This window comes from Pezoporus wallicus, unplaced genomic scaffold (genome assembly GCF_028554395.1).
Source record: "Pezoporus wallicus isolate ANWC-B61680 ecotype Strahan unplaced genomic scaffold, APGP_CSIRO_Pwel_v1 contig_12814, whole genome shotgun sequence".
In the NCBI taxonomy this organism is placed as follows: Eukaryota; Metazoa; Chordata; class Aves; order Psittaciformes; family Psittacidae; genus Pezoporus; species Pezoporus wallicus.
In genome coordinates, this window is record NW_026640662.1 from 464,049 (window position 1) to 597,502 (window position 133,454).

The window sequence follows — 133,454 nt, forward strand, 5'->3', positions numbered from 1 at the left end:
ATCATGGAGATTTTCTTCCCTTTTTTTTCCCTCAAGTTACTCTAAAATACTATTACTTTATCAGTATTTAGTGATCCAACCTCATTACTTACTCTTAAGAATCCCACAGATAAAGAGAACAACAAAATAAATGAACAGTTGCTAATGTTGAATTGTTTATTTCAAGTAATCAAAGTGCTAGTTTGGGAGGGAGCGGTGAGTAATAATTATTTACGGTAGTATTCAGCCCTTGAGGTCACTCAAACCCCAACATGACTGTTTCCTTTGACAAATTTATTTTCTCCTATACTGTTCAACCTATAACAGAATAATTTTTAACCTTCTAAGATTCTTTTTATTTCCTCTAATTAGAACATACATTTTAAAAATGATTGTTTTAATTGAAGCCTGGTTTACTGTTTTGTGTAATTTCAACACTACCTTTTTTATTTCTGAGGTTATAGAGGTAAGTGTGGTTTTAAGTCCAAAAGACTTAAAGTCATAGTGTCTCTATGTATGTATACATATATATACACATGCTTGTCAAAGTGTTTTCAAGGTATTTCATTTTCTAATAAACTGCACTTGTTTCTTAGGCCTGAACTTAGTTTTAATTTAAGAGAACTTCCATCTGAACCTGTTTGGAATAGTCAGCACCCAACATGCAAGGGAGTATGTTGCAGCATTACATGAGTCCGACTACCAACCATATGCCTTGAAGCAATGTGGTCATCTGTCAAGGTAAATGTACTTCCTCTTAAATCCCATGGTACCATGGTATCCTCTGACTGCTGATGCCAAAGTGAACTTTTATTCTGGATGAGAATTTTGTGGCATTTGTGTGCCGCCTTGGAGCAGAGATGTGTGGATAGTGAAGGCTTTAGGTAGGATCCTGACTTTCACACTCTTCGGTCCTTCCTAAGGAGTTTAACTAAAGGATTCTGTAATGCATTATTTGCACAGGCAAGCTAGACAATTGCAAAGTTTCTACTTTAAGAAATTTCATAATTGTAGGGATTCATCTGAAGGTGAGTCTGCATGTCATTTTTCCTAAGGGACAAACTGGCATTGAGCTGGAAAACATTATGCACATACATAATTCTTGTCACAGTATGTTGACAGAGACTATATATGGGCCTGAAACGTGCAACCATAATACCACTGTAATTGTTAATTGCATACCTAATATGCATCTACATGCTACGCAGCTGTGTAAACTGGCCATGCACTTATTTAAAGCAGTGTCATGCGCTTCAGTCTGTACTTTAAAGCTAAGTCATGGGGGAGTACCAGAAGCAGTTTCAGATATAAAGAGTGTTTTAGTGGTATATGTAGCAAAGCACACATTTCCTTGGAGATTTCATTGTAAGATCTTTGCAGGCCTGGTTTCTGGTTTTGTTGTTTGTTTTTTTTTTTCTTGGTTCTGTATGTGCAAGTTTCTTCAGTGTCAGAGCTATGAGAAGGATGATGCAAAAACAGCATGAAAGAATTCAGTAGTTCTATAGACATGTGGATGACTCCAGCAAATACCAATTGCTGCAGTCATATGTAGCTGAAGTAGAATTTAAGTTTATAGAGTGGGTCAGGGTGACTTAGGTGATGGCTGGTAGAAGAATATCAGTTTGGTGCAAGGGCAGCGCCATATACTGGGTGCACCAACAGGCATTAACCGCCCTGCCTAACCTGCCTGGGACCTCTGCCTGTGGCCAAGAGCCCTCCTTGTAGTCAGGCAAATCCCTGGTCCTTGCTTGAAGTTGTGCTGCAGGTACAGCCATGTCCTCCTTGGTCCCTGCTCATCCAGACTTGCTTGACCTTGACTCTAACTCCTTAGCTTTGTGGTCTGATGATGCCTGGACTGTTGGTGCAACCTGTGACTGTCGTCCTCCTGCCTTGCTCAGGTGCTGTGGGACTGTGTCCTGCTGGTGTGCTCACTTTTCCAGGCTGTGCCATGAGCACCCTTGGCTCCCAGCTTGTCCTCCCTCCTGGGGCAGCTGTGCTCCTCCTTCCTGGTGGATAACCACGTGTGCAGGGAGCAACGAAGCAGGAAGCTGAGGGGTGACTCCAGAAATCCTCTGTGAGGACCTTGAAGACAGATTTGCATTCTATGATCTGCTCCTGCAGCTCCTGAAATCATACAATCTGCTCTGTAAATATTTAACCATAGGAATTAAATCGCATGCTTCTGGGAGTGAGGTAGTTATGGCAACAGCGGCTGCTCCACCAGTGCTTTGGAGAGCTGCTGTTTTCTACTAATGCTGGACCTAATTCAACTTCCAGTAATGTCAGTGTAAGAGCATAATTGAACTCTGTTCTTCTTTGGCTTGCTATGTCTCTGGGTTACTCCTGGAGGTGAACTTTCTGCACATCCTGCTTCTCTATGGACTACTTTCCTTGAAGGAAAAATAAATGGGGATTTTTTGGTTTTGGTGGTTTGGTTGTAATTTTTTTTTTCTTTGAAAACATATTCAGCAGCAACAGGAAAAGGGGCTCTGTTCATGATGTGTGTGTCCATGAGTAAAGGGGCTCTGTTCATGATGCGTGTGTCCATCAGTAAAGGGGCTCTGTTCATGATGCATGTGTCCATGAGTAAAGGGGCTCTGTTCATGATGTATGTGTCCATCAGTTATCTGCTAAAGACAAGATCTGCTACAGTATGTCTTCTCTAAGTATGTCCTCGAAGAACATAATAGTTAAGTTTGTTGGTTTGTTTTTTTTTTCCTCAAATGACACCACATTCTCTCTTACAGCATGTTTGAAGTACTAGATTGCACTTTATGTTTTAAGATGGTAGTCTGGTCTGATTAAAAAGAAGCAGGGTGAAGGACAGTGGTCCCAAATGGTCATTTGTCATCTGTTTTGTTTTGCTTTGTGTGTGTGGTAGTGTCTGCCTGTTGTCTTTTTCATAACAGAGGTTGCAACATGTTGGTAAAAGGACTGAGCAGTATTTTTTAAGGACTGATTTTTAATATATTTACTTTCATTTTAAATGTTCTTTCAAGCAGCTCCCTGATTTGCCAAGATGTGTGTAAAAATTGCTGAACTCTGACCTAATTCATGAACTACGTGAGTTTTCCTTCAATCAAATTCCTACTGTACCACATACAGCTAGTAAATCTAGCTATAGATTCCAGCTTTAAAACCAATACAGAATATGGTCCCACTGCATCAAGGTTGCAGTCAGTGCTTTACTTTTGCCCCATTTTCCCTCAGTGGAGATTTGTATTTTCAGTCTGTGCCAAAAGCGCGCTCACAGAAGACAAGGGTCATGCTACAAAGTGGGGTACATGCCACAGGTAATGGTGCTGCTGCTGTGGTTAGTGGTTCAAGGGGCTAAGACAAAGCAATCTTACAGTAGCCATGAGTAGGTGAGAGTCCATAGTCCTGTGTGGGAGTAAAGGAGCCAGCTGGGTTGGACTGGCCACAGCTGCAGTGACTGCTGTTACTGGTTCTAGCCTGTATGAGCAGGTAACCAGGGTGACAACGCTGCAGCCTGGGACTGTGTGGGGCCATGTACTTGCTGTTTCCACCTCTCTTTGCAGAAGGCATTGCTGGAATACTTTGTGTATTTCCTTCTGGGACTGAGAAAACTGCCTGGGAACCAGCTGGAGGAGTGAGACTGGTCCCTGCTCTGAGCTCAGATTTCTGGAGCAGGCCAGTTCTCTAGAGGCTGGTGTAGGTAGACTTCTTCTGGGAAATACATGGTGGACAGGCTTAGAATAGCATGAGAACTGGGGGAGGAATGGAATAAAGAGAAAGCATGAATTATGCCCTAGTATCTCTCAAATCATGCTCAATTAGCTGTTAGGAATGTTTTCTCAGGACCTAGATAACAGAGATTTTTTTAGTGGTACTTTGTATATAGTGAGAACTGTAACCTTTTCTTATGCATTAAGCATTCATCTTCCACCCTCTAATACCCTAAAGCTCTGTGGAGCCAGAGCCAGGCTCACTCTGGTGATTTTTGAAGCTGTTTGGTACCACTTTGGCCTCACACTAAAATCAATAGGGACTGGATGTCATTGATTCCCTTAAGGATCTGTTTCAGTGCTGTTTCTTGTAACCCCATTACATAAACCTGACCTTGTGCCAGCCTGCTTGGCTGGGAGTGAATGCAGCCCTGATCTGAAAGGGCTGGATCAGTGTATACCACCACCCTGTCGTGAGGGAATAAACCTGCAGGACTGAAAGCTTGAGGGATGCTCTAGCCTGCTAAGCCCTTTGTTTAAGCTCAGCCTGGTCACTGTGTGATGTAAGGTGGGCTTATTAATTGTGGAAGACTTAGAAGTGGGGAGAGGGGGAAGGAGAGAGGGTGTCCTATAAAGAAGATTTTTCTGTGTTAGCTGATTAGAATTCCTTTATTGTTTCCTTTTTTTGGGAAAGGTTTTGGCTTTCTGTTTGTATTTGTGTCAGAGTTGAGGAAACAGTAAGGTTTAATAGGCTTGGAAGCCAGGAAAGGCTATATAATTTTGTGAGTAAAATGTCTGTCCATTCCCCATTGTACCCTACATTATCCCTGTAGTTGTAGAAGTCCTTCAGCAGGGGTCTGTGTGGGATTAGGAGCTGCACAGAGCCTCTCTGCAGGCTGTGTTTGAACTGGAAATCAAACTACATCAACGGAGTTTTTTGGCTGGTGTTTCAAGGTGCTGAGGCCAGAAGGAACCATGTCAGCCCCGTGCCCTGCACCCTGTGCTGCAGCAGTAGCAGCTTTGGGCTTAGCAGGTCTGTGGGCTGACAGCAGAAAGCTGATCTGGCCCAGCTGAAGACAGCTCTGAGGCCATCAGCAACTTGGCAGTGCTGATCTGGCACCAGCTGCTCTTTGTACAGTGAGCCCCATGAGGGTACCTGTATGGACTGTTGTGTTCTGCTCAGCTCGTTCTCGGGCACATCTGGGCTGTTCATACCTGACGTACCACAAAGCCTGTCTCTGTGGGCAGGTTATGTAAAAATAGATGATGAGAAAGGAGGGGATTGGAAATCATAGTAGGCTTGACAAGGAAAACCAGTGTCTCCTTAGTCTGTCCTCTCAGCTGACAGCTGAAAGGGAAACTGGCTGTTTCTGGTAACGTGCATTAACTTCGTTAGGCCCATTTCATTTTTGTATTGGTGTTTGTTAGATCTTGATTTATATTAATAGGAAAGATGTACCTCAGGCTGTGCAAGATGCCTTTGGAGTTTACTCTCTTTGAAATGAAAGCAGTGCCAATTGGTTATCAGTTGGTTACAGCTGTCTGAATTCTTATTCTGTAATGCAGTTGTCCCTGAGCAAGTGGTAGAGAGAAATTATCTTGATCAAACCAAATGCAAAGCAAGAGAACAACCAGTGCTGCTGAAGTCAGGGGCAGAAAATGCTGATTAAAAAAAATAATAAATTGCTATTCTTTTTCTGCTGCCACCCTCTGTGTCTTCAGGGAAGTTTTGCTCAGCCTTGTAACAAGCGGAACAAAAGCTTAAGACGTCTCACTTGCATCTGCCTGATAGAAATGCAGCAATGCCAGATTTCTGGAGGCTTTGACCTCTGGTGGAAGTCTGAGTCTCATTTATTTATTGAACTGGTTTAATCTTTTATGTTTGGCTATTCCTTTCCTTCTGTGAGTCACACATCAGAATAGCAGTGTTAGGAGGGTTCATTTCTGAGGAGTGGGTTGTTCCAACAAATTCTTGGTAGAGACAAACTCCTGCAATTTCAGTTTGCGCTTAGAACTCAGCAGTTGTCAGAAGTTGGCCTTCTGTTTGGGGCAACTGCAAAGAACCTGGCCTTTATATTGTAAAAAGCTAGTTCACAATCAAGGTGTTTTCACTGGAAATTGCATTTGTCTCTGAGGTTTGTAAATGTGGCTGAAATTCAAATGAAAGGTAATGCCCTACACAATTGGCTGTTGTCTAATTGGGAAAAGAAGCTTGTTCTGAATGTGAAACTACGTAGCATGAATTAAGGCAAACGTAACGCTGCTGCTGCTTTCTCCCTCAATTCCCATCCCTCTGGCTTCCCTCTCCTGCCTCTGCAACCAGTCTGAGTATTTAGGCTGAGGAAAGACCCAGCCAGCCAGAACAGGGTGAGCAGGAAGGAGATATAGAGCAAGTAAGCTTCTTTAAAAGGCAAAGAAAGAAAAGCTCTTTCTGTTAAGACTTCCAGTATAGGTTTCTAACCACCTCAGGAGCACATGCTTAACAATGATTATATCAGCAGGAGGTGGCACCATCCGTGTCAGTTATTAATAAACCTCTTAAAATGCATATGCTGACTCTCTTTTTCCTCTTATTTTTTTAACTCACTGTAGCAATTTGTCACTTTTTGAGCTGGCACAGAACAGGAAGTCCACAGTGTTAGTGAAAAATAAAGAGCGCTGTTCCAATGGACCCAAACTGAGATGCTCCAGGGAGATCAAGCTGAGCAATTCCATAGAGGCAGCTCCTTAAGCTGTCTCTTAGAGTGTCCCAAAATCTGCCTGAAATAGAACCAACTGTATGAGATGAAGGCTGCTCAGAGAATAATACAAAGAAATCAAAGTCAGCAACTAGCACGTTTGTTCCCTTTCTGAAACATCATCTTTTGCTTCTCCAGCAGCCCTCGCTAGCCTTGGGTTTTGGGGGTAGGTTGTGGAGTGGTGGTGTGCAGGCTCTAAAATATATGCTCTTGAGGTCCAGGGGCTTTGCTTTTCTGCTTTGTGACAAAGCTGTTGATGCTGCGTTTTGTCTCTGAATCTAAGCCCAAATAAACTTGTCTTCTGATCCAGATTTCAGTCCATTTCTAGAAGATGACAAACAGCCTGGAAACAGTTGCAGGCTTGGACTTTTCCTGCTGGCTCAGCCAGCATTCCCCAGGGCTGGGGTGAAAGTTAGTGACCTCTTCTACCTTGTGAGTTTTGCTAAGAAGGAGTCCAGCCCCATTACCAGTCTAAGACCAGCAGAGGCTTGCTGTCTAGGCCCAGAGAGGGCAAGGCTCTGGATCAGTGTCAGTGCTGTGGGGAAAGATGCGATGGATTTATTTTGCCTTGTGTATGTTTAGTCCTGTGGGCAGTGTGGCACTGACTCTTTAGGCAGTGAATTATGCAGAAGCAGAACAAGTGGAAGAGGCAAGTCTCTCTCCACAACAACCTTGCTGCTGGGTTGAATCTTACCCAAACATCTGAATACCATGAATGTCTGCTTAATGCACCTGGCTGGGGCCAAAAGGAAATATGAAGTGAGTTGTGCCAAGGAAGCAGGGGAAAAAAATATTTGCAGTCCAGTAATGTTTTTTGAAAACTCACCAGGATGAAGAGCGTCAAAAATTTGTCAAACTCCCTTTTGTCATAGAAGAGGAAAGGCTGACTGTGACCTGGAGTAGCTGAGCCTGAGGCTCATGAAGGAGCTTGAAAGTCTCAGCCTTAGAAGCATAGTTTCTGCATGCTTGACGTTGTTTCTCCCATGCATTACACAGATGGTTCCGTAGCCTTCTCTTAATGGTACTGATAAATAAGAGGGCTATGGGTGTCACCAAGGGAAATGATGTGCATGGAGTTGCCCAGCATGTGCACAGCAAGCTGTATGTGAATGTCTTCATCCTGCTGTGTAAGGCAGATATAACTTCAGCTACCCTTCTTTGCCCAACTCCTTGGACACCGTTCCCTTACCTCGCTCACAGTGGGGCTGTAGCATGAGCATGGTTCACCCTGGTTTGTCTGTCATGCAGCAAGCTCTCTACAAGCCTGACTGGGTGTTGAGAGCTGCCGACCTGTGGCAGAGCTCAGCCACTTGCAGTGTCGCTCCCAGCAGCAAGGTGAACAGTTTGCCCTAGCTGAGACTGGCCTGTGCCTGAGAAAGCCAGTGGAATTGAGGTTGGGTATGTCTGTGCACAGCTGCTGTGCTGCAGAACAGGAATGCTCCATAGATGCTTTTAAAAGCCTGGTATCATGGGTTCTCCCTCTCTCCTCAGCATTTCAGTTAGGAAGCAGATGACTAAATATAGCCTACTGTCTAAAGCACGCAGAGCTGTGCTGTCGCATTACTGTTCTAACATTTAATTTTTATTCTCCTGAACGTGTCCAGTTGTTTGTTGTTTGGTTTTGGTTTCTGTTTTTTTTTTTTTGGGGGGGGGTGTATTTATTAAAACCCAGTCCTGCATTTAGTTAAAAAAAAAAAAAAAAAAAAGAGATGGATTTAGGATCAAGCTGATATTTATCAACAAATCCATAGTCCTTCCTCCTGCTGGTCTTTCCTAACATTTTGCTCTGTAATGGACCAGCAGTCAGGCTCTGGGAAGAGGCTTCCTAGCAATGCATCAAGCCACTATAACAATGTTTTAAGGAAAACACACTGTCTCTATGAAAAGAAACATTGAGAAACCAATAAACTTTTCCACATTGAAAGAGCAGATGCTGCATTCTTATCCACTGAAATGGAGAGACCCTGCAATTTTATCACCATCTTCTTTTTTTTTAATGGAAAAATCAGAAAGGGGTCAATAAAGTGCCATGAATATCAGCAATACTGAGTTTGGAGAACCTGGGTTATTCTTTAATAGCGGGTTAGACTGGGGAGCCAAGAGGACAAAATCTGAGCTATTCCACACTGAAAGAATGAAATACCTAATCAGCATGAGTGCTGATCACTGTAATGCTGAGCTCTAACATATCCTGTCTCTTTTTTATTTTGGCCTCTTAAACTATTTGAGGTTATGTTCTAAGAGCTGCCATCTCAAGGCTTGTTCTTGGATCCTGGACAGCTTCTTTGGCTGTTTCACTGGCATGAGCAGTGACAAAGCAGGTGTATCTGCTGCCAGAGAATTTCTCAGTCCTTCCAAGTAAAGCAGCACAGTGCAACCCATTTCTAGTGGGTGGCTGACGTGGAACACTTGGCTGTGAGTTGCTCTATTGCCTGCTGTTTTCTCTGATTCAATGTGGTGTCTGCTCCTTAGGACTGCTTCTCTCTGTGATGACTTCAAGGAGGATATGGGAACTGAGCTTAAAGGGTTCTCCTGACCTTCACTGAACCCTCCTCATCAGCTGCTTTCCCCAAGTCCCACACTGGTGTATCACTGAAGTCCCGTAATTGCTAACAGAACTGCATTGAGCGTCACCCTTTCTTGAAATAAGCAATTGTCTTCTGACTATGGACAAACAACGTTGGCTCCGTAAGACAGATTTCCCATTTCCCTTCCTTCCTCAGCAGTTTCCTAGTTTGTTTCCCAAGGCTGCTTAAGCCAGATTGAACCTAGTGTTAGCAGGCACACCTCTACAGAAGCCAGGGTTGAACTCGGTCCTGGAGATAGCAAGCAATCAACTTTCAGCTTTGCCACCTAGGATCTGAAGTGTAGAGCTGGAGCAGCTTTCCCTGCCCGGTTTGAGCAGGGATGGATCATTAGGTAGGCAGATGTTTTCAGGGGGGCAGTAGCGTGAGTTGGTAGCATTCTTCTCTGAGCACCCATCCTCAGGGGTCTCTGCATTGCCTGCAACACATGGCAGTGTCTACTGCATTGATGTCTTTTCTGCGTGAATTAGCATGCAAAACACATTTTGTATGAGGTATTATTTCTGTAATTAGGCATCTTCACCAGAAAACCTTGTAATGATGGGGAGCATCCTTTGACAGAGGCTTTGTCTTGAGAGGAGTTTCTCTGCTCTATTGTAAGCGGGACAACTTGCGTCACCAGAAAACCAGGTGTTCAGAATTAAATGTGTTTGGAATTAGATTCTTTTCCCAACAGGTACTTGGATGTATAAATATATTGGAAGGCATTTGAGCTCAGGCCATTGCCTGGCATACTGTATTTTTCTTACATTGTCATTTGGCTGTTAACCGTTGTAGCAGTTCTACAACTCCTGTGTAATGCATGGGAAAAAAAAAAAAGGAACCCAAAACCTACGTGCCTTTACGTAACAAAAGAATTTAGTTGCAATCACTGAATCTTTCTCAAGTCTTCAGGAGAAAGAAACTCGTGGAGGTTTATGTTGTCAAGGGCTGGTAGTTGTCTGCTTACAGTGTTCAAGTCAATATAAATGAATCTCTTACCGGTGAGGGAGGTGGTTCGTGCTGCCTTCAGAGGCTGCCATTAACTGCCTGCTCAGGTAGCCCTGCCAAGAGACAGTCACTGCATCTAGCCCAGTGCTAAAGAGTCATTAAGGATGAATGTATTTTGGAATAATCGTGGTGGTGTGTATGGGCAACAACAGAGCTTGTGCTTTTTTACAGCCAGAGCTACTGTGCAAAGGTCTAAGTTTTTACTGCCTCCTTGGGGGAGGACAAAGCTGGGGGTGGGAGGCAGCACATTTGCACTGACTCCTAAATGACAAGAGTCTGGAGCAGAGAAAATGAAACAGTTTGTTGATACGATTTCCTTAAAAACCTGTTGAACAATAGATGGGGCACCAGTTCATTTTCAGATTACAAACCAGTCCTGTTAAACTGGTATCAAATGCTAATTCAACCTTCTTTGAAGGGCTAGGCCAGAATCTGATTTTAAAGTGTGTTTTCAGAGAGACCCTAATACAACTTTGATTAAAGGCAAAGGGCGCTCTTACATGTTATTCAGGGTCTGCTTTCTCTGAGCAAAGGAGAGAGGAGGGAGGAGACAGCTGAGCGGGCAGCGAAAAGCAGCGCCTCTCAAAACTGGTACATGTGGCAGTAGTGTCTCCTGACCGAAGTTCAAGCCTTTCCTACCGCCGCGTTACATAAGCACAGTAGCTTGGGAGGTCTCTTGAGGTGTTCCGGCGCGGATCTGCGGCCGCTGAGGGGAGCGAGGAGAGCCCTGCGGGAGGACCCGAAGCGGGGCCGCTCGCTCCCGGCAGGTTCACGAGCAGCCACCTGCCGGCCCCCGCTCTCCGCGGAGCCGCTCGCTGCGCCTTTAACGACGGCGGCTGCGCCGCGGCGGGCGGGCTGCGCGGCGGCACCGAGCGGCGCGGCGGCGTCTCCCGGCCGCGTCTTCCAGCGCCGCAGGCGAGTGGGCGGCGCGGGGCCTCCGCCGGGAGCAGATGGGGCGGCGGCGCGCGGGGAGGGCCCCGCGGGCGAGCACCTGAGGCGGCCGGGAGCGGGCGGCCCCGACGATGGCGAAAGCGCCGCGCGCAGGTGAGCGCGGGGCAGCCCCGAGGGGAGCGCGCGTGGCCCCGCGCGCAGAGGGGAGGCTCCCGCCGCCGTCCTGCGGGAGCGGTGACCGCCAACCCGCGGGTGCCCGCCTCGGCCGGGGCCGTGTGGCGCTGCGGGGGCCCCGCTCGCGTCCGCGCCTGTGGCTGCTCCCCGGCCTCCTGCGCGCTCTCCGCGGCGCCGGGAAGGGAAAGGAAGGGAAGGGAAGGGTCGGGTCCCCCGGTGTGAAGGAGCCCTGCGGCTGCCGCCTCCTCGGGAGGAACGGGCTGGGGCGCCCGAGCCAAGCGCGCCTCTTCGGGTGGCAGCGGGGCGGTTGCCGGGCAGCCCGTCCTGAGGGTGGAGCCCCTCCCGCGCCGCGCCCGTTCGCTGTCTCAGCTCGTGCTTCCCGCAGGCCGGGGCAGTTCGGAGGCCGGGGGCTTGGGGCTGTGGCCGGCAGGCGCCGGGCGGCCCCGGGGGCAGCGCGCTGTGTGAAGGGACGCTCGGCGCAGCGAGCGGAGTGCCGGGGAGCCCCGTGCTGCTGCAGAAGTCGTTTTCTTGGGGCTGCACGCAGAGCCCTTTGCCTTTGAAGGTGAAGGCCTGGCTGTGCCGTGACTGAGTGCCTGTGGGTCTGTAGGTGAAACTTGCCTGGAGTTTGGTGCCACTTCTTAGCACAGATTTACCTCAGCATGGCAATATTAGGGCTGAACCCAAAGTCTGCCTGGCCGAGTTTATTCTTGTATTTTTTTTTCCCTCGAAATAGGCATGGATTGGTGGCAGCCCAGAGATGTAGCGCTCGGGAGCATGAGAGCGTCAGTCATTTCAGAAGATGCAAACACAGTATTGAACTAAACAGTTGTTCTCCATCTTTTGGAAGGTGAAGGAATAAATGGGGGAAAAGTCTCACTGTTTTTTATTTGGCCTTAGCTTGCAGTCCTTTTAACTTTGATAGGAAAATAAGGCAGTATTGCTTTCATTGTCAGTAGTATGGGAGTAATGTAATCCGCATGCATAGTTTGCTTGTTCAAACCCCACTTTGCACAGGGATTTTAAAGGATGGTACTTCTCTTGAATGTGATTCCACTCACTTCAGTAGACAAAATACAACTTTTGATGCCATCTTTATGATGTCACTACTGCTTACTGCAAATAAAAGCATAACTTGGTAATTCAAAAAGTTGCTCTGGCAGAGCGTGTCAGGGTTAGGAGCAGGAAAAGTGTCTGCTTTGTTAAATTGAGGCAGCTGAGTTTATCAGTATGAGCTGGAATACGCACAAATAAAGAAATGTGGCTGTTTTGCTTGTATATACCCTGCCTTGTAGCCCTTGCCAGTGCTGTAACCTCATCACAAATGCAAAGAAACACCATAATTCTAGGAGCCATGAAACATGCAGTTTAATCACTGGAGAATGACATGTGCTTCTAAAGGCACATGTGTCATTTCTGGAGGCAGTCGACTTGTTTCAGTAGCCAGATCCCACCTAGTGACCGCCAGATCTTAAGGCTTGGAATGGTCCCTGCGCAGAAATACTTGAACATTTGCAGGATTGTGTACTCCAAAACCACGTAGCAGCAATTGCAGATCACTACCTGACATGTCTGTGGGGGTGGTGTGGTATCTGATCTTCATCTCCTACTTCGTTTTTTAACAGACAGCAGTGACTCAAAAATGCCAGATCCTCCTCAGAAAGCCAAAATCCCTGCACTGTGAAAGTAGTCTTTCAGATGTGATGCAGGCAGTCCACCTACAGTCGTTGTAGGAAAAGGTTAGAGAATATTCGTATCTGGTTTTGGGGAGTTAGTTTGGAGGAGGTGATGAAACTGCTGAGAAGGGGGTGAAGTTAATTTCTGCTGTGGGGAAGCTGGCATTTGAAGCTTCAAAAAACAGCTCTAAGAGATGCACCACATTTACAGGAAAGCTTGATCTAGGATTTAGAGCCTGGACAGCCTTGCCCTTCTCTCCGTCCATCTTGCCAGTAATCCCATAAAGGGCAAGACTGCAAATGTTGCTGCTACCTTAAAATAGGGGCTTAAAGGCCTGCATGACTTTGCTACTTTATTTGTTTCCTGTATTCACTAGCAAATACATGCCTGTCCTAACCATCTGCTGCAGAACTGCCAGTTGAAGGATATACAGAGTAGGTAATCAGGGACTTGCCACTGCTGAGTTGCTGTGAGAGGAAAGACACTGCGAGGAATGGGAGAGAGGAGTCGGTTATATTAGGTACTTCTGACTACAGTGGTATCTGGGCTGGTTCCTTCAGGTAGCTCTTTCACTTGACTGTTTTGACAAGAGAACCTGCATTTTGTGTGTACTTTGTTCTGCGTTTAACTATGTCTCTGGCTTTGTCAGCTGTGCTCTTTGCTCTCCTTTTGAATTTTATTTAGGGGCTGACGCATCCACAATGAGAATAAAGGAAGCTCTTGACCCTTTCCTGGTATCTGCTCAATCTTGCTGACTGCCTTCAAGCTGCTTCTCCTCACCACTTCCTGGCCCAAGCTGCTTTCTTTCCAAAACTGACCACTTTATTCCTCCCTAAATGCTTCCCTTCACCTTTCAGTTTTTCCATTGTACCTCTCAACCCTTTTCCCACGTCTTAGAAATCCTGTCTTGGTTTGCTGCCTCTGTCAGTCCAGGAGTGCTCTCAGGGAGTATTGTAACATCTCTTCCCTGGGTTGCAGCTTCTCTAATAAACCTAGTGACTTCGTTCATTCCAGGACCCTGCTTGCTTTATTGCACTTTCAGGATTACCTTTCTTCTCCTTTTCCTCATTTGGAATCCTAGAATTGTTTAGATTGGAAAAGACCTTTAAGATGAGACCTCCTGACTTCTTGCATTTCATCTTGTTCTTAAGTACTTGCTACTTAAGGATAAGTACCAGGAACTTTGTCCTAGTAATTGTCCTCAAAGTCCCTTTTGTGCTTTTCTGTACCTTTTAATTCTTCCTCTTCTCTTTCTGAAGTGCTAGCAGTGCTTCCAAGTCTGCAATTCACAAGACTGCAAGAATAGAGAGATTTCAGCAGGGCAGGACTCACCCTGTACTTAGAGTACTGCAGGTTCATGAATGGAAGGTATGGTTTGGTGATGTGATGGCTTGCTGCTAACAGTAAGAAAAATTCTGCGTGTTTCCACCTCTTTCCCATGCCAGCTCCGAAGCTGCCCCAGCTTTTTTTGTAGTTGAGCTCTGGGAACCAAACAGATGGAAAACTCTTTGTTGTATGAAATTTGTAGAAAGTTTAGGTTTTGCTGCTTTTGCAGTCTACAGACTGAGCTGCAGGTGGCTGCCCTCCCTGGTGGGAAGAATGAAATAGGGTCACATCCCTTATAAGCAGCTACCAGTTAGGCTGGTTAGATGCCTCCCCCCTTCCGCTGGCCTCCCACTCCTTGATTTGCCTCCCCTCTCTGGTTTCCTGTTTTCCTCCCCCTCAACCTGCCGCTCTAAATTTCATCTCCCCCTCTCCTTCCCTTCTGTGGCTCCCCATCTTCCCCTGGCGTTGCGCATTCTCCCCCTTGGCCTCCTGTTGCCCTCTGCCTCTCTGCCAGCCACCCCTGTCCTGGGGGCTGAGTTTTCACTTTGGAACAATTGGAGAGAGGGTCAGCATCTCCCTCTGTATTGCCTGAGCTCCTGAGCCCGAGACTGCCTCCAGCAGTTAAATTCACATCTTTTTAAAGTACGTCTTCTGTTTTACGATTGCTAAAGAAGAAATAAAACATAAATAGAAAATAACAGTGAGTAATTTTGGCCTACAGTAAGTCTTAGCTGTGTAGTCACTAGGTAACACTCTGTGGGTAGCTCAGTTAAATCACTTAATGGGTAGGCAGGAAGCATCAGGAACCTGCAGAACCAGAAAGACGTATTATTATGCAACACCAGTGAGTTGAAATAGCAAAGGTCGTTCCTTCTGCCCAGTGTCTCTTTCAAATGGAAAAATGACTCGTGCTGTTTAGTTTTGTATGGAAAACTGTCCCTGAATTCAAAATGGCCACAGTTCTAAAACACGCTTTAACACGTGGAAATGTTTTAATTGTGCAACAGTCTGGTTTTGCTTAGTTTTTTATTGAGATTCAGTCTTCAATACTTTGTTATATAAAAGACTGAGTTTTCAGTAGCTATGAGAAAGCTGTGTGCTATTTTGTCTCAGCTAACTATGTTGGTGTGGTAGTAGTATTCAGGAGTGCGTTTTTTATGGTTGCCTGTCTGTGGCATCTGCTTATGTCTAGGCTTGATTGGCAAATTCTAATTATTACCAGGCAAAAGATGTAGCAGACTGCTGGGGATGCTGCAAAGCTTGAATTCTGTAGTATTGTAACAGAAACATGGATTGTATTGAATTAGTTTTAGAGGAAAGCTCACTGCTGTAAGTGCATCCAATGAAAGCTTCTGTTCTTACCCCAGGCTGCTTGAATGCCTCTTCTTGGAAGGTCTGGTGCAAACACACCTGAGCCTGGACAGTCTGTTGGGCTAGTCTGCTCCAGTGGTGATACTGCCAGTGCACAGGAGGGGCTGGTAGGGGCATTTGGATCAGCCTTATCCCTTTTGATTTGTCCTCTGCATAACCTAACCATTGATTTGTGAATTGTCAAGGAGAAGGTGGCCTTTAGGAGATGCTGGAGTGATTCTTAAACTGAAGCTTCTGGACTGTGCCTACTGTTCTGCTCTGCTCTCTCACTAATACACTTCAGGTATAAAATCATTGCTCTTTCATTCCCAAAGTGTTTGTGCTGAACCTGCTGGTGAAGTTCTGCTGTAAACAGTGATGAATCAAGTCATGGTTTACTTTTTTCAGCAGCAGTAAGTGCCTACTGTTCTGCTCTGCTCTCTCACTAATACACTTCAGGTATAAAATCATTGCTCTTTCATTCCCAAAGTGTTTGTGCTGAACCTGCTGGTGAAGTTCTGCTGTAAACAGTGATGAATCAAGTCATGGTTTACTTTTTCAGCAGCAGTAAGTGTATGTAAAAGCTGATTCAAGCTGGGGAGAAGGCAGAACCAGTGAAGAAAGGCAGCATGGCTGTGGTTTCAAAGCAAGGGTAGGTTTACTTCCCAGTGCACTTGTAAAATGAGTTTTCAGCGTATTAGATCACATGGCAGAGGCCTGTGCCTTGGTAAAGAGTGCTGTCCACTAGAGGACGTCGTTTCCGCAGGCAAGCCTTCTGTTTTAGGAAAGGTCCTACTGTGATCTGCACACACTGTCTCCGCATGTATTACACCTAAAGACCTGGGCCTACCATGTACAGTATCCTTTTACTACAAGTCAGAGGTAATGTTAGTAACTGGAATGGAACAAGTATATGCCTTTTCTTTCTCCTGACTTGAGAGGCGTTTAAAGTAAGATCTTTGCATAACAAGTAACACTGAAACAGCATTTTTGGTGCTGGTAACAGTGTGTGGAATTATTGAGTGACAGTGGCGAGCCATTCTATCTTAGGATGCTTGTGGATGAATGAGTTTTAGACACTAGACCTTTCCAAATTCTATAGGAAAGTGGTTAAATTAAAGTCAGGAATAGCAGCATTAGCTAATTGATTTTCAGAGGAACTGCTTTTCAGAATCTGTTAGGCCTTACTTTCACTTCTTGTCTGGTTTTCTGCTTCCATTTCCTTAGTTCTGACAGTGTTAGCTATAGACCAGTAAGGTCACTTTAATTCCTCTTGGTTTTTGTTTGTTTGTTTTCCCCCTCCCTCCCCTTTTAGAAACATGGAACGAAGTGTGATCCTCAGTTGCTTAATTGTTATATCATTGCCAGGTGTGGGTTTCTGCCTCCCAACCAGGAGAAACTAGATCTGATTCTTCTCTTATATATGCTTTTCAACTGCTGTTGATTTCAGCAAGATGATTTGCTTATGCAAGTGTGAGAAAATGAGCTCTGCTGATGTGTGTGTGTGAAAGTGGGATTGGCATTTTCCATGGCTGCTCTGCTCCTTAGATCTGTTTGCGGGATATATCAGAGATTGCAGTGGGTTTTTATTTCTTTGGATGGATGGCATTCGAAGCTGCTGATTGATACATGAGTGGGAACTACTTCTTCTGCAGTTTTCTGGAACTATAGACAATCACAAACACCAAGGATGAAATTTGCCGTGCATCTAAGTGTGGATGACGTCTGCAGAGGTGCAGTCTGACTTGCCCTCAAACAGAAGTATGAATGTCATGCAGAACTATTCCTGTAGCACTTCTTACTCAAGTAAGATCCTGGCTGTTCCTGGGAGGAAATTTTCTACTCTCTCTTCCTTTTTTTCTCTTTTTTCCATGCTAAATGAGGCTCAGGGCAGCTGAACGTACTTCACAGATGAGTTTAGGTGCTCATTCAAGTGTCGGGTCAGTCAGCTATTTTGCAGCCTATCACAAAAGTATGCAACAGATTGTATCTGTTGCTTTCACCTTTATGGACGCTACTGCTGTACAGGATATAGGTTTCAGTTATGACCCTTATTTATATGTCTTAGTGCTAAAGGCAATAAATATCTAACATGGGTGAATTGCCTAATAAGCATACTGTACATCTAAAGATCTCACTTTAACTGATTCTTTTTTCGACAGTATCCAGAAGTGACTTTGCTTTTAGTTAGCAATTTATATAAAAAAACAGCTGCTGTGAGGTTGGGATATATTGTGAGATCTGGTGAATCACAAACCGACATCTACTACATCCATGATGTGGGAAATTGTTTTCTGTAGGTCCTGCAAGAGTTGTCTTCATGCAGGTGTGTGATCATGTCAGCCAAAGGAAAATTAAAATGTGAAATGATTTAGTGCACGGAAAATCAAGAGAGTGCTTTTCAATGTTTCATTTTACTCACACATCGCATCATCTCATCTCATGTCACCAGATCACAGATGCAGTGAAGTACCAATGGAATTCCAGCTGGTTTTGTTGAAGAAAAAAGCAAGACTTCTTTTTACAGAAGAAAATCACTGATTGTAATCAATTATAGTTAATCCTAATTACAGTAAATTACAATTAGTGCTAGCCTAGCTAGAGAATTCAGCTTCTGTGCATGGAGCAGCAAGATGGCTTTACTTTAGTCTTCTCCGCCCTGCAGTTATTGTGGCTGTGCACGCAGGGCAAGCCCCTAGTCAGCTCCTTCTGTAACAGGTGAGTGTAGCAAGCTGGTTTGACACTTGGAAATGTTACCCTTGTATCCTATTGTCATTCTGTCCACCTCAGCAGCCTGTGGGAGCTACTACATGTTCTTCTGGGTCCACTACTGAGGGGCAGATTAGTGATGTAGTTAAAGTTTTTGTTAAAGGCGTTGCACTTCTATATGGTTTTCCGTGTTTTTAGAAACCATGATTCTGAACAACTGAAATGAAATGTAAGTCACTATCTTGCTTACAAAAAAATCACTGAAATCTGGCTGTAAGAATCAGTCAACAAATCTGGTAAAGAGAAAGTTTGTGGACATAGAAGCATCAAGTGTTATTAGCCTGTATTTTGAAGCAGGGCTGGTCTTTTTGTTCTATGAAACAAAATAATACAATAAAATATGCATCAGTTGACACTGTAAATCAAATCAGTGAGTGCAGGCAATGCCGGTGTCTAATGCAATCAGGAAGTATTAATAGAGTCTTGTTAAGGTGGCTAACGCTAATCTGTTGGCACAGAAGGAAGCAGACTCCGTAAGATGGATATATTAGGGTGATGCAATGCAGCACAGCCAGCAAATAAATGTAGATGTGAAGAACTGCTGCAGTGATCTTATGCACACTTGTGCTGCTGACTGTGGCTATGTTTAAGCTGCTTCTAAATCTAGAAGCATTCCTAGTGCAATATAAAAAAACAGATGCTCCCGGGGCTTTTCTCGTAGCCAGAATTTATGCCTGAAAATTTGTGACACTTTTTTCGGCTCTCTATTCACATTCCTCATCGAACCCCACGGTCTCCGGAAGCATGAGCTTTCTTTGTGGGGCCAGTCCGTTTACTGACTTCCAGCCCAGCCAGTGACAGCTCTTCTCCGGGGAGCTGCTCTTTTCTTCGGAGTACTTGTGAAGGCTTTACAACTTTCTGTGTATACAGCCTTCCCCATCCCTCCCTCCCGCCTGCCTGCCTGCCTCCCTCCCTCCCTGCCTGCCTGCCGCTAGTGGCTGAAACAGAAAGCTTTCTATTCTGGGAAAAAACTCACAATCCCTGCAAGGCCTTTTGGGCGCTCCTTCAGTCAGAAATTCGTACAGCTCTATGTTATATCAGGATTATGTTATATCAGGAGATATATGTTATATCAGGAGATACTTAATCCAGATTAAGTGACACTAGAATGGTGTTAGTTAGGGAGGGGGCTTTTGAATTCAAGTTGAAAGCATTAGTGCAACCACTGGCATTCTTTTCCTCGGTGGGAGGTGAATTTGTATTTACTTCTATTTTCTATGGGCAGCATGCCATGCTTGAGGTGAAGACCTTAAAGCTGTTGTGCCAGTATTTGCTCCGTGGGTGAGGGAAATGGCAGTTTCCACTTTTGGACAGGGCCTTACTCTCACATATGAAACATTCCTGGAAGCCACTCCATGCAGCACTAAAGAAGTACAAACCAGGGAAAGGAACAACTTATCATGTCCTACTACTACTTGTAAGCATACATTACCAGTGAAACTTAAAAGTGAATATATTTGAGGAGAAGATTTGAGTATCTTGACACCTCCAGCAAATGACCTGACACACCTTACAGCTGTTTTATCTGTGGGTGATGCATCTTGCAGCACTACATTGCTGGCACTGAATTTCAGTGCTGCTACATTTGTTTCTTCCCATGTTTTAGTGCTTTTAAATTTCTACCACTTTTTTTTTTCTTAAGTCTCTACTGTGTGCTTTCATGAAAGCCTCTCTAGGCAGGTGTCAAGACCTCCAGGCCTTTGCTGTGCAGATGATAGTTCCCTTAAGACTCTGGAGCTTGATAATGTGTGACCAACAGCATGTGTGTTAACAGCATTGCACCTACTGCATCTGTAGTAATGTTCTGTGCAAAGTGGTGGTGTGCTCTTTCTAAAGGAGCGTTTTCTTCATTTTCCTTGAGATCTCTGGTCACAGTGCCTCTTTATGCCTGTGACTTCCCAGACAATGCACTAGCTGTTAGCAGCCTGCTCAGACAGAGCTATTGGCACCCTCTTTGCATGTCAGCTGTCTAAAACCCAGCAGGTACCTCTAGGAAATGAACAGGGTCCCAGTGTATGTTTTGGTAACATATTCAAAGAGGAAGTGAAAATGGAAAATGGAAATAGATGCAATGAAATGGTAATACTTTAAGTAACTTCAGCTTTGAGCTGCCATCCTTTTTTCAATTCATTGTCATACCACTGGTTTTGAAACAGATTTTCTCCTCTATGGATTCTTGTGCCATCTTTCTTTAATTCCTTTAACTTGCTTCAGGAAGGGTGTCTGCTTGTCTTCCCTGCCATCCACCACTATCCCCAGCTACAGATTTTCTGGGGTCATAGGTGAGACTTTTCTTTACGTATGAATGAAGTTTTTGCTGTAGATTGTTACTCTTGCAACTGTTCCTTTTGTTGGTGTTGCTGGTGTCACACCCTGCAGACAGGAGTGCAGTGATCCCTTTGGCGTACATGCTTCCTGAAGTCTGTAACAGGGTTATGGAAGTTTAATGCTTCTCTCCAGAGAAGAAAGTCATGCTTTTACCTTGCAGGTTCTTGCTCAGGTTATTTGTGCACAGTAGGATTCAGCCTTCAGTGACGTTTACTAAAATGACTGAACCTACACCTTTCTGTGGCAGAGCGGGGTGTTGCAGAACTGCCTGTAAATGCAGTCTGCACAGTTGTGGCAATAGGAGCTTATTGGCATTCTCTTCTACGCGTTCCTTCTGATCAGAGTGCATGGTGTGTCATCACAGGGAGTATTTTTATCTCTCAAGTTGCAATGTCTACAGCACAATTTCATTTACATGCACTTGGATGTTCTACTTCCCTCCTACCTAATGGTTAATAAAGTGAAATGCATTGCTAGTAGCTTATCTTTAAGAACAGTGATTTGTTAATATTTAATTCAGGTAATAAGCATTTTTGTATGCTCTGTTAAGCACCAGCAAATCCTTTGTTGAGAGCAGGAACTCCAAAAAGGCGGTACCGACACAAGATCTGTGAGATGACTGGATGTTTACTGCAAGAAATGAGCCCAGCCAAATGAAACAGTAACTGGGGGAAAGGTAGTTCTGTCAGGGGCAGATGGGGACCCCCAACTCATTGACCACAGAATCAAGATACCCCCCAGTTAACAAACAATTTAAATATGCACATTATTGTGGCAAGTAACAGTTTGAAATAGCTCTTCCGTAATGGTATGATGGTTTAAAAAATTGCAGCCTTTGAAAACATTGTGTTACAGAGGTTTTCTGTAACAGAAATAACTACAGAGGCAAAAGCCTGAGATGAGCAGGTATCACTGGCTTCAGTTAGAAGAAACATACTCGAAAAGCTTTTGTTTAGGATTCTCTCTTTAATGAGACTGTCAAACGTGGCCTCAGTAGCAGACAGGTTTCTGTACCCTGTGGGGATTTAAACACAATGGGCTGGCCTTAGAAAGGTATTCATCATTGCCAAAGAAGAATGTTCTCTGCTTTCCTGATTGAATACACTTTGCAGCACCTAGGAAAGGTAGTAATAGGTATCTGCCATGATACCTTTACTTAATGTTAGTCTGTAGTATTTGGAAGCTTATTGCTTTTGAGTATAGTGTTACTGGGAAGATAGTCTTAGAAATGGAGAGTTGAGGTGACAGCAATACAAGACCACCGACCAAACACCTCAAATACAAGAGAAGAAACATTTATGAGTACTGCTCATCATTTGTTAGTACAGCTAAACAAATAACTGAAGGGAGGTTGTAAGGGAGATGGAGCCAGTTTTTTTCAGTGGTGTACAGTTACAGGACAAGAAGCAGTGGGCACAAACTGAAACACAGGAGGTTCCCTCTGAACATCAGGAAACATTTTAATTTGTCTACTGTGAGGGTGACTGCGCACTGCACAGGTTTCCCAGAGAGGTTGTGGAGTCTCCCTCCTTGGAGATACTCAAAAGCTGCCTGCACATGGTCCTGGGCAACTTGCTCTAGATGGGACCAGATGAACTCACACCTTTTTCTGTGTGCCAGGAGAATTCCTTGATAAACAGCTTGCGCTCTGAATCCTTTAATTCTAAATTATAGTTCAGTTCTGGTATGCAGAATATTTATGTCTTGATCTGAATAAATTTTTATTTGATTCAGAAAACCATGCTGAAAATGCCTTTGTTATTATTGGATACAAATTAGTGAATCGTCCAGATGTTAAAACTACCTAACTCTTCAGTGATTTTTGTAGTGATTTTGATGTTATTTACTGGCTTTATCATAGAAATGTCTCAAAATCTGTTAGGTAAGAACTGTAGTAGACAGGTTCTCAGAAGAGCTGGCTATTTTCAGCAGAGGCACCAAATCAAAATTGAGGTGAGGAGGCATATACCATGAAATGGAAGGAACTGGCCCATGTGTTACAGGTGTAGGATTAATGCTGTAACTTTTAGTGTTTGTTATTTGAAGGTGGATTTTGCAAGGGAACTGGATATCTGGAAAAGCAAAGAAGAAAAAGAAGAATGAGTGGGTCTTTCTGGTCTTAAATCTTAAGCTTTTGCTGGAGAATTATGGAAGCCCAAGACCACATAGAATGGGACTTCAGTCCATGGGAAGTATAGCTGACTGACATAACAATAATTGGAGAATCTCTCAAATCATGGTAAGACAAGTCCTGCAAATAACTATAAAAAAATGCAAAATACTTCTTTCTTCTGGTTTGCTTTTGTTTGTTTTTTTCCCAGTGTTGCTGGCTTTGGATACCTGCATTTGTGCTGGCTTACTAGAGACGTGCAGTTATACAGCTTTAAAAAGTGAAGAGAAGCTAACTTCTAAAAGCCAAGCCCCTAAATATCTCTCCAAAACAAATTACCTGCTGCCTAAGAGGGTGTTTTTTGTTGTGGTATTTTTGTTTCTGCAAATGTAGCCTGCTGTCTTCTTGTGCACTGAATGCTCAAAGTACCAGAAAATGAGACTCCTCAGTTTTTAGGCTTGGCAGAACTGTCATTAGGACAGGTATCTGGCTGGAAAGTCCGAGCAGAATTTTCTGTGTGAAATCTGTATTCAGTATGGGAGTGTGTGCATCTGCAGGATGCCCAAAAGGCATAAAGTGTGTGTTACCAGTGGAGTCTGTATACCTTAGTCTGGATATTCCAGTGGTTTCATAAACATCCATAGCACAGAAATTCAGCATCAGTTATAGATACTTGTTTGACCAGAGTAGCTGAGTGAGAAGCTGTTTCCTTGCAGAGGAAAATCCTGAGCACTGTTAAGATGTTCGGGGCAGTCCTTTGCCTTCTCACCGTTCCTTGTCTCACTGCTGTTCTCCTGATCTGTGGACCTGTCTCTCATTTATAGATTCTTCATAAATTTCCTAGTTTACTGCCTTCCTTCTGGCTGTTCATAGATCTTAAGGCCTGTGATCAGGGAACCTGATATTCTACATATGGCTGAAAAAGAGTAACTTACTCAAGATTTTTTCTACTAATAGTACTATACTTTGGTTTTAAGATCTCAAAAGGTAGGGCAGATTATTCCCTCCTTCCACTCTTTTCTGGTGTATGGCCTCCTATCCAAAGACTGAATTTGGTAAATCTTCCCTTTCCCATCTGTCACTGGCTTTTTTGTGGTACTTTACATTCTCATTCTTTGAAATTTTGGAATTCTATCTAGTATTTGGAATACGAGATATTTGAATGGTAGGAGAGCAAGGTGATGTTTGGGAAGGAATAATTCGCTTTGTTGTTCTTTGTCATTAGTAAAATGTTCCAGAAATCTGTAAGAGTGACAGTAATGATCTGTGTGCATTCTCTGGTAGCTGCCAAATATCACTGGACACATTCCCAATACACACTGTGTTCTTGTAATGAGCACTGACTCCTTAACAACCAATTCAATTGTTTTGGTTGTTGTTGGTTTTTTTGTGGATTTGGTTGTTGGGGTTTTTTTTTAAGCTATTAAAATGCTATTAACTGGTTATAATTTTTACTCTTATCTTGGCCAGCTAAAATTTGCTTCCTCCTATCACCTTTCAGTTATTTTTCTGATTAGTTCAGCTATAGGTAAAGTAGAGCAGAAGGCTGTAACCTACTGGCTTGTTTTCCCCAGAATAGTATAGAAGGATGTGTCCCCTGCTTGAGTTGCTCTTTTACAACTGAGAGAAGGCCCTGTGGACAGGGCCTCAGGATGTTGGATTTCAGATCTGATATCATCATTTGGGGAAATAAATAAAACCAAAGACACTATTCTGGTTGAGAATGAGCATCCTTTCTACAATAGCTGTAGTATTGTTATGGATATGGTGCATTTGATCCCTGGTTCCATAGTGATTTGGGGGAGACTTTATTGTTGATATAAGGAATGTATTTCACTACTGCTTTCTAGTGTTGGGTTGCTGTAGATGTAAGAACTGATATAGTTAAGCAGGCCTGGTTTACTAACTACAAAGTAGTTTCAGTATGATAATCCATCGCAGCCATCTAAGCTGTCATGACTCTGTTACTGTACCTACTCTAACAAGGTTTTGCATTCCTGTCTTCAAATGGCAAGCTTCAAATAAGAGCCCCAGGCTCCAGCAAAACAAAGCTGGCTGATGAAAAAGTCCAATGAGAATGCAGTAGTTTGCCTGTAAATCTGTGAGCCAAATAGGATGGCACTTCTTTTAGAAGTGAAATTGAATTTAAATGGGAGCTAGTGCCCTGTCCTGGGGGAATGCTGCTTCCTGTCTGAGAAACAAGCTCCCCAGCTGACTGTTGGAAGTGAACAGCCAGGTGAATTCAACGGGGAAGAATTTCTCTTTTCAAGTCACCTCATTGGCTGAAAGTGCTGCAGGTTTATCTTTTACAAAAACTAATTTTAATCAGTTTCATTAGGTGGAAGCAGACTTTTTGTGCCATCCTGAGAGCTCTGACTGTCTGTTGAGACTAAAGTACATGCGCTGACGATAGTGATCCTCCTGAGCATCTCCACAAATTGTTTATTAATATCGGGTTTGGGGTTTGGTTTGGTTTGTTTTTTTTCTCTAAGCCTGGAGCAGAGGTGAACTTTCCCTTGGATTAATGGGACTCTCTCTGTATTTTCAGCTGGCCCGTGCCGCTTCAGTAGTGCCCAGTGGCACATGCAGAATGTTCTCAAAGACTCAGTGGAGAGCTCTGATGATGAATTCTTCGATGCACGAGGTCAGTATACATTTTTGTGCTCTCCTCCCATTATTTCCCCAATTTTGCAGCAAGTAACTAAGCTCCTTTTGGGATGAACTGACACCATTGTCCTCATCAGGCTGAGATCTGAAAAAGCCCCCATCAGATCTCTCAAAGATTTGTGAATGAGCCTAAATTTACAGGAGATGGATGAAGTACTGAGGTGAATGAGTAAGCTGCCATAAGTTGGGTCTGGCATCAGAACCAGCCTCAAGGGGTCTCTTGGGCTCAGTTTGTTTGCAGGTCAGCTAGTGCATAATGTTACAGTTGGAGTGCACTTGTTTACTGATGAAGGCCATCAGCGTCTGTGTTGCTGATGGCCAACTTTCAAAAGCAATGGCCAGGTTTTCTACTCTGGCAAAACTTTCACTGAAGTGACTTGGACCTTAGCTTGTTCAAGAAGCAGCAATATCCATATATTTGTGAATTTAATTAGGTGAATCCAGGATGCAATGCTCCCTACAACACCTGATGAGACCCTGAATCTTGGGATGCTCTTTAACATGCCAGGTTTTGTTCTGAAGCTGGAGTAAAGTTTGTGTAGGTTGTGTGCATACACAACCTCTCCCTACAGTGGGAAGTAGGGGCTCTGTTCGATTTTGGTTGCAGGAGCCAAACCTAGTGCTTTTCTGCAGAGAATAACCAGCAAGGGAGGATTAATTCTGCCACTGAAATGCAACTGTAGGATTTTTCATAGTATAGGCTATTGAGGTCAGACTGAGCTGTCCCTTTGTCCTTGTGTTACCTGGAAGTAAGCAGTGAAGGGTGATGGAATGAACTTGTTGAATGTCCTTTGGCTTTTGTAGTAAAATGGATTAATTTCAGAGCAATCTGATCTATTGAAAGATGTCCCTGTTCATGGCAAGAGGGGTTGAACTGAATTATCTTTAAAGGTCTCTTACAATCCAAACAATCCTGTGATTCTATCAAAAGGAGAGGGATTCCCCTTCCCCAAATATTTGTTGAGACTTCTTTCCTAGTTTAAAGAAAACCTAATCCAAAGTGGAGAACTCAACTGTCCATGGGAAACTTGGCTTGGGTTTCTATGTGCTTTTTATTTTAGTTTTGTTACTTCATTAACAAGCACACTCAGCAGATATTCTGCTGATACCTGAATGCAAAACCATTTTCATGGCTAAGATTGTCACTCAGTTTCTCCCTCTGCAGATATTTATGGTGCAGAAAGAAAATTCCCTCCCTTCCCACCATTCTTTTCTTCTTGAATGAGGCCTGTTTCTAAGCAAATTAATTTTCTTTTACAGGATTGGCTTCAGTCTCATTGCTGTGTGCTGATTTGATGTCTGGAGATGCATGGTGGTATTGTGGGTGGCAGCTGGTGTTTTTAAGGCAGTATTTGGCATTAACTGTTTGCTGTCTTGCACTGAACTTCATATTTCAGCATGTTTTAATGTTCTTTGGGGGTGGAATTATTGCAGGAATGGTTTTCAACTGACTTGTGGTTTTGTGCTAGCATGAGCTTGAGATAAAATTCAGCATCAAGGAGTTATGTCAGGAGCTTTTTAGCTGCCTTAAAACGAAGAGGGTAGGAGGCCGACAGTGAAAATGAAACAGCTTTTGTAGGGGGATCAGCTCTGCGCTCTGAGTGGTTTGGGAGCTCTGAAGCAACTTTCCTGATAACTTTGCTGATTTATTTCTGTGAGGCTGAATTTGCAATTTTATTTTCCTAAACAAGCTGGTTTTGCAGAGGCACAATTCATATTAATCAGATTAATTAATGTGTTACTCGAAGTACTTGTTTTGGTCCCAGATGCCTGCAAATAGATGGACCGTGGGTACACGCAGTCTGTTGCATGGCACTGATTTTCTCAGTCATAGAAAACTATTAATTTCTAGGGTTTCACTTTTCCAGTTGTAAACTACGAGAAATCTTGTCTGACAGGTGGCTGGAAGTCAGAGGGGTGTTTAGGAGGAAGCTGTTGATGACAGTGATTATTAAAGTACCTTCAGGCTTTTTGTGGACTCCCTCAGAAGCAAAGTTAACAAGAACTGGTAGCATTGCTGTTCTCAGGAGATCCTGTAGGCACTTTCTGACCTACTTTAAGTTCAAATTAACTCTGACTTCAACAGTTATTCTGGATTTAAACTAGTCTAGCAGATGAGAGTCTGATCTATCAGAAACATCCCATTTTTATCTGTGCATTAGTCTTCTGATTTAGAATGTGAGGGTGCTTTTTTCCCCTTGCTTCCTATGTGTGTAACTGTAGCAAATGTTATACTGTCATGGTTTAAGCCCATTAAGCCCATTAAGCACTACACCAGCTACTAAGAAGGAGAAAAATGACTGCTACTGCTGAACCCAGGACATATGCTCAAAAGCCTGCTGACAGCTTTGCTAAAAATGAGGTGATGTGAAATACAGCTGCCCCCTTTTTCTCCAGCTAATTTTATTTATCTGCATAAAAACTTTTGTTGTTGGTTTTTCCTTCTTTAAACGAGCCGTATGGCACCATCTTCAGTAGTGCTATGTTCCTACGAAGCTGAAGCCAATAGATATGTGGTATGTATTTCAAGCCAGGCTCTGTGTGTGCTCAAGATTCTTACTCATGAAAGAGGCTATGGTAGCTCTCTGTTAATTAATCTTGATTTCTCAATGTCAGGAGCAGTCTGTGTGGTCTGAAATGCTTATGATGACAGTAGCTATCCTTTCTATAAGTGTTCGTTGACATAAAAAGTGGCTGCTGTGTATAGATTATGAATGGCATCTGTTACTGAGTTGTTAGTCCTCTAATAACAGACTTTTAGTGAGAGATAAACTGCTGATAAATGTGATAAACTGATAAATGAGATAAATGTGACAAACTGCTTATGTGGATCACAATTAAATGTGTATTTGAGACATCTAGGCATGAAGAGAATGAGAGATGGAGCTCTGTTCCCATTGGGTGTTCAGTTAGAACAGGATGCCTAAGTTGTTTAAGATGTGTTGAAATTTTAAGCTTTATTGAGTGGAAAAGTTGGAAATAGAAAAATAGCCTCTTTCCTGTTTGAGACTGTTGAGATTTCAGTTTTTCTGTTCATTATGCTGGGAGAAGGCATTGTCAGTGGCGTTGCTCTGAAGTTTAGATACATAATGAATTAAAAAAGAAACTAACAGAAGCTCACTGAGTGATGAGGGAGTGTCTGCTTTGGTAGAGGAAAGCATATGTGTGGACTAAAGTAATTGGTGTGATCGCTGGATTAAACAGCACCAGAGAAACTGCAGGAGTTTGTGCTGGAGTGAGGATAACCTGTCCAGGAGAGAGACTGTAGTTTTCACCTCCTAGAAATGAAGTAGCTTGATATCCTTATTCTGTAACCAGTATTACATTTCCTGTAGTGTTTCTTACCTGTATTTCTGACCTTCTCATCTTCATTGTTGCTTGCTATTCTTGCAGCTGAAAGGACTTTCTACACAGTGCAGCTGGAGTTGAGCAGTGTATTTCCTTATTGGAGAATTTGGAAGCTATCCCAAACTCTACATCTATACATGTGTAGTTTGCACTTCAGAGACAGCCTGAAGTGGGAGGCAGAGGGCACAGCAATGGGCACAACTAAAACGTAACATTAATGAGCTGCTTTTGCATTCTGAAAAACAGCTGGGATCAAACCCCAGTTCCTCAGACAAAGACATTTCTGGCTGACAGCCTTGTAAACAGAGAATCAAGCACCTGTGTTTGAGATGGAGCAGCTGTACATGTTCTGACTGTTGATTCATCTGCCCAGGCTAGCTACTTGATTTAGTGAAATCCATAGAGAAAGGGAGAAGTAATGTTTTACTGTTACCTTTTGCCCAACTTACCTTTGTCTCTTGCTTTCCATGGGGCATGCAGTAAGTTAGGCAGAAAATGCTCAGTTCATAGCAGGGCTGAGTTATGCTTCCATGGTGGAAACTTCAGACAGACCGGATTTTTTTTTGCCTTGGTGCTAGCAGATTTTCCTCACGTAAATGGTGGATCACTGAAAATACTGTATCAAATGTTCTGCCGATGTAAGCTTCCCTATGTGTGTGCGAACAAGGTAAAAAGCTTTTCTGCGTTTGATCAGGCAAGGGATGGAAGGAAAGATGTGGAGCAATCCCTTTTTTGCTGGCAAGGCACTGGAGGCAAGGAGAAACTGAATGGGTTTTCCAGGTTCAGGCAGGACCCCAGGTTCCATGACAGCCACAGGGAGAGTCCAGGTCTTTGAGTAGGAGTCAGCTGCCTTTAGATGTGCTAGCACCCTCCCTGGATGGGATCCATTCTCTGTGCTGTGCACTTGGTGCTATTCCATTATGTCTCTGTGTCCCTGGATGAAAACTGAACGCTTTGTGTAGCATGGGTGGCTTTGACAAAAGGGGAAGAAGCCTTAAACTGGTCTATGTGTCCATTCATGCCTCTCCTCTGCTTTTGAATGTTCTGAAGTAAAAGTAAAAAAAAGAAAGTAAAAAAAAATTTCTGGAGGGGAGGGGGGAGAATTCCGACTGATTCTGTTACTTGATATTCAACAATCCAAGAGATTTATTATCAACTTTATTTTTAAGTGACTGCTCAAGGTAAGAGCAAGAATTCAGATAGTCTTCTCTTTTGCATGATTTTTCTATACACAGTATATGAATCATGTAGGTATGCTCTAGGGCATACCAGTAAGCAGGAAACTTTCCTGGAGAGTCCTGCATATGTTAACCTGTTATGTGTTCCCTTTAGCAGGCGTGATGAGTGTTTATTTCTCTCTCAGTTACTACGTCTCACACTGTCTTTTTTGTCTTGTTCATTACTGCAATTTAATCTGCTCCTTTTCTTCCTACAGAAGAGATGGTGGAAGGAAAAAGTGCCATTCTTATAGGCATGAGCCAGTGGAACTCAAATGACCTTGTTGAGCAGATAGAAACAATTGGGAAGCTGGAAGAAAATCAAGGTAATGTTTACCTTACCTTACATATTAATTTAAAATTAACAAGAAAATGTGACTACCAAAGCAATTACTTTTCTCTCACACGTGCAAATTAAGTATGAGGGAATCCAGAAACATCTGAAATGGGTGAGCAACCACAGGGAAATAAATGCTTGTCATTGCAGTTGGAGATTAGCTGTGATTCAGTCTCCATATACACACAGCAGGCTTTATTGCTCTTCACCCCTCATTTTCTCACCACCCCCCCCCCCCCCTTATTTTTCTGAAGACTGAAAGAAAAATGCAGCTGTCAAGGAGTGGGCATGGCAGTTCAGTGCCAATATATCTTGGCTTTGCTAGCTGGCCAGCATCACACATCCATGAACATGAACCACCTTTAGTTACATTGAACAGAATTCCATCTTTAGTTGACCTCAGTACCAGTGCAGAAAAATTTCACAATGGCTAAGGTGTTTGCATGTGATAGATAGCACAAGTAGTTGAGCTGATCAACAAGGGTATGCATCCTTTTCATGACCGCAGTAACGTTCCTTTCACTGCAGGCTGTACTATTGCTGCTCTTTCTTGGTACAGTGGAATACTCCAGCCAGGACTGACTGCTTGTGGCAGGATGGAAAAGGCAGCTGGGCTGAAATGGAGTGCTCTGTTCAGCATTTCCTATTTACTGTTTGTTTTCTCCAAATTTTGTTCTGTTCAGCCACAAAGTTTGTGAAACTGCATCAGCAGTGTATTACAATATTCTTTATCATTTGTTAATAGAAACCATATGTTACAGCCTGCATGTGAACATATTTCTCATGATGGATTTGTCATTATAAACGGCTAGTAATAGCACAGCAGATGGCAAAACCCGGCATCATTTCTCATGGGAGTGTGATAATGGAAATAACAATTTTCTTTGGGGACTGTCACCACCTTATGCTTTGTACCTAAAGCAAGTTCTCTTGGTTTTTTACTCTAAATTCCTCCCTAATTAACATGGCAAAATATTAGGGATGTTGGAAATGGTCTGGAAAAAAAAATTAAAAAGAAGAGGACCTGGCTTGATTCTTAGTACAGGTTTGAACTGTACCTCATGTTCTCAGAAATCTTGTTTTAAGATTTGGTTTTATTTCTCACTACCCTATTCTGATTTGATTGGTAATAAATTAAACTAATTTCCCTAAGTCAAGTCTGATTTGCCCATGGTGGTCATTGGTGAGTGATCTCCTTTTCCTTATCTTGACCCATGAGCCTTTTGTTATATTTTCTCTCCCCCATCCAGCTGAGGAGAGGAGTGATAGAGCAACTTTTCTGGGTGCCAGGCATCCAGGTGGGTCAACCCACCCCAGTTAGGTACCATGAAGAAGCATACACTGAAGCAAAAATCTGATCCAAACCTTACATCCTAGTCAGCAGTTTGTTCTTTTCCACTAGTCTCCCCCATGGTAGGTTAGACCATTTTCTTTCTTTGTATCAGACTGCCTTTACAAGCTTGGTAAAGTGCTGTGACTTAAATCCATCATATGCCAAACATTTATTTTCTCTCTGTCCTCAGTGGGATTTTGTTGCCGGATTGTTTTGTAATTTAGCAATTTTTTTTTTTTTTTTATCGTTCTTTTTGGGTTTTGGGGTTTTTTTACTTCTATTTTTTTCTATTGCCATGCTATTGTATGTTCAACACTTCTCTGGCAGGCAGAGCAGGGGGAGTGGGAGGTGTAGCATTTTGTGATAGGTGAGTTAGTTCCTCATGTCTCATGGTAGCTCTGGAAAAGATGTTCCCATTTGCAGAGGTGAGTTATTTACCCTTTTAGTGGGAGGTCATTGCGCCTTAGAAGCAGAACAATTAGTTGTGACTGTTGCATTCTCCCATGCTGCTGGGCTGAGAAAGCACCTGGGGAAAAAAAATACTAGGAATTTGCTTTCCGACTTGTAACCCGAAGGAAACCAATGCAATGCCACTAGGCCAAGTTCACTAAATAGCATGAAGAATTTGCTCAGCTCAGTAATACAAGCCAGAGCTGTCTCAGCAGCTGTGTCTAGATTGAGATTTTCAGTGGTTTGCATTAAAACAAAAGCTGGGTTTGTGAAAGCTCTCAGTGTGTTTGGAAACCTGGTTGCTTTCGTGAACTTGGACATGAGGATCCCAGGTGGAACTGCCCACTACCACCACCTCCCCATTACTGATCAGTTGGTTGGGGTGCCTGCAGAGGAGCTGACCTCGAGGACTGAGATTTCAGCATGTTCTCCTATTCCTACACCTCCTCTCCTTCTGCCAGATTAGAGAAGCCTTGTGGCCTCTGTGGCTGGTGCATCTGCAGGGTAACTAAAACCCAAGATAAAACAAATAAACAGGAAGTTTTTCATCTTGTCCCACCCTGACCTTCCCTGACCGCATCACTAGCTGTTGCATGTAAATTACTACAAGGCGCTGTTTTCTGACTGGATGGGATTTGAGTACCTTTTTTGTTACTGTAATTTACATAATGATACAATTAGCAAAACTTGGTATAGCGATGGTATGCATCAGGACAGCAGGAAAAATCTGTAAAATGTTGATAATGTCCTCAAGGAGAGGCTGGGTCCAGCAAAACCATGCTATTATTTACCTCATTAAAACCTTTCCAGTAAATAGGAAACCACGTAATTTCTCTGTAATCAGTTTCCTTTCAGTGCCTAATTGAATTTCTGTGATTTTTTCGAGAAGGTCATGCTGTCCATTTCTGTCTCCTATAGAGCTTTAGCTTATCAAGACAGAGAAGACCCCCACTTATTTAACTCTCTGGTATTAACTTAAACAATAAAGCTGAATCTATGCAGACCCAAAATCCAATTATCTTCCACAGTATACAGTCAGCAAATCTCTTGAAATGCTGCACATGCCAGACAGCCCCCTGCATCCCCAGTGCGGGACTACTTTGACTTCAGGCAGGTTTGTTCTTTGGGTAGCACAGTGCTGAAGATCTCTGCACATCAGCACAGAGCCATCTGGCTCTGGCTCTCGTTTGCCTCACTGTCTTTCTGGTACCTCCGTGCTTCTGGGTGCACACTTTCAAAGCAGAGTGGTGTATACTCTGCCATTAGTGCAGCCTGGACTTCTGGCAGCATAGCAGGGCTCTGAAGAAAGATGAGCTGTGCACGTTTTTATGGCTGAAAGAAAAGCAGACCTTGTGTGCTGCCGGCGCCTGAGCTGCCCAGCTGCGTTTCTCTCATCTCTAATACTGCAACTTGAGTCGTGTTTTTCTTTCTTTTTCTCAGCCAAAGTGAAAAGCAGTTTTGAAAGCAGCCCAGTTTTATGGTAGAGAGCTACCTTAATAATAGAGATTGTGATTAAAACAATGCCCGGAATCCTAATGTCCAGTTATCTATGGCATTTCTGTGTGTGTGAAGCAAGGAACTATCCTGCAGCCTGGCAGTTGATGCATATGGGGAAAAGCAAACCACCCTCTCCACTTTCTAAAAGTGTATCTTTAGGACAAGATTTTCAAGGGAACAGTACACAAGTAATCTGACTATAACCAGAGGTTTGGGAACATTGGTGAGGAGTCCTGGGTTTCTTGTTTCAGTATTCTCTTGCAGATAAGTATTGTGCTTCACTATCAGGTGGGGTCTTGTGGCCCTGAATAATACTTTTTCGTGGCACAAAACTATTGTTTCTGCGGTGCTGGTTCTCTTGTGAGCTTTCACATGATGACTTTCAAATAAAGTGAGTCTTTCAAGCAGACCTTTGCAAACCACACTAGAAGTGTGTTAATCAGAAGCAGTTTTAAATTGCAGAGATTTCCAGAAAACAATTGCATTTGGTGGAAGTTCACGGTCTATGGGTGTCTGTTATTGATGTTGGGTTTGTTTTCTAGTGTTTTGGGTTTTGTTGTGTTGCTTTGTTTTATACAAGTATTGTGTGACTAATCCTTTAAATCCATACCTGCCAGAAAGGCAAGAATAATTACCTTTCTTTTAAATACAGAGAAATGTAGCCACAGAAGGTAAATAAATTTCTAGTGGCTACAAGAAATTATAGTGGTAGAATCTGTGCTAGAATTAGCTTTCAGTCCTTATGCAGAAGAGTAGAGAGTGTCTGAAATGTGTTTTGGACTAAATTCAGTGCTTTTAGAATAACTTGGCCAGACCCTGCTTAATCAGAGTTCTTGGTGAGATGAAAATCACAGTCTGCTGTTAGGGCCTGGCAAGCTGCCTATGAACATACGTCAAATGCAGTGGAACCACAAGCACAGTGTGAACTCAGAATGCCCCCCTCTCTCCTTCCTCAAAGTAAACTGACTCATCTATATCATTATGTGGTGCATTTATATTCTTCTGACATGCTGGAAGAAACAGAGGAAAATGTGTTTAAATCCAGAAAGCTGTCAGTGAACTACTTTGGTATTACCGTTTAGTACAGTCTTCTCTCATTAACTCCTAAAACCTGCATCTGTGATGGAGGGTGGAAGGGCTCCCAAACAGCTAACCCCTGTGAGATGAGTAGAATTTTAAGACTGACACTGTAGTCAGCTGAAGTTTTAAATTACAAATTTCTGGTGCTGGGATTCAGAAGGGTTTCAAAGCCTTGAGAGGGAGGAGGAGGAGGTGTTACAGAGATAGAAAGATTTTCATCTTATCTGGAATTTCATCACTGTTTGTACCAGGGAAAAGCACTTTTGCCCTCTCCAAAGAACTGCTCCCCATGACTTCAGATGGAGTAACTCCCCTTCAGTGGGATGTTGCAGTATGTTGTATTAGCAAAGCACTGTGTTTCTCAGCAACGTCAGTTCTTTTTTTTCAGGTCACAAGGTTTTCTGAGGAGAAACTGTCTTTTGCTCTGTGCTCTGTTACTCCTATTTAGGATCCTGATAGTGGAGCACTGCAGTTACTTCTGGGAGTTTTTCAGGTAGTCACAGAGGTTGTGGAAGACTTGGATCATGAAGGACTTTGGAAAACTTTAAAGGCTTAATTCACTTGCCTATGTATAGGTGCTTAGTGCCATTTAAGACATACCAGACTATTTAAGATATCTGAGTGGGATGAACAGAGGTGATGCAGAAACTGAGGTGATCCCTTCTGCTGCTCTCCAGAAAGGTACAGGTGACCAATGGCAACTACTGCTACTGCACACCTCTGTATAGGGACCTGAATCTTGTTCTGAATGTTGCTGTTAAGAATAGAAGAGTCTGTAGTGTGCAGGGCTGCAAGAAACTTTGTGTATTGTCCTGTTTGTCCTCAGGATTTCCTGTGAAAACGGATCTTTCTGTCTTGAAACTAGAAATGTGCCTTCCCTCTATGATGTCTGCAAAAAGTGAGGCAGCCAAATATTTATGTGATCAATCATGTTTCTTTTCCTTTCAGGTGATTTATATAGAGCCTCTTCAAGAAAAAAAAGGTTCCCAGCACAAGGCAGTATTGAAATACACGAGGACAATGAGGTGAGGTTGTTTCCCCAAAACAAGCTGTGCTGATTTCCAAGAAGTAGATATGCAGAAATATTCTCATATTGTATTACAGAATTACCAGCCTGTTTGGTGGCTTAGTGTGTCTGTCCCTTTTTCTGTAGGTGCACATGCAATCACTAAAAATCATCCCAAGCTTTTTAGACATTGCATAATTAATTTAGGTGGAAATACAACCCAGTTCTCTGAAGGTTTTGTGGAGCAGATTCAGCAGCAGTCACGAATTGATAGTAACAGAATTCCTGCTCTTACAGTCCAGCAATTCACAATCCTCAGACAATTACAAGAAATTACTGTTATTTTTATGTCTGTATTCACATTTGGTGAGGAAATAAAATGATCCAACGCAAAGAAGAAAATGACAGTCAAGATTTAAAACCAAAAGAATCTCCTGATCTTTTAATGTGTTACTGAGTTCGTCTTTGAGTGCACATAAATTTCAAGGGATAAACAAGCAAAAAAAAAGGGGGAGTTGTGAGACATTCAAAATGTTTTCCCAGTCTCAAGTAGGTAACATCTTGTTTATTCTATGGAGCACACTGATTATTTTCTGTGTTATGCGTATATTCTCATATTCATAAATGTATTTGTGAGGTTTATGGATGTCAGCAATTAGACATCTTTTACTCTTTCAGTAAATGTGTGGGTAAATTAGCCCCATTTTTCCTTTTAATCGAAAGTTGCTAATCTCAAAAGGCTGAGATAACTATATTTTCTGCCTTAGCTGGATGTTTTCAGTGCCAAAAAAATTTGTCTTTTTAGAATCTGTGATGATTTGAGTTAGAAGCTTTCCAGTAAATGCAGCAGCCTCATTCAGGATATACCTAGACAGATGTTTGCTTTGTCTGTGGATGTTGGAATTCTTCTCCAGTCTCAATGTATTTAAAATAGCTTTTGATGTACACAGAGCTGACCTATAATCTTTGTTGAAACCTGTGTCTGTGCTGCAAGGTTTTTCTGGAAAAGCACAGTATGCTCTACCTGGTTAAGACATGCTTGAATTAAATGGAGCACAGGGCACAGACCCCACCCCCCCAGTGATGGCAAAGATCACAGTGGGGGAAAAAAATCACTGCTAATGTTGACACCAAGTATACCAACACTATCCATAAAAATGCTTCCTCCCCTCTTATTCCCGTTTTTTTTCCACAGGAAGGAGTCCAGCACCAGAACTGCAAAACCCATGTGCTAATTTTAATCCTACATGGGGGTAACATCTTAGACACTGGAGGTGGAGACCACAGCAGCAAGCTGGCAGACGTTAACACCTTCAGTTCTGTGTTTGAGAAAGTGACCCGAGCCCATTTCCCTGCTGCTTTGGGTCACATTTTAATCAGGCTTGTTCCCTGCCCAGGAATCTGTTCAGCAGCTTTCTCTCTTGTTTCCAAGTAAGTTGATTTGCATTTCCTAATGTTTGGCTTTGCAGTATGGTTTCACATGGCTTTCTGTGACCTGTTGTTTTCATAATGAAATGTTGCAAATCCTTCTTAATCCTTTGCTTACTGCAAGACTTGGAATGATCTTTCATCCTAAGTGAATGTATTTGTTTAAAAAATTGAAAAACTGAAAAAAAAACAACAAAACCAAACCAAAACCACCGCCATTAGAAAAAAACAACTACAAAACCCCATCAAACCCCTTGGTGCACTGCAGACTGGTGTCCATGTGTGTCCAACAGAACAAAAATATCCAGAAGAAATCTGCACAGAAGGAACTGTGATAACTGTTAACTTTCCACACCCTCCCACTCCACCCCCAGCGTGACCCCAAAAAGTCAGTAGTTAATTTCTATCTTATTTTAAAATTGAAACATAGCTAGATCTGCCTGTGGATGTGCCAGCTGACATCTGTCTGTCTTATTTCATCTGTTCATTAGTTGGCCATTATAGGGACAGGTGTTATAGAAAACCCTCCTGATAGTTTTAATGCTTTCTGGTTTAGAAGCAAAAATGGCATATTGCTAACATTGATTTAGGAATAAAGTGGAGGTTGTGAAGCACTGCTGAGAAACTTGGACCAATTTCAATAAATTCTGCTTTGCACTAGAAATTGTTGCACTAGAAATTGTGAACAGAAATAAATGTCTAAAACAAGACTGATTTAAGGTGTGTTCTTGGTTAAAGAGCATTATTCATCTATAAGAATGCCATATACAGAATTACACGCTCTACAAATGGTGCATCTCTAGGAAACAAATCTTTTGGGTAATGAAAACAGCTAACTGATGTTAATGGAGGCGGCACTCACAAGATTGTCCTTACTAACACGAGATATGAGTGGTTTGTTTTAAGCAATTTGGTATTTCACTTTCATAAAATTAGATAGATCCCATGTCAGAGCTTCTAGGGAGCAACTGGGAGGGAACACTGCATTACAGTAGATACTGGATCAGCTCTTTATTAATGAAGAGCACTAGGCAAGAATGCCTCAAACATCTTGTCATTGATAAAATGAGTACATTTCTCAACTAGCATAACTCTGCAAACTTAAATGACACTGAGCTGTAATATGGTTATGGTACCTGACATTCACATTTGCATTTCCAGCTGTCAGGTTCTGTTTCTGTCAGATCAGGTTATGCTAGGAAACACTATTTGGTATATGAAGCAGAGCTAATGATTTCAGTTTAGGAAGTTGCTTGTTAATATCAAAAAAAATAGTTGTGTGGATTTGGAATTTGGGGAGAGTTTGAGGGAAGCTGTTTTCTGGACGAGTAGTTAAGAAATTCTCACAAAAATGGTGTAGTACATGTCTCTTCATGTCTGCCTTAAAGGGATAGTTCATCAGATCACATTGGCATTAAAGTCTGGTGGCTTTCTGAGATTCTTGGTAGTCACTTCTGCATTTGAAAATTATTGTTTTGTATAAAGTTTTGATAATATTTTGATACAAAAATAAGTACTATGAAATACTAAATGCAACTTTCAGAGCTAGAGTCGTTAGCAACTGCATCTCCAAGACCTGCTTAGTCTAGTATTTCATAGAGTCATAGAGTCATTTCAGTTGGAAAAGACCTTTAAGTTCAAGTCCAACTGTTAACCCAGCACTGTCAAGTCCACCACTGAACCATGTCCCCGGGTGCCACAACTACTTGTCTTTTAAATCCCTCCAGGGATGGTGGCTCTGCCACTTTGCTCTCATATCTTGAACATAACTCTGCCTGGTTAACTGTGCAGCAACAGTGATAGGTTCTGAAGTTCTCCTGTGCATGTTGATGTGAAAGCTGTTATCACCTTGTGGAAGCATTATTACTATTAATTTTAACAATTACAGATGTATGTATGGCTGTTACAGCACTCTTTTTGGCGATGCTGTGAGGTGTGAAAAATTACATGTATCAACTCATTCAGGACAGGAAATATGGGGTTTTTATTTATTTGGGGGAATGTGATTTTATTTATTTACTTGGGGATCAGGAGATATGGATACTGTTCCTGGGTCCGTAACAAGTTTCCTGTTTGACCATAATGAGAAACCAGTCTGGCAGTGCCTCACTTCTGTTCAGCAACTTATTGAACAGAAACAAGGCTAAAGTGATATAAAGAGGATTTTTTTCTGTCATTAACCAAAGGCCTTACCAAAAGTCTGAGAAAGAAACAGGAAGATTTCTGCTGTCTGGGTTGTGCCTCTAGCCTAAGTTATACAAAAAAAAAGCTCAAGGGAAGCAGGAGTAAGAACGTACTGTGATTAAGGCATGTTCCTGGAAAGCTGGAGTGGAAACAGCTATTCTGAGACTTTACTGTGGCAACTGAGCATCTGCAGAAGAGTTGAGGAGATCTACAACCCCGTTTTGGACCATGAGATGCAGGAATGGTGATGCTTGCTGTCCGGATGACAGGAGAGATGGGGAATATATTAAAGTTCTGAAATACTAGGTTGATTTAAAGCTGTGACAGGCGTATAGGAAGGAAAGGTGGGAGGGTGCAGACCAGGCTGTGGAAGGTGTGCCTGATTGTTCCCAACAATGGAGAATACACTGAAACAACCAGGAAAGGAGGTGTGAGTCTGTCCAAGTCACTGCTCTGTAAAGCAAGAGGACTGATTGTAGGAGAGGAAATTAAGCATCAAAGAGTGCTTGAGAGGTCATTCTTGCCCATTTGGGACATTGATTAACACAGGACTCAGTAGGACCTCTTAGGTATCCTGTAACATAGTGCCTGCAGGCCTCAACTATTGGGAAGAAGAGTTGTTAGAGTGGGAGGAAGAGCATGTGCTGGCAGCCCAAAAGAGCAGAGCTCCTGCATTCCTTCTCTGGTTTTTTATTCCCTCTTTTTGCAGCACACAGTATTCAGCCAGACTGAAAAACAGCCAAGCTGAATGTTTCAATGTCCCATAGAGTCATTTCCAGCACTGATAGAAGATTGGTGTTGCCTTGGTATGTTCCTGGGTGGAGCTGCATGTAATGTACCCATATGGGGCTGACAAAATGAGAGGCGATTCCTGCTCTCACATTTTGGCAGCTTCATGCCAGCAGCTTTCATAGTTAGAACTCCAGAATGCAGTTGTGGAACACAGACTTGTGGCAAACATTCCATTTAGCAAACTGGGGGGAAGAAGTGGTTTTTTTAATTCCCATAATGTTTCATTGAGGGTGAGCCAGGTGACTGACTAAGCAGCAGAACAAGATTTTTTGCTTGGTTTGAATGTATCCTCCATTTTCTGAATGTGCAGGCATAGTGTGCCAAGGTAGTGCAGCCTTCTGTTTGAATTCTGCTGTGTTCATGTGCTGAGTTCTTTGCTTCAGAGGGACTCCACTAGGACTTTTCATCCAAATCCACCTATGCTGTTCTCCTCCCTGCATTGCAAATAGTGGCTTAAAGGAGAGGGATCTTTCAGTGCAAAATCACTCCATCTCATAAATATTTCATATTGTTTAATCCAGTCTGCTCCCATCTACTCCCATCACTTTCAGTTTCCTGTATCTCTCATATCAATCAGAAAGACACTGTTTATGCAACCTGTGTGAATTTATAATGCTTGACTGATTTCCCTTCACACTTCTCTGTCTTTGTGGCTAAGGACAGAAGAGGGTTAAAACTGAGGCACATTCTTTTTCCAGCCGGATGACGTGGGAGCCATCTCCTTCCGTTTCAGGGAGAAAATATGCCATAGTGGATCAACTGTTAGGCTGTTTATAGCTTTCATATAGTCTTAATCTGGTTTGATGAGCATACATTGATTCACACCTCAGAGGAGAGCTCCTAAATTACAGTATTAGCCAAACAGGAAAACAGTAATTGCAAACTGGGGTGAGGAGAGAGCAAGAGAGAGAAGGAAAAAAAGGCCAAAACAAAAGTTACGTTTAGGAAGCTAGCACTGAAATAGGAAAGGAAGCATATGAATAACCAAATTAGATGAAAGTGTTATTGGATGAGTTTTGGAATGCTCAGCCCCTTGCCTGCTGCTTATGCAGTGGTGGGTCCTGCAGTGGAAGTTCTTGGGGTTGCATTTTCCTAATCAATTTTTAGAATACTTTCATAATTTAATTAGAAAGAGTATGGAGATGTTCAGTCATTATGATCTGTGTATTTTCTATTCCTTGTTTACCTTTTATCCTGAAAGTGGAAGTGGTAAATGCATATTCTGGCATTCAGAAACAGCAATAGCAGGTTCTTGGGACTGTCAGCGTGGAGTGCAGGTAGCTAAACCGTAACGTCAAAAACAGTTGTATGACAGTTAATCCAAATAAGTACTACCATAGGGGTTGGTCTCCCCTCTGCTTTTTCTTCTCACCTCTGCCATGGTCAGGGACTTCTGGCCTGAGCAAGTTTTGAGGAGAGAGCCGTGTTTTGTCTTGATCTGCATCTAGCCAGGTACTTTCTGCATTCAGAATATGCTTTTATTCCCTTGTTCCTCCTTTCCTGCCTCCTCCCCCATGGGTTCAATAGCCCCTTCTCCCCATCTCCATGGTGCGATCTCAGTTATCCCTGCTGGCAGGTGCCACTGTCCCATCGATCACTTCTTCCCTGGGAGCCAGGTTTATTCTTACCCAGCACGGATGACCAGTTCTGCATTGCAGCTTGGTCGTTTGCCACCTTTTCTCAGGGGCGTGTTAGGTTCTAAAACGGGTGACTTTATCTGTCAGTGTCAGACTCTTACACTCGGTGATTTCAGCTCCTTCCTTCTGATTTCCCTTTCCATCTCCAGCCTTTCAAGTGTGGGTGTTTCCAAGCTTGTGCTTTGGGAAGGGCCTCCCTCAGTGTCCTGCCCGTACATCAAGATAAGACAGGCTTCTCAGCTCCAGCACTGGTATTTTACCTATTAGCTTCAGCACTACTCCTTAGTATGTCCCCTTAATATAAGCAACTTCATCTCTTCCATACAGTCTTTCAGTGGTCTGGAGCTTTCTTCCTTTTGTGTTGTGTCTACAGTAACAACAGATGTCTGTGTGGTTGCAACCTTTACAATAAAATATATTAAATACATTGGAATTGAAAAATCCAAGCTCTCATTTCTAAGCCAGTTAACTGTGATGAATTGTCTAGACAATAATTCCTCATTTTGATCTATATTCGTTTACCCACAAAAAATCAATAGCTGTTAGCTTGGGTTTTTTCCCCACTGACTCTGTTTTGTGTTGTTGTGAATATTGTTTGCCTTTTACTTTATTGTGAAAACATATGCATTCACTTAAGTTTTTTCCTTTTGTGTTTCTCCCTTTCCCTTTCTGAGGTGTTATCTGCCAGTTGTTATAGTAATTGAGGCCTTTTTATGTAGTTTTTTAAGGTTCATTTTTCATTTTTGAGAGTTAGTATTCATAACTACATCTCTGTGCACTTGGGTGATCTGATCAGCTGGCAAAATGAAGCTGCGTTTATTGGTACATTGACATGGTTTGGCAGAGCACCTGAGCTCCAGGACATAGAAGTTGTTACACTACTTTGGATGAAAAATGCCAAATCACTGGAGTGCTTCAGCAAGAGGCAAATGTGGAAATGGTCAGTGAGGCTCAGGACGTGAACACAGACCAACTTCCATACATGAGCATTGCAAGTCTTCTGTTCTTCCGTTACCCTGGTGATAGCCTCAAGGATGCAGGTTTTGGAAAACACATAGACTAATTCTGTTTCAGGCAGCTTGCTTTTTAATATTGTGATAGCTCACCAAGTTCCCAAAGCAAGGGAGTGCAAAATAGCATTGAAGTTGCCTGCCTGCACCTTTGGATAAACCTTTGATAAGCTGAATACTTTTTTGATAAGCTGATTTTCCTTTAATTTCTAAAGGACAGTCAACTTACTGTAAGAGACTCAGGCACACACTAAAGTGCCTTGCATCTTTGGCTCTCTGTGAATTGTTTTGTCCACTCATCAATAAAAATCAGTCAAAACACAACTGGCAGATTTACCTGGAAACTTGCAGGGTACACTGAAATAAAGTTTACAACCTATCAAATTTAAGCCTGCATTTTCAGTCTAGCCACCACTTTTGCAAAGTGTTACTATGCAAACATATACGTATGATATACAAACATACATATGATTTATGTGCAGCTTTGTTCCATCTTTTTGAAAAGATAAGACATTGAGAAAAATGTTTTTATATGCTTTTGAAAAATAAATCTATTACACTTGTGTTCTAGGAAGCAATATTCCATTGTGATGATTGGATCCTGATCTTTGATGTTGTAAGTTGTTATATGGGGGAAAAAAAAAAAGCTGAAATGGAATAATCCCTTTGCTCTTCTAAATTATGTCTGCTTGTATGTGAGAAAAAGTGCACCAAGTATTCTTAACTACAGAAATGCCTTCTAGCATGATCTCATTCACATAAAGCAGTAACTCCTTGATTTTTTTTTTTAAGCAGTTGAATTCTGTGAGAAAATGATTCTTCCTGTATTCACTCTTTGTGAACTGCAATAGCCCAACCCATTTCTGTTGATAAGCAACATGTTCATTCTCAAATGCTGTGTGCTGCCTCTTGCATTTTTCCTGATGAGAGCCTGTCCTTCTCCAGCCTAAATCCCTACAGCTATGATGAGAGCTGTCTCAGCAGCAGTGAAGACCACATCCCACTGGCTGCCTTGCCATTGCTGGCTGTTTCATCCCCTCAATACCAGGACGCAGTTGCCATGGTGATCAGTAGAGCCAATCAAGTTTACAATGAATTTCTCAAATCTACAGATGGGGCTGGTTTTAATGGACAGGTAGGACTGTTTTCTCTCACATCAAAGTAAAATTGCTTCAGAACAAGGCTGGGCTGTTTTAAGCCATTGTGTGGAAGTCTTTGAGTTATGAGTGTGGGACAACACTGCAAAACAGGATGAATGAATGTTAGCATAGGATGATCTATGCAAAATGCCTTCTCAGTGTCCAGCATGAGAAAGACACTTCTGGAATCCCATGCAGTATCTAACCTGGACTTACTCAGTTGATAGAAGGTGCTATACCTTCTCCCACAGTTAGTTTGCTCCCTAAGCTGTTACCAAGTATTGCTATGAATTCTGGTAAATGTGTGAGAGCCTTAGTTGTGCAGTTAGGTGTGATGTGCTAAGCAGTGAACAAGCATGCCAGCCCAAGACAAATGATAATCTGTTACAGAGTTTCTCATACACCTGCTATAGCTATCAGCTAGTTGGGACATCTCTGACTAAGAGCACAAGGAATCCAATATTTAGCTATTACTATTTCTTTTTTTCCCTCCACCACAGTAGTAATAAAACAAATGACAGTAAAGAAGTTACAAAACAGTCTACTTGGTGTGTTTTACAAACCATGTAAATATTTTAAATGGAAAAGTCTGCATGACCCATGTATGTTCCACAGAATTTTCACCATCAACAATTACCAGCATTGTTAAAATGGAAGTGAATTTGCTGTGCTGTCTATAGTGCTTTGCTTTGGTCATTGCAAATCTCAACTCTGCCTCTGATTAAGTCCTGTACTTTCAAAATACATGCCATATAACCTGACACACACACACACACACACACACACACACACACCCCGTGTAAATCTTTCCTTTCATATTTTGGTCTCTTCTGACCATTTATATTGCAAGTTCATTAGATAAGAGATTGCCTTTCTGGTTTTGTAATGTATCTGGAACAAGTTAACTCCATTACCTTAATGCCAATAATAATAAGGATTAGAAATGGAATGGTATATTGAAGGATATACTATTAATCCTGCACAAAATATGCTGTTAATTTTATTAAGATTACTTGTATCATATAATTTTCAGTTCTTTGTGGATGTTGTTATGCAGTTATCTGAAACCACAGATATGCGGTTATCTGAAAATCTGAGAGTAAATCAGCATGCTATTGAATTGTATACAACTTTAGAACCAGAATTGTCTTAGGAGAGATGTTACCTTAATGTATTTTGATATTTTTTTTTTTTAATGATTTTATCCCAAGAAATGTACTCAATTAAGAAAGCACAATATGTGGAGATGCAGTAAGAGAATTTTGAGGTTTTTCCCTAAGTGCATCTTGAAGCACTCATTTTTCCTAACATGCATCACTTTGAAGAAATCATGCACAGCATCCTGTCATCCAAAAATTGTAGTTTAGTGTTGTAGCCAAGCTGAATTAAGGCTAGAAGCAAGTTAAGGTTTGTAAGAAGAGGTGATGTCTTCTGTTATTGGACTTGGGAACAGTAGACTAGGCATTTGTTTCAGTTTGAGAATAGGAGAGAGGGGGTTGCTGGAACCTTTAACCATGGGGGTTGTTATCAAGGAGAAAAGTAATACAGCTATTACTTATCCTCAGACACTGGCATGGGAACAGGGAGAAGGAATCATCTTGTTCAGGATGGGGAGGTGTTCAGTGGAATTGGCTTGTGAGGTAGATTCTAGTGTGCTGTAAAATTACTCTGTTGAATTCCTAATTTTACTACTCCATGTATTTTAACTCTCAGGTCCATACTTTGAAGGCAGCTTCTATGTTAACTGTGAAGCAAGAGTGAATCTCTGCTTAATACCGCATTTAAAAGTTCCATTCCCTTGTCCTGACAGGGGAGTACCAGTCTGGTTTTCATCTGTTTGAGATTCTCTTCCCTGTATGACTCTGAAGGAAATGTAAGTGGCTTGAAGTCTTTGTGAGACTGGTTGTGTAGTGAGCTGGACTTTTCAAGCTGGGATCTGGCTGCAAGCAGCCACTCCCAGCAGATCAAAATAGTCCCTGGGTCAGAAACTCTTGGCATACAGTGTATGTCTGGAGATAAAAGGAACTGGGGGAAAGTGGCTACATGTTTTCAGCTGCAATAGGAACCCCGGTGTAAAAAAAACAGCAACAGGGCTGTGAAGACAGCAGCTCCTCTGCAGTGCTGTGATGCTTTTTGAGTCTTCTAAAATACTTGCTACATGTCCCAAAAAAACCTTTTTGTTTCCTCAGGTGTGCCTCATTGGTGACTGCATTGGAGGAATTTTGGGCTTTGATGCCATCTGCTACAATTCTAATACAGCTGATGAGAGTCGGAACAATAGCAGGAGAGGAAGCATCAGCAGCATCCAGGTGAAAGTACACCCAGCTGAACCCCTATAGATTCATTCCCTGGAGGAAATCGGCTCCATATAAACCAGAAAAAATTTAAGGATTTGGTAAATTGCCATGCTAGTGTTGGATTTTCTCATATATCACAAAATTGCTGTCTGAAATTTAAGTCTGCAGCTTCAATTTTATGATATACAGAAATCATTAGTGAACGCTTTATCTGTAAATCTTTAAAGTAGGGTTACCAAGTGCCCTTTATTGTATCCCTAGCTGTAGGTGCAAACATATCTTCTCTGTAATCTCTGGCAGGTTCCTGGTTTTGCCAGGTTCTTTTATCATTCTTTCTATACATTTGGTTTTAATTTGTTCACAGAAGGTCTGGAATTCCTTATGCTACTGTCTGGGGGTAGTCTAGCATTAACATGTGTTCAAGAATAAACTTTAATGACTGGTGAAAGCCTTCTTCCTGGTAAGGAATGCAGGTTCCCTGAGGATTTGTGAATAGACCACTGAGCATAACAGTGTCTATAGGAGTGCTACATTTGGAAGGAAGAGGGGATTAGTTCTAGCTGCAATCCAGGAAAGACTTTTTAATAGTGAAAGTACATTTTTTAAAAAGTAATGCTAACATGAAAGCTTCAGTATTGTGTTCAACACTTCAGAAAGAAAATTGAAGTTCAGCTAATCTTACGTACTTAGACTCAAGTGGATATGGAAAAGGGGGTGCTGTATTAGAGTTGACACTGAATGAGGTGCCCACACGCTGTTCTTTGCTGGTTTTGTGACCCTGGCCAAATTGTTTCATCTCTTGAGTCTTTTGTTCATTTCCCCTCAAAAATGGCCTCAGTGATACAATCCAGCTTGGTTCATTTGAGAGCTGTGTGTGTACGAGAGCTATGTTGAGAATATGTGAGTACTCTCTAGTAAAGAGACATCTTCTAAATGTTTCCAGGAAGGAAGGAGAATGACTCACTGTTAGTAACATGGCTCTGGGTTCTCAGCAGCCAGCCTTTGATAGCAGTGGCACTGACAATAGTGCATTGGAAGCAAACTAAATGGAAAATGGTCTTCCTGAATCCCAGTCCTGTGGTGGGGTTGATGGTGCGAGGGCTACTGGTGAAACTGAGAGTGTAGATCACGCTTGAGGGAGTATAGTTCCTTTGACTTTCCTGGTCTTACAGTTTTGCTATCGAATGGCAGTAATGTGTGAATGTGTAAGATGAATTTGTTCCCAAATCAGTCTTCAGGAGACTATCACATGAACAGCTCCAGAATTGGCACTAACTATAGTTCCTAGGTTCCCTGTTCTTGGGAATAAGATTAATTATTCACTTGTCGCAGAAGCCAGGAGGTCCTCTTGGATGAAAGACTATACAGATGGAACAGTGTGGGGAGGTTCATCTCATATATCATATGGTGCTTGCTTCTTACATTTTTATGCAACTCACAGCATGATTGTGGAGAGCAGATTAGGTTGTTCAACATCTCTTCTTGACATGAAATCTCACCCCATGTGCACAGGGCTGCTAATGTGCTCCAGTACTGCGTGAGGTTACGGGAAATACATGACCTATGAACTTGTTCTTTCTATAGATTCAGAGAAATAGATTCAATTAGCATGTTTTCCGTGGTCTGTATGTGTGACTGTGGCCAAGTCTCTTGCCTTGGTCCTCATCTGTTAAACCTTGCACTCTTTCTCACATTCTCTGTGTTGTCTAGTTGGATTTTACAGTCTTTGCAAATTGCTTGAAAGTACTAAGCATGATAAAGTCTGTTTTCACTTGCTGTTACAAATTGTGAAGAGTGTTCCAATGACACCTCAGCAGTGTAATACCTGGCATAATGCTGCGTCTGAGAATACAGGTGTAGTGAGCAGTGGGGGAGAAAATATAAAGGAGTAGGGGGAGAGTTGTATGCAACAAGGGAAAAAACAACTTTGAATCCTACTCTTAACAAGGAAATTTAGTCTTCAACTCTTTCCTTATATTCTGCTGCAGAGACTCTAACCCATTCAACCCTTTCTTGGATACAGTGAGGCCAACTTTATAAATGGAGCCATTTCATATGAGCTCTGTTGTATTTTGGTCACTGTCTAAATCTTCCTTTTGCTCTGTTCATTCTCTGAAGGATAATCCCCTCTTAGCAGAGGACTCCAGTCTGGGTGGCAGCAAACGCCTGAGCAAAAGCAATATTGACATCTCGGGAATCATGGAGGATGAGAAGCCAAGGCAGCCATTGCCTCGGAAACAGAGTGATTCATCCACCTATGACTGTGATCCTATAACCCAGCATCATGCTTTCCTGTCTAGGTAACTTGGGTTTGATGACTGAGTAAAAGAAACAGGCTTGTCATTGAATGGAGCCTGGAAGCACCAGAGCAACAGAATCATTTTTATTGTTTGTGTTGTTTCTGGAGGTTTCCTTAAAATCCCTGTATGCCCCTCATAGGAAATCACAGATATAGTGGGTCTGGTATGAACTTACACATGGGGAGATTTTTATTTAATCTTTTTTCACTTGTGAGAGTTTTGAATATGCAAAACTGTCACAACTGAATGTTGAATGAATGCAAGAATGAAAGAAATGAATGCAAGCACTTCCATTTCTTCAATGCAACCCACAGAAATCAAGACAGATGAATGCTTTATAATTATAATTTTCTGTTGTGTTTTTCTTTCCAAAGATCCCTCTGACTTCACTTATAAGCTTTCTATTATTCTGTAAAGAGTGAGATATTTCCTTTAGGTATTCCCAATGGTCTATGAGCTATTTGAATTAGCCTTAAAGCAAACAAAAAACTTGCCTAGATATTTAGTTTAAATGAGGAGGAGGCTGGGGGAGGAAATCTAACTTAATTAGCTTTCCTGGATCCTAAGTAATGTTTAAAACACAGCTTTGATGGGAACATAAGCATTCCCTTTGTCTCATTGTTTTTTCCTGTACTAAGCTATTTGATTTTTTTACTTCTCAGAGTTCTTTGGTTTTTTCCTCTATGCATCATCTTATTTCCTTGAGAGTGATGCAAAGGAAGAAGTCCTATTTTGTGTTGGAAGTTTCAGTTCTGCTACAATTAAGCATAGTGGAGACTTAGTACTGTGCTTTCTATCAAGTGTGGCAGTTCTGTTAGTAGCAGTTAAGGTAATTTTATTTTCTTGCTTTGACTGAATGCACTTTGCTTTTGTTGACTATTCTGCTTTTATTTTCAAACCACTGGGTTTTCGGCATATCGGTATGTTGCAGTCTCTTCTGTCTGAGGCAGAATGGTTGGGTTTTGCTTGTACATGACTCAACACCTGAAGATTTTTTTGGTCAGTCACTTTTAGGTTCTTGCATAGGGGTACTATTTTTGTGTTTCTGTAGGTGTGTGTAAAGCACTTCAGACTTGGGGGATCACAGGATAATTAAAAGTCAAAGATAACAGGGTTTTGTGTTTTGGGTTTTGTGGTTTCAGTTAGTAACATCAGGTTATACAGGATCAGATAGGATCCTAGATTGAGCCTGGTGTCTTGGGACCAATCTTCAGGATGTCTGGATTCTGATTCATACTTGGCCACTGATGCAGAGTGTAGTGTGCAGATAATTCATAAGGGCTTCAGTTAGAGCACTGGTTGAAGTCAGTGTGGTCAGCATCTCTCAGTCAGGCTTTGCATGTGGTGGAGGCATGTTCTGCTCTGTCTCATAACTGGACAGCAGGTGTATATGCTATTTTTCTGCTTCTGAATAGAGTTATTTCATCTCCAGCAAAACTAAATGAGGGACAAATCTTTTCTCTGTCAGTGAGGAATAGGTGATCTGTATTCACCTGATGCATGTATGGCATAGAAAGTAAATGAAAGTGTTTAAATCACTTAAGAGATTTAAAGATGTCTATAAACATAATTAATTTTAACTTGCAATAAACAGCTGAAAAGTAGTGAAATTCTAGTTCAGAGTTCAGGCAATGGGTTAAAACAATGCTTTTCAGGTACCTATATTGTATACTAAATGACTGTAACCTTTTAATATTAATTGTCCTTATACAACTTGAGTAGGTTAGAATTTGTAGAAGTTTCAGAATAAGTTTACATATATCTGTACTGCTGAAAAGGAGGGGAGGTAAACTTCAATCGAGTCCATGAGTAACTTACCATTAAGTATTCTGTAGAATGAATGTAGAAAACCCTTGCATATTGCAGGTGGTAAATTTACTGAATCGTGCACTGGAAATGATGATAAGTGGCTGCTATACTGCAATATCTATCTACAGTTGGAGGTTTATTGCTTGGATCTAGATACAGGTGCTAGATCTTTATAAGCAGCCTGTTTTGGGAATGGAATTTTTCTCTGGATGCCCATTTATTATTGTTGAATCTGCATTTTCTTTGCCTAGCATCCACTCAAGCGTGTTGAAAGATGGTCCAGACTTTCCGCCTGTGAATTCCAGTCTGTCAGAAGTAAACCTGGGCCGATTTGAATTCGAGGTGTCTGATTTCTTCCTCTTTGGATCGCCACTTGGTTTGGTGCTGGCCATGAGGAGTACTGTTCTGCCTGGCCTGGATGGTAAGGTCTTTCTGGGGTTAGACTACAGGCTGCTTAGTCGCCTTAGTAAACAAAGAGACTCACGTGAAAGGAGGTAAATAAAGGAGCCTACTTAGAGACTGGGGAGTGAGGTAAGTTTCTTCCTTTAAAATATCAGAATGTTAGTGTAGGTAGGTACTGAGGTGATGAGTCTTGTTCCGGGGGTGTCACTGCTCACCCTTTTACAGTAGTGTGTGTTTTGCTCTGCTGTTAATCATATATTCCATGTCATATAACATGAAGCTTACACCTCATCAAGGGTCGGACCTTGCAAAAGGTACCAAAATAACATCAGTGCTTGGTTCAGCATTGCATCTTGTTCATGTCTGGCTTTGTGGGTAAATTTGGCCCCCAGGTGTGTTGGTTGTGAGGCATTATTTCTCTTTCTGGTAACAGAGCCTAGTAATCAGAAACATACAGGATTTGTTTGCTTTATTTTTAAATACATCAGATTTTTTCTTTTTTTTTTTGTTAAACTAAGAGCTTACTTTACTTTTCAAAATTCAGTGTGTATTTTTTCATTGTATGAGGTTTGGGTAGCCCAGTCTTTATAGGAAATTATAAGTTCACTTATCAGGTGAGGGGGAAAAAACACTTGCAGTAGTGAGAAGAGACAATAATTCAGGACTCCCAATTTTTTTCTTCCCCATTTATAGGCTTTTGAGTAATGTCATTTGACTGAGTTTTCAAAGTCACATTTGACTGTGGGAATAAAGTAGAATGTCATACAAACTGAGAATTATTTTACTTGCCATAATTAAAAGTATGACCAAACTCATGTCTTTCCGAGCCTTTAGAAATCCAGTAGGATTTTTTTAGCAAGTTGCATGACCTTACAAGAGAGGATAATTAAACTCCCAGTTTGCATTTCATTCATTGTATTTGCAGTACTCAGTTTTGTTCAAATAAACAAAAACCAAAGCTCAGCTAAAGAGAATGGAAATTCAAATATATTTTCCCACAAACAAAGGCTTTTTGCCTCTGTGAAAGAGCTGTCAGAGGAGTGAACAAAAATTACATAGATGATAGCTGGCATTGAAAACTGCACTGCAGTTTGGTTTTCTGTCTTGGGGATTTCTTTCCAAGATTAGCAACACTTTCCTCTGAAGATGGTGGGGGTTTTGCTGGGGGCTTGGGGCAGGCAGTTCAGCAGTTTTTTCCTAGGACTTGATGTGGAAAAATCTGTCAGTATTAATTTGCGTACATGGATTCAAACTCCTTGAGCTAGAATTAGTATTTTTTCAAGAAGTTGTGGTTTCCTTTTAATGAACCAGAATGGACACATTTACTCTGGAATCACAGATGAAATAGAGCACATGTCTGTTTCATTAGATACCTTTTTAGAGTCCTTAAGGGCAAATACTGATTAGCAGATGCCAGCTACTGCACAACAAGTAGAGAATACTGGCAGTGTTTTGTACAAGAGTACCTCAGTGGCAGACTCTGGCACATCTTTTTGAGTAGCCAGTGGTGTGGCTGTCAGCAGTTGACTGTGTGTGATAAACCCTCCCATCAGTCAGTCCTGGTGGGCATGGATGAAATTCACATTTCACTTCAAGGGATTATGCGTGTCTTGAAAATGTGTGAAAAGTTAATGGAATTGTGGCTTTTTGCGAGAGGGATTGCTCTGAAGTGATACAGGTTTTGTGTGTAATTCTCCAGGCACTCCTCCCCTTGAATGCTGTGCTGCGTATGAAAGCATTTATGTATTCAAAAGTGTGACAATTACATTTAAAAGTAATTGTTGGCCATGTAAACATGCCTTTTAGAAGTAGTGTTGGATTCACAGAGGTGAGTCGTTAGCTAGTAAGAGTGTGGCTAAAACCAAATCTTCATTCATATTTTTTATTTCTTTGCCAAATGCCTTTTAATTCTCCTCTGTTAAATATTCTATTGGCCCCTTACTGCTTCCTTGACAGTTCTTCTTGGGTACCCTCTAGCACTCTCTTCAGTGGGCCTCCCACTGTCTAGTCTCAGATCTTATTTTCCAAAGTACGGATCATTTGTGTGTCTCTGCTAAATTCTGCCCCTCTCTGTGTGCTGATTACCCTTGGAAGAGGTTTGGTACCCTATGAAACTTTCAATGTTTTTTACAATTCCAAATATATCATGAGCATTTAGTTACAACCCAAAAGTGGCATTGTTCTACCTTAGGATAGTTGTAATGGTAGGGTGTTCTGCACTTGCTCTTACTACGAACTACTACTGTTAAGTGCTGCAGTGGTAGGGAGATCTCCTTTGGATCATGATGTGCTATATTCCTTTGCCAGTTTGAAGAGGGGTATGAAAACAACTGGTAACTCTGGGGACATGCTCTCTTGTTGCCACTAAATATCATAATTTGCCCTATGCTGACAACTTTCATAACCCTGCTTGTTTGCATCCTTGGCTTTGTCTGCCTCCTGTGTGTATGCAGAAGGTGGACATATACAGAAAAGGTTCCTGTACAAGAAGTATTGGAAGGTACAATTAGGCAACTGAGTTAATTACATTAACCACTTCCTTTATGTTTGGCTCTGACAGTTAGTATTAGGCATGATGAGAAAGAAAGAATAAACCAGTATACTACCCACTAGGGAAGAAAGCTGTAGTTCAGTAGAATAATAACCAGTTTTCTGCTCTACTTTGTAAGCACTAGATCCCTACATACGTACATCAAGGTTACGGGCTTGCCAAAATATGATTTCAGTTCTAACACAATGCAGTGTTTTACCTCACAGAATGTATTCCACATTACTTGGCCACTGCAAGAAAATTCTACATTTCTTAAAACGACCTTAATTTCTGCTGCACTTAAATGCTCTTACGCAGGTGATCTGTTTCCATTTTTTTCTGGCAAATACTAAGAACAAAATACAGATTGAAGAAAGCCATCAAAAGTAGTCTCAGATCTTTGCAGTCTTGCCGGTGTTTTCCTTCTGCTTCTCTTGTGATGCAATTAAGTGGAATACATGGGAGAATTTACTCAGTTTTAATAGCACGTTACATTGATGGGTGCATTTTGTACCCTACTTTGAGAATATGTTAAGAAAAAAGGGTACTTGGTAATGGTTCCTGGAGAACTGTGAAAGATGCTTCATGGAAAAATCTCACAGGCCATAGTTTTTTGCATATGACTGGCTTAATGGTGGGAAAGGGACAAAGGTGGCGTGAAGCTCCTATTTATTTGGTAGTGGGAAAGGAAGAAGATTCTATGGTGTCCTCAGTAAGTAGTCTTATTTGCCACTTTCTTTTCATCTGCTACCAGGTGTGCTGATTGATGCACAGAGTCATCCTTTCTAGAAAGAACAACATACAAGTGACATCAGAAGTAGGTCTTGGTTATCCTGCAGCTGGAAACTTGGTAATTGCCACTGAAAACAATCTTAAAATGTTTTACAGAGCTGGGGGGAGGGAACAACAACCCACAAAGCTTCAATTAATGTCCCCCAAAACACCTGCATGGTTCAATCTGAGTGGCAAAAATCCTCCAAAATTAAAGGGATATTGCACTGTCGTCAGAGTGACTCAGTGAATGCAAAATACAGTATACAGCGCATGCCCAAAGAAGAAAAAAGTTAATGGCTTGTCAGAACTGGATTGTATATAGGTATATCCTTACTGGAAGATTTGTCCCCGAGCCCTTCTTGAGAGGCTATGCGTATTGACATCTTCATGACATGAAGTTTCCCAGACAGTTTAGCACAGAACACATGTGATGAAGTGGTCCTGGTAGATGTGATTCATCATGAAGCATCTTGAGATGGTTTCTGCTTATGATCAATAAAAGGTTCGTTTCTTACTAGTTTGAGAAGAAACCTAATGTGCTGTTATAGAACAAACATTCACATAGAAGGCAACAAAACAAAATATTGGTCATACTATTGCTCAGTATGCAGTGCTGCTATTACAACAAAAAAATACCAATCATTTAAGCTTAGGACTTGGTAACACTGACATAGGCTATATCAGGATTTGTCTCTATATGCCGTTAAAAGCAGCAAGCACCATAACATGAATTTTTAAAAGTCCTTCCAGCAACATGGAAAGCACTTGGAAAAAAACTGTACGAATGTAATGTTTTCTGATATAGCTCTTAGTCTTAGTGACTCTTTGTGACTGCAGCAGAGGAAGATGTACAGCATCAAGTTTGCTCAGTGTGGTTTTGCTTATGTACAAATAGCTTGACTGTGACTCTTAAAAATGAAAAAGAACCTAAGTAGTGTGTTTTGATTTTTTTATCATTTTTAAATTCCATGGCGGGTGCTCTGGTGAGAGATGTCACTTAACATAGACTCCATTAGATCTAATATTCCATGACACCTTATATTAAAACCCTAACATCTTTCTTCATGCTTTTTAGGTAAGCATGTGTTTGGCTTCCGCATGGGAACAATGCTGTACCAAACATGCTTTCTACAGAAAAACATTATACATGTTGCTAGGTTTTTGTTACCACCACAAGGAAATAGTAACTCTATTAAAAGAACAACTAAGATTTATTGTGTAGGACAGCAGGTTTGAAAACATGTCTTGCTTGCATGGAGTTCATGGGGAGCAGACATGATATTCCCAAACATATTTTATAAATACTTTTGTCATTCCTTTATTCTTGTAGTTAATAAACTGCCTGTTGTAACGTGTAATACAGTATTATACAAATGGTACTAAGTTTAGTGAGCCTGTAATGAATTGATTTGCTCAAAGTGCATGATTCAGTGTGTTTGATCTGTGATGCAGTGACAAGTGACTACACTGACCATTTGACTGACCTTGTCTGTCTTGTGATCGCCCATCTAATACAAGCTATACATCAGTGCTGTGTATTTAGTTAAAAGAATTCCTTACTAGCCAAGTAAGTAATGTTCAGATTTGTAGTTACAGTTGCAGCTCAAAAACCTCAGCAGCTGCACACCGTCAGCAAGAATCACAAACATTGCTTTACTATTATAGTATGACCAACCTCATTTCTGTACGTTATCTTCCATAAGGTGACTTCAGAAACTGCAGTGCTTTCAGTCATCTGCTCCTGCTGTCACCTAGATTCAAGTCCTCTGGATGTAACAGGCCCATCAAACCATTTTGCTTGTAAATATTTGAAGTGCTGAGCATCATAACTGTAATGCTTAATAACATATTTACAAGACTTTTAAACTTCTTTTTCCATCCTTACTTCTGTCTACGTCTCTGGCTGGTCTCCACATCTGCTGTATGCTTGCATCTCAGATCGTGATGTGTCTGTAAACTGCTTTGCAGTGAAGTGTTCTTTACATATGAAATAGCAAACAATTTGGATAAATTTCCTGTGGCCAGATGTATGCTAGTCTGTAGTTTGAAGAAGACAATTTTAACCATGTTTCTGTATAGACTCCTTGAAAATTGTAGAGGGGCAATATTGAACTCCATTTCTCTGTCTCATTCTCATCCAAGTATGCCAGGTCCGCCCAGCCTGCAGCCAAGTGTACAGTTTCTTTCATTCTGCTGACCCCTCTGCCTGCAGACTTGAACCATTGCTGGAGAAAAGGTTCCATCTCCTGCCTCCATTCAGTATCCCACGGTACCAGAGATACCCACTAGGGGATGGAAGATCTCACCAGTTAGGTACAGTGCCTGTTTTCATAGCTCTCCTTACCTTTTGTTCTCTTAAGTATTCTCTCCTCATACAGCTCAAGAGGATTTGAAATATCAATGTTCTAACATGCTAAAAACAAGTCATCTGGGACTGAACAGCGCAGACATATTGAGCAAGTGTGGGACCAAAGAAGACTACCAAGAAAAATGGTTCTTACATATGAGCTTTGTGATACTAGTTGTGTTAAAGAGGGGTTTGAAGGTGATATCACTGCTTTAGTTGAAGTGTCACTTGCAAAATTCCATGTCTTTGACTATTATTTTAAACAACTTATTTTTGCAATTAATTGAACTTTGGCTAGATCTTCAGGTATTGTTTCTCCGATAAAATCATATAGGCATGATTCATATAGGCACCCTACTGGTGCCTCTGTGGAAAAATAACATTCTGATCTGGAAGCTGCATGAAAAAAACCTTACTACTAGAAAAGAATTTTACCATATGTGTCATAGAAACAGCTCAGCAATAGCACAGGCTGGAGAACATGACAAAAACTGGGGAATGGGGCAGTACTTCTATAGCTGTTGTTCACTTCTTGCCAATCAAATGAAGCTATTGGAGCCAGCTGCACTGTGCATAGGGTTTATCTGATATACAGACAAGTGAAAGTAAAAGGAAGTGCATTGAAGGCACTGCCAGACATCCAGAGCAGGTGGAGAAAACATCTTCATAAACCTTTCATCTGTGGTGATAGCAGACATAGCAGTAGATAATGGTTCAGACAAAAATGCAATTTATTAATTGTTGAGTTTGGTTGGGTTTTTTTACTCTGAGGGCAAGGCACAAAGTTCAGGCAATGTTACAGCCCTGAGAAAGCCATGTTGCCCTGACCTGTTAAACAGTAGCTTTCTCAGCTGCTGCCTAGTTGACATTACATAATCAAAGTACTTTTGTAGCTATTATAAGTGAGCCGTAGCTTTGCGACAGGTCTCTGACCTATCACCAGTCATGTCTTTTGACACTAACATGGGATTTAATTCCTTTTCTTGCTGTGCTACTGATGATGTGATGCATTGTATCTACTTCAGGTTTAAAAATAGGGTGGTTCTGCATTAATTCAAAACACCTGGTTTCAACTCATCCTACCTTTGAGCCATGTGACGTAGCAGAACGTGGATGGTCAGAGCCCTCGGCTCTGTTCGTGCCTCTGCCCCACGTTCTACTTTGCAGGATTGTTGGAATGATTGCAACATTTTTCTCTTGCAAAGCAAGGAAAGTGCAGGAGCAGCATTGCAGGCTGGAGCTGGCCTAGCTGCTTTGCTTCACTGGGGAGAGAAATGAAGGGCTAAAAGCACAGTACTTCTCTGATTGTAAATGCATCAGATAATGTTAATTTTGTCTCGAGATGGTTATTGTGTGCGCTTGAGGAAGTTGCTTTGCCTCTTTGTTTTGGCTATAACCATCATAATTATCCAAGATGAGACTGTGTAAAATGATCTGCCTTTATTTTAGTTATTATCAAGCATGATAATAAATTTGGATTAGTAGGATAAATTATAAGAACCTTTAGTGACCCTCAGAGCCCCTCAGAGCCCTGCGAAAGGTTGTTTTAGGTGGAAAGTATCTGTTTCAGTTTTTTAAATGGAAGAATTGTACAAGTAGACTGTCCTAATCAAAAGTTGAACACAGGGCTTTTAGAAAAAAAACATTATTATATGCATTTTATTTATCTCTTAACCAGTACTCTGTGTTCTTTACAATTTAACAAAGACCTGATCTGCAGAGTTAAAGGCAGGCTGCTAAAATAAAGATATTTCAGGAAACAGGAGAGAAAAAACTGCCAACTATTTCTTCCATTTTATAGATTTGATCTCTTCATAGGAAAAGGGTTACTGATCTTAGAATAGCAATACTAAAAAATAAACAACAGATTTTATGGCACCAGGCTTACCAAGCTGGTCTGAAGGTAGTCAATATGGAAAATGCAAACCAATATGTTGGCTGACAACATGTTTTCCATTCTATGAAAAGTTACTATTTTTACTCCTCTCCCCATCTCCATTTCAGAGGGAATGAAAAACCAAAGCTCTTGCAATATTATAATGGGGAGGAAGGATTAGATTGGGGTAAATTTGTAATGGTTTCAGCAGAGCGGCTACAATTCAGGAGCAGGAAATGTATTTTAAAAGCACAACCCAACTCAGTGACGCTTTTGGTAGGGGAAGCAGAAAGTATGCATCAGAACACTGCCAATCACAAGCACTAGATATATACATGAGATATAGCTCTCATTTATGGGATTCATTGCACCTTATTCTGTGTAATTTCCTATTGGTTGATGTTTGGACCAGGTTTCTGATTCAGATAGGCACCTAATGGGGTGCAATTTGGAAGCTTCCCTGTTTCTTACTGCTTATGTCCATGGATTCTGCTACTCTATTCAGTGAACTGATCTGCTGTGGTTTTTAGGCCACAGGATTTGAGATTTGTTGACAGAAGGACCAGGTGCCTTGCTGTTCAATATTTAGTATTTCAGACTGTTTACTTCTCTGTGCTGCTTATTTCACCACAAAGAGTGTGTAATAATTCCTGGTCTTGTGAGGTAAGTAATAGGAAAGCAGCATTGTGTTTTCAGTTGTCTGTGTTGGAGTCTATATAGTTTGCCTGAGACAAGGGAAGTAATGAATTGTCCTTTCATTCTTTTCACCTCCATAAAGCTCTCCTGTAGCCACGCATAGCTTTCCTTCCTGTGTGGCGTCAACAAGAGTCCTTTGAAAGAATAGTATATTGCAGTTTTTCCAATGAAAAGACATATGTTCCCATGGAAACTACAACTGAACATAATCTGTCCAACCGACATACCCACCATGAAGTGTTAGAATTTAAGTGTTTCTCCGATTCAGTTGCAGGGCAGTTCCTTGTGTTATCCTTTGCAGTTGAGATAGTCAGGCTTATTTGAAACAAGTCAAAATCTTCCTAGCTGTATCTGCTTTTTGGAAGGGAGGAGATTGCTGCTCTTTCTTTTCTTTTAGTGGTGACATGTTTTACCAGTTCTGATAATCTATAGGCACTTAGCATTCCAGTGTATTATTTAAGAAAGGGTGTCCTTGAAAGCAGCAATTTGTTGTGTTCTCCTGTGTGCATCATTGAGGTGTTAATTTCATTGAGAGTTGGTAATACTTGGAAAGTTGACAAGAAACTTATTCCAGGCCTTTGCTACGTAAAGAATTACGTGACATAGTGCCCTACCCAAGGCCATGTGAGACAAGCATAGCATGATTACAGTTGTTTGAATGGGGCTGAAATATGCTCAGAAAAAGAGCAATAAGTCACCAAGGGCTGTCTGCTTTCTTCTGTAGTAAGTGCATTGAACTCTGTCTCCTTTTTCTTTTGTTGACTGTTATAATTAATTCAGGAGGTTTGTTCTCTGAAAAAAACCCAACACTGATGGGTCAGCTGCTTTTGCTATGCACTTTTCTACATGTCCTGTATCTCTCAGTTGAGGTTCTGCTATTCCTAGGTACAGGAAAGTTGTGCAGTCTGCTTCAAGCAAATTTACCAGTAGTGCTTTTATTTAAATGCACATCTGTTCTCACATAGAAACATAGAATGGTTTGTGTTGGAAGGGACCTTAAAGTTCATCCAGTTCCAACCCCCTGCCATGGGCAGGGACACCTCCCACTAGACTAGGTTGCTCAAAGCCCCTGTGTCCAGCCTGGTCTTGTTTCAGAACACCTTGGAAGGAAGGCTGTGTTTTGTTTCATTCAGTAGAGGCATTAGCCATGGCCCATAGTTTGTCAGAGTGGCATGAATAAAAAAGAATCCTTTTCCATTTGGGAACACGCAAACCAGTAGATAGTCTTGCTGAAGGTTCTCTTCCTAAAATCATTTTGCTTATGTCAGAAAGAGGACAAGAGAAGTATCACAGACTCCCAGAGCTGCATGGCTCTTCTCAGAGAATGCTTTTAAAATGGGTAGGGTTGAGTGTGAAGTAAAATAGCCTCCCAACATCACTACCCAGTTTAGAAAATCTTGGCCAAAAGCACTCAGCCACCGCTGCATTTTGATGGCAGTAGGGTGGGCTTTCCCTGCCTAGCCATGCTGTCCTCCTCTGAGGAAGTTTCATCCAAGGTCATTAAACCTGGTATTATTCAGGAAAATGCTCATTAGCTCTGTATTTAACACCACCACCACCACTCCCAGTTTCAAAGCCATCTTCTTAATCCCATTGTATTGTTGTTGTTATTATTATTATTAATATTATTGTTGTTGCCATTGTTATTTTCATTTCTGTAACCTGCAGGTGACGCTGTTCACAGTCACAGTGCTCTGTTCCTTGAGAACAGCTCTTTGAACATACCTTTCTCTCAGGAGAGTCCTGGGTCTCCAAATGCATCTGATCAGCTGCAGGGAAAAACAAGGAAGTTGAGCTTGGCCAGCACAAACAGTGAAAACTCAGGGTCAACAGAAAGCTTGCCATCAGCATACCTCACCAACAGTGAGTGAAGCCTGGTGCTATGTGATATATCTGATACAGCAGCAAACCTTCCATCCCTCCACATCCTTTCTGTGGAAAAGTTTATTACAAAAAGCAAAATTACCTGCTTGGAAATTTGGGCACAATGAGAAGAGCCGAAGTTGCTACCATTTTGTATAATGTATAAGTTTCCTCTTCTGGTTAGAATTAAGTAGCTAAAGTAATAGAAATGAAGTCAGTTTTATATTAAGGTGCCACTCATAAATAGTCATTAAGGGTTTCATAAAACAGGGGCTTAGAATCATGTTCCAGGCATGAAAAAATACAGATATAGCAGATTTGTTACCCATAGATAAAGTGGCTATAAATCATTATATCATATTGTATTGTTATGGGCTGTTGGAATATTGGAATATTGATATGTGACTGGAATGGATATATGACTATCCAGTCACATATCAAAATTCCTTTCACTGTTTGGGAAGCATTTGCAATTCTTACTCTGTAATGTGATCATAAAAGTGCTGGTCTTTCACTGCACATTTTCCGTGGAAGCAATTGGAATCATGCTGAAGTGATTTTTGCCTCCTAAAAACTTTGACCCAAAAGAACTATTTAGATTGCAGACAGATAATTGATGATGCACTCAGAGAAAACAGTTACTTTTGTGTTTTTTAGATATCTTTAACAGGCACTAAATGTCAAGATTAAAAATGCAGGAGACTTCATTCAATTATCTAGCTTAAATATAATGACAGCAAAAAGATTTATTGAGAAGATATCTTACAGAAATGTGGTGCTAATTTGTTTGGTTTGTTTTGTAGTTACTGCAAAGTGGTGGGGAACAAAACGAATAGATTATGCCTTGTATTGTCCAGATGTGCTGACAGCCTTTCCAACTGTGGCCCTGCCTCATCTCTTCCATGCCAGCTACTGGGAATCAACAGACGTTGTGGCCTTCATTTTAAGACAGGTTATTGATCTTTTTTTCTTTTGTCTGTGGAATGAATAACCTTGTGATTGTTACTTGCATCTTCCAAGGGTGAGTAGTCTTTTAATCTTCAGTTCAGTTAGATGGCTAACTGTGGCTGCATCATATACAATGATCACATACAACGGGATATAAGAATGACAAAAGTGTATTTACTGGAGAAGTGAAGGGAACAGGGAGCCCATCATTAGCACTAGTGACTATGTGACTGGGAACAAAGCATTGTCATGCATACATTACTCACTCCTCCCATGCTCCAGATCAGTATAACACTGTATTATGTATTCATTTCCTCCCATTTTTGAAGGAATAGGCTATCTCCAGCCTTATTTAATTATGTATTTTGCTAGTAAATCTCAAACTGTTAGCATACATTTGATAATAAACCAGAAGTTTGAAAGTACTGCTCCTGTAAGAAAGGCAAGTCGCTCATGTAACCATACTGGAGTATTTCAAGGCATTGTGTGCACTGTCTCCTCCGAATTTATTTCTGAGTCATATGATGGGTCTCTTATTAGACAGCAGCTTTCAGTGATTTAGGAATAATACAGTGCTCAGACCTCCAGAGAAAGTGGTGAGACTGAGACATCTCATCTGGGATAAAAAGAAAACCAAACCAAACCAAACAACTGGTGTTCTAGTGAAGCCTGCAGGGTAAGTGACGCAAGAATGCAAAGTGACCCACACCCAAAAGGGCATTGACAAGAAGTTTTATTTAGATTAACCCAAGAAATCTGTGTGCTTTTTATGTCCAGTGAATGATGAAATGCTGGCAGGTAAACAGTAATGAGAATAATGCAGAAAACTCCACTGTTTTTTCATTGAACCAGTTCAGCAGATATCTGTGCGCCTGCCTCTTTAGCTGGTCTGAGTGTTAACTCCCTCTACCTCCTGCTCCCAGTGCAGGTGTCAGTGATGTTAGTTCCCTGGAGGCTCGCCTGGTAGCTTCTGGGAATGGAAACTCAGTGGCTGAGTGCCCTCCAGTCCAGAAGTGCTGCTGAGTCATAAAGTGCAGCTGTACTGAGCCCCTATCTTTATATGGCAGCCTGAGTGGAGTGTGCAGCCCCCAGCCTGGCTGGTAACCATACCACTTGCAAAGCTTTTCATTGCTGTTTTTAATTTAAGAAATTCTGAGAGTCCTTCCACCTCTTGCTGTCCTTTCAGAGCGTCCTTTGGTATATCAGATTCCAGTCAAAAGGTATCACTAAGTAGCGCAGAATTTTAAAAGCTAATTTTAAAAATGGTTATTACTAGAATCACCATGATGAAGGCAAGCAAAAGTTGCAGAAGAGCTTTTCCATGAATGAGAACAGTCTCCAGAACATGAATCTTACTTGATGCTCATTCAGCACTAGAGGAGAGGTTTCTACTGGAAGTGAAAGGATGCAAATCCCTGTTTTTTATTTTCAAGGGCCTTAGATAATTGTACCTACATGTTTCTCCTCTCCTTGGAAGCTGTTGTCATCTCATCTTCTCTCTCAGGACATTTTTTCCTTGAATCTATCAGAACATTTTCCCATCTTGCCTTTCAAATGCCTCCTTTACCCAGTTGTCTGTTAACAATCATTCCTGCTTTATTATACTTGTTATTTCTGTGCATTTGTATCAAATTGCATTGTTCTGTCTTACCTAGGCTTGTATGTGCATTGGAGCTTTTAGAATTTAATAAGCCCTTCAAGCATTTGGAATGTGCCTGTAAAGCAGTACGTGGGCTTATAGAACTACATAAAAGACTGATTAGTTCCAGCATAGTCTGGACATTTTGCCCTTACTGGGGATTAAGTTTAAGGTTAATGGCTTCTGAATGCCCTGTGGGCACATGCATTTCCTGCATATGACCTCTAGTGAATAGAATTTATGCCAATTTGTTAAAAAATGCACCAACCTCTCAGCATTACTGTGATTTGTTGCAAGCCAACTGCGTTGCTAAGGCTGAGTGGAACAGCGTTTTACTAAAGGGACTTCATGTGAGACATCTTTGAAAATTATTGTAGGACACTTTTCAAGAGAGGACAGCCAGGGTGGAAAACTTCAGCACAAAAAAACAACAGTTCAACTTGAGTAATTTTCTGCTAGCTTGTGGAAGAGGCAGACTAAGCTATTTCTCATTCAAAATGAAGTAGCCTAATCCTGTCCATGATCCCAGAGTGCAACTTCAGATTTCATTAAGACAGGACTTGTGGTTTCAATTGGAACAGCGTATTACCCACAGATTTTGAAACCTGTTGTTTCAGGTTGTATCCTGAAATCTGAGTTGGACATGTAAGTTCTTGGGAAGTGTGTGATATTTAGATTGTAAGAATGTGTAGATTGTATGACATGCTAGAGTTCTGCATGTTCACAAGTTATAGTCTTCTTAACTTCGGACGTTAACAGCCACAAGTCAAATCCTGAGCCTATCACCTACTGCAGTGGTAAGTAATATCCAGTAGGTGATAGGAAGCAATTTGCCTGGGTATATGTAGAAAAATCAGTACAGATGGAGTCAGGAATCAGATCTCTGCCTCATAAAGGACATTAAAAAATACTTCTATGATCTTAAGCTCCTTTACTGACTTTGCAGACCATGAGCAGACAATGCGCCTGTTACTTATACCATCCTAATGTTTTCACTGTTTTCTCTGGAAGAATGTGCAAGCTCTGTTGTGAGTGGAATAGCTGTTCAATAAGCACTTGAGAGTAAGTGTTGGCCAACAGGGTGAAAACAGTTGTCTGTACAATTAACATGAACATACGACCTGTACCTCTTTCTACTTTCATTGTGCTTTTGGCTCTGCAGTGTCATTAGCTGGGAAGGCAGTGTACTTTTCCTTTCTTTGCCAAGTACCATGACTTCCCAGGCCACACTCTTTGTATTAAAATATTTATATAATTTCAGGTGATGAGGTATGAAAATGTAATTTTCAAGGAAAATGACAACCTGGATCCAGCAGCACTAAGTCTGTCCAATCCACGAGAAAAATGGCTACGCAAAAGGACACATGTCAAATTGAGAGTAAGTGTAAATCTGAATATACATGGCAGCTGGAGAACTTGAGCTTGGCAGCAGTTTAAATGGAGTTTGATCTCCCATAGCATGAGTTTATGTAACTGAATTACTAAAGAGCTGGAAACTGCTGGTGTAATCCAGAGGCAAAGAAATGAACAGAACATAGAAACAATTTATTCTTGCTTTATCACTACATGGTGGGAGAAAGTATATTTCTTTCTTTAAATAACAGTGGGACCTTAAGTTTCAGTTAAGCAAAGAAGTTGCTTCTTCTGTTTTCTCAAATTCTAGATGAATCCATAGCTCAAGAAAATATATTTCCTTCATTCTTCAGATGCTACTTCAGTTAGAAATGTCAATTAAGACGCATGAGCCTTACACATAATCATGTGAATCTGTGGCCCACTTGAATGTTCTCTCTTATTTGGTTATCTTGAGCACTCTCACTAGAAAGTCTGTTCAGGAACCCACCATTACCATAATCTGTCTCCAGCTGAAATAGTAACGTAGTTTACCTAGATGCTCTACCATGCACTGTGATAAACCTCAGAGACACTGCACAGGACTGTGTTTCTGTGTTACTCTTCATAATAACATAGTAGAGCCAGTAGCCTCACTACAAAAGCAAACACCACTCTTCCTACCTTCTGCTCATGTTTCAGAATGTGACTGCTAATCACCGAGCTAACGACGTCATTGCAGCAGAAGATGGTCCTCAGGTGCTGGTTGGCCGCTTTATGTATGGCCCTCTGGATATGGTGGCTTTAACAGGAGAAAAGGTAAAGTCTCAGTAATCAATTTCCTTGTTTTTCTGAACCAGCTTTTGTGCAAAACAGTTGTTGAATGTAGCACAGGCATCTAGTACCAGAGAAAGCCTCACAGGAGGGGAAGTATGTCAGTAGCCCCCACCGCTTCAGCAAAAATGTTTTCCTCTGTCAATAGATTATTTTGTACTTGAAGTCATATTCCCATTTCAGAAGGATGGAAGTGAACAATAAGCTGTGTTTCCACAGTGGGAAAACAGATTCATGTTATGCTTGGGTATTGAATAGAATCCTGTTATTAAAATCTCTTGAAAGAAATTGCTAGTTAAAAGTTTTAAGATTATTACTAATGACTGCACTGAGGAGAATTCCATACTCGGTAATGAATTACTGATAGTTTTCATTCTAATTTGGGGGGTTTCAAAACTAATAGAAATACTATTTTTTTTTTTTACACTTCTGTGTTGTCTCTCCAAGGATCTCAAGTAACTTGACATAAAAAGGCTGTATTTTGTAATCATAATATGGAGAAGGAAAAGTGAGCCAGAACAGTTCAGTGGGCACAGTCGTCAGAATGCTGTTCTAGTAGCTCTCACATTGATAAAAGAAAATGTTGATCAGAAGGGACCACAGTCGTGCAGCTTTCTCAGAATGCCCTGTGCAAATTTAATAGTTGTTTTTCTGAAGCACACATACACGCACCCGCTGCCCCCATCTTTATTGGCCTGTCTTAAGAAAATGTAATAAAGAGGAAAAGTAGAAAGTCAGAACAGAATGGCTGAATAAAACAAAGTTAAAAGTATAATTCTCAAAAGAAAATATTTCTGTTCCCAGTTAATTCTTATATTCCTTCGTGGGTTGGAAGGAAGTTGGACTTTCCCCTAGCAAATCATGAAAATGTTTTCCTCAGCACTTTCACCACTAGTGATGCATTTGGAAGATGGAAATTAAGAATCAGTTAGGGTACAAAGTAAAGCTTTCTCGTACTTACACCATCCAAGACTTTCAAAGTGGCAGTTGGTACTCATCTATATGCATACTGTGAATTCACTTTGCAGTCCGGAAGCAGAAGAAATTAGTAGACCTGTTGTTTAATCCTGATAACAGCTCTGATTCAACAGTACCTGTCATTTTTGCCCCACACCAAATCTTATGCCTTAGAAGAATTCAGTTCTGAATTTCATAAGTTCAGAATAAATTTAGTGTTATTCATAGTTATATCCCAATGTCATATGACATCATAATGTCTAAGAAGAGCATATATGCAGTTTTGTCAAGGATATCCCCAGCATGATCTTGTAAGCCACTGGTGAATTTTGTAGAGTATTTGGCAGCATGTTGAGCACTGAAGTCCACATAAAACTTGTATGCCTAAGTTCTGTAAAAACTTGAGTACAGGAGAGCTTGGCAAATACCTCCCTCATATTTACTGATGTACGTATTGGTAAAAAGTGCCAGTCCAAGTCTGACAGAGTATTTGATACAATTTATGTTGATTTTGATGAAATATTTCAGTTATTTCACCATATTGATGAAACCTTTTGGAAAAAAAAAACCACAATAATTTGAAGGGGTTAGGTTTTGCATTTGTAGACAAGGTTGTGATTTGAGAAAAATTCAATTTTGCTAATAACAAAATGAAATTTTCCGTTTTGTAGATTTAGCATACAAAACTGTAACACAGACATGCAAGCTGAAATTATCTTTTTTCTAGTTTAGAGTTCCTGCCAAATTTCTGAGTTCTATATCTTTGATACCTGCAGTGCTAAGCTGACTGCTTTAAATGATGAAGGCAATAACCTCTTGTGTGTTAGGAAGCATTTCTAATTGAGAGAACCTCCTGTGAAGATTTTACTGAGTTTTGAAGTTCCTTCAAAATTCCTTGTAAGCTTTTAGTATAAGCCATAGTTGGAGATAATAACATAATCTAGGCTTGGCAGGTCCTGTAAACAGAGAGCATGTGTTCCCTTCTCTCACATTAGATGACTGGTTTGTTGGCTTTGCAGGTTGATATCTTCATAATGACGGAGCCATCTTCGGGTAGGTGGGTGTACTTTGACACAGAGATATCCAACAGCAGTGGCCGGATATCCTACAACATACCCAAACAGAAGAGACTAAGAGTTGGTGTGTATCCCATCAAAATGGTGGTCAGGTAATGGCTCCAAGCTGGAACTACAGCTGTGATGGGTTGTTGTAATCAGGGAGACACTGAGTTGTGTAAGATTAAAGGGGATGTGGAGAGAGATTTTGGTCAGTTATCTTTTCTTGGACTGTCACTGTATTGTCAGCTTAGATTTGAAGCAGTGATCCTCTGTTTACTGGCCAGCTTGGAGGCATCCAGGCCAATGGGTTTATTCCTACTGCAACACAAATCCTCAGTGCAATTCAATTTAGGAGCACTTGGTCTTGCAAAATATGGGACTGGATGACTATAATCAGTCTTCTTATGGCAGGAATGTATGACTTGGTGTATTTTGCAGCCTGTTCACTGGGGAAAAGACTGCTAAAGGGTATTGCTATGTGTTCTTCAGGCTGAAGAGAAGCTTTTTCTACTGAAATAAACAGTAGAGGATATACTGCCTTGTTCTCAGCCGTCACCTGTTTATCTGTTGATGTCAAGCCTATCAAAAGAGTTACCTTAATTTAAACTGGGAAAAAGAAAATTAATCAAAACAGCACCTGAAAACAGTTCATTGACTTCCAATGTCAGCTCTCCTCTCTCCAGCATTTCTTAAAGTCTCTAGGCTAAGTAAAGCATGAAGAATGAAGGCATGTGAAATAAAATGTTACCCTAGGTGCAGGACTAGGGTATGTGTGCTTTTAAAAAAACCCTCATGTTTAATAAAAGTCCAGTTTAATTGAATCCAGAATTTCAGTTTAATATTGCACTTCGAATAAAATTTCCTAGCCACTTAGGGAGTAGCTCTGCAGTTTCCTTTGAACTTTGGAGGCTAAATCAGGAGGTTGAATTTAGCCGAAACAGAATGTGTTGTTACTAGCCAGTTAACCATCCAAAGTCAATTGAAAATCTTATGTAGTGCTAATTGAGGAGAAATAGATGTTTTGCCTCAATGTAATAGAACAGACAATTAGTTCAAGAAGAAAGACTTACTTAAAAATGAACGAAGGTGTATTCAGAAGCCAAGCTCCCATGGACTGCAGGAGTTTTAAGCAGAAATTGCTCTTTGCTCACTAAGCTGTGCACACATACTGTAAGAATATTCATCACCAGGTATAAATTTCTAGATCATACAAAAATCATATTTCTGAAGGAAAGAAGAGATTGTCTTGAGGTTACGTTTTTTAGGAAACATGATGTCATGGGATGGTAAGAGCTTTTGAATGCTTTGTGCTTCATTAATGTCTTAATGTCCAGACCTCTTGAGGAAAATACATCATGAGGAGAAGGTTGCGTTTCACATGTGTTTTCATGAGAAAAGCTATCTTCGATTGCATTTCTCTGGATTGGCATTCCCATTGTAATTTGCAAGGATAGAGGGTTGGGTAATGCTAGTACTACCATTTATCTAAAGGAGAAAAGCTCATTTGTGTAAGTACATGCCCACAAAAGGTGCATATCAATTCTTCCCTTTAATTTCTAATAATTCACCAGTAACTTCAGACTGCTGCAAAAAAATGTAGCCAGTTTCTGTGTGCTGTGTATGTATGGGGGTGTATGTGTGCGTATATACAGCATTCATGTCTTATATGTGTACATGTATGGAAATATATGTACATACATAGATAGCATGTTTGAGTAGCGATTTGAGTACTTCAGGCTGTTGGGGATGGTTTTCCTAGTTCTTTTAGGAAAGTACAAAGGATATTTATACACATCTGATTTCTTACTAAGGTCAGCTTCCAAATTTCTCTTTGGAAAGCTATTCCTAAAAGTGTAAGTTTTAATTGCCTCCCAGAGGACTGAAGTCAGAAGCCCTATTTGAGAGTGATTTTTGAAGCTGTAGATCCAGACAGATATAATTTCAGGTCTGGAACATGCAGAAAATACATCCTGACATTTTGCTTTCTAATTGTATTTATTGCTTTGATTTTCCAGAGGGGACCAGAGCAGTGCTGCAAGTTACTTGACTGTGCTTCCCCGAGGAATGGAATGTGTTGTGTTCAGCATTGATGGTTCGTTTGCAGCAAGTGTTTCAATAATGGGAAGTGACCCCAAAGTCCGAGCTGGGGCTGTTGATGTCGTCAGGTAAGTGGGGTTTGTGCACTTCATGACTTAAATCTCTGACTTTCCTCTTTGACCACAACAGAAAAGAAGAGGGCAGAATAGGGTTTAAAGGGTGGTATTCTTTGCAGATATATTTGTATATTTGCTTGGACATCAGGTCTGCCTGATTTTCAGAGGAATTTTAGAATGCTATGGTTTACTTGGAAATTTGTAGTTTAAGTTGCATAAAATTAAAAGCTGTCTCTTGGGAATATAGCCTTAATGTGTGTGCAGTGAATTAATAATGATTGTATGAGTTACTGTGATTAAATGAGAGTGTGCTTTGTGTTTCACTGTCTTCAAATAAGGACATACTTCTGCTTCAAAAATAGCAAATGCCATGAATGCAAGAGCATTTTGGGGAAGAAAAATAAAAAGGCCTTTTAATTCATTTCTGCAAGATCGTTAGTGTAGCACTGGATGGGGGAATACAGCTCTCATTTTGGAGCTTGCACGAGAATGGAGGCATGCCAGTTTTCAAGGGTTTTCACTCTTTACAGCTGAAATGGCAGGACTCTTGTTAGAGGTTTCAAAGGCAGCAAGCCTTGATGTGAAGCAAGGCCTATTCTACATGAATTTTAAAATAGCTCTCATATTTTGTACATTTATGTATTGAATAAAAATCTCTCTTGCTCCCCTCCCTCTTCTTCAAGATGTAGATATTGTTAATTAATTTGTTAATAGAAGCAGAGACTTAGACATGCTGCTTTCCACTTGTTGAAGGGTAAGGTCTGACTTCTGACTGGGTCTGTGCTAATCAAAGAAATGCTGACCTGATCTATGGGTGTCTCTTCCTGCACCTACATCATTTACCTGCTGTTTCTGACAGGCATTGGCAGGACCTGGGATATCTGATTATCTATATTACTGGGCGTCCTGATATGCAAAAACAGCGTGTGGTTTCATGGTTGTCTCAACACAACTTCCCACAAGGGATGATCTTCTTCTCAGATGGACTTGTTCATGACCCACTGCGACAAAAGACCATTTTCCTCCGGAATCTCATGCAAGAGGTACTAGAAACCTGTTTATAACCTTAAAACTCTTTTTTTTTTTCAGATATTCAATAAAGTTAGAGATCTCCCTTCCTTTTGAACAGTAAGTCTCACTGGTCATAAGAAAATCTTTTTGCCATTCCTCATTTCTCACTTTTTAAAAAGCAAGGAACGCTGATAAAACATCCAAAGGGGCCTCCTGGCATGACAAATAAATGAACCGCCTGTTCTTTCCTATTTGCATATCTATAGCTCTTGATAGCATGCAGGCAGAGACAGGTTTAGCTTTCTGTGGTTTACAAAATGAGGTTGTTAACAATGAACTCACCTGCTACTTCGTTGCAAAACAAGTGCCATCCTTGCAGTGCATGTTGTTCAGTACAGTGTTCACTTTGGAAGTAATATTTGTTTCAGTGCCACATCAAAATCTGTGCTGCATATGGTTCCATGAAGGACATTTCTGTGTACAATGTCTTGGCTCTGTCGCCATCCCAGATCTACATAGTTGGACGATCAACAAAGAAATACCAGGCACAGTGTCAAGTAAGTAACTCTTGCTACTCAATCAGAAAGTCCAAGGGGAACAAGGAAATGTATGCTTGTGAATGCATGTGCAAACACACACCCACTCAATAAAGAGCAGAGACAGTGTTTCAGAGAAAGAAGGGCAGTTTTGGTTTCAGATGAGGCATTTTCTGGCAGGGTGGACAGTAAAGAGAATTGAGTGCTCATAGGTTGTATCTGCAAGCAGTAATATGCCGTTCAGCATATTACTGAATGGCAAAATAGAACAGGTCACTGAAAAAAAAGAAGCAAGGGGAGAGGAGTATTAGTGCTTTGGAGGCATCTAACTGGGATGCCAGAGATGGAACTTAATTCCTCATAGAGCGTATAGTTTGAGGCAGCAATAATTTGTCACTTCCTTTCTTTCTCTCCTATTTCAGTTCCTCAGTGAAGGTTATGCAGCCCACTTGGCCTCGCTGGAGTTCAGTCTCCATTCACGACCCAAAAAGAACAACTCTCGGATGATCTTGAGAAAAGGCAGCTTTGGCCTCCACTCTCAACCCGAGTTTTTGCGCAAGAGAAACCATCTCCGCAGGACTATGTCTGTGCAGCAACCTGACCCACCTTCTTCAACCCCCAAGCCAGAGCGTGCCCAGAGCCAGCCCGAATCAGACAAAGATCATGACAGGCATTTGCCCTCCATTGCTTGGGTTCGAGGTGGAGTTCATAAATTTGAATCTGTCCCCTAGGAGGCTTGGGTGCATCCCATTAAACCTGCAGACATGCCTCAAAGATTTATTTAGGCAGCTTCAAACTAAAGATGTAAAGGGAAACCTGTACCTTGGAGTCTTCCCTGCTCTGGAATCTGCCTTCTTACACTAACTGGGGAACTGGTTTAGTGTGAGGTGCCCTGCCCATGGCAGGGGGGTTGGAACTAGATGATCTTAAGGTCCTTTCCAACCCTAACTATTCTATGATTCTAACTTCAAGTCTGTTCCTCTTGACATGTTTATTGGGAAATTTTAAACCAATCTAAAACAATCTCAAGTGCTTATAACATCAAAGGAACAGGAAATATCTGTGGGTTTTTTTTACAACAGATAAAATGTGCAATAAGAGAAAAAGCTGTAACAGGCTAATTTTACTCAGAAGGACTGTGATATCAGCTAACTAGCAGCACCCAAAATAATATAAACAGTAGGTCCATAGGTTACAGAGAAGGTTTACGCTTTCAACATCAAATAGTTGTATGTTTCCACTTCACTTTTGCTAAAGTGATACACTTTCAAGGGAAGCAGTAATGGGAACTACAGTAATGGGTGGTCAGGATTTGTACAGCAAGATGCTTTTTTGGGTGCCTTAAACCCAAGATTTCCTTTCAACTTACAGTGTGGGCCAACAGACCCCAATATGGCACTCATGTTCATGTGAGGTGCTGGACATCACATAAGTGGGAGGACTGCACTTTTAGAACCAAATCATAAAATCTTCATGTTAGAAATAAATGTGTCCACCACAGTTTGAAGTGGTTAGTGTTGCTGTGTACAAAGTAATGCGCAAGTGTACAAGGATCACATTGTTTTGTGGAACTTTGTGACTGTGCAAAATGTGTGGACTACTCTGAGTACGGAGATGGTTCTGACCATCTCAGTCCAAGAGGCAGATCCTAAGATGGTAAGCTAAAGGGAGACATTTTACTAAGGGATCTGCAAACTTCATAGCAATCACTTTTTTCATTATTCCAAAGTAGAATCTTTACACTGGAAGAGAGAAAAAGTGATGGAATTCCTATGGCAAATTGTTTACCTTCTCACTCTTTATAGCAGCTGTTGTAACAATCTGTAGCATTCAGATTTACAGCATTTGACCTTCAAAGAATGGACATGCCAAATTACAGATGCCAAATAGATGTTTTCCTACTGATTTGAATTTCTCTCACATCTCTCAATGAACTTACTAGAAGTAAAATGTGTGAAATTTTCCCTAAATGGTAAGATTTCTAAAGTGTTGTTGTTAGTTTAACATAGTAGCAGTTTGCAGCTTCTTCATGCAGATAGTTCCACTGCGCTCATGACTGAAACATGTCTTAAAACTTGTAATGAAGTTACAAGTGCACATAAACCAGCTTTTCTTTGAAAGTTAAAACCAGACTGTTGATGCTGAGAAAGCTTGAGGTCAGTGGGAGATTTCTTTTTTTCAGGTTTGTTTGCTTGTTTTTATCAGGGAGTTGGGGCAGAGGGTGTTGTGCCTCCCTCTCGTGTCCTCCCCACCTTACTGTCACGTTTTCCTGGTCCATAGCTATACCAGAAACAGTGTCTCATAAAGTCTGTTGGGTAATGATTTTGAAAGTTTACATGTAAAGCAAACAAGAAATGCGATGGAAAACTATTAAGACAGTGCAGAAGTAAACCTAAGTTTGTGCTCCCTGTTCACCCAGAAGTTTCAGTGTGCTTTTTGAAGGGCATAGTAATGTGGCTTTTGCCTTAATAGGCAACAAAGTAGCTCGTAAATTGAGATCTTTGATTTATTTTTTAGACATTATTTGACAAGATTGTCAGTTACCTATTTCAAATTTCCTGAAAGGCACGTCAGTAATTTGCTTTTTATAATGCTTCCTTTAAGCAAAGGGGTAATCTTTGCTGAAGATTTAAGAAAGATACCAGAAGTTTGGTAGCTCGTGCTAATTGGGAGCAGGTAGCTAATTATGTTACGGGGTGCTGGGGTTTTATGCTCTGTTGCCAAGTCAGCGAACTACAAAACCTAAATGAAAGATATCCACAAACTGCATTTGAAATAGTGTTCAGGTTTACAAATGCTTTCCCAGTAGTATCACAGTTCTTTAACCCATAAACTTGGAATTATTGTGTGTTCTGTCTTGGCCCACTGTGTGTAGTAATTCTAATCACATACTCCATTTCTTCTCCTGTGCGATGCAGCTAGGAGCAGATTGCACAGGTAGACTCCATCTCCTTCCAGTCAGTTCATTGTTAGCATGTTAATTTTAAAAAAGCATGAGAATCCAAGGCTTCCAAGAGAGAATTTTAAATGTAGTGAGGAGACCTGAAAGCAGCATTGGTCACAAAGTTCTTTTGAAGCATTGTGTAGCATGACTCTTGACAGTAATCCCTGTTCGTGCTGCAAAGTTCAAAGTTAATGTTGCTTTAGCCATCTACCTCTATCATCCAAGAGACATCAAAATCTATTTTTCGTTTTAAGTTGCTATAGTAGAAAGGCCTCCTTCCTTTCAAGAAAGGTGTGTGTAATTTTGTGACTGTATTAAAAGAACTAGTATCTGAGCACATGGCTGGAGAAATCTAGGTTGTTAAGGTTTGTCTTTTGCAGACACAACGTCATTTTGCCAGGTACCATGTCATGAAAACACTGATTTTGTGTATTTCTATTTATAGCTGGGTCACCTTTACAGTAGTCACCTTGCTGGCTTCTCTTAAGAATGTTATGAGCTAATAGTAGTAAAACAAATGCTAGTGTGTGTATATGTGTGTGCATGATTTAGAACGGCAGTAACAATTTCAAAGGTTATACACATGGTATTAAAATCAAGCTGCAAATATTTTCCTTAACCTCATTTCCTACAATATGTAAGAGCTTATGTGGCCTTTGCATAATTCCAACACTACTTATTGCTCAGGGATAGAATGGTTTCTCTCCTGAACTCATGCCTTCAGCTGAGCACTTTGGCAAACAGTGATACAGGCTTTATCTTGGAGGTCAAGGCTTCATGTTAATTAGGAGCTCATCTTGTGAAACATCAGATGCCAGATGGAGTTGTTCTGAAAGCACTAGCCAGTTGACACTGAAATGGTAAAACTGCTTCTGGTGGAGCTGAGTGTAAACGAGATGGATGTGGCTGTAAACATCTCGCAACTGGGCTGGCAGCTCAACAGACACTGCGGCAGTAGCTGGACCTTCTGCATCCTGAACCACCACCTTTTTTTGTTATTTTATCGTCCCAGCTGTGCCTGGGGCTATCACTGAGGTTTCCCTCATGAATCACTGATGAAAAGCTAGAACTAGTTTTATACATAATTTTTCACTCATGTTTTCTCTTAAAACATTTCCTTGTGGTCAGAATTTTAGTTACACACTCAGTACACATGAAACTGCATGCAGTAGTTTATGGGCATTTAGTTTGCAATTGGATTGGTTTTGCTTCTGCTTTCATGGCAGGATAATCGGTACTCCTAAGCTGGCCATTTCCTGAAGATAAGCTTGGTGCTAGTCATCTTACTCTCTGATTGCAAGTCCTCATTGCTGTAGTCTCTGTGCAGTCCGTACTTAAACTTTATAGGCTATGGAATTGTTAACATGCACACAGAAGGGAAAAGGACAGAGAAGTCAGGCAGGAGTGGAGGGTGCCCAAGCATCAATAGTTTCAGCACCTTTAGTGCCTCCAGTCTGCTACAGAAAAGCACATTTTTCTCAACCTGTTGAATGGAAGAAGCATAAGTGAAACTATAAAATGCAACTGTTATTCCAGTGGGTGCAAAGGCATCAGTACAAGCCTGTATAAAGTAGGCCACAATTGGATGTATTTACTTTATCCTGTTGATATGGATCCAGTTTTAAATTACTGTAAAAAAATGGCTGTGTTTAATAACAGTGGTAGATTTATCTGAGATATTGTGAAAACACACCTTTACAACTGTGGTGGTTTGTGTGTGTGTGTGTGTGTGTGTGTGTGTGTGTGTGAAGACATCTGAAGTGGAGTTTTGGTTCTGCTTTCACAGCAAATTTGTAACCAGTATACTTCAAAACCAGAACAATAAAAAAATGGCTGTTTATTCAATGTTGTCTAGTTAGGTAAGTTTGAAAAAAAGATGTCATTGTATAAAGAGTGCAGAATATTCCACAGACCTGAATAGTGATGTTGATCTAAAACTGCTTATTTTGAATAACTTCTCTTTTTAAGTGTTTGCATACACTAGTGCTCTTGGAACAGATTCTTGCTTGACCAAAGTACTCCTATTCAGTTTTGTGGCATGGCTTATATCTATTCAGCATAAAATTTTGTTAGGTGTAAAAATGATATGGCATTGATAAGTCTTCTTATTCATTGGGGTTCACGAGAGCTGCCATTCTGATTTGTTTTCATGAAAATAGTCTTAATTCTTACAGGTAACTTCACCTGTGCCTCTAGTACCTAGAGAATTCACTTCTAAACAGTTAAAGCTTTCACTGGTTATGTAGAAGTGGAACTATCAGTAAACTAGAGGAAAAAAATGGCACACCCTAACCTACTAGATTAATTCATACGTTGGATAGTCTAGCGGATAGTGTCCCTGCCTGTGGCAGGGGTGATGGAACCAGATGATATTTAAGGTCTTTTTCAACTTAAACCATTCTATGATACTATTGAAATAAGCAGACCAATTACACTTTACCTGGAAGTTCCACCATTCTGCAAAATAGCTTTTGTTTGCCATTATTAGTGCACAGTTGTCCCATTTATACACTGAAGTCTTTAGGCCAGGGCACTGCTAATGTGTGCATTTAAGCAAATTTCAAATACTTAGAACTGTAGTATCGTCATGTACTTCACAGAATAAATTTGGAAGGAAAAAAAGGAAATTATTTCCTTCTTCTTATATTGTTTCTTGTCTTAAATCTGCTAAAATATAAGCATTTTTAACAATACATGAAATGAATAGGTATTTCCAGTTTTTTAAATTTGTAAATGCAACAGTTGTTACTGAACAAATAGGATCTTCCCCAGTTTTTTTATTCCCCCTCTTGCATCTAAGCCACAAAAAGGTGAGTACATTAAAAAAGTACTAGATGCCTGGAGTAAGGACACCTTTTTAATAAGCCTAATAACGGAGAGGAGATTGTACACTGCTTAATTTTTGTGATTAGAGTTTAAAATGTGGGATCTGAACTCAAGATTTTGCATTGAATTGTTCATTTCAGGCATGCAGGGGAGAAAGTGGCTCTTTCCATCCTCATCTGGAGCTGGTGCAGAATAGAATTACCATAAACACATAGCTTTCCAACCTCCTCAGCTTCTCTAAGAGCAGTGATTCCTCATGGTCCGTGTCCATAGCTTCAGCAGAAATTGTGGGTTTAACAAGGTAATTAAACTTCCATGATGTTTAATCACTGAAGTGTAAATACAGGTTCCTACAGATGATCCTGAATTCAGTCCCCCGTAAATATGGAGGTAATAACATATTTTTCTGGATGAAAAGAGCTCTTTTTTTCAGAAATAAGAAATGGCCTGGAGCAGCTAGAATCCTGTGCCATGGACTCTGGAATTGAAGTCAGGTGTTGGTATTTCCTCTTTCCCTCATTTTAGTTCAAGCCCAAGGTAAGGGATTACAGTTTACTCTCTATTTGTATTTATCTCAATAAGCTACCTTTAAAACCCGGTGTAACTGTGGGAGATGGGAAACATGAAACAAATTTGACAGTTCATTTCTCATTTGTAAGGATGCACAGAATTTGCAGTGGGGAAGAGAGAGAGGCAGGTTTACTGGAGTGCGCTAGGAGGTGGTACACTAGAGATTACAGTGTTGAAATGCAATTTACAGATTGCAAGCTTTACAGAAAAGGTAATTCTGGAAGGACTGGCGTACGGCCTATAATGGCAGTCCTCTCACAGAAAGCCAAGCTTCCTGCACAACTTATTTTTCTATTTGTGGCAGAGGAAAGGGGCAGTCCATTTACAACTGAATTCATACAAGGAAACTTGAAATTGTATGTGTTCTTTCAGTCTATAGTTTTATTAGGTGCATACTTTTAAATCTTTTTTGTCAGTGAAAAGGTTCTATCTGGTGACAAGTGTTTATATTTCTTATGGCTGCCTTGTAAAGATTCAAAAATGTACAGTAATGAATTTCTTAGCATGGAATAAGGAGTAAGATTTCTACAACTGGTAAAGATTTTGATGTGAGCTGGTTTTTAAAATCTTATAACAGATTAGTCACTTAAATAAAACCTTCCTTGCCTTTAAGCAGTGTCACTGATTTTTCTTACCAGTGATGTGGGAAGTATTGGATCATCATTTTACATGTCCTAGTAGCCAGTGGAAACATTATTAATAGAGGCCATTTAATACATCCGGCTATCTGAAATAATACATTGGATCTTGACATCTCAAGAGGAACAAGGGTTGGAGCTTTATGAAAAGTCACGTGAGAAAATATTTCAGTAATGAGACACCATCTTTGTGAAGGCTGTATAGTACTTTCAGTATATGCAAAGAACATGCTACTATTCCATATAGAAAGGGGTTTAAGAAAAATACAACACAAAACACATGCATGAAAATGACCTCAAGATATACCAAAAACTAAAGCTTTCAGACACCTGAAAACCTGGAAGTTGGAGTTGGTTTTGTGTTTCTTTAATTGAAATATTCTTTCAATATTTTGAAACACACCAGTTTGACAATAAAGAAGAAAACTCAGGAGCAAGTTTAAAATCAGTACTTACTCGTAAATCAGAACTGAAAGGGACTGCTTCCAATGTTTATACTTAAAATCCTTTTAGTAGTTCCAGTTAAAACTCTGCATCTCAAATAGTATCAAATAGTTTCCAAAATCAGTATTTTGGTTTAAGGTTCTTCTAAAGAGTGAATGTAATCTGACAAACTAAAGCTGCTGCCATGGGAAATAGCCCTGGGGATGAATTTTAGAAGCTTGAGAAATCTTTGCTTTCATTTGAAAGACTAAACTTTATTAAACTGAATTACCTACCAAAAAAGGCTTGTCAAGTGAATGTTACTTAAAAAAAAAATAAAATAAAAGCAGTTAGAAGCAAAATACAGGTATCAAATGCTTAGTAGACTTCATCACATAAAATACATGCACTCTGATATTAGCCAATAACAGCTGTTGTAAGAGGTTACATTAATTACAGTAATTGATTTCTGAATATAACTAAGACAGATGGTATAGTAAAAAAGCAATGCTTAACTGTCCCTATGCTATCTAAAACAGCAGCAAGAAATGACAGTTGCTCTGCTTTGTCTGAAACCCAACTACATAAAATGGGATTAGTCAGGCTTATCTAATAACAACCCTTAAAGCCATGAATTAAGAGTCCTAATGTGGCTCCTCTCTTGAGGAGTGAGTGAGTGACTCCACAGAAACCTGTTGCCTTGGAACGGGAGTTGTGGTCACAACTCAAGCCACTATTGTTTCATTTTGGTTTGGGTTTGTTCATATACAGAAAAAAAATGTTAGGCTTTCAAAATAATGAACCGGTACTTTCAGTATGCAAAGTACTCACAATTGTAACTCATGGCAGTTGGATATCAGTCTACTACTATTATCTATGATCATCCTTCCTTAGTCTGTGGCCCTTGCTCTGGCCATTCCTACTGGTCAGTTCAACATAGGTTTCAAAGTACTTACTGTCTTATGAAAGTCACATTCAAGATGGTACCTCATCTCAGCAAGAGAAATACACAGTTGTACAACTCTGATTCTCCTGTTCACTTGAAAAGCGAAAGCAATGGAAGTCCTGACCTACCTTATCAGGAAAGATCATAATTGTAATGCCTTGTTCAATGCATAGAATGCACCCTTTCGAGTCCTATACAGAGCTCTCCTTTGAATGTGCTCATAAACTAACAGTAGTTACATCTCTAGGTACCAAGTGCAGCATGGTGTTTCTTCATTTGCCTTCTGATAGCTTGAGAAAGTCTTTGAGGTTGATGCACAAACTTTATGCCATTAGACAGTAGTAGGTTGATACTGCATGTTGCCTGCAGAAGAATAATAAGACTAACATTAGCAGCCTGAAGTCAGTAAAGTTAAATTAACTGGTTGTCACACAAATTGCTGGAAAACTGTTAGATGGAAGTGAGGACGAGGTCTGGGACCTGTATGCATTCACTGTATAAAAGTTCTAAACACTAGCAGGAAAATACTTTATACCTACAGTGAGCATAAATAGCAGTACACAAATGAAGTACTAAAATACTTTAATAACAGGAGCATTTCTTATGATATCTAATTCATTAAAATGAAAAATATCAGAACAATATGTGGAGCTGGCAACTATAAACATTTCAAAACCAAAAGTTTGTTTTTTCATGGAAAAGATGAAAAGGGACCTGTAACACCAAAACCCACAGCAACTGATACCAGAACAGAAAGGCAAAAGTCAAAAAAAATTATTCCAGTAGACAACCTACAAACCAGCAGGGACAGAGCGCACTGCATGCACCTACACATGCAGTAGAACTGGACCAAACTGCCTAGTGGAAGCACTACACATCACTGCTTAAAGCTTCAGTCAAACATTTGAAACTGGTGTAATTTTTCCTGAAAAGTTACAGCCATCAACATTGTACAACAATCAATATCCTACCCCTATATTTGTTGCTAAAATAGGACATAGTGTTCAGGATTTAACTTTAACAAAAGGAATACTTCCAGTGTAATGGGTGAAGATATTCATGTCACAATAGAGATATCAGTGAAGATAATAGGCATTTACCTGGTTCAGTGAACTGACACTTAAAGTGATGTTTAGAAACTTACTTCCCATCCATTTAGGTACAATTGCTCTGTTTAAAAATGCTAGCAGTGCAGGTATCAGTTGCTCTTACTGTGATAGCTAGTCTTAACTGCTGAGACAATGCTAGGGATGGAAAAGAAAGGCTGTAAAATTAGACAGCTGAGGGTAATAGTTTGTTCTGTCATGCTTTGTGATCTTCATTAGTAATCAGTGAGAACTGAGGTTGAGTGACAAAGACATTAGTACCAGTAGTTTTCTGATCTGGGTGAGAAAAGCTGCTGTTTGAACAGAAGCCCAACTTCTATGCAGACGCACAAGGTTTCACTAATCCACAATGTAGAGGTGAAATTTTCCAACTGCACAATGATCTGCTGTGGCAGAGACAGCCGCAGTGAATCTAAGGGAAGAACCCCATGGTTCTGCATAATACTTTAAAGAGCATGAGTTAATAAGGGTTTCTCTCTCCAAACAGCAGGTTTTCTCCCCACAGATGCATGCAGGTGTAGACAAGGTAAATGAATAACTACTTTACCTGGTTGATATTATCTTCAGTTACGAATGAGAGAAACTGTCATATCACTAACAGATGGGAGATATTAGGAGTGAGATTTAGTGAACTTTCAATGGATAGGATCATTAACTTAAGATTTAACCTATCTAGAAATGGTCCCACCGGTAAAAATCGAACTTTTTGAATTATGAAGAATTTTAAGCCCTTGCTTCTTCGTAAATAGAAGTTCTTAATGCTAGCCCTCTCTAGTGGATTTTAGGTGCTTGACATCAAGCATTCTAGAGAGAGGAAGTAGTTTTGGGAATTGCCCTGTGACAAGACTTCTGACCTTTGGTTTTTACTGTGTTAATATCTAATTCAGAATGACATAACCTTTATAAACAGAGCAGCCTACCCCCTCATGGTAGTTGTGTGTACCACCAAGGTGTTAAGAAGCTTCTGCAGCCTCTAAATTTTTGAGTTATGGACACATAGACTATCTGTTAATATAATGCTACACAGTAAAAGGATTTTCTTACAAATATGCAAGCACCAATGACAGTGTCAGTACAATGGAATTCCCTCTCCCCCTCCTCAGCCTGGACTGGCACCTCTTTTAGATGAAGGCAGGGAGGTACTCTTCTCACACAGGATGAAGGTAGGCTCTTGCTGGGAAAATTCTGACTTCCACAGCAAGAAACCTGAAGACAAGAGGAGCTTTTTACAGGTTTTAGAAGCTTCAAGTCCAGCTGCAGATTTAATCTGCACAGGTGTCTTGAAGAAAGAAGGGCTCTGCTACATTACAGCTGAGAAAGTTCTGCAACTGTTTCTCATCCTGTGTTACAAGGACCACATAGCCTGCAATTGGCGATGTCTGAGTGGGAGGTGACCTATTCCTAGTTGGGGGCCAGTATTTACCTCTCCTCTTGCACAACGGCATCATCAAATGCTTGGGAGATACGCTGCAACTGGCAAATCCCTGAGGAGATCAGCTCCAACTCGCAGTCAAACTCTCTGGAAACAGAATGGTCATTACTAAAGATGAGACAGGACAGGCTGACACTACCCAAGCCTCTATCCCTAAAGTAACAACTCTCATTGCCTCCAGACTTAATCCAGAAAAATTTAGGGCTGTAGAAACCTTGCTTTTGATTCCACTCACCAACAGCTTCACATCTGCATTCATCCCCAAGAAAGCTATCTTCCAATTCAGATATTGGGTTCAGATTCACAAGGCTTTGACTCAGCTTCTAGCTCTGACATTTCTTATGTGACTTTGACCAAAACAAAAACCTATGTTGCACATTATGAATTATTTCCCTAGCTCACAGCCTTTTATCTAAATTGGGTTACATCTTTGAGGCAAGAATCTCTCTACAAAGAGCTCAGCGTAAGTGCAGCTATTTCATGTATGTTTGCAATACAAATAGCAACTTTGGAAAAGTTAAAGATAAGTAGGAGTGAGTTGCATTGAGAGCATTTTTCTTTACCAGAAAGTCATTAACAAAGAATGAGGGTCTGTCTCTAGTGCCTGATGGGGACTGGTGCTGAATAACATGGTGTAAACTTAACCAGTGGGAAAGGGATTTAAAAAAATTCTTGTCACAGCACAAAGTTAAGTTTCATATTTCAGCTTTATGCAGTGCTCAGTCCCTGTCTGTACAGGATCTGTAACTACTTTCCTAATTATTCAAACAGCACAGCCTTTCAGGGAAACAAGATAGCAACCTTCATCTCCTGCCCTACACAATGCTCTAATCACAGGAATAAAAAAAAAAAAAAAAGGAAAAAAAGAAGTTTACAAAAGAATGTGGCTCACATCTTTCTGCTGGCAGATGCAGGTGATGAATAAGGACTCTTCAGTGCTGCTGCTCTTCTTGATCTCCGGAGAGAGACAGCATCTTTACCAAACCAGGATGAGAAACCCCTTCGTTCTCTATGTTCTGACACCCATGCTGGCCCAAGCAAGGCTCTTTTGTTGGATCTTGTGCTGCCTTTGGAATTGGCTGCTGGAATAACACTCTTCTTATGGCAAGGGCTTCGAGGTGTAGTGCTTCTTTTCTTGGTAGAACAACTTCTGCTGATGGATTCAACTGGAAAGGTCACCATTGAGTCTACTGGACTTTGGCAAGACTTCTGTATTTTCTGAAAGCAGCATTAGACATGTTATGCTAAACAATCTCAGCCTGGAGTAGAATAGCAAGGAACATTTGAGCTGAATCCCTAGCTTTTATTCTCAAATCAGGTTTAGTCTAGCATAAATGGTCTCAACCCTCTGTACCCATTTGCACTGGAAGAGTTATTTGCTCCCACAGTCCTTGGAACGTGTCAAGGACTTCAGATGGCACTGGAACAGAGCTCCTGCTGCTCTTATGCAGGAAAGAGGCAGGTGCCCTAGCATATACTAGAGGCACTTAAAAAAAAACCACAGAGGTCTCCACCAAAGGAAAGTGCAAGCTCAAGTTTACTACCCTGCTACCATCTAGCAGATTTTGTCAGTCCAAATTTAGATTGACTAGAATGAAGAACATGCTAATAAATAGTATGGGTGCAGGAAAAGGAGTGCAAGCAATGGCAGATTCTACCCACTTTCCTCTTTGTGAAGGCTGCTCTGCCATACATGATGCCATACAGGAGGGGAAAAGCATTAATTAGCAATAAATGTTTTGATGAAATGCATCTCATACGTTTTGTTTTTTCCTTCCTCCTTGTTCTGCCAGATGCATAATTTGCCTACCTGTACTTTAGCAAGGGTATTAAAGATTTTACTAGTTAGTAGCTATGAGTAGCAACAGTGTGCAAATGTGTGAACAGTCTCTGGAATACAGCATTCTGTACAAAGTATAGAAATCTTAGTACTGAAGTTGAAGCAAAACCTAAACTGTTATCTACACCCCACTGCAAAGGCAGACTACCTGGGACACTGTTCCAAAAGCATTTTTTGCTGTTCTTTTAATAAAGAGATTGGCACTTCTGTCTTGCTCTCAGTTTTCCAAGTAGAGGTCTTAGGAACATTCAGCTGTACCTGCTTTAATGGTACTCGCTTCCGTAAAGACATGCAGATGGAATTGAGAGAAGTGAAGGAAGCCCTTCTCTTGAATTTGTCAGGTACAGGGCTCTCATTCTCATCGAAGTCAGCTAGGAGCTGGTGTTTTCGCCAGGCCATCGTTGCCTTTACATTTTGGAGCACAGATGCCATCTTGCTCCAGTTCTTGGTCAGCCTTATTTCTAAAACAATCAGAACGACACCAACAGCAAGGGACAGAGCAGCGTTAAAAAGGAGAAATTGAAACTGTTGGAAAATATATTGTTCCTGAAGCAGTACATTCAAAGCTGAGCAGACTTTTTACTCGGAGGCTTGAAGGAGGGCAGCGCTGATGTCTACAGCTACTCGGGTCTATGCACACCCATGACAAGAACTGATGCAAGCTGCAGTCCGGCCGCACCGCCCAAAGGGCGCAGAGCGGGGCTCTCTCGCCGAGCACCGCCGACCGCGTCCTCCCGGCCGTGTCCCGCGCTCTGCCCCGACCCGCGGCTACGTTCCCCGCGCTCGCTGCCGACAGCTCCGCGCCCCGGGAGCTGGCACAGGGCGGCCCCTCCCTTTTCTCGCCAGGGCCGGTTAAAGAGCCAGTCCAGCGCCGGTTGAAGAACCAGGGCCGGTAGAAGAACCGGCGCCGGCTGAAGAAGAACCGGCGCCGGCTGAAGAAGAACCGGCGCCGGCTGAAGAAGAACCGGCGCCGGCTGAAGAAGAACCAGGGCCCGCCCGCCGGCTGCTGCTCGGGGAATACTCACCGACACGACAGCCACGGCCCCGGCACCGCCGCGTTTGAACGACGCCGCGGCCCCGCGCCCATTGGCTGTGCCCCGCACTCGCAGGGGCCGTAACGCCCCTCACGCCTGCGCCGTGGGAGTGGCGGGAGGAGCAGGCGTGGCGTCACAAAGTGGGCCGGGCTCCTCAGCGCTGCCGGGGCGCGGGGCGGGGTTCGGGCGCTGAGGTGCGGAGTGGGGGTGAGCGGCGCGGGAGGTGCGGGAAGCTGAGTGCGTGCTTAGCCCGGCCCCGAGAGCGGAGCTGGTAACCTGGTGCCTTGCGGTGGGTTACTTGTGTCGGCTGCCACTGCCCGGTGGTCTTCTGACCTGCCAGCCCCGTGGTTAGAGCCCAGTGACTGAATGTCCTGCTTGAACCGACGGATGGAGCACTTTATGTGGCCTGTTACTTTCAACAGGGACTGTGCCTTAATCTATGGAAGGCAGGGCACTGCCTCAAACAATTGCCATGGAACAGACCCCCCAGAAGGATAAAAAAAGTCATTTGCACTGGTTTTGCACCAACAGCACCGTTCAGATGTGAGCAGCCCAAAGCACTGGATACTTTTAAGGCGCTATGCATAAGGCCACAAAACATTATCAATTACAGGTGATGCTAAACAAAGGTATCTGCAGGCTGTGGCTGCTCTGTCTGCAGTTGGTACCATTTCACTGCTTAGCTAGACTGAAGGCCAGAAAGTTAAAAGATGTGTCTTGTGCTTGTTCCCTGTTTGGTTATGTTTGGTTTTGTTGTTTGTGGGGTTTGTTTTTGTTTTTTGTTTAGGTTAACTATAGTTTAGACCCAAGAGCTTGTTTGACCCTGGTATCTTAAGTACAGAAGCAAAGAAAGAGTTGTTATTTTGAATGTGAAGAAGTAAACTTTCAACCATTTGCTTGGAAGCCTGTTCTGTTGGGAATGGCAAGAAATCTACCCACAGCTTTCTTCATCTAGGTTTGGCTCAGCACTCAGAAGAGAAGTGAAAAACTCTCTTCTCAATGGAAGATGATTGTGAACCTGAGCATAGCTCCTGGGCTCATTTACCTGATGTCTGTTTGAGGCACATCTTCCACTGGTTAGATGACAGAGACAGATCTCGGGCTGCCTTGGTGTGTAAGAAATGGAGTTGGGCCATGTGCTCAGGATCCCTCTGGAGAAGAAGAATCATCACATTCTATGGCCGACAGTCAAGAGCACGGACACTGGAGTTTCAAAGTGCGCTGTGGTATGTCAAGAAATTTGGCAAGTATTTGGAGCACCTCAAGATCAAATTATCAAATCCTTACAATAGTGCCTTTACCCGGAAATTTCAAGTGACTATGAGAGGTCTTCTTTCACATCTGGGTAAGTGTAACAGTCGCCTAGTGTCCCTGAGCATCAAGTACCTGGAATTAGACTGCTTGAGCTGGAAAAATACGGTCAGGGCTCAGTTTATCAAGAACTTAGCTACCTTCCTGAAAAGAATGAGCAAACAGCTTGATTATCTCAACTTAAAAGGAGCAAGAGTAACTTTGGAAGAAGGCTGTGACCTTCTAAATTCTCTGAGCTGCGTGACAAATAAAAGCTTTGTCTCTGAAATCAATATTGAGGATTACTTCAGTCTCCACCTTCCTGTCTACAGCAGCACCTTGTTCCACCAGACTATGTCCAAGTTCCACAGCCTGGTCATCCTGACTTTTAATTATAACTGCATCTCTGATGAGCTGCTGGACATCCTTCAAGAGCACAGCGCACATTCCCTGTGCACCTTGAATATCAAATGTCATATCCGTGACCCACATGGACAAGTAGTCTTGGGAATGTCGTGGGCAAACCTGGCTAAGAGAGCCCCAAAACTGAAAGTGAACTTCTTCTTTGAAAGAGTGATGAAGCACGATCACCTAGCCAAGATCCTGCTAGTGGAGATCCCAGTAAGGAGCATCAGTCTACGGAGCTGCTATTTCAGTAACCCAGACTGGACAATGAGACCTACCCTCACCAACCTCCTTCCAGCCTATTGGTGTGTTCTGCAGGTAAGGGAAGCAATAATGACACCTTACTGCAGAGTCACAAAGCTGAGCAAAGTAATCATATGGGCTCTCTGCATGACAGCAGTCATCAGTAGGAATTCCTGACCTCTGTTTTTTTTCAGAGGGTAATTTTCATAAGTGAATCATTCTGGTGCTCCAGCTATAGTCTAGTTCAGGTAGTCATCCTTGTCCAGTTACAAACCCCATTATGCTAGTCTTTGCTGTCAGGCTGATGTCAGGTTGCCCTCAAAAAGCTAAACCATGAGAAGTACAGGTGGTTGTAGTATCAGCTGTGAGCAAAAAGAACCTTTCAGGCAGGAAAATGTCATTCTTGTAAGAGCCTTAGGCTATTCTGGTTAGACACCTTCATGTTTGGTAACTGATAAGTTTGTAATCCTTTCATATTTTTCTGAATCCCACCCTTTTGCAGGGAATGTGCATATGAGGAAAATAGTCTCTACGACTTGTTTGCTTGCAGTGCTGTAGCCTGCAGCAACCTACACTGATGGCTCTGCTCCATTTTGGCAGTGCACAAATGTCTTACAGCACACGTAAATTAACTGGTGTCCATGTGAAAGTACCAAGGATGTGTCCCCAGAGGTGTACAACACCTGACCCATATAAATGAGCATCAGGTCTTTGTATGCCTGAGGGAAGCACGTGGTCTTATACCCAACTGTTGCTGATAGCATTGTAGAGTTTCCAGTAAACACAGAGATCTGTAAAGCTTTCTAGGAACTGTTTTTCAATCTGCTGTCATAGCTGGGATAATTTCCAATATGTCAAATCAGATCATGGTGTGAGCTGTCGGTGCAGCATTTTCTAATGGTAATAGAAGTTGTCTATGCCCTAGGACCATATGTAATGCACACGGGAACCCCCATCTTAACAGGAGAGTGAAGATTATTGTAGCATATATTGTTGTCATAATACAAAACTGATTCTCTGCAGTCAGGGTACAAAATTGATCTGATGACAGTCACACGAGTTCATACAATTGGGAAACTTATTTATTGAACTCTCTGGCTGTGTTCACAAGCTCTGTTCTGCAGTACTAACCATGTTCATTCTTTTTCAAGAAATTGACACTGGAATTAAACAATGTACATGAGCTGCTGGATGATGAGCTGCTGCAGCTCATCTTAACATCCAAGAGGTTGTTATTCCTGAAAGTCTGGGCATTTCTAAGTGTCACCTTTATCGAGAGGCTGCTACAAAACCGTGCGGAAAGGAAATGCATTTTGACTACCATAAAGGTAAGACTTTGTGCTTCAGAACTCCCGTTCCCTTCCTCTCTCCTATACCCAGAGAAAGGTGAGGTTCTGCTTACAGAAAGGCCACTTAGAGAAATGTTAACATAACTACCTCTACCGTATTATGTTTTAGCATTATCGTCTGAGAACCACTCACAGCAGTGGGGCTTTCCAGTGTACTTTACCATGTACAGAATACCATAGAAGTTTAATTAACAAGCCCCCAAAATTTCACAAGGCCTTCCTAGACTGAGGCTCCCTCTATTGCTGCTAGTTCAAGCTAGGGATTCTCAATCACCCCGGTCCAGTGTTTATGCCTATTCTTACATCAAGGCAGGTGGGTTGAATCCCACTAAACTGCAGAAAGATCTAAACACATCTCACATCAACAATGCTGTGTTGAGCTAGAGCCAGACCACAACTGTAGCTGGTGTAAACCATGCTGTCATGCTACTTCGTGTGCTAGATTCTGAATTCTGTAGATCCTCACAGACCAGTGCAGATCCCAGGGATGCTTCAGTTCCAGGGGTAAAAGGAACCTTGCTTTTCCCAAAATGTCTTTGGCAGATGATGTTTGCAGTCAGTTTGGAGTGAAAACAGAGTAAAACCTCAAGATTTAAGTCAAACCCAAGGAATCTGGCGTCTCTAGATTCTTCATTAGTCACAAAGGCTTCTTGTCATGAGCTTTAATGAGCTTAGCCTGCTCCGTATACCTGAGACATGATTGTCATGCATGCAGGTCAGGATTTACACAGCCCGACCAGAGAGCAGTGAGGAGGATCAATGGTTGTGCGATATTTACAGGAAGTTCAAATACCTGATTGATTCGGAGCTTAATTATTTTGTCATCACCTACCCACTGGTGTAAACCACAGGGAGAGAGAAGAACCCAGTGACATCTGCAAGCAATGAATGGATCCTTTGGAGGGTGTTAGTAAGGAATTTGAATCTTGGCAGTAGTGCCTCTGAAAGGAAGATATCATTACAGCGAGAGAGAGGCAAGGGACAATTTTACACTCCATCCATTAAAACGTTGGACTTGGGAACTGGCTTCCTGTGTCTCCAGCATCATTTGTTCTTGCCCCTGCTTTCTTTTTCCTTGCCAGAACCAAAGGAAGCAGTGAGCCCTTTTTCACCCTTACAGGCCATCCTCGTTTTTTTCAGTAGTTCTCATTGCAGAGCATCAAACCGCTTACCAATGAAGCCCATTTCATTGTTTCCATTTTACAAATATGGAAACTGAGAAATGATTAGTCCAAACTCAGCCTTGGCTTATCTTGACTCAGGTGCAGTCAGATGCACTATCCAGTGTATCACCAATCCCTACAACTTGTTAAGTTTGATATACAGCCTGTGCCTCCTTAACAGCAGATATTAAGAACAAAACATACTCATGGCTACAAAACTCCATGGTTACTCCCACTCACCCAGTTTCCATCAAGTGACTTGTGAGGAGACTCCTGTTCTAGCTTCCACAGTTTCTACACTTTTCAATGCCAAAAATAGCACTGGTTGCACACACGATAAATAACATGGCAGAAGGGACATTTCTTCTGATTCTGGGATTTTATTACCAAGTGGGAGATTTCATCAGGTGCTCTAGAGCATAGATAGATAGCTGTAAAACAGAGAGCTGTAAGTACTAGATGTGTTTTAATTATCTTGCACAACTAGAACCAGGACAGCATTGAGCCAAACCAATAAATCTGGAGGTTTGTCAATAAAATTTCAGCAGGAAATGACTCACTGGAGAACACACAATCTCCCAGTGTGATGGCTTCAGAAGTTGTTAATGTTAACAGACTCCCTCATTTGCATGCAGAGCACTTCGTCGATATACAGTGTATTCTCCTTCACCTGGATCTCCTCCTCCAAGGAAAGCTGTTGTCGGCTCAGAGCTTTCAGCTCTGTCTCAGCCTCTCCTAGTGCATCCTGTAACCTAACAGGGAAAACAGGACAGACATTACTTGAAAATACAGTGATAGTTTTTTTTTCATATGGGATAAGAATTCTGAGGAATTGGAAAAAAAAAGAAAAGATGGAAGAGGCTTCACAGAGAGATATGCAGCTTCTTTTAAAGTGTCCTGCCCTTCCCAGCCTTTCAGGGAGAGTAGCTGGGATCCGATTTACTTTGACTCATTAACATAGTAATCTATACCACAGATTTTCTCTTTTGCCTATTTCCACTTGCCTTTGAATATTTCTTGTAATTTCTTCAACTTCACTTATCAGCCTGTATTGCACTGTGTCATAACAGAATTCCACATTGGGGCGATGGTTTCTTGCTTCCAAGCGGGTTTGAACCACTTTAACAGGTCCTTCTTTATCAGCAATTGCTTGCTTTAAGGCTGCAATGTTCTTCTCCTGTGAGGCAGTCTCATCCATCACCTTAACAAATCCAACAGAAGGAAGTGCTGCACACTGGCTCTTACAATGGTTAAAGTTGTCAACATCTTTAATGGTTAGTTATAGTAATAAAATTATAACACTCATTATGTTAAAATGTTATTTCGTCAAAGGATATTTTACAAAGGTCAGACAGGATTATGATTCCTTTATTTGAGAGCAGGTGACACATTTCTGAGTGAATATGCTCAGCAATTATTTTTTAATATTAACACTCAGTTTTCATGTATCAAATACCGAGCACATTGACCCTGATTTTATAAGTTATTATCCTCTTATATTACAATCATGAAAATTCTGTAGGATCCCCATGTAACTAAAAATCACAAGAGAAATCCTGACTTTACTGATGTCTATAGCAACACCTACATCATGTGATTCCAGAAATTCATCTCTCTAGCAGTGTGCACAGAGCTGAGAAAATGTAAGACAACATTTTTTGCGGGTGTGTGAAGTGGCAGGGGCTATCATTATTGCGAAGGTAAAATTCTTAAAGCAAAGTAGCTCAAGCCAATGGATTGAGAAGACTGGCAGATAATCCAAGCCCATGGTCTCTACTTTATCACTAACTGTCCCCCACTGCTTACCACTGCAAGGAGTGTCTCTAGCTTGTGCTTGGCATCCTTGACTTCCTTCACCCTATTTCTAAATGCAGCATTCACCATCTCACATTGCTTGTGTACGTCATTCGCTGTCTGTGAGAGGATGCCATCAATAAGCACCCTTAATGCCAAAGAATTGTTTCGCTGCTTGTCAGCCTTTTCAACATTTATATTTGAGAAATCTATCCAGTCTTCAGGGCTAACAAAACTGAAAGAGATTCAAAATAAAAGGTCATCGAACGGCACCATCAAACCCTCGGCAACTTCATAAATCTATAGTTACTCCACAAACCTGAGAACAAAGCAATTCTATTAACTGTATGTCCCAGCTAGTGCTAGTTGTGCTGGGAATTCTACAGATACAAAATAAATGTTGCAAGCATCTCAGAACGAAGTAGACAAGGGTAGGATGGAAATGAACTTGCTAAAGTCACACTGCAACTTTGTACCTTTCCCTGATAAAGCAATATGATGTTGTGGGGGAAACATAGCTTATAAACAATATTTCTTAGAACAACTTTCATTAAGCAATCTGTTGTTAATAATATTATTCAGATGTTACTATTAATCAAAGGTAATTATTGACACAGAACGTTCACTTATTCTCTCACACCATTCACTTATAATACGTGGTTGGAGCAATAGCTGGGAAGCCAACCCCCAGCTGTATCCCAAGATTAGAGGGTCATACTTGTGCACCAGTGGCTCACAGGCAGGTGTCTGGAAAGTTCTTCAGAGGGTTCCTTGTTTTATTGGGTGGATATATAAAGCTGTAATTGTAATTTGCATAAAACAGCCAAGACCATTTTGCCTGTAGCCTGAGTTATCCAACTTGTCATTGATGCACGCTAACACACTAGCAGCAAGAGCGGTCAGTCTCCTTGTGTTCCGAGTTTGTCAGTTCTTGTAGAGGCCGTAGTGTCCTTGTGAGAGTGTCTCTTGCACACTGCCTTCTCAGTATGTTTCCTCAGCCAATTTTTCTGTGGTAGCTATTTCTCTATCTAAACCATTCACACTAACTAGCCCACAAAGAAGGGACGCATTTGACAGGTTAGTGACTGAGTTAGAAACTGACTCTACATCCTGGGTGTCCCAGTCCAGCGTTCTCCCCATTAGGACACCCTGGGAGAGGAGAGGAAGCTAGATTAGGAAATATATTCTGGGTTTAAGTAATGTGTGAACTTTTCCTTAGTTTTGAGCCTCAAAAACTGTTAGTGAACTGCAGTTCACTGGGAACATGACTATTGTGGCTTATTTCAGACATGTTACACAGATACTAAAGGGATGGACAGAAGTATAAAAAAACCCCAATCTACAACAGACAGATGATGGACAGATATAGTCTGTTTTACACAAATAATCTTGCTATTTACGGAGACAGCTCATACTGGCTGTATAGTTACTTTCTGTTAATTGAACTAAATAACCACTTACTTTCTTTCTATTCTCGCTGCATTATTCATGTATCTGGTATCAGGAGTGTTGTTTGTCAAGCTAGTACAGTAGTCATCAATCATCAAAGCTGTGAACTTGTCCTTCAGATCCATTTCCAGGTTATATTTTGCTGAACGGTTTAGTCTAGAAGGAGAAACAACCAGACTCTAAGCCAAAGTGTAGGCACTTACATGTTTCCATAACATGCATGCATATATTCATTAAGTAATACAAATGCTGTTATGGAATTCTTAATGTACAAAGTGTTAGTTGCAAAGTCCCAAAATCAAGAGCATGAGGCTGCCTCTATATACATTGGTGGTACAATTCCAATTGGAATTAAAAGCACAGGACTGTATCATGAGAAGACCAGGTGCCCTGTGCAAGTACTTTGAGTTCTAACAAACAGAACTTCTCAACATTACTGATTAAATGGTATGAATTAGGACTGTCCTCCTTGTAACTGGTTAGCACTGAAGGTAACTTTGGACCTGTGCTCAGCCTGACCCTACAACTTCTCAGGAATATGACTGGCCTACTTTTCAGCTTATCAGTGTTCAGTTACACACTTTGCACCTGATTTGCTCATCAGTTTGTTCCAGCGTACGTCCAAGCAAAGCAATAACCCCCTGGAGGATTTCAACTTCCTTCACCAGTTCCTGTTCCACTTCATCATGCACCAAGTCAATCCCAACTTTCCTCTGCCTAAACAAAAAGAGGAAAACCCATCAGCCCTTGTTGAAATGCCTGCAGCTAACAGAAGATGATGAAGCCCAGCTTTCCAAACTGAAGACTTTTTCTTGCCACATAGAAGTTTTTCCTTTATGACCTGGGTTCCCCAGTGTTACAATAAATCAGACTGTTACTCCACTGTCCTTAATTTACAGCCTCTTCTATTACTTGTTAAAAGTTGATTACCTAGATTTTTTTTTTTTCCTCTCTCTGAATGCTTTTCTTCTAATTATCATCTCACCTGTTCAGGAGACATTTTTGGGCAATGACAAGTGGCTCTTTGCAGCTCTCCAATGATTTCTCCAGGCGAGTCTTGAATGTTAACAGTAACTCTGTCTCATGCACAACTTCTTCAAGTTTGTTACTTAATTCTTGCTTCCAGAATTTTATTTCTTCCCGTCTCTGCTCTGCAGAATGAAAATTGTAAACAGGTTTTAATACAAGCCCATCTCTACATGTGAGACCACTGCGGGTCAGATCTTAGATATGACTAAAAATAGACTTATTCCATAGTGGAGTGGATGTAATGCTGTAGGCTGATGTGTGGACAGTTTTGCAACCCTGTGTCAGGAATTTTGGTTGCAATAGCCTTCTGTGTGGTTTATCTGTGTTACAAAATAAAGAGTCTGCCTCAAAATATTTCATAAAATATTTTTAGTTTTTCCATGAAATCAAAGAGCATGACAATGACATATACTCCTATTCACTAGCAACTGATTTTCTAAGTCTTGCAGCTCAACGTTATCTTGACATTTGCAGAATACCTGGGATTACCTAGTTTCTTGTTGACATCACTTTGGGTTTTCTGAGTTGTCTTTTCTATTTCATCCAGCAGCCTCTGACTCTCAGCTATCATGCGCTCTGATCTTGATTTCAGAGACTCTGTACTGGCACACTGCATCCTGGCTGCAGTGTCCCATTCTGAGGGATGAAATTTGGGTGGAGCTTGCAACAGTCTGTCCATTGTTTTGTAGAAAGTTTCTGGAAATAACACGGGTCAGTTCTTGGAATGTAGAACCTGAAAACAGGAATAGCATTACATTTGGCTGCAGAAACAAGAAGGGGGAAAGGCAGTTACATAAAGGTTAGAAAAATTCTTGCCTTTTTCACCTGCAGAATGCACAGGTATGAAAAGAAAAGACTTCTTGCACAGGGCCCCCTCAAGACTTTGCTAAGGTGCAGGAGGAAAAGTTTGGAATGGGAGAATTAAGAAACAGAAGAATTTGAGAATGGAAGCTAGGAGGAGAGGGTTGGAAGTGGAACTAAGAGGAAAAGATGGGCTGTCTGCCATAGGAGGGAGAAGTGAAAGAAAAGGAGGCGTAAACAGACAATCACAGGAAATTGATAAAAAGTGAACAAATACAGAAGATAATCTCCCACAGTTTGGAGAATTAAACACCTTTTATGAATATGGCTAGAGAGGTGAATGAACTTTAGGTTGTAAAAAAGAAATGTAATGGTCATTGGCGGGGGGGAAGCTGGAGGGGGAAATACAGCAGGTAAATGAAGAAATGGGAAAGTCTAGGGAGGGCTGAAGCAGAACAAAGCATACTGGGAACATGGGTTTAATGCAGAGTGAAAACAATGCCCCAGATCTATGCAAAGTCACAACAGTTTGATTATCAATTTTCCTATTCTTGCACTATGTTCCCTCAGTGCACCTGAGACAATTTCTCACCCCAGCTCACAGCTGCTCTTCAGCAACACACAGCTTTACACACACTTCAGCAGTTAACATCTTAAGATTCACCCTTAAAACAATCCCCTTTCTGCCTCATGAACTTCTTGGCTGACATCGCTCCCAGGGTCAAACCCTGGCTAAGTGCCACGTCTTCAACTCCCTTTCATGGGGAGGGGTTTCCTCTCAGCTGTCTTCCAGCCTCTATCTCCACAGCAGCAGCGCATGGTTTCTTTTTAAATGTGCCACTAAATATCCCAGGAAGTGACCCAGTGCAGCAGGGAAGGCAACAAAGCGGTTGTCATGGGAGCAGCAGCGCTGCCTCCAGCAACCTCCTGTTACTGCCTGTGGTGGGAGAAGTGCCAGCACACAGCAGCCAGTGATGCTTCCTTTCACCCATTCCTGGTTAAGATCTGTGTGGTAATAAAAATGTGTTCTTTGTACATTAGCTGAGATGGTTCCCGCAGCTTCGGACAGCAATTTTTAATCAATTTAGTAGAGAAGTGCATTAAGATTGTGAAAGCAAATGTGTAAATCCCTAGCTGTCTAAAATGTCAGTCATAAAATATCCGTAGCAGTATGCGCCATCTTTGTGGCAACTATATCCTTTCCTGGACAAAAGAGATTGGGAGCCAGCCAGAAGAAATGAAGGAGGCAAAAGAGCATTACATCAGATGGAACAGTTATGCCCCCTCTGAATATCTCTGACGTAGTTCAGATGAGAACACGGTTTCTCAGAGTTCCCAGCAAGGTCCAAAGAGACTGCAAACTGAGAAGGAAGCAAGTAGCATTGCCCAGAAGAAGTTGACCTGGTCCAAGACAGAAAAGTGGGAAGTAACTGCAATTGCTGCCTGCAAATACAGTGAAGTGACAGCTAGAAAGCTGCTCATGATCTTCAATTTAACAGGAGCTAAATTCAATGATCATTAAAACTGGTAACTACAGTGCCTCTCGTTCCAGCTGCCCTGGAAACAGAAATCTGCACATACTCCAGAGGAGCAAAAGAAGTTTGTTTTTTTTTTTTAACTGAAGAGACACTGTCTTACAGCAAAATGCAGGCATTTCAGAGTTAGCCAAAGAAAAATACAGGCTTCAGAACACAGGGTTGACATTACTCTGGGATGAGAAGGACCTAGATATTCAAGAAGCAGCAGAGGATAGGGTGTAAGACAAGCAAGGAAAATGAAAAACATACACTAATTGATACAGGAGGATGGAAAGCTGTAGTCACAGACGCTCAGCATGCTTCTGATTCACAAGGTGAAGCAAGACTAGGACTAGGCTGAACACTGATCAGAATCAATTACATAGACCACTTCTGAGACAGACCTGTAAATCAGTTTATATGGTATATATATGGTATATATGTATTATATGGTTATTTCTATATATAATATTTATATGTATATCAGTTTTATCAGTATATATATTATACTACACACGTGTAGTACACAACTATTTGTACAAGAGAGCAATACTTCCATGGACTGTCTCTTGGTTTGTACATTCTGCCTGCCGTTGGTCCAGGTAACACTTCCCGCTCTCTTTCTCCCCAGGAGGTATTTTCTAACAAATTATTAATATGCTAAGACAAGTTGCTGAAAGCAGTAATTTTTGTCACACTAACAGCTGGAGCAGGATCTGCAGCCATTTCCATTATAACTGCAAGATTTCTAATGACTTAAGTAGATCTGAACTTGGAGCTAGTTTGAACCAAGGTTTACTTCTGCCACCATGAGTACAGAGTATGCATCAGACTGCATATTAGTTTGTCTTCCACAAAGTTTTAATACCTGTATGTACTCTCTGTAACATTCCAAGGCTTTAAAAGCAACGTGAGCAAATTAAAGACGGGTGACAGAACGACTCATAATAAACTGAGAATGATGAGCAGTGGCTGGCAGTGGTTGAAAACAATGAACATTTTGTTTCTGAAAACGTGCTCGGTCACTCTGAAAGCTGAGCAATCGCCAGTGTCGTTCCTGTGAGACCCACAGACCTGCACGCAGCTGTGTTCTGAAAACCCAGTATCTGGTGCTGTCCTGACCCAACCCGTGAGCGATACCATCATACAGTAATTCATTTGTAGTGACCAGCCCTAAAGGTATTCTTCATTGTTAGCTTACCATAACAAAGATACTTTCTTTTAAAGTGTTAATACCAAATTTACAACTGGGTTTTACAACCGGTCCTTCAACATGAATTACACAGCATGCGGAAGGTTTGTTCTTACCTCACATGGCTTTCAGGGGCTAAATCACTGCAGACTCCCTGAGGCTGGCAGCGGCGCTGCCCGCCAGGCAGCAGCAGACCCAACCGGTAGCCGGGGCAGCGCAAAGGGGAATGGCACCGGTACCGCCCGGCGGCAGCCACCGGCCCCGGCCCCGCCCCAGCCGCCAGCAGCCAATCAGCGGCCGCCGCAGCCGTCCGGCGCTCTCCTCGGTAACGGTCGCAGCGCCATCCCCATCGGGAGAGCGGGGCCAGGGTGAGCGCGCGTTACCGGCGGGGAGGCGGCTGAAGCCCTCATCCCGGAAAAACACTGCGGAGGAGTGCAGTTAACCGGCATTGATGAGACTGGAATCTAAACGAGGCACCGCGGTCCTTATTGGAGGCATTAAAATCATCACAGATAGTCCCATTCTTCAGAGGATTAAACGGCCGTCCATCCAAACTGCTGTGACAGCGGGTTGAAGTGGGAGAGCTCACTAGCTTGAGCTGATACTGCAGCATCAACTGCTCGCTTGCAATGTTTCTGAAATGGTAAAGCAGACTGCATAACAGGTCTGAATTCCAGTGTTCACTGCGGTCTGGAATAATCCTTTATGAAGAAAGACTGAGACAGCCAGGCTTGTTGAGCCTGGGGAGACCTTAGGGCAGCTCCCAGTACTTAGAACAGGAGTGTGTAAGACAGAGACAAACTTTATAGCAGGACCTGTCGTGGTAGGACAAGGGGTAACAGTTTTAAGTAAGAGAGGGTAGATTGAGACTAGATAAAAGGAAGAATTTTTTTACAACGAGGGTGGTGAGACACTGGCACAGGTTGCCCAGAGGGGCGGTAAATGCCACATCCCTGGAGACACTCCAGGCCAGGCTGCGTGTACTGTGTAACCTGATCTAGTTCAAGATGTCCCTGCTCATTGCAGGGGGGTGGACTAGATGGCCTTTCCTCTAGTTGGAAGGGACTAGAGGTCCCCTCAGACCTAAACTATCTATCTGTGATTCGATGTCAGTTCCCCAGAGGCTTTATCTAGACCCAGAGTTACTTTAGCAGAACCAAAAGTGACTTTTAAATGTACCTTACATAAAGCAATGCCAACTTTTATTTTGGACATTTTGAAACTATCTCTGCAAATCAGGCCAGGTTTAAATTAATGACAGAGGTGGAACCATATGGGCTATTGTTATACCTAATTACATGTATCCAAGAGTTTTGCACTGGTTCAAGCATACACCTCATTGGAAATGTCACACAAAGGGAAATGTGTTGAAAGGTGTCCATACAATTGTACTTCAAGGAGGACTTCCCTGCTTTGGGAAGCTGTACACAAACATCATTTTAAAAAGTGAGTGTCCTGCTGTCCTTTATGTCTCTGCTGAGATTATTTTGAAAATCTTGCACAGAACAAACTGATGTGGCCTTTAAAAGTTGGATCCAGATGCAATAAATCACCTTAGTACTGAATTTTGATACAGTGCAGAAACATTAGAAAAGCCAGGAAACAGTCCATCTATGTAAAACATATACTATACTGACTTAACATGTTGTTCACTCTATCATTCATGCTGAACACATTTGCTGTCATAAACACACACTCTCTTGGCATTTTTTTTTTTCCTCCTTAAATGCAAAAAAATCCAGCAGGGGCAAACATTACATACTTTAATGTCAATATAATCATACAATCTCATAGTCAAGGTTAAAATTTTGTCATAGCACCATCTCCTTCATCTTCTTACATGCAAACCACCAGCAGTTAAACTCAACTTACAGTCTTCTGCTACCCTGCAATTAGTTTGCTGGCAAGCACCAGGTATCTTAACCATCACCTCACTAAAGTGGGAAGACTTAAAAAAAAACCCCAACAACCTGTAAAATAGCTTCTGGTTAGCTGTGACAGCAAATTAAGTCATAGAAAAGATGTAACACACACCCCTGCCCCACTAGTGAATTGGCAATAATGTCACTGTTTGCAATATGCTAGTAGGCCTGAACTGGCCAACCACTTATATGTGTCTTTAACATTCACATGACAGGAAAATCACCCATGATCTGGGACTATGAAGGAATGTGATGTTGTCGTGGTTTAAACCCAGTCAGACAATTCGTTCACTCACTTCCCCCCACCTTCCCTCCCCCTACTCCCGGAGGGACAGAGAGGAGAATCGAAAAAGAATGCAACTCCCGCAGGTTGAGATAAGAACAGTTTAGTAACTAAGGTATAATACAAATCACTACTGCTACTACCAATAATAATAATGATAAAGGAAATAACAAGGGAAGAGAATACAACACCTCACCACCAGCTGACCGATAACTTGCCCCACCAAGCACCAACCCATACCTCCTCCAACCCTGCAGTCTCCCAGCCCTTCCGGCTCACTCCCAGTTACATCCTGGCCATGACGTGCTGTGGTATGGAATACCTCTTTGGCTAGCTTGGGTCAGGTGTCCTGTCTCTGCTTCCTCCCGGCTTCCCCTCCTCCCTGGCAGAGCATGAGGCTCACAAAGTCCTTGGCCAAACCAAAACATCGCTATCAGCTCTGTTCCCAGGCCAAAAGTCAAAACACTGCACTGCACCAGCTACCAAGAAGGAGAAACATGACTGCTACTGCTGAACCCAGGACAGATGTATAAAGCAGTACTTATCCTCTTATAGCTATGATGGAACATAGCTCTGCTAGTCAGTTGAAAGTATTCTGCTGTAAGAATGCAAATATGTGTATCCCATGTGCCAGTTGTGGATAGATTTCTGATCATGCTTACTGTAATCATCTCTCCAAAACACAAGTACAGTGTGTTTATCCTTAAGGTTGCATTTCATGGAGCAACAGGAGCATGTCATAATTCCTTCTCACAATTATGGTCATTCAAGACAAAGCCAAAACCTTAAGTCACATGACAAATATGAACAGCCCACCCAACCTCTGTCCACATGGACTAAAGATGGGAGATTAATGATACCAAGGATCCTGTTAGTTTGACCTAGTATCTTTCAGATACTAAGTCTTTCAAGCTGTTTTCATAGTGGCATAGCAACAGCTTAGCTACCCTTCAAACAGAACTAGATGATGCAGACCTTCACATTAAGTTATGATTTACCTTGGTAAATTTTGGGGGTTTGTTTTTGTTTTCTCTCCTGAGACTGCTAACAGAAGTGGTTACTTCACTCAGGGTTTCTTAAGTAAATGTCACTAGAAAGGGAGGATGAACTAAAATCCTATTCCACATGGAATTAAACTTATGTACTTTTAAAACTGAAATTCAGAGCACACAGCATCATGACTAGAATAAAAAACTTCTGAGGAAAAGCTCTAGTTTCTTTTCACCAAGTTTACTTTGTTACCTGTCATTCTAAAGACAAATTAAAAAAACTTCATTCTAAAGAGAAGCAGTAAATCTGGAGAGCATTTGACATTTTATTACAAATGGTCATCAATACAGAGCCAAAGTAATCTTTATAAATATCTACAAAAAGCACAAATGCAGGTTAATAAACATTTTCTAGCATGAGCAGAGGGCTCATGGCTTTCAGTTTTTACTTTCTATGAGCCTGCTCTTAGGGTAGAAATACTTGTAAAAAGCTGCTTTTTTGTTCTGAAGTATGCTTTTTTTAGGTTTTATTTTTAACATTCATTATGAAAACAAAACTCTGCTGATTTATCAAAGAAAAAAACAGAAAGGGTGACACATGACCTTTTTGTTCAGTAAATCTGGGATAATCCTAATGCACTGTAGTTTTAACACTGATTTAACCAAAAAGGGAAATTAGTCCAAGGCATTTCAAAACTCCCACCCTTCATACTTTCTCGGCATGTTGCCTGTCCACCTCTGAGTCAGCACGAGGACTGAGCAAGTCATCAAGACTTAATTCCCGTGCACACTGGAGAGTTGCTTTCCCCCAGAGTCTAGGCCAAAGCACATTACAGGCTTGCTTCTGAGTGTTCAGAGGATTTTGTACCTTGTTACACCCCCCCCCCCCCCCCCCCCCGTAATTCTAAATCATGCAAACACACTCTTATACACAGAAGAGCCCAGCTGTTGTTGTCCTTCATAATCAGGAAATAAATCCAGTACTGCAAGCAGAGGTTTTAGCAAGCCTTTAAGCAAATCACTTTAGATTTGACCATTACAGACAAATGCTGTTCTGTAACATGGTAGTTATCCATCACCCCAGTCAGCAGGCAAGAGGCTATGTTCTTGTTCGGCTTTAAGAGTACAGAACAATGCCTGTTTGATGTGTACATGTACTTATGCTATAGTGGGGGTTAGGGGTGGAGGAGAGGCAATAACACCCTAGCAGTTGAGTACTCTTGGAATTTTCATCTGCTATTTATTTTGTGCCATGCTTAACAGAGAAGTGCAATTGAAGACGCTATTTTCTGGAGTTTTACCTGTATTTTAAGAGCAGCAGTAACTTCGTAGCAGTCTGTGTCCGCAGCCTAACAGAGACAGGGACAGCAATTTAGCTTCCTGTGACCTTTAACAAATATTAAAAATCCAACCCTCTGGTAGCACCAGAGTTACTTTTCCCTGTGTTTTTTGCCTTTTAAAAATGTATTTCTGTATTACTGACAAATAACACTGATGTGATGCAACACTTCAGGGCATTGCTCAGCAGCACTTCAGTCAGCCACACAGCTGAACGTAAGCAAAGGGACAGTAAAAAGCAAGAAATAAGTGTTCCGTTTGCAAAATGCCACTCTTTCCGTTAGCAGGGTACTTAACCCTTCAGTCCAGAGGTGTCAACAGGTTTATTCAAAGTGTCGTAGATGATTGTATAGAGACTGGACATATGTGAAGACACACATGGGATCTGGCTTGTGACCCATCACCATCATGTCATCCACTTCTATCAGACGATCGCAATGAGCCATTTTCCTGTGGTAATGATAAAACAGATACAGTGAATCTAGAGTTAAATCTTGAAGCCTGTAACCAGTGCCAAGATTCATTTTCTGCTCTGATTTGAGCATCACTGAAGCATTTAAGAAATCCTGAGGTTTATCAGCAGCATTTCATTTTACTATGAAATGGTCAAACTCAGGTTAGAGACTTATTTTTGTGACCATGGAATATTCCAGTTCTTTCCCTCTTCTGTACTGGGATCTCTGATCCACAGCCCTGTAGGGCCTTTTTTTTTTTTTTTCATTGGCTGCCATTCACATCCCTGGTATCTGTAGCATGTAGCCCAATCTCACATTCACCTGCCCATTTCTCAGTAAGCAGGGTCATTCAAGCTTGCAAATCTTGAGTTTTTCTGGTTATAATATATGAAGTTCCAAAAGAATGGGGAAACATGAGAGGAGATGAAATGTGCCAATGAAGGCCCACGTGGCTGTGGCTTGTTTCCAGTGAATAACCCTGTGCCTGGTAAAACCACCTCTGACTCCAGACTGCTGAGGCTCATGTCCTATGCATTCTCTAGGCAGGGCTTTATCACCTTTTTTGGCATGACACATGTAAGCTAGTGATATAGTATCTATCACAATGATTAAACTCTTCACTGCTGCCCACCTGCATTAGACTTGAACTGGAAGCACTTCACAGAGATCTAATGTGATACTCACTCAGCCATGGTGAAGGCCAGCTCAAAGTTCTGCTTGCGATTAGCTGGGTCCAGCTTATTATAATCAAAAGCCTCAGGAAAGAAAGAATGCACAAGAGCACAAAATGCCATCCCATCATTCCAGCTTGAGGAGAAATTCTGGAGATCAATGTGCTGTCATAATGAAAAAATCATGCACGTTAATGCAGTATGGGTGAAGAAGGAAGTGCAACTGCTTTTGCTTACTGAAGTTTTCTGTCCTCTCCCACTAACCTAGGCAACAAAGCACAGGCTTCATGGTTTGTCTTTCCCTTTTAGTATATCCATTACATTATTTATATTCTGAGAAAAAACAGCACGCTCAGCAAATGAAAGCCTTTTGCCTGCAATGCTCAGATGCAAAGCAGACACACAGCCAAGCTGCCTGATCCAAACCCCAGTGAAAATACTGGGAAGAACGTGAGCTCTGGAGCAGGCCCAATGCACCAGCTGAGTATCTGTGAAAAGTTAGGATGCTGATTATCCCTGTAAAGCATTTAGAACTGAAGAACAGTTCGTTTTGTGGCTGTCAATAGCACTAGATAAAGATTATGCTTGCTTGCTTTGCTTTCAGTAAGGCTGAATTCAATGCCTGTTTACGCACAGACAGGAAGAAATATAGGAAGCATTACACCTCTTGCAAAACCTGATTCTTAGAACAAATGTTTATTGTTACTTTCCACTGCCACAGTGAAAAGAAATGTATTTGGGCTCCTGTCTCATGCTACTTTGCCATCATATAAAATTAAAGTCCCAGCTTTTCCAGTAAGCAACTGACAGTCATTTTCACTAGTTCTGCTTATGTATACTATAATTTAGAGTTCAGCAATAATAATGCATATTTTACAATAACTCTGAAAAACATATTACACACATGATTTTCTTTCTCATGGAAATTATTTTGGCAGTTTCAGTTTAAGGCCCGGTAAAATTCCTAAAATCTCAACTGCTGACTTTTTTTAGCTGTGCTGATGTTACCTCATAGAAATTAGCTCACTAACACCATGTGATTCAGCCTTAACTATTTACTACAAATTCACATGTCCAACACCAGTAGAGGGTACTTTGGTCTGCTGTGTAGCAAAAGGGCCACAGTCTCCACATACTGACAAAATGTCAGATCTTGCCATATACAATGAGAATGCAAAAGCCTGTAACTAAGAAAAAAGTGCAAGTGTATACTGAAGTCCTTATCCAGAAGCAGAAAAATGTAGGCTTTCAGACAAACACTAATGCATTGCTTTGACAGACATACAGAATCTCACTCACGCAATCGCTGTCTGGAAGTGTTGCCCATGCAAACCACGATGTTTGTGTTACCCACACAGAACTTGATGGCCTTGTGAAAGTTAACTCATTGTTTAGTATGTTTTACATGCACTTTTTGAGTACACTTTTTTGGCAAACTCTCCTGAGAAAGAAAGAGCTGAAAGTGCCAGTGTGTCTTCACCTTGTATCCTATGGTTTTTGAGCGACACCAGTCTAACAGAATTTGTTTAATGCTGCTAGCGCTGGCAACCGCAAAACTCTGCGACCTCTTCAGCTTAGCTCTGGATTCACCTTTTCCTCTGGAAAATTAACAGAGACCAGATTAAATTACATTCTAGAAAAATTTAAACCTACTTGTAAGCACCACCTACACAACCTTGCCCAGGTCAGCCCCTGTCCAGGTGATATTTGAGAAACATCTTGCTGAAACCAGTTTGTTGGTCCTACAAGAAAAACTGATTTCCATTTCCCTAATGACAGGACTGATTCCAAGCCTCTTCTATTTAAATTATACCCCCGACATGGTACATAGAGAACAGTCCATGCTTTCGGTCCTTAGTGAATGGCAACACAAAATGACTGTATTCCTAGCCTCTTTTAATAACAGAGAAGGCATCTTCCACAGCACTCTCTCCTGATAAAAGGCACTTGCTTCTTCAGCTGAACACCTTCAAAGCCAGGAGAACATATAGATGTGAATTCCCAGCATCCAGTCTGTGAAGTCAGGGAAGCTACACATGACCTTGTATTGTCCTTAGCTCAAACTCCTACGTTGAGAGTCAAGTCCTCTCACCCAGCTGTCCTCTGCTGGTAATCAACAAATTATTTTCCCATTAACAAACCCATGCTGGAGATGAGGCTTCAACATACCTTCCAGCTCCATATTCAGATTTGTCGAAAAGCGCTTTCCTGGCCTGTGTTCCTGTAGCCCGTGGGAGCGTTTGAGACCGCACCAGTTCTCGCCTCCTTTCAACTTGGCGCTGTACAGGGGGAGGAGAGGAGTGAGAGCTGGGGTTCACATCACAGTAACTGTCAGTGGCACTGGAGAAACATAACATGGAAAGTATATTGTTAAACAAAATGCCTGGTGCTGCTAGAAGTCAGCATAAAGATCCAACTGTTGCCTACTCTAAACCTCCCAAAAGAGCTGTTTCAAGAGGACCTGAATGAGTGAAAAGCAATTTAAGTAAAAATCAAGGTACTTTTACAAATAATACACAGCTGGACAAGTCACAAATGCCAAGAACAAACACAACAGAAAAAAAAAACCAAACAAACCAAAAAACCAAACCAAAACCCCACAAAACCAAAAAGAAAAAACCAGCCCCACTGCAGCCCCCGAGCAGCACTAACTTCCAACTTTGGAGTTCCTGAGAGGGTAAATTACATTTTAAATATGGAACTTGATGAGTAATTCAGAAAGTACTTTTCAACTTTTGAGTTAGAGTACACAGAATTCTGAGCTTGGGTCAGTGTTGCTTTGCTGACCACACACTGGTCATTTGACAGAGAAATATAGGATTATATTCTAATTTGTGTTTATTTGAGCCGTAAACCACTTCACCAGCAACAGACCACATTTGGAAATGTTCCCCATGACAGAGATGGGGAAACTGAGGCAAAGAGCAATTAATCAGTGTCACACATTAATTTCTGGTACAGATGGAGGTCAGATCTGACAGCAAGTTCTCTAGGGTGCTCAGTGTATCATGACTCAAATATGAAAGTGTGGATGTTGGAACTAACTCAGAAGAAATCTAATGACAAATTTGGCATAATTTTCAAGGCAGATGCAAGCCCCATTTAAGAGATTTAAATTAGCTGCCCTCCCATTTTTCATGATGGATATTTTGCATGCTGAGGATACCTGGATATGCCAGGAGTAATTGTGATACCTTGTAATCCTATACTAAGCAACTGTTACTCCAAGTTAATCCAGAATGTGTAGCAGTCCTCAGCAATGCATTTATACACAAACTAAACTCTAGGCTAGCCAAACTAATGATATTTGATGGCAGTTATACACTGGTTTCCAAAAACAAGCCCAATGTACAAATTTCAACACAGATGAGTATTTTAACAAGTATTTTCAAAGGGCCTGACAACTTGCTCCTCCTAACAAAAATCCACTGCTGACACTGAGAGTTTCATTGACTAACTCTGTAACAGTGCTGAAATCCACAATTAGGACTGCTTCAAATTGCCCTACGAAAGATTTTTATCCCTTCCCATCTCTGCTCCATTTAGCCCTCAGGAAAGCTCACAAACTTTAATGGGCTTAAATACAGCATCTGGAACTCACCTGTTCTTTGGTGCACTGGAGTGGCAGCCTGAAGAAGCCTCCCAAAACCAAGGGAACCAAAAGTGCTAAGGCTATCCAATGCTTCAATCATGGGTGAGATGTTGATACATAGCCTACCAGATGTGTCATGCAAAGAAAGCTGTGAGGATCAGCTGAGATATGGCACTAGCACAGGAACCAGAGGCACAAAAGAGCAGTCATGCGAGGATTTTAGAGAGTCCTGAAGCCAGACATATAGGATCTTATATAGGGCACATTGCTAATTTCACATGACAAGTGCAATCAGTAGATAACCTGCTACGCCAGCTACAGGTACAGCTAGAAATAAGGAACTGTTTAACCTGAGACGATTCAGGTTATGATTCAAGCACTGCCATGTTGAACAAAAACTACTATTATACAGTACATCACTAGAATGGTTTTAGTACAGGTAGTGTGATTATTCCAGTAGTCATTGATGGGTTATTCCCTGAAAGTAGAAATGTTGTTAAGAGGAATATGCCCATTTACATGTTGATGGACACAGTACACACACAGAATGTATTAACTAGGTTAATGTAATGGGGCAAGTAGGTTAACATACAATTATACATTCAACACTTAAAATACACCATCTGGGACTCACCTGTCCTCCACACCAGCAAAACACCTGTCCCTTGAGACTATACTGACCACAATGGCCTAACAAAATGTGTAGTAAAATGCGTACCTTTCATCAGTTTTGGTTCCACTACTTGTCCCATAGCTCACAGTTGAGTCAGATTTAGTGACAGAAGTAGTATTCTCTGTATAAAAGCAGGAAAGACAAAAATACATTAGGGCAGAAACTTGTTTTATCTCCTTTCCTCATACATTTCCAAACCATTTCCTGAAAGATAGCCACACACTCACCACAGCAAACAGCTGGAGGCCTGTCTAACTTCTAGTTTTATCTAATAAACTGGGAAGGGATCTTCCCAAGGGGTTTAATCCCCCTGCAAAATCACTGCCCTGCAGCAAGGATGATATAAACATGCCAGAAAGGGCTGTGAGAAGATGCTTTTGATAAAACTGCATTGGGAAGGTTTGATCATTTCTGTCCCTTGTGCAGACCTCAAGAGGAGGGTACGCTGCCATTGACAACATTCCAGTAAATGGAAGAAATTGTGCTACAGCTCATCTTGCAGTAGGCATTCTGGTAGACGTAAGTAGCCCTAGGAAGTCTGCCATGACTGAGAGCATAATTTAAATTACCTAATTTTCACCAGGAAATGTTTTAAAGTCGAACAGACTGCAAGGGTTGCAAAGATGGCTTCAGACCATCACATCCTCCAGAGGTTTTACTTTTTGTGCTTTGCCTCTTATAGGCCAGCTCTGGACACCAGCTATGCTCTGTAAATGCACAGCAACAGAGTGACTTGCCCATTTTTAACGCACTAAAGCCAGAACTTGTTGCATAAGCCAGCAACTCATTTACTGAAGGCCCCTTCTACGTATGAAGAAAGACTGCATCTTAGAAGCAATCCAAGCTGATTACTGTCAGCAAGACTCTCTGAAAATGCGAACTCTCCCCACTGCTTATTAAAGGAATTCAGATCAATTAAATTTCTCATGTAAAATGCCCTAGTAAATGCCAACATACAGATGTGACAAAGTTGGGACCACAAACACTTGCCAGAAATTTATGCAAATCTCAGGTGATCCCCATTCTAGCTGAGCTACATCTTTGCTAAACTGACATTGAGACCACTGTGAAATGCCAGTATATGGTATAGACAGTAAAAGCTTGGTGACATCAATTAAAAATACTTTTGGATAGAGCTCAACTCATCTATTTCAACTGAAATTGAAAATTCCAAAGTAATTTTGTCCTTTGGCACATTGATACATGAAGAAGACTACTTACTGCTATTCTGCTCAAGGAATTTGCTTCACCATCCATAGGGTGGGCTCACCACTTTCCAACTGTCATTACCTTGATTTCAGGCACAGTTTTCACTTGGTCAGCTGAAATCTTCACTGCTCAGACTGTGTTCTGCCACACTTTCCTGGCACCTATTTTTTCCACTGCAGAGATTGCCTAACAGTACACATGCACACTTCTGTGCAAACAAGGACAAGTACCCCTTGCTTTGAACAGATTGAGAATCTGATACAGTGGAACAATCATCCATAATACCTGGGAAACTGAACCTGCATGCAGTCTTGTTAGCAATTTTAATATTACCATGTACCTATTAATTGGAACTATATGCTCACATCAAAATCCCCCAGACGTGGAACATGGAATCCCCCTCAATTTGTGTTGCATATGGACATGCTGATAAGAACACTCACCTCCAGTAGCAGATGAACCCACTGTTGTCACCATACTTGAATTCCAGGCCTTCACTGAAACAGCAGAAAAAAAGATAGAGGCTTTGCTTTAATAAAATACAAATTAAAAGAATAATCTGCAAATAATCCCTCTCTTGCTGGCAATTCAATCTGATTTCTCTCTAATTTCTGACCAACAGATATAGTCTGATCTGTGCCACCATCACTAAATGTACATGAAATACAGCGACTTCAATATGAATGAGCTTTATTTAAAACACAACAAAATTAACTAAATTAAGATGTAAGTACAATTCTGAAATCACTTTGACTTGTGTGTATGTGCCAGTCTGCTGTTGGTCATTCCTCCCTCCAAATCTTAAGCCCTTCAGCCAAATACCCACCTAACTTCTCAAGGGATCTCAGGTCTCAGAGCACTAAAAATTCCTGTGAATTTCATTAAAATAGCATTGAAGAGATACTTATTCAGTAACTGAGCTAGAAGATAGCCTGCGCTATAAACTTAACTATATCAGGCAGCAAAAATTTTCAGCATATATGACATTACAGCCTAAAGCTGAATCTAGGACCCACAATTTTCTAAATCAGGGTGTCCCACCATGAGATATGTAGTGTAGAAGTGAAGTTTCATAAGTACCACTAAGTCATAGGACAAGTCCTGTAGCACCAGTTGCTTCAAGTAAAGAAATGGGTCACAGCTTCATCAAACAAATTATTTTTATCTCTCTTACCTGACTGGCTGGAAGTTTTCGTTGCCATTGCACTTTTGCTCTTGCTCTGTCCCAGCAGGCCAGCAGATGCATTAGTTGTTCCTGTTGAACAAACAGTCTCTCCTGAAAACTTCTCTGGTATCCTGGTTACTGCAGTAACGGGAAGATGGGGCATCTGTAAGGTGATTGCAGGGGCATGGGCTTCAGGGGATGTCTCTGACATGTGAAAAGAGGTCAGTTCATGGGAGACTTTTGCCTGACCTACTGGGTAAGAAGAAAAGGAGAGAGGAAGTAAATTTATTTGCAGATTTGTAACAAAGTTAAAAAAAAAATGTGCATGCAACAACTTTATTTTACAAGTTATTGTAATTATTGCTCCTACTTCTCCCTGTGCAATGTTAATACCATTTACAGCATGCTGTAGAACCAACCCTAGTGTAAGTGATCCTTGCAGCAATCATACCTGTCCTACATGAATCTCAACTTCTACAGATCATCAGCCCACTAGCAGCTGCATTTGCTAAACACCTCCTCTTCCCCTGTGCAGCTCCCACCCCCAGTCTCCTGCTGCGGGTTACGGGTCAGCATTATTGCTCTTTTCATGGTTTTATGAAATGCTGCATGCCTGTTTTCTCTAAAATGGAGACAGCAAGTTCTTCCTCCACCTAAGGGTAATGGATGCGGACAGGTAATTTGCAAAATATTTTGGGATGCAAGGCTACAATGGCACTCAGGATAGCAGACCTTATAATCATTAGTGCCCCAAGATAATGTGACTGTAGTCATCTCTACTTCATGAAACACCATAGAGCACACTTAACAATAAAGTTTAAAAGTTAAACTCCTAATTAGGAAATAAAGTTAAATTGTATCAGTTCTACAATACAATACCCATGCTGAAACCGTATCAGATTCTAATGCTTCCAGCATGTGAGGGCTGCTCTATGACTGCCAGGATCAAGTTATTTTACAAGTATTGCTATTTCATTTCATGTCCTGCTCCTACCTGAAGACTGATGACCATTTTCAATGATGGAAGAACTAAAAACTCTTCTGAACTCAGATTTGTGGCGGTCATCCAGATCTACACTCTGTCAGAACAGACAAGAGACATGACAGCTAAATTTCAAACAGCAGAAAAAGTTAAAAGAATATCCAGAAACACATGCCAAGAACAGGCCCCCCCTTGTGCTATTGACCACAACATAAGAAGGGAACTATCTAACCCCAAGAGCCAAACCTACAAACTATGTATTGGCAATGCAGGACTTACATCAATTTTCACATGCTTGTCCTCAAAGACCCCATGCACTTAGGAGGAGCCTTCCACTTTTGTTAGAGATATCAGAATCCACTGTGAAGGCGATACACAGAGGAGACACCGAGATTACATTAAAACACTTGATGCTCTGCAGGTTTTTTTCTGTTTGTTGCAGACACCACCACCCCCCCCCATTCTGATAATGTACTATAAAAGCATTACATAAACTAAATGTGATCCTAGAACTTTACAGCTGCATTATAATCTGCAACTTCTGTATGGAGACCGTTTCTGGGAGAACCACCATATTTTTCCCTATGATTGCCAATACAATTCCAGAAAATCAGCTAAGAATTTCTTTCCCCATTGGTTCATGAGTGTGTGTGCAAAAAATTATGAGAGTTATCCAGTTTCATGGGAACTAAAGAAAGAAGAAAGTGCTTTACAGACACGAAGTTATTTCAATTAAAAAATGTAGTTTCCAAAAAGCAGCACATACAAGCTGTAGAGTGAAATTCCCCAACAGAAAGGCCATTCAAAAGTTTCAATTTATTCTAGACATATATTTAGCTACCAGATTGGCCAAAAGATTTTACAAATAAATAAGTAAATCTGTAATGTGCTTTTATAAACATAATCAAAAATTCTTATAAACTCAATCCAAACCAGTTTTGTTTTTAAAGACAGACAAAAAGACTTAAGATAGATTACTGAAAAAGATTTTATACTATAGGTAATTATGAAACCAACAGAACATAACAGAAAAGAAGTGGGGTGTTTACTTGTGAGAACTTAATTTGTCTCTGCTTTTCATACACAGGAAATACAGAGCAAGAGTAGTTTTACTTATTTATTACATAGTTTCATCACAAACTGTTAATTTATTTATAGGCTGGAAAACTATATCCCATGTAAAATACAGACACCATCATGATCAATCCAAGATAAATCAAGAAAAGTAAGTTTCACAGACCTTGTCTGCTGTTTACACTGATTCAAAACTAGCTAAGGACACCACACAAGGCTAACACAACTTCATGATTATTTAAAAGCACTTATCTCTGCTAGATGCTGCAGAGTGCACAGACTGTTAACATCCATTACTTGAGATACTAGAACTTTCATTACCTCAAGTACAAATCCCAGACAAATCCTGGTAACTATGGTCTGAGATCTTGCTAAGAGTTTGTTTACTAGCAGTAGATTACAGTAAGGCAGCCTAAACAGTTTCTTTTCAGAGTACACAGTTGCAGGCTTAGATTCTGATCCTCCTAGATATTGAAGTGTCAGTCTCCAACTGGTTTCTTTGGAACACAGGCAGACATTGCAGGATTTGAGCTAAATGCTTACACTACTCAAGTCAAGGAAAATCCTTCTCTTGACTTAAATGTTGGGCCCTATGTTCCCAGATGCACTTATGTGCTCCACTAGATAAAGCATGGAGGTTGAATGATGCACCAAGACATTCCTGAGTCTAAACCACTGAAACATGAGACTTCTTTTTCTTTTTTAAACAACCACCATCACTGCTCAGATACTCAATAACACAACACCATGGTTTAGCACAATGTGCTTACAGCCCCAGTAACAAGACTGACAGATTTTCACTGACTTCCAAAGAAGGCTTCAGATGCACCTAAGATAGCTGGAAGTTGGAACGTCCATTTCACAACGAAGTTAGCTTCCCTTAAGATACACAAGTTCTACAAATCAAATCCATAATGAAGTTCAGTATATCAACTCGTACTAGAACTTCTGCTTCCTTTTAATTTTCCTCTCTCTTATTTAAAAAGGAAGGAAAATAAACTAGATTGGGAAGTTGGAATGTTCAAACCACCCAGAACTTTCTCACAAGCAAAAGCACAATTCTGCTATCTAAGCTCCACTGATTTTTGTAGCATCTCTCCCATTTTGAGGCTTCATTACAGTCAGGTTTTTAGAAGGGGTCACATCCAACAAAGCTGCATTCTTCAGTTACTCAGCATAGTCCCAAAAGGAATGATAAGTTCTGCAAAGCTAGTCTGCAAACTTTTTCACATCACCATAAAAACAGCTTCTTTAAAATAACATTTGTCTCTCCTAATAATAAAAAAATACTTTCCATTTTTATATCATCTGCTATTCTCACAGAGAATGCTTCCATACGCACAGTCTAACTTACTGCTGCTAAACTGGATCTGTCATTGTATTCAGATCTTTTAATCTGTGAAAATAAAATTTTGAAACTTTTATATTTGTCAGAACGTATTATGCATAAGAAAATTCAGTAACTGAGTTTACAAGTATTCAATATAATTCCAGTATTTTGCTAGAAATGTTGAGGGCAACAGAACACAGCCTTTTGTTGGGATAAACACTGCCATCAACCACACAGTAAAAAGGAACTCAGCCAATAAAACTCTTCAGGAACAAAAGAGAGCATCTTTATTTGCTACTATGTCCATGTCAGCATTATTTGTTCCTCGTATCTTATAGAAGTACTTCCTAAGGCTAGAATTGCCACCAGTTTTTATCACAAGTGCTCATTTATCTGAAAACATAAACAGTGTCATTTATGGTACTCTGCTCCAAGTGATGTGGTCATATAAACCACAAACTGCAAGCACCTGAGGGAACACTTTCTTCATTACAGAGAATCTGGGTGACCAGCACAGCAGCCAAGGCTTGCTCTTCACCCATGTAGGCACAGCCACATCAGAGCCTTACCCACAGAATCATGTTTTCACTGCATGCATTTGGTGTGTGTAGCCCTAGCCACGCCTCCCATAGCTCTCAGTACTGAAATTCCTTCTCGGTCAGCTATGCTAACCTGGGAACTTGTCCAACCTTCCAGGGAAAATTGCTGTGAGGGCACTGAATTACTATCAGTACCTAAGTGATCTTCCCTGAACCCTGAAAGCAAAGTGAGAGAGAAGGTTCCAATTCCAAAAGCTCATTCTGTGCTTTAATGCAGACCAATACCTAAAGCCGAATATTGCCATAACCCTGATGCAAGACTTCTCACAGTGTGAAGTACACACTACAATGTGCGCAGAGGCAATGAGGCTGGTGAGATGGTGTGAGGAACCACATCCCTTTGTCCCTTCCCTTCGCTCAGCTCACTTCTGTTCCTTGTAAAACAAACAGGTGTGGATAGCTTCATGGAACAAAAGGGGACAAATCTACAAGCTGTGTGCATGCTACTTACCCCTATCATGCAGGGGAAAAGGCAGCAGTTGCCACAACCATGTTGAAACAACACATCAAGCAACAGCTTTACCCTTCCACTTGCCCAGCTGCGGGAAGCCCTAAGTGCCCATTCTTGAGTCAGTAGGCACAAAAAAGGCTAGAACACAACAGACTCCCTGCTCATTCCCACCAACTTGAGTTCATTTCCAAGGTTTTATTTTCCATCCCCAAAGCCTGGAGAGACCACAGACCTGCTTTTCACACTCAGTCTTGAAGACCCCTCTAGACATGGCTTAATGAAGATTACACAAAATAGGCTGTCATCTGTGAAAGCCAGGTCTCTATCATCAGACCATTTGTGTGAGTGAATCATGATGTACTGTCTGGCTGCCACCTCCTGGTGTCAAAGATTGCACAGGAGCTCTCAATTCTTTCCATAAAGCCCGACACATAGAAAATGTATTACACAAAACATCTCAGTGCCAGATGAGTTGCCCACTAACTAGGGTTTCCATGTACCAAGTTTCACGGCTCCAGTACGCTGCAAAGAGAGTTTTATCACTGGGAGGAATGCGTCTGTACTAGTTTAAGTCGTGGAGACCATAACAGCTTTCTTGAGGCCTCCTCTCATGGACCAGCTGCAGCAGTGCAGGACAGTGGCCATGCAGCAAAACTGCCTCACTGCAGGATGCTAAGTCAGTATCTTAGGAAAACATGTTACTGCCTGCTCCATGCTAAGCTGTTCTCCTTTGTGAGCTTGCCAACTGGCAAATAGCACTGCTGGCACACAGACCCCCCTTAATCAAGTCCAGAAAGATGCACAGATGTCCCTGTACATATGTGCATTGGCAGCTGAGACTGCCTCAGCTTCTCTTCTCACTTCTAACCACGCTGACAGGTTGCTCCCACTCTAACCAGGATCCCAGTGTGACCAAGCAGTGCCGTAATCAAGAACATCTCCAGGTGACACCAAAGCCAAGCCCATTTCTCAGAGCACCTCCCAAAAGTCCCTTGACCCTGCACTGCAAAAGAGCCCCATGCCCCTGACGCTCCCCTGCGCCAGCGCAAAGCTCGGGAACACCCGCGAGGCAGCTGCTCATGCAGCCTCTCGTCCTCCCAGCTCCCGGCCGCGGCCGGCACTTACTTGGCTCCGGCCGGTAACCGCCAACTTGGCATGGCTAGAAAACCTGCCGCCAGCCGAACCGGGTCCCGGAGAGCCGGGTCCCGCGGCCTGGGGCCTCCGCACCGCCTCGTCCGCCCACTCCTGCGGCAGCCCCGCCGACCGGCCGAGGGCCTCCACCTGCCGGGACAGGCGCTCCAGCTGCGCCCGCAAGCGCCGGTTCTCCTGCTGCAGCTCAGACACGCTGTGCGCCAGGGGGCTGGCGAGGCGCAGCACCTCCTCCACCTGCCGCCCCACGCCTTGCTTGAACACCTGGATGTCCACGTGGATCTCGCGCACGGCGCCCCGCAGTGCATCCTCGTAACGCCCCAGGGCCTCGCAGACGTCCTGCGGTTCTCGGTTGCTCGGATCCTCCGGCTCGCCTGCCATGGTGCCTGCTGACCGCAGGCTGCGCGGCCAGTGAAGCGGGGGAGGTCGGGAGCCGCTGGCGGCAGCCGCCCGGCCGCCTCGCCTCGCCTCCCCTCCCGCCGCCGCTTTTCTTCCCCTCTCTTTGGAGGGCGCGGGCTGCCCTAAGCTCGGTCCCCACAGCCGCCGAGCCCGCGCCGCTCTGCGTGTGCTCGGCGGGTCGGGTAGATGCAATTTCAGGCCGCACGGTGAAAGGGGAGGGAGAAGGGGCGGGGGCACTGCCTGGTACACAGCTGCCCAGGGCTGTGAAGGCCTGAGGGCTGGGCGAAGTGGGCTGTGGGCGGGGCGCCGGCGCCGTGGGGCAGGAAGGATGGGGCTCGGTGAGGAATTGTTTAGAGACAGGAGGGAGGAGAGGAAGGGTGAGTATCTGGTTTTTCACAGGTTGTTTGGATGATGATACCTAAGTGCACACATTTTATCTCTTCCTGGAGGGGGGAGCAGCGAGGTAAACGGAGAGGAGAGCTGTCTCTGGGGGAACAGAGACAGGAATGAACCTTTAGACACACATGCTGAAGGCTCAGATGTCCTGTCATGGACCCAAACCCGTACACCTCCCTCCCTCCCCCGCTCACTCTCACACTCTATGGGCTGCTATTTGATGGGTGTTAATATTAAGCTGCTAAATCATCCTGCAGATCCAGGATTTGTGCATGTAACACGTTTTGGTCAAAACAGCCCAAGCCACAGTGGGGTTTACTCGTTATTGCATACTGCAGCACAGGACAGTACCTCATGCTGAAAGCCTCATGGGAAAAGGTAATCTGGAAGACACTTTAAACAAATCTACACCATCAGAGTTAGCCTGTACGTGTTCGGCTCCACCTTTTTTGGTAACATGCAAGATTTACCATATGATGGAATCATTTTCTGTATGTAGTATTTACCCCATTTGTCTAAGATACTGCTAACTTTAAATACCAACTGAGCTCTTCCTTTTTTCCAGTACCACTGAATACATTCCTTTTTCTTGTCCTCCCCTTCTCTTACCCCAAGCTCTTTTGTGGGACCTATTTGACAGCATTGAAACACAACTGTAGAAAAATTACAATGTCTTAAAAGATTATGTTTGCTTTCTTACAGAAAGGACTCATTTAACAGTTGTCAACAGTTGTTCTCAGAACAGTCAGTAGCAAATAGCTCAGCCTGTAAATTTAGAACGAGCCATGAAAGCTGGAGGAATTCTTTATCGACTTTTTACCCCACCTCCAGCCTTGGAAGGGTTTAAGTCAGTATGTATAAAACCCTAGAGTAATAATAACAGGAGTCAATTACCACTTGCTCATAGGTCATTTCTTAACATACACAACCTTATCTAATGTACATCTGTATGTGAAGAGCTGACACCTATCAACTGTTATCTAATGGCACTAATACTGTAATTTTTTGGAAAATATTCCTCCCTTCATGGTAAAGCTTTCCATTTTAACAATATTTTTTAAATTACTAAAGGATGTTTGGATGTTTATGCTTTTCCAGAGAATATTAATCTACTTGAAAGTTCAGTTTTCTGATAAAAGGTGTTTTGAAAGAATTTTTCAACCCATTCTCAGCAGGGTCTAGCAGAGCCAAGAAGATTTTTTTTGTTTGGTTTGTTTTTTTTTTTGTTTCCAAACTCAGCAACCATAGAATAATCATACAGAATAATCATAAAAACTCAGTATTTTAAAACTGCCTCTCATTCATGCATTTAGAAGAATTTGCAGTACAGGCTGGGATACCAACAATTCACAGCAAATTCAAGTTACAACTTTAATTCTCTGTCTCTGCCCTACCACAAATGAGGAATTTGCTTCATACTTCAGTAGTCTAAAACCACACTCACCTTTCTGTTCCTATTTGGAGTCTCCTGCTTTTGAGCTCTTGAAGCTGGACACAGCATGGGAATATGTTAGTCTCAAAGTCTCTCAAACCAGATAGTATTGTAAGTAAATACTATAAGTGAAGCCCAAACCAAATAATATGATTCAAAGATGGAAACAAAACACTTAGATCCTGAGACCTTAAATTTATCTAAGAGATTTTGATGCCCAAATCATAATAGGAATTTGATGCTCAGCTCTCCTTAACTGACTCAGTATCTGATGCTCTTTTTCTTCAATCAAATCTTATCAGGAAATAAGCTTTGTCTTGAAGTACAAAAATGACCTAGGAAATTACAGACCAGTGAGTCTCACCTCTGTACCTGGCAAAATCTTGGAGCAGATTCTCCTGGAAGGCATGCTAAGACACATGAAAAACAAGGTGCTTGGTGACAGCCAGCATGGCTTCACTAAGGGGAAATCCTGCCTGACCAGTTTGGTGGCCTTCTATGATGGGGCTATGGAACTGACGGACAGGGGTAGAGCAGTTGATGTCATGTACCTGGACTTGTGCAAAGCATTCTGCACTGTCCCACACAACATCCTTGTCTCTAAATTGGAGCGACATCAATTTGATGGATGAACCACTCGGTGGATAAAGAACTGGCTGGATGGCTGCATGCAAAGAGTTGTGGTCAATAGCTCAATGTCCAGCTGGAGACCAGTAACCAGTGGTGTCCCTCAGGGATCGGTGTTGGGACCGGTCTTGTTCAACATCTTTGTCACTGACATGGACAGTGGGATTGAGTGCGCCCTCAGCAAGTTTGCCAATGACACCAGGCTGTGTGGTTCGGTTGATACCCTGGAGGGAAGGAATGCCATCCAGAGGGACCTCGACACACTTGTGAGGTGGGCTGATGCCAACCCTATGAAGTTTAACCATGACAAGTGCGAGGTCCTACACCTGGGTCAGAGCAATCCCAGGCACAGCTACAGGTTGGGCAGAGAAAAGGTTCAGAGCAGCCCTGTGGAGAAGGACTTGGGAGTGTTGGTTGATGAGAAACTGAACATGAGCCGGCTTCAGTGTGCGCTTGCAGCCCAGAAAGCAACCGTATCCTGGGCTGCATCAAAAGGAGCGTGACCCGCAAGTCAAAGGAGTTGATCTTGCCTCTCTGCTCTTGTGAGACCTCACTTGGAGTATTGTGTGTATTTCTGGTGTCCTCAACATAAAAAGGACATGGAACTGTTGGAACAAGTCCAGAGGAGGGCCACAAGGATGATCAGGGGACTGGAGCACCTCCCGTATGAAGACGGGCTGAGAAAGTTGGGGCTGTTCAGCCTGGAGAAGAGATGGCTGAGTGGAGACCTCGGAGCAGCCTTCCAGTATCTGAAGAGGGCCTATAGGGATGCTGGGGATGGACTGTTCATTAGGGACTGTAGTGACAGGACAAGGGGTAATGGGTTAAAACTTAAACAGGGGAAGTTTAGATTGGATATAAGGAAGAAATTCTTTCCTGTTAGGGTGGTGAGGCACTGGAATGGGTAGCCCAGGGAGGTTGTGAATGCTGCATCCCTGGCAGTGTTCAAGGCAAGGTTGGATGAAGCCTTGGGTGGCATGGACCAGCGTCCATGGAACATATTACATTCCACAGCCTATCTCAAATAGACAGTTTAGCCGTCTTAAGGCAAGGTTCTGTTTGGAAAGTTGTCACTGAAAAGTGGTATGGTTAAGCACCAAACTAAGGATAAAACAAACACGTTTTAAGTTCAGAACAAAATCTGTTCAATTTACATAAAGGAGCTTTGAATTTGTCTTTAAATAAATGCCAATCCAACATGCTCACCACAGGCTTTGATAAATAAGTTTGAGTTCCTTCCATCTGATGCCCCACCTGGAGTGAAAACGTACAAGAGGCTACAGGATGCTTGTTCTGTCTCCTGTGTAAATCCACTGCCTTCAGTGGTCCTGGTCAGGAACTATAGACTAGAGTAATATGAGTGTCTGACTCTTGTGCAAGTATGAATAATCCTCTTGAAAACTGATCTGTGCCCAGTAGAACAGCTAGGGTATGCAATAGTTGCATGATCATTTTCCCAGCGTTGCCCAAGGAAGTTAATAATTTTGCATTTCTAAGACGAGAACAGAAACACTTCTACAAATCTATTAAGATTCCTGCAAAGAGGAAAAGGAAAAAAGGAGAAGGGAAAGGGGAAAAAGAAAAAATGAGTCAGTTTAATTTGGGTGCCGGACAGGAAATAACTCTGTCTCACACAATCATGGAATCATGGAATGGTTTGGGTTGGGAGGGACCTTAAAGCTCATTCAGTTCCAACCCTTGCCATGGGTAGGGACACCTTCCACTAGAGCAGGTTGCTCCAAGCCCCATCCAACCTGGCCTTGAACACTGCCAGGGATGGGGCAGCCACAGCTTCTTTGGGCACCCTGTGCCAGTGCCTCAGCACCCTCACAGGGAAGAACTTCCTTATATCTAAGCTAAATTTCCACTGTTTAAGTTTGAACCCATCACCTCTTGTCCTATCAATACAGTCACTGACGAAGAGTCCCTCTCCAGCATAATCTATTAAATGTTCCAAGCTTTATTTTACAGTAAAGCTTTATTTCACTATATATCAATGGTTTTAGATGAGTGTGTGTTTGTGTAAACCTGTATAGCTGTTCTGGCAGATCTGCACTGATCCATTGCCATAATTTTTTTCCCTAGTGGTTCAAATCTGACCAACACAGTGCTCTAGTACAACAATACTAGACTAAAATAGCTTCATTTGCAGTGCTAAGCTCTAAACTGTTTTCCCTGTGGTTTGAGAGTGAAAATTTGGCACATCAAGCAAGCCACAATATCTTACAAATTAAACTTCATCCAAACAAATTGAACCCACTCCTCTAAACACAATAAGGAAATTTATATCCAAGCCTTTGGATTTACATCATTGTTGATTATCTGCTAGCATACACAGAACATGATGAAACAGGTGCTTAATCACTTGCATAAAAGGAACCTAAAATAAATATAAATCCATATTGGTTGGCTAGTTCTGCATGTTCCCTTTAACATGTACGTCTGACCTTCAGATTTGTGAAAGAAAAAGATTTCTTTAGTCTTGGGTGTTCACAGACTACTTCCACTGCATAGTAAACTGCATTTAATAATATTTTCATAGCACTGTGGTTTTACAAATACATGCATAGCTATAGTATTATTTTGCCAGAATCCATTTAAGGAGCATGCTCAAATACATATTCAGTGGCAAATAGTGACAAGAATATAATGCCCACACACACTGGGGGTACTTTTCTTGGAGTTTTAATGGGTCACTTCTTAAATATGCATGAAATGGTAAAATTCCACTGAATTCAGTGGAAGGAGGGTGAGCTACATTGGATGAGGGCCTCACTACACCTCTATAAATCACTGAGGGAATTTTTTAACACTTTGGATCTGATGTAGACATTCACTTGGCGTAAACATCTGGAACATACTTGGATTTTCTGTTGGTGTGAGAGGGCTGTGCAGCTATCTCTTTCAAGGTTTTTGAAAGTTTTAAGGTTTTTAAAATCTGACATCCTTCCCGTATTGAGAGGGCAAGCTTTTTAAGCAGGTCTTTAATTCAAAGGAGCCCTGCTCAACTAAAAGGCATCCTGTGTCTGGATGCAGCTATTGCCAGTTCCCTGATGCAGGACAATGGTATACACATATGTGGACCCCTGTTATACAACCTGATGCATGGCTTCTCATAAGGTAGGACCCAGAAATGCTTGAGCTCTCTGCCCTTTCTCCAAGGGCTCTATGCATACAGATTCTGCCATACCTCCATGGAGCTCCCCCTGAGAAGTCCGACCAGTTCCAAAGGTCTGATCCAGATTCTGTGTATCTCTGGTGTAAATCTAGACTAATTCTATGTGTTCAGAGGAATTAAGGTTGTATAAACTGAATGAGAAGAAAATCAGGCTGTAGGTATCGAAGATGATGGACAAAGATGTCCCCTTCAGGATTCTGCTGTTTCAGTGGTTAGGAATATCACCTCCAGCTTTTCATCAATCACATGCAACAATCTGGCAAACTCAAGCATGAAAGAAGTATTTCTGCTACCTAAAAGAGATATTCCACCATTATACTTTAATCTCATGTGAAGAAAAGAAGTCTGTTCACGGCCTGAAAATATGACTTGGAGTCAGGACTAGTCCTCTCTGGCACATGTTCTGTGCATGGCTTTGAAGAAGTCATTTTACCTCATGTTTAATTTCCCCCTCCTTTTAACTTAGATTATTTACACCATTTTGGCATTTACCAATACTTGTGAGTGTTCCTTAATTAATGGTACAAAAGAGGAATCATAGAATCATATAGGTTGGAAAGGATCTCTAAGATCATCAAGTCCAACCACTAACCTTGCACTGCCAAGGGAACCACTAAACCACGTCTCTAAGCATCACAACTACATGTCTTTTAAATAACTTCAGGGATGGTAACTCCACCACTTCCCTGGGCAGCCTGTTCCAGTGCTTGAGTGATGCTTCAATGATGAAATTTTTCCTGATATCCAATCTAAATTTTCTCTGGCACAACTTGAGCCCATTTCCTCTTGCCCTATTGCTTGTTACTTGGTAAAAGAGACTGACACCTTACCACAACCTCATTTCAGGAAACACCTATTTACGCCAGCATATTAACCAGTGGCATACAAATAATTAAGTTCTTTTGGGTGTATTTTGCTGTGAATTATATCAGAGTGATGATTTACTCCACTCTGTAGGTCTTTCATTCTCTTTGACATGGGCTCCATAACTTAATTCTGTAGCACAGTAAAGATAACGGCTTATTCTGCAGTTGGTTTACACAGAGACACTTCTGATAGTGGTGTCTTAGAAAAACCCAGATGCAATAAACTGTAATGCAAGGAAGCTACTCAGTAAAATTCAAGCCAAATATAGTTTCTACCTTTCTGAAATATTTTGAGTGGAAAGAAGGAAGTGGAGGGCTGTCAGACTACCTTCCATGTTTTTGTAAAACCTGTGGGTCACTGCAATTACTTCTCACATGGACAGCTTCATCTTAAGGTCTGTAATGCTTGAGGGATTAAATGTATTACTAGTGTCAAATTGGAAAGATACCCAGGGACAGCGTGACCTGGATTCCATCTCTCAGTTCTTAGAAACCCCTGAATATTGCTAAGTTACATAATGTAAGTTAGCAGTACCATTTTCCTAAATTGAAATATTTACACAACACCTAGCGTTAATGTAGTTATATCACCACTCATGTTACTCATAAGGGTCAAGCTTATTCCTTTTACCAAACAGGCTTTAATTCCTAAGACAGAAGCACCATTTAGAGACCCTTCCATTTTCCACTAAAACCCAAGACAGTCAATTCACTCCTCTCAGAACCCCAACAGAAGCCATGCCTGGATTTACCTTTGCTAACACTGTTGCCATGAACAGGTGATACCTTAATTAGAGCAGGTTGCCACATACACAAATGCTTAAAGTTAGTCTGTCCTGCAGGCAGAATTCTACAAGGCTCCTACAGCAAACTGATCTCTTAATGGAATATTTACAGAAATCCCTGCTGTACTTCCCTGAATCAGAAAATGCTTGGCAATCGCCTGAAATCTGTAGTCCTGTAGAACATATAAATATATGATATGGATGCTTTGGTATAGCAGTGAAAGCTTCTTATCTTCCCTCCAAAGCTAAGAAAAAAAAAATTTACACTGAAACATGCAAGGCCAAATCCCACAGGGTGCTTCATACAGCTTGAAACATGCTGGAATATCCAACCTGCTCTACTCAAGACAACACATTTGTCCCCCCCTCTTTTTAATATCACTGTTTACTTATTTGCATGATGAGAGCACAAGAGAAACTCTATCACAGACTGGAGCTCCATTGTGTTAGCTAAACAAACAGCAATAGGTTATTCTCTGTATGATATGAGAACAGACAAATGGAGTGCCCTGTGACCTCAACACTGCCAAATTTCATCACAGAAACACTATTGTATACAATATGAAGAGCAGAGTCATTCACCCAGATGCACATGGTCTCATAGAGGCAGTAAAAAGAGTCCACTGCTGTCACAGATATGTCATATGAATTGTACTCCAGGCAGCCCCACTGCACTGGAGATGTTTCTCTGCCTTTCACTCCTCCAAGCAACTCGTCAGGGTGGCACTGTTTTCCACTGGCTTTGGTAGGGCCTACCAATAAATGACAGTAGCAGCTGCTAGGAGGCTCAGCTCACCCTGAAGTTCAGGATAACTGAGCAGAGCTTCTTGTCAGGCACATTAAACATTCTTTCCAGGCCAGCTCAGTTCATGGGAGATAGCATCCTACAAACTGCCACAGTACCCTTATGTTCAGAACTTTCAGTTATTTCCAGTACTGAAGAAGCCACTTCCTCCTTGACCAAATGATAGAAAGCTCTGCTTTCCTGCACAGTGAGCACATAAATACCTGCTTGTACGGCACTTTCTGGATTTCTGAAAAGTGTCTAGTTTGCAAATGGCATAGTGTGTTTCAAAAGTCACACTGGCACACAAGGTCCTGTTGCTGTCTTCAAAAGAACAGTCCCCAAAGTCATTTTACCAGTCTGTATCACCTGGATCCTACAGTGAGACCCAAAAGGACAAGAGCACATGCTACTGCTTTTCCATATTAGATCTTTATTTTTTGAAAGCAATGCTCTAAACAATCAGCCAGTCTGTTACTCACAGGACAGAATTTATTCCTTCCATTTTCAGTAAAGCATGGAATGGAAATGCTACATCTTGAATGCTCCTTAATCAGAAAAAGTTTGAAATGGAAGAATGCCCTCGCTGTGTTATATAAGACTTTTCTGTCTTTATATTTTTTCACTCCTGCAGTATGCTCCACCTCTCAGAACTGCTTTATGCTTTGGAGTGAAGAATAGCAATATTTCTGCTACCTTTTTTTTGTTCAAATTGCAGCCTCAGAGCATGCCATATGCCACTACACAAAAAATGGTGTAACTTTTTAAGGTAGGAAGGCCAAAGCCTGCCAATTTCAAGGCTACGCTCTTCATTCTGTAGCTGGTATGTGGATAGAAGACCCATGTGTCTGAAACTGGTAACTAGACACCCTTCCCCAGCCTCAAATACACAAGAAAGCTTTAAAAAAACCCTGTCAAGACAAGGCAAATCTTTCCAAATCTAGACTTGCAACTAGACTACTGGGCCCAAAAAGAGTATTTGTAAGCTTCAGTTTACTTCCTCAAGTAGCCTTAGAAAGACCTTGTAAGCAAAAGCATAGAGCTGCCATTGTAGAACTGGCTTCAATCAGGTATTAGTACAGCAAGCAATTGCTAGGGCTTTATCAAGGCATACAGTTACAGTCAGATATTCCAGCTGGCAGGGTTTTATAGTGAGCCCTTTGTCATTTTATTGATAAGGGTCAAATCACTGCAGACAAGACAATGACAACTAAGTACCTACAGTACTGTGACACTCTGCATTTTACAACTTATTTTACAGTATAGGAGAGATTAATTATTAAAAGTGAGGTTATTAGCTTTGTCAGAATTGAAAACCCTGTAAACATAGAATAAGTCAGTTGAACCATGGGCAGAACTGCCCTCTTCATTATTATATATATATCAGCACCTTAAGGACAGTGAAGTTTTCCAGGAGAGACAGAAGCCAGACTGCCAGTGTTGTTGGCTGTATTACGTCACATCCCTGTAGTATTGTTATTCCCCAGGAAATAATTGCACTATTTATTCACCCCTCACTAGCAATCCGTGACTCTGCCTGACATTAGCATGCTGTTCACCATGTCCTAGACAGAGGGGTAGCTACCGCTGTTGTGGTGACTGAAGCTTTCTTTCATCTGCACCTTTGCTGCAGACGGATGGGTAAGCTGAAGTAAAAATAACATAAGGATAAATATGCTTGTAATGAAGTACATAAATTAACACAGTGTTTTGGAATTTTGCAGATTTGTATCAGACAAACATTTGGCGTATGGGCCACATAACAAGCAGGGATAGGGCACTGCTGTACATTGTAAGTTCCCTGTGCCAGCAAGTGGTGTCTGGCATCTTCTGTAGCTCACCCCTGCTTGCTGTCATTTGCAGTCCAAAATTAATCCTCTAATGAATGAAGAGAACAAGATTCAAGGTTCGAGGTTGCTGCCAAAAAGACAACTTGGATCAATCAGCATGCATGTTTAAAACTTACTATAATGAGTGGCAGTGTCAAAGCAGCGCTCGCAAATACTGTTTGTAAAAGCGCTGGCTTAACCTGCAGCTTCACACCACCAGTCAAAGCAGTGGTAATGACCACATCACTGAAATACATATGAGTCCACTTGAACTCTGATTCAAAGATGCATATGCCTGCGTCCAAATTTGCATCTGATAGGCTTTGTTCTCTTAAAGACATATACTCCTGAGTGTTCTGCTGTACTTCAACATGACACAAGAAACATGGATGTGCAGTGCCAAAGCAAGAGCAAACCACATCAACAGACTCACAAAAGACGAGCCATTTATTGGTCTTTTTCACTTACTGTGTGAAACATGATTATTACCAGAAGGCAAGTACACATGCAAAAAGACTGGTAGCACACTCGATGTGATGTGCTAGTGTGTCACATGCCAAGCAACGCAGCACATTGCAATCCAGAGCCCTTAAAATCAATTGTGCACTACAGCTGCAGATGGTAAGTGCTTCACTGTCAGATTTTCTTACTTCAGATTTGTTTCCTTCAGACATAATTTTTAAGTTTGCTTTATTTTTTGAACTGTTGTAGTTCCTCAAGTGTCTTTTCATTCACATTAGCAGAACAGTCAGAGCAGGGACTAACAACTGGACTCCAGTCTTTCCTCTGCCACAGGCTCTCCAGCAGTCATCAGGCAAGCTATTGAATCTCTGGGACTACTGAGGCTTAAAGGCCCTTAACACTCTTCTGCCAAAACTGGGGTGACAGGCAGTGAATGTGGCTTTAGTTTGATATGAGGTTTCTTTAAAAAGCCAGGATCATATAAAGAAGTAGGTTCCTACTCCACGGTATCTGGGATATGTTACTGGGTTCTGTGAAGTGGTCTTCCTGGATAGCACTGTTGATGACTTTTGCATCTGAAATAACAAGCATTGCAGAAAACAATGCAACTTCTTCCAAAAGTGTTTTATCATCAAGTTAGAGTATCTGGGGGAATGAGGAGGTGTGAGAGTTTGGCAGGTAGGAAAAGAAAGCTAAATTACATCACCTGAGTGTGATGGAATAAACAGAATAATATGGCAAATTTGGTCAACATTCACTAGATCTTACAGACTGACAGGAGGGTGCATGTGTCTTTGTGTGACCAGTACTGTTTGCCCATGTAACATGCATAGGTGTGCCCATGAGCATTTGTGAGCTGAAGCATGAGCTGGGAAATCCTCATCTGAAAATCAGATTTTTCTAGATTCATCTCATTTCAGACCTTGAGAAAACACAGTCTAATAAAGGGGCTAATCTAAAAGCAAAGTAAGCCACCAGAACGTATGAAACAAAGATTTAAAGAAGTGCCTTAGGTGCAGAAAGATTTTATATGGTTAAAACAACAGATGTGAATTCTAAAATGGGATGAGTGAACATTAATAATCTACATTAATAATCTCTGCTCAGAGGAAGTTTCATAGCCTAATGGCATATGAAATTACAGTATTTTAGCCAGTAAAGGAGCATACAAATTCTAAATATTAAAATCTAGTTATGTTCTTAGTTACTTATCTTGGACATTAGTTCTAATCTACAAAGCTTATTTGAAAACAGCTGAAGATAATGACTTTGTGTGGGCTAGTAGCCAAGAGCCCTGAGTTGTCTGACATAACTGATGGGCAACTTTTTTGTGTCCTTCTTACTTGGCACATGGAATTATCACAACACTGAAATGACTGGCAGAAAGTAACAGAGCACATGCACAAGGCACGTGTGTGCAGATATATGTGCAATCACATATATCCACATGCAGCAAAACAAGCAGCCATTCCCCAGTTTCTGCAAGGTCTTTCAGTTCCTTCAGCCCTGTTCACTGGCCACAAGAAAGACTAACAGTCTCTATTACAGTTCAGGGTGCCAAGCCCTGTAAAGGGCAACATTTAAGGGACAGCAGTCGCTGCCATGGCTGCAAATTTTGTTTTCTCTATACTGATCTCGGATAACACTGAGGCCTGGTCATCCTCTCCTCAGCAAACCACTATTCGATCGTGTGTCTAACAGCATTCCATGGGCAGTTCCAATTCTTTCCAGATCAGACTTCTAGCTTTTCATGTTGGAGTGCAACCTGATACTCTGGCCTAGCTCCAGATTGCATAGGACTATCAACCAAGGGGAAGCATTAGCAATGGGACATTTTTTGTCAGCACCTGTCTCAAGGCGTTCCATTACAGAAGAAGTGGAAAAAATCTATAGTCACTTCACCAAAACCAGTCCTCTAATCTAATCTCCTTAGCATCTGCTTCATCATGCACAGCATCTTACAACGTGGCTTATTACTAGTCATTATTTTCCACAGCACTCAGTCTGGGGGACCAGGGGGAGCACTGCTGGGAATTCTGAGACTGGGGCAGAGGTGAGCAAAAGGAAGAAGTAACCATGAGCCTTAAGGGGTTCTGTTGTGCTGTGAGAGTGACCCTGATAAGGGGTCTCAAAAGCAAATCCGTGGAAGGGAGGATGAAAACTTGCAACTGTAGTAACTGACCTCTGAATTTTGCGTTTGAAAAGAGAAGGGTCACCCAAAACTATGGGAAGGTGTCAGCACTCATCCACAAACAGTTCACATCCTTCAGGGATGTGTCTTGTGGGTCGGTATGACTGGAATACACCTGCTTGGCAGTCTATAAATAGTTGTGAGCTACTCCCCTGCCTCTGAATCGGTTGTCATGAACACTGCTGAGTTCAAAAGGTTGCTCACTTTCAATTCTACATCCTCTTGTTCTAAAAGCATAGCCTGATATTTTAACAGCCTGCCTGGGGAAAGCCAATGACTGCTTTTCTGTTCCAGAATGGTTGTTAGCATGTGAGGTTTAAAATCTCTCCATTTTTGTCCCAAAGTATTCGACAATTTTTTCTTATTAGAAGGTCCTGCTCCAGCTGTTCATGTGACAAAAATTACTGCTTTCAAAACCTTATTTTATCATGTTAATAATGTGTTAAAAAAACACTCACTTGGGGACAGGGAGGGGGAAGTGCTATCTGCACCAAGCGTGGCCAGAATGTGCAAACCAAGAGACGGTCCCCTGATGTATGATCTTTGACCTTTTAATCCTTAATCTGTGACCCATGACGTCTGTCCTATGGACTATGACATTTGACTTATGAACTCTGACCTCTGACACTTGACATACAACCCTATAACCTATTACTGTTTATCGCTGACCTATAACCCTTGACCTATGAACTGCTGACCCCTGGGTTTTGATGGTTTTGAACCTTTGGCCCCACCACCTGCACAGCCACTTCGCTCTGCATCTACCCTAACCCTGTCCACAGCCTACACCATGCCCCCAGCACAGTCCCCGCCCACCCCACGCTACCCGCACTCTCCCACCTGCACACTGGTCGCACCACAATTCTGCCACCACTCCAGCACCGGCCCACAGCCTCGACCATGCCCCTATCCTTCACTGTCCTCACCTCACAACAGGACCCACCCCTCCAGAAGCCCCGCCCCACCATCACCTTCTTCTCCTTCTCCTCCTCCTCCTTCCTCCCCGGCTGCCGCCATCGCTCCCTCACACCGATGGACACCGCTGATTGGCCTCCGGTCTCTAGGCGGGAAAGCTTCCCGTCAGCTGCTCGCTGAGTTAAGGGAGAGGCGGCCAGGGATTGGACAACACTGACCCTCCGTATCCATGTCCAACCCTCGCTGTGAGGCGAGCGGCGCGGTGATTGGCTGGGAGGCGGGAGCGGGCGAGGATATAAAAGGGGCGGTGTAAGACAGGAGCCGTTTTTCCGGCGTCAGCTGCAGAAGTAGGGGTGATGGCGGCCTAGGCAGCAGGGGCGGCGATGGGCGAGGTAGTAAAACGGGAGGCAGGAATGGCGGGGGGGGGGGGCTTCGCTGGGGAGTTTCGGGGGGGAAGGCAGCGGCGGCGCAGCTTTGGCGGCAGGAATGGATACGACAGGGGCGGGGGGGGGGGGGGGGAACGACGGGGACGCGATGCACTGGCGAGACGGCCAGTGGCAGCAACGGAAGGGGCTGTTGCGGTGGCCGCGAGCGAGGTAATAGAAGAGCGGCGGGAGTAGCAGGTGTGTGTGTGCCAAGCGGCGGCGGCCAGAGGTGCGGTAGCAGGAGAAGCTAAACTGTTCTTGGCTGGGCTTAATGGCACTGGACTGAGCTAAACTGGGCTGGACTCCTCTGACTTGGGCCAGAGTAGGCGTTACTGGGGTAAACAAGGCCTGGTTGGGCTCTACTGCGCTAAACTGGGCTGGACAAGGCTAAACTCCCAAACTGGGCTGAAGTGGGCCAAAGTGGTCTAAACTCTCCTGAAGTGGGCCAAAGTGTGCTGAACTGTGCTGGAGTGGCTGAAGTGGGCCTCACTGGTTTGGACAGATCAGAGCTTGTCTAAATGGGGCTGGACTGGGCTGAATTGGAGTAAATTTTGCTGGGATGGGCTGAAGTAGGCTAAACTGGGCTTGAATTGGCTGATCAGGTCTTGGCTGGGCTGAGCTAAACCGGACTGTATTGTGCTAAACTGGGCCTAATTGGGCTCAATTTGTCTTGGGTGGGTGGGGCTGTAAAGGGAGCTGAACTGGGTTAAAATGGACTGAGCTAAACTGGGCTGGACTGAGCTGGCCTAAACTGTGCTACGTTGGGCTGGGAAGGGATGAAGTGGGCTGAAGCCTACTGGACCGGGCTGCCTTGGGCTAAACTGTGCTGGGCTAAACTGTACTAAAGTGGCCTGGACAGATGTGAATTGGGCTAAACTTGGCTGAAGTGGTCTAAAGTGTGCTGGGCTGAAGTGGGCTAAAGTGGGCTCAGCAGGGCTAAGGTGTGCTAGACAGGTCTGAATTGGGCTAAAGCCTGCTGAACTCTGCTAAACTGGTCTGGAAAGGTCTGAATGGGGCTTAAGTGGGCTGGGCTGGGCTAAACTGTGCTGAATTGGGCTAGGCTGGGCTGGGCTAAACTGGGCTGAAGTGGGCTAGGCTGGGCTGGGCTAAACTGGGCTGAAGTGGGCTGGGCTAAATTGGTCTGGACAGGGCTAAACTGGGCTGAAGTGGGCTAAAGTTGGCTGTGCTGGACTAAAGTGGGCTAAATGGGCAGGGATGAGCTGGAATGGGCTGGACAGTTCTAATGTCGTCTGGGCTGAACTGAAGTGTCTGAAGTCAGATAAACAGGGCTGGTATGCACTGGGCTAAAGTGGGCTGGGCTGAACTGGGCTAAACTGGAGTATACTGGGCTAAACTGGTCCAAACTGTGCTGTGTTGGGCTGTATTGGTCTAAACCGGGCGTAACTGTGCTAAAGCTGCCCTAACTGGGCTAACCTGGTCTGAACCGAAGTAAGCCAGTCTGAGCTCTGTAAACTGGGCTGGAGTGGTCTGAACTGGGCTAAACTCGTTTGGGATAGGCTAAACTGGTCTAAACTGTGCTAAACGGTTCTGTGCTTGGCTGGGCTATGTCGGGTTTTCCCAGGTGGCAGGAGAATATTCTTTGAAACTCAGATTTGCCAGAACAAAATTCCTTTGTTCAGCAATTCCAAAATTAAAGAGCCTCGGGAAGAGGGATCGGGACAGGAGCAGAGCCTCCGCCCGCACCACGCGCGCGAGCGCCATCTTGGAACGAAAAATGGAGGCTCCGCAGGCGCGGTGCGGCTGTTACCACGGAAACGCGGCCGCCATGATGGGTGAGGGCATGAGTCGGCAGGAGGGAGGGGCTGGGCGCAGTATGGAGGAAGGGCGGGGACACAATGGCGCCAAAGCCGCCTCACCAATATGGCCGCGGAGGGTCAGCGTCGGCCAATCCCTTGTGACCCACAGATGCCCGTAACAACCCGCAGCAACACAAACCCTGAGTGACCCCCCCCCCACTGCCCCATGGCGACCCGTAGCACCCCATGGGCACCCCGTGATGTCCTATAGACCCACAACTCATGCCCCATGAAGTTTTTTACTCATTTGTGTGGTTCCCCCCCCGTTCATAATGCGTAATCGCTTTTATTCACTTTTCTTTGAATTTCTTCAGTTTAATTCACTTTGAATTTGGTTTTTAGTCACTTCTTGCTCACTTTATTCAAGTTTTATTCAGGTTGATTACCTTTTTATTCTGTTTTTAATGACATTATGATTGGTCTGGGATGGGTATGGGGCCAAGGTGGGGAGAATAATGTCCTGGGGGTGTTGTCTGTGCTGTGGGGGGGTTGTGGGAGGAGCAGGGTTAATAAAGGCCTCCCCAGGAAAAAAAATAAGTAGATAAAAAAAATATTTAAAATAATGATCTAAGTAAACAAAATAATGACTTCAGATGAGCAGTCAATGACCCTAATTAATTAAGCAAAATAATGCTAATTATGTAATTTTTTTTTATTTAAACAGAATTTATTTTTTTAGGTACTTACTGGCACATCCCCTGGGCTAGGATAAATTTTTTTTTTTGTCCCCCTGAAAAAACTAATGGGCTCAAAAATTGTTATTTAATCAGTTAAGTAAACAAACCAATAAAGCTCATTAATTCACCTCATTAAGCCATTAGCCTATTTATTATGCTAATTAGCTAATTTGTTTGTCACACCTAACCCCTGGCCCAAACCCCTCCCCCAAAAGCTAATTAGGTTAAAAAACTATTTAGAATAATCAACTAAGGAAACAAAAGTAGTCAATGAACCTAATAATTTATTAAGCAATTATGATAATTATCTAAAAATATTTTTGGACTTTTTAAATTAATTTTCCCCAGGTGTTTGCCAGCTGGCATACACGCAGGACCAGGAAATTTTTTTTTTCTTGAGAAAATCAGCTCAAAAAAAATCTGTTGTTTAATCAGTTAACAAGTTAAATTAATAAATTGATTAGTAAAGCTCATTAATCAGTTCAACTATTTAATCCATTAACTAAGCTATTTATTATGCTAATGAGCTAGAATGTTTTGTTTTCACCTTTTAAAATTATTTTTTATTTTTCTTGGCCACACATGCAGACACCCCTGGACCAAGCACCTCCCCCAAACACGTCTGCTGGGTCCTTCCCACCCAGCCCAAACACCTTCCTCCAGAACACCGATTAGATAAATAAGAAAACAAAACAATCAGTAGTCACTGACCCTAATTAATTCAGCAAAATAGTTATGCCCCTTACCTAAAAAAATGTTTTTGGACTTGAGCATACACACAGGAGCAGGAAATTTTTTTCACTGAAAAAATTCAAAATTACTGATTCAGGTAAAAAGTAGGTGGGGGCTGTGCTGGTGATGTGTCCACGAGGTGTGGGTAGGACGAGAGTAGGGTTACAAAATGGAGGGTGTGTGGGGAGTGTCTGTCAGTGGGGGTATGTGCCGGGGGCGTGTGCGTGTGGGGGGGGGTAAGCGTGCTTGGTGGGTATGTGTGCCCGCGCTTGTTTTTGTGTGCCTTTGTGGGGTGTGTGTGGGGCGCTGAGTAGGGTGCATATGGAGGGAGTGTGTGTGGGGGGGTGGGAGTGGGGGGATGCGTGTATGTGTGTGTCTATGTGATTGGGGGTATTTGGGGAGGGGTTGTGGGAGTGTGAGTGGGGGGTTGTGTGCAGGCATGTGCGCATTTGCTTGTTTGGGGGGGGTGTGTATGCAGGTGGGTGTTTGTGGGGGGAGATTGTGAGAATGGGGGGGTATTTGTGGGGGTGTGTGTATGGGGGTGCATGAGTGAGCAGGGAGGTGTGTGTGTGGGTTTGTGTGTAGGGGCTTTATGTGTGTGAATGTGGGGGCGTTCGGTGTATGCGTGTGTGTGTGCACGTGGGTGTGTTTATGGGGATGTGAGGGGGGGTGTTTGTGCGTGAGTGGTGTGTTGGGGGTTCGAGTGTGAGGCGTGTGTTCGTGCATGTTTGTGGGGGGGTGTGTGTGTTTATGGGTGGGTGTGAGTGGGATGTGTGCATGTGTAAGGTTTGATGGGTGCATGTGTGGCGGTGTGTGTGTAGGGTGTGTGGTGTATGGGTAGGGGTGTGTGTAGGGGGGATGTGTCTGCGTGACTGGGAAGTGTTTTCGTTGGGGTGGGTGTGGGTGGTTGTGTGTGGAGGTGTGTGTGTGTGTGTGTGGGGGGGAACACGCGTGTGGGCTGTCTGTGTAGTGTGTTTGT

At 42.0% G+C, this 133,454-nt stretch overlaps 5 protein-coding genes across 8 annotated transcripts; 2 read left to right on the forward strand and 3 right to left on the reverse strand.

The window, feature by feature from the left end:
• The first annotated feature begins 10,930 nt into the window (after nt 1-10,930).
• Nucleotides 10,931-74,962, forward strand: PITPNM3 (PITPNM family member 3). Its single transcript, XM_057420008.1, has 20 exons — nt 10,931-11,022; nt 25,149-25,244; nt 30,051-30,158; nt 35,478-35,554; nt 36,731-36,966; nt 43,532-43,721; nt 45,915-46,034; nt 48,141-48,322; nt 50,383-50,552; nt 55,980-56,150; nt 60,425-60,619; nt 61,423-61,571; nt 64,468-64,584; nt 65,241-65,357; nt 67,349-67,497; nt 69,403-69,552; nt 70,400-70,583; nt 70,980-71,108; nt 71,510-71,962; nt 72,060-74,962. The coding sequence occupies exons 1-19, from the start codon at nt 11,001-11,003 to the stop codon at nt 71,816-71,818; spliced, it is 2,871 nt and encodes a 956-aa protein (XP_057275991.1). The 5' UTR covers nt 10,931-11,000; the 3' UTR covers nt 71,819-71,962; nt 72,060-74,962.
• Nucleotides 74,963-78,410: 3,448 nt separating this feature from the next.
• Nucleotides 78,411-84,348, reverse strand: PIMREG (PICALM interacting mitotic regulator). Its single transcript, XM_057420009.1, is given in 7 exon segments — nt 78,411-79,760; nt 79,763-79,797; nt 81,964-82,059; nt 82,865-83,190; nt 83,961-84,003; nt 84,005-84,040; nt 84,042-84,348. Coding segments are annotated over 7 exon segments (822 nt in total). The 5' UTR covers nt 84,245-84,348; the 3' UTR covers nt 78,411-79,677.
• Nucleotides 84,349-85,643: 1,295 nt separating this feature from the next.
• Nucleotides 85,644-89,183, forward strand: FBXO39 (F-box protein 39). Its single transcript, XM_057420007.1, has 3 exons — nt 85,644-86,859; nt 87,936-88,112; nt 88,849-89,183. The coding sequence occupies exons 1-3, from the start codon at nt 85,846-85,848 to the stop codon at nt 88,975-88,977; spliced, it is 1,320 nt and encodes a 439-aa protein (XP_057275990.1). The 5' UTR covers nt 85,644-85,845; the 3' UTR covers nt 88,978-89,183.
• A 562-nt stretch (nt 89,184-89,745) lies between these two features.
• On the reverse strand, nt 89,746-97,259 carry TEKT1 (tektin 1). Of its 3 annotated transcripts, XM_057420002.1 has the most exons (8): nt 97,195-97,259; nt 94,058-94,301; nt 93,525-93,690; nt 93,128-93,256; nt 92,552-92,695; nt 91,103-91,325; nt 90,301-90,497; nt 89,746-90,048 (listed from the first exon to the last, which is right to left on the reverse strand). In XM_057420002.1, exons 2-8 carry the CDS (start codon nt 94,245-94,247, stop codon nt 89,889-89,891), a joined length of 1,209 nt encoding a protein of 402 aa, XP_057275985.1. In that variant the 5' UTR covers nt 94,248-94,301; nt 97,195-97,259; the 3' UTR covers nt 89,746-89,888. The 3 variants fall into 3 exon arrangements, with proteins under 3 accessions (XP_057275985.1, XP_057275983.1, XP_057275986.1); XM_057420000.1 differs by lacking the exon at nt 97,195-97,259 and having other exon boundaries at nt 94,058-94,411; XM_057420003.1 differs by lacking the exons at nt 93,128-93,256; nt 97,195-97,259 and having other exon boundaries at nt 94,058-94,412.
• A 4,443-nt stretch (nt 97,260-101,702) lies between these two features.
• Nucleotides 101,703-115,380, reverse strand: SMTNL2 (smoothelin like 2). Of its 2 annotated transcripts, none has more exons than XM_057419997.1 (9): nt 114,937-115,380; nt 110,370-110,454; nt 109,385-109,624; nt 108,654-108,707; nt 107,047-107,122; nt 104,906-105,076; nt 104,217-104,334; nt 102,750-102,901; nt 101,703-102,060 (listed from the first exon to the last, which is right to left on the reverse strand). In XM_057419997.1, the coding sequence occupies exons 1-9, from the start codon at nt 115,339-115,341 to the stop codon at nt 101,934-101,936; spliced, it is 1,428 nt and encodes a 475-aa protein (XP_057275980.1). In that variant the 5' UTR covers nt 115,342-115,380; the 3' UTR covers nt 101,703-101,933. The 2 variants fall into 2 exon arrangements, with proteins under 2 accessions (XP_057275980.1, XP_057275979.1); XM_057419996.1 differs by having other exon boundaries at nt 109,385-109,627.
• Between the last annotated feature and the right edge of the window lie 18,074 nt (nt 115,381-133,454).

What these genes read in the sequence shown, in the direction of transcription:
- TEKT1 (XM_057420002.1), bottom strand. Translation starts at nt 94,247, where the DNA reads ATGGACAGACTGTTGCAAGCTCCACCCAAATTTCATCCCTCAGAATGG. An exon ending in CAAACTGATGAGCAAATCAG is followed by an intron (nt 92,696 to 93,127) that starts GTGCAAAGTGTG and finishes TTCTCCTTCTAG; the next exon opens with ACTAAACCGTTCAGCAAAAT. An exon ending in TAGAGACACTCCTTGCAGTG is followed by an intron (nt 90,498 to 91,102) that starts GTAAGCAGTGGG and finishes GGATTTGTTAAG; the next exon opens with GTGATGGATGAGACTGCCTC.
- PITPNM3 (XM_057420008.1), top strand. Translation starts at nt 11,001, where the DNA reads ATGGCGAAAGCGCCGCGCGCAG. An exon ending in GAAGCTGGAAGAAAATCAAG is followed by an intron (nt 30,159 to 35,477) that starts GTAATGTTTACC and finishes TTTTCCTTTCAG; the next exon opens with GTGATTTATATAGAGCCTCT. An exon ending in AAATACACGAGGACAATGAG is followed by an intron (nt 35,555 to 36,730) that starts GTGAGGTTGTTT and finishes TTTTTTCCACAG; the next exon opens with GAAGGAGTCCAGCACCAGAA.
- SMTNL2 (XM_057419996.1), bottom strand. Translation starts at nt 115,341, where the DNA reads ATGGCAGGCGAGCCGGAGGATCCGAGCAACCGAGAACCGCAGGACGTC. An exon ending in GGGTTCATCTGCTACTGGAG is followed by an intron (nt 107,123 to 108,653) that starts GTGAGTGTTCTT and finishes GCTTTTATACAG; the next exon opens with AGAATACTACTTCTGTCACT. An exon ending in GGAACCAAAACTGATGAAAG is followed by an intron (nt 105,077 to 107,046) that starts GTACGCATTTTA and finishes ATGTTTCTCCAG; the next exon opens with TGCCACTGACAGTTACTGTG.
- FBXO39 (XM_057420007.1), top strand. Translation starts at nt 85,846, where the DNA reads ATGGAAGATGATTGTGAACCTGAGCATAGCTCCTGGGCTCATTTACCT. An exon ending in CCTATTGGTGTGTTCTGCAG is followed by an intron (nt 86,860 to 87,935) that starts GTAAGGGAAGCA and finishes TTCTTTTTCAAG; the next exon opens with AAATTGACACTGGAATTAAA. An exon ending in GCATTTTGACTACCATAAAG is followed by an intron (nt 88,113 to 88,848) that starts GTAAGACTTTGT and finishes TCATGCATGCAG; the next exon opens with GTCAGGATTTACACAGCCCG.